This window comes from Barbus barbus (genome assembly GCF_936440315.1).
Source record: "Barbus barbus genome assembly, chromosome: 17".
NCBI classification, from domain to species: Eukaryota; Metazoa; Chordata; class Actinopteri; order Cypriniformes; family Cyprinidae; genus Barbus; species Barbus barbus.
The window spans coordinates 26907432-27051610 of NC_136745.1; the positions used below are offsets into that span (position 1 = coordinate 26907432).

Sequence of the window (144179 nt, forward strand, 5' to 3'; positions counted from 1 at the left end):
GAGATGGTTACATTACAAAAAAATAGCTGAAATTATTAAAATAACCACATTCAAAAGTTTGGGAACCCTTGGTTCTTACTACTGTGTGTGGTTACCTGGATGATCTATGGCTGTTTTTTTGTTTTGTGATGGTTGTTCATGAGTCCCTTGTTTGTTCTGAACAGTTAAACTGAGCTCTGTTCTTCAGAAAAATCCTCCAGCTCCTGCAGAATCTTCAGTTTTTGAGCATTTTAGCATTTTATTGTTTACATAGTCAGTTCACATTGAATTAGGAAAGCCAGGAAGTTTCAACATGAGTTTTCAATGTTAGTTTTTGAAAATGTCTGTGGGGTCATTTTAATTTTAAAAATGTTTTTATACTATTTAATTTCCAATTTGTATTTATAATATTCAGTATTATATTCAATGTGTGTGTATGTGTGTAGTGTGTAAAATTTTATTTATTTAAGGCTTAGCATCTTAAGTCATGTTGCTTCTCAAGCATTCTTGATTTAGGAATGCTTAGATGTTTGTAAAAAAAAAATGGGGTAACACTTTATTTAGATGCACTTTAGACATTCTACTAACAGTAAGTAACTTTGCAACTACATGTCAACTAGCAGTCACTAGAGTATTAGTAGACTGTCTGCTTAATGTCTTCTAACACTTTATTTTGATGGATACACAACATACAACATACTGAGTATCAGAAACTTTGCAAGTATGTCAGCTTATTCTACTAACCCTAAACCTACCCTAACAGTCTACTCTGAGAGTTAGTAGACATGTAGTTGCAATTAAATGAGAATTAGTTGACATGTAGTTGACACGTAGTTACAAAGTTACTTATAGTTAGTAGAATGTCTAAAGTGGACTATCGAAATAAAGTGTAACCAAAAATGAAAATAAGTTTATGCAGTGCAGTAATGATATAGTCATTTTAAAACTTACCTCTAACTGTCCCATCAGTTTCTTGTAATATACCTGTATTCCTCTTAACAAGGAGACATATTCATAGAAGCTCTAACTCTGATTTTTATATGTTGTGTTGTGTTTTTGAAAATGTCTGACAGGTCATTTTTAAAATGTGTTTATACTATTTAATTTAAATAGTAGTAGCTTATTTATATTATATAGTGCTATATTCAATGTCTATTTTTAAGCAGATCACTTAGCTGAATTTCTTGTTTTACGTTGTGGAGAAGCTTTAGATAGTGAAAACCCACTGAATGGACTGCCTCGGCAAAAGTCACTGAACTTTACCATTTCCAACTTTGAAAATCCACACAATGACTTGGTTCTCCAAATGATGTAAAGCTTGTTAAACACATTCAAAAAGGCGGGTTGGGAAAGACACTCCGAGGCTGAGTTTAAAGAGAATCTGCCTTCTCAAATTTTCAAGCTGAAGGCTACACTACAATATATTAACTTATGCAAAGCACCATAGCGCTCCTGTGAAATGCACGGTAAGATCAAATTAATCTTTTGAAGTTGTTAACAGCGATAGGCTGAAATCCAGACTCAGGTGCAGTATGTGCTACCGTGGGCAGGCCTGCTGGCGGTGTGTATGAGCTTTGGGCTTACACGGTGTGAAGCAGTTTCCAACAGTGATACCCAGTTACAAAGCGATCCAAAAGTGATTAAATTAACTCGGTGTGCTGCAGTACTTATGTCCCTTGGCTGGCAGCTATAGACTACGACCCAAAGGTTAAGCACTGCCACCTCTGCCCTGCTTTCTGTGATTATCCTCTGAATATTTTGGGCTATTGGCTAATGTGAATAACTGTAAGTGACCTGCTTTGCATCTGAATGTGCAAGTGTACTGTGCTTATGAGCTTGGGTGCAATTCTACCGGAGCAGATTGTACCGAAAAGCCAGTGGGACTAAAAGTGGTGTGGTCCTGTGGTTTGGTATGATTTATGATTGAATTATGTTAGATAAGAATGATAATGATCTTTATGTTTACTGAGCTGTTTTGGTGCCTTGTTTAACACAGTGCCCTGTTATTGAGGCATTTCCACACTTAGTGGAAAATAACTCCAGAATAACGGAATATCTCTTGGAATTGACAAGGAACTAGACTAACCCAGCCTGAGGTCTTTTAGAACAGTTAAGCATTGCGGGTAACCGTTTCTTCAGCAAAGTAATGGCCTGGAACTTTAATTGTCATGGGTAGTTCATCTTCACCAACAAAAGCAGCTAACAATGAGGTCTCGGTAGAATGCCTACTTTTCGCCTAAACTGGTGGTGATTAAGCTCTCTCTACTTTTTGCAGCTGTGCGGGGAACCGCTCAAGGGCTTTCACGTGTTGATCTATCAACAGATTCAATCATTTTTATCAGATTTAATTAGTATTTACTTCTGGCTTTGTTTAACCTTTAGTTTCTGGCTTTGTTTAACCTTCAGTGTCCGTAACAAAAAAGTTTTTAAAAGTTCAGTTCAATTCTTTCATTATTTACTCACCATTATGTTGTCCATATATGTCCGCATGACTACTGAATATGAACTGAGAATTTTTTTTGGAGAATGTATGGTTTTGTCTTATTTGTCATGCACTTACAATGAATGGAGACTTTCAAGCTTCAAAAAGGTTGTAAAGGCACTGTAAAATCATCATGGCTGCCCACTGCTCCGGGTTGTGTTCACGGTGTGTGTGTGTGTGTGTGTGTGTGTGTGTGGATTTGTTCACTACTCACTGCTGTGTGTGTGCACTTGGATGGGTTAAAGGCAGAGCACCAATTTCGAGTATGGGTCACCATACTTGACAATACGTCACGACTTTTTTTTTAAAAAAAATACATATGAGTCATAGACTATATTTAAAGTCACTATATTAAACACTGTGTGGTATGCAAAACTCAATCTAAATTATTCTCAGTTTAAAATCATTGACTCACTGGAGGAGAAGATTATCAATGAATAACAATTAGGTCTGCAACAAACGATTATTTTGATAATCGATTAGTCTAATGATCATTACAACTATTAATCGACTAATTGCTGATTATTTAACCAATTATTCAGCAGGATGCTTTCTTGACCGCTGGTTTCTCACCATTTGTCATTTTTGTTGTGTGCTTATTTCATTATTGAGAGGAAAGCATGCAGTACATACACAGCAGCGTCTGGTTCAGCTGTGTTTACAACTCCGACTCTAACTATCTTCTTCTCTCAACTTGCATCGGGGAGGGCTGAATTACAGTCTTGTGCTACAGCACCAGACTGGTCAAACCGCATTATTGCAGGCCCATACATTAGGGCATATGAGATCGAACGAATATTGGACGACAAAAAAAAATTCAACAATTTTGAATTGTCAACATTGTCGTTTCACAATCATTTCAGCCCTAATAACAAATGAACCTTGTATATATTATCAAATATGAGTTTTACAATATAGCCCATGAGTTGTATGGACCACATTTTAAATGTTTTTTTAATGCTTTCATGGTGATTTTGCATCCTTCTTGAAAACTTGAATCTCCAGTCCTTATTCGTTTCAATAGCATGAAAAAATGACTACTACATTCTTCATAATATCTCGTTTTGTATTGCACAGAAGAAAGAACATCATGCAGTAAAGAACATCAAATGCTGATAGAATTTTCATTTTTATGAGAACTGCTCCTTTAAAGGGGACATCGGATGCCCATTTTACACAAGCTGATATAATTCTTTAGGGTCTTAATGAAAAGTCTGTAACATACTTTGGTTAAAATTTCTCAATGGTAGTGTAAAAAGCACCTACTTTACACTGTCAAAATCAGCTGTTCTAGTTCATGTTGCTTGAAATCCTAGTGAGCTCTGCTGACTCTGCCCTTCTCTTCAGTGGAGTGACGAGCAAATCATAGATATGTGTAGATTCCCTATTCGACCGCTCCAGATATGTTGACGCGTCAGCCATCTCGCATTCACCATAATAATCAATGAATCAAAGATATACAAGCGTATTACTTGCTGTTGTAGACGCACACAGTCAGTACGCTCAAAGATTCACAGACCGTTCCAAAAATGGCAGATGGCTTACGTATTGCGACCCATAGAAACAGTCCATAATGAGGCATCTAGGTATATATATCTATAGAGCATACTAAACTTCAGCCACGAAACTGGCTAACTAGCACATTATTAGGAAAGGCGATTTGCAAAGGTTCATGAAAACCCTTATACTCACTTCTTCTGTAGATAAAGCTGTGAACGTGAACATAGACGCATTTAGGCAGTTCGGGATCGGCGCATTCCCTTCAAAACAAAAGTAACGTTAATTCTCTGCCTCTTCAGTGGCTCAGATCTCTGGAGTAAATGACGACTGCTATATTCTTTATTACATCCAACAACTAAACACTTCAATCGCTTAATTGAAGACAAGATCCCTGCACCGGAGGCGGACAGCTCTCAGCTCACTCAGGGCGGGTCAAAGGTAAGACGGTCTTGTCAATCAACGATCGTGGGGGGGGGGGGGGGGGGGGGGCTGTACAGAACTACGTCATTCTGACAGGAACCTCAGAACAGCCTAATTTGAGAAAGGGGATTTTAAAATTAGGAATTTTATTTAGGAAAATTAGGAAAAATGCTGGGTGGATTTTTATCATTATGTACACACACGTCCAACATACATTTTTGTTCAAACAACTTGAAAAGTAATTTTGCATCTGATGACCCCTTTAAGAGTAAGTTATTTTAAATCTCTTTTTCAAGCTATTTATATTTTGTTTGCTCTGAAAATGTGAGATATATTGTATTTGCACTTGTCACTGTTTCTAAAACTGGAGTCAGACGGCAGATGAATTTAGAAGGGTGTTTAATTAATAATCATGACACAGCCTGGGGAGCATTTCTGATGTAACTGCAGCCTATTATTTACTAGCGTTACGAAAGTTGTTAGAAGTGTTTTGGGTGTTAAACTTGGCCTTATGTTTGATGGACTTTTGTCTTGTGCATTTCACATCTTCACGTTTTTGCACTGTATTCTCTTGACTTTAACTCCTAAGAGGACATTAAAAGACGATCAGTTTTTCAGTTTGAGTGAAGACGATTTTGTCAAGACAAGGTTGATGCATTTCTTTTCTTTGTGCACTCCTCGCTGAAGTGTGATTAGTTCTGTGTTCCCTGGTTCAGATGTTACAGATGATTAGAAATGCCTCGCAAAACAAAGTCCACTGCGGTTTATACACGAGGTTTCCTGCGAGTAATTTTGATATGCTTGCCATTCACACCTCTGTTAAAAGTTCACTTACGAGCTTGTCTGGGAAATTGGCATTCATATTTGTGGAGGTTCAGCCCTCTTGTGTTTGTAATAGTGACTCAGTGTATGTAGTCGCTGAATTACAGAATGTCTCCCTTGGAATTTGAAGCCGATTAAAATGATAGATTGCACTATGTCGTAGTTTATGCTTAGGGACAGTTTACACCCACAAAGCAGTCTAATTCCGGTGAAAAATCCACAAACGTTGAATCTGGGCTCTCAGGCGAGTTGGCAGCAGTCTACCTGACATCAGAAGACTGCCTTTGAGGGAAAAGAACGAAAATGTAAATTCTGACAATGACAAGACAGGGTCTATATCATCCAAGTCAGTGGACAGGCCTACCATGCATAATTCCAAAGACGGCACAAAGCCGGTACAAAAAAGCGATGGATGGGTTCATTTCTTCTTCTCTAAAGCTTGTTGATCTGCACATTCCTCCCCGTCACATCTTGTTAAAATGAATGACAATCAGTGCATCATTTCAGCCTCTGAGACAAAGTCTCTACCTCCCATTTCAAGCTCCAAACATCTGACGAACATCAGGTTCCCTCTTATGCTGCGTGTCATTTTCTGGCACTGCAGAATATACCTTTGAGAACGTAAGAATAGCAATTAAGACATTTTCAAATGAAGTGACTTTGGCACAGCTGTTTTTCTTTCTCTGCCTCTTCCCTCTTTTGCCAGATCACTTCTGACATTTTTGACAGCAATTACTATCTTTTTTGTTTTCATAGGCCTACACGGTATATACAACATATTCACTGTATTGTTGCTTTATTTGTATTTTCTGTTCGCCTTAAGCTTCTAGCATATAAATAACCCTCAAGTTATTTTTGTTGTCGAAGAGTTGTATTATTTGTTGTAGGGACAAAATGTAATATTCAAATGTGAAAAAATCACTGCATACTGCATGTGTGTGTGTGTGTGTGTGTGTGTGTGTGCATATGTACATAATATATCTCATAATATGTCTCATATATATTGGTCTTTTCAACTGTCCTTGTATATCAAAAGCTGCATAATGCTATTCTGAATTTTTTGTGTTTGGCTACTTGAAGAAAAGAAGCAGCAGGTTTTGAACGACATGATGGTGAGTAAATTATTACAGAATTTTCTTTTTTGGGTGAACTGTTGCAATTCAAAGCATCTTAAGCGGCTGTCCTTCAATTCATTGTGATCCATTCACAGACTTTAAAATAGCAGGGGAATGTCTGAATGACAGTAAATGTCTAGTGTTGTTTTGGGATTGTGGAGGCCAAAAAATTATAACTCTAAGGTGTAGCGTGATTTGTCATTATGAGTAGCATTATGCTTTTTTAAATATATAATTTCTTTATATTTCATCAGCCTGGCCTAATAATTATGCAACATTGTTATCTCAATCACTTGCCCTTGACCTAGTTTATGCAAGTTGACATTTATTGTTCATAGCATGAATAGAGAACTGGCCTTTTTTTTTCTTTTTTTTTTTTTACATTAAGTAATAGGACTAAAAGTGCAACAGCACCATCTGCTGTAAACACACAAATTATGCATACACATCAAAATGTAAAGCCATGTTCTTCAGAGCCGGGTTCAGTCTGTCTCACTGTAAGTCATTGCAAGGTCTGCCACAACTTTTACTGGATGGAGTCCAGGCTGTCGTGTTTATGTTGAATTCTTATTTGAGCTCTGCAATCAATATGCAAAGTAATTTGATGGTCCGGGTGATATCGACAGGAGCGTAGATTACTTTTGTGTAATGTCCAACAAAATCACACTTGCAGTTTTATTGCAAGATGAAACGAATGTATGCTGAACATTTTGTGACAGATCATTATAAAGTCTTGTGAAGCCAAATCTAATTATTCTAATAATAAAAAAACAGATGAAACCTGAAATGCTGTGAGTGGATATATAGTTCCTTCATTCAGAGGTCTTGGCATTGATTTCTCAGTTCCAGCGTGGATGAAGCAGACACAGCTTTCCATGAGGCCATGAACCGAAGGTCAGGTCATTTCAGAAGGCTTTTCAGATATTGCCATTTCCAACATCTGGTGGGACTGAAACAACACCTGCAGTATTTTTTGCCCTATTGCACTCCCTCTCCACCTGTCTTCTGATGTGCTGCGGCAATTGCGTTGCATTAATAATCAATTTTTATTCCCTTTGAAATGTTCAGTCTATGTTTTGCTCTTGCTCTGTTGGAGAACAAAGACTATAATTGCAATCTATCCATTTTATCAGATACAATCTGGCTTTGGACATCGCTCTGTCCTTTCACATCACTTTCATCTTGTGACATTTCAGACTATCAACAAATAACACATTAATTTTTTAAAGGTTACACTGCAACAATTCAGGGTCTTTTTCTCTAGACTTGAACCTCATAGGTCCCTGGGTCCTGATTGAAGTGCTGTTGCCTCTTTTCATTTCATATTGATTCAGTTATGTCCTTCATGTAGAATAATGATTCTACCCATGTACTGGATTTATTGACCGCTGTAGTAATCTTGCTGTTATTGTTAGATTTTGACTTCTAATCCATAATGTTTAGCATAAATTAGCCACGTTGGTAACATGTTGATCTTATTGCCGATGATTAGTGATACTAAGCGACTCGAGTCAATGGTCGTATTTTTATTTTCAAATGGAATTAGTTATTAATTTGTAGAGGTTGCAAGACATCCACAGCTGAGGCAATATGCATCCAATGCTGTACAAGAGACAACCACTGGAGGCCACTGGAGTATTAAAAAATTAAATAAAAGGCTTAAAACAGCATATGCAGGACACACAGTGCCCCATCAGACGGTACACGCCACAGAAATACTCAGAAAAAGAATAGCTTTTTATTTCTAAGTTTCTTCAGCATGCCATAAAAAACAATGAAAAAATCAATGAAAGCATTTCTGTATTACAAATGTATCACACAAGTAAACGTATTCTTGATCAGCATGTCACATTCCAGTTAAGTCAAACAAGTAATGAAGCTCATCAATAAAACATGTTTATGGCAGTCAAAAAACAAATGAATATCAGTACACCACAAAGAAAGAATTCAATTAACAGTTTTAATAACAGACTTTGACATCATGATTAAAGACCCTGTGAAATTAACTCATCTATATGCTAGCGTACTTGTAAACACAAACAAACAAAAAGATCTTTTAGCAGATATAGCTAGTTGCACAATTAATAGTTAAAATACTGTGATCTCATTTCTAACACCCAGAGAAAGCAGTTATGTAAAAGTATAAACACTGATGCCTAGCTTCAAAATACAGTTAATCCTCTTTTGAAAAAGTAACTTGACACTTTAAGTAAAGATTGTATTATTACATCAATATACCAGTAGGTGGCGACAAGTGACTGTTAAAAATGTATTCAACCTTGAATCATTCATTAAAGAGATTCGTTCTAAAACATTGATTCATTTAATAATGGATCAAGTGAATATTTTGAGTGAGTCATTGAATCAGTCATTCAAACTGGAAAAAAATGTTTTTTAAAATAGACTGCAGTAATCAACATTATGACTAGCAAATTACATGTTATTTTGTTTTAACTGTCTATTCAGAATCACGGGAAAATCATGAACTCATGAAAAACAATCATGGAGCTCTATTATAGATTTAAGATTTAAATTTTCATGGCTGTGACAAAGCTATAGCCTATTGATATGAAAAAAACGCATGAGCCCTATGATATATCCCACCCCGACTTCTGGTTAATATAATTTGTCAACACAAAACTGTATTCATCAGGTGATTTCACAGGGTCTTTAAAATATTTAATAATGGCATTCAAACATAGAAGTAGCATTCCAGTACATTATGAGAATAAATAACACAGGACCAGGGACTATGTACAATACAAGTTACAAAACCTTTACATAAAGGTGAAATATCAATATGATATAATAGCACATTTTCTACTGTAAACCTTATTACCATTTTAATAATGACTTACCGATACGTGCTAATTACTTTTTTATTTGTTTTTATTTTTTCTACTTCAGAGACAGTTTCTTAAAGTAATTTAGTGCTGAACCTAGTCTCAGACCAAAAAAATGTATTCAGATGAGAACTGCATGAGTGTGTGTCCACAAACATTTTGGGTAAACCAGAGTGTTTTGCTGCAAGCGTACAGCTGGAAGTATTCACAGTGGTCTTTTAAAATTGTTTATCTTAGATCAAAATACATTTTCCACAAAATTTCACAAACAAGTATGCTGCTGTCTTTAAAATTACATTTGATTTTCATATAGTTAAAAGATATAATAATGTCAAAAATGTGATGAGGTTAACAATGTAAATATTCCAATGAAAAATTGTAACTCAAATTCTGGATACATTTTCAAAAGTATTCTTTTAATATAAAATGTCTCATATAATTAAGTAAAATATTATAAGCATTATTTTTTTTCCCTTTTATTCCAGCCTGTAATAGTGCTGAATATCTGAGCGAAAAACAGAATGAATGGCACACGGCTGTCTAAATCTGTTGAGATGAATCCAGTGTTGACGATAGCTTTGTGTGCTACGTGAAAAGAGCATTCCAAGAGTTGACATCACAAGCCTCTCCTTGAGGTCACAGTTCAGGGACTCTGAGCATTCAAGGCAGTTTCACGACCACCACACATGCCCCTGCCCTCCCGATGTTTAGAGGGACCTCCTAGAATAACAAGAGACAGAGGTTAATGACCAGTGTCCAACTGCAGCAAATTCCCTGCTCCGCAGCGCTCTCAGTCACACTCGGTCTACTAACAGCCCATTGCAGGTAATCTTATGAAAGAGAGAGCAAGACGGAGCCATGGGAAGCTGAGACAGAAGACAAACTAGACTTGAATAGAGTGTTTGTAACTCTCAGGCTGGCTAAGGAAAGAGCGGTTAACCTCATGGTGTTCAATGCCATTGTGACACAGTGGAAAACAAATGAATGGCAGGAAATGCTTGCACTTTCAGGTTCAGTACAAGTTAAGTTTAACCGAAAGATTTTATGGCATAATGTTGATTAGCTTGAATGGTAATTTTGAATTGTCTCTTCTTTCTTTAAAAAAGGGAAATATCTGGGTTGCAGTGAGGTTAATTGAACTTACGGTACAATGCAAGTGAATGGGCCCAAACAGTAAAAGCTAAAACACTCACTGTTTCTAAATTATAGCCACAAGATGTAAACACTATGTATGTTTACATAATTTCATTTTGAGGGAAAAACTCACAAACCTTTTCTGTGTAAAGTTATATGGAATTAACTTTTGTTCCTATGACAATGTAATATCAAAACCCCTAAATTGTTAAAAAAAATTATTAGAGTGACTTTAATTCTTCTAGTAACACTTGTGTATTATGTGAGCTACAGGTGCATCTCAAAAAATTTGAATATCGTGAAAAAGGTTTTGTAACTTATTTCAAAAAGTGAAACTTTCACATATTTTAGATTCATTACATGTAAAGTAAAACATTTCAGTTTCAAGTTTTTTTGTTTTAATTTTGATAATTAGAGCTTCATGAGTCAAAAATCCAGTATCTCAAAATATTAGAATATTTCCTAAGATCAATCAAAAAAAAGGATTTGCAAAACAGAAAAGTTCAAGCTCTTTAAAGTATGTTCATTTATGCACTCAATACTTGGTCGGGGCTCCTTTAGTTCAAACTCCAGCATCAGTGAGGAATGGCATGGAAGCGATCAGCCTGTGGCTCTGCTGAGGCTCTATTGAGCCTTCAGCTCGTCTGGATTTTTGGATCGGCTGTTTCTCATCTTTCTCTTGAAAATATCCCATAGATTCCATATGGGGTTCAGGTCAGGCATGTTGGCTGGCCAATCAAACACAGTAATATCATGGTCAGCAAACCACTTGGAAGTGTTTTTTGTACTGTGGGCAGGTGCTAAAGTCCTGCTGGAAAAGGAAATCAGCATGTCCATAAAGCCAAAATCTCCAAAACCGTCTGGTAGACGGCTCCATTGAATGTGGACTCCAGAAAACACAGTGGACCAACACCAGCAGATGTCATGGCACCCCAAATCATCTCTGACTTCGGAAACTTCACACTGGACTTCAAGCAGCTTGGATTATGTGCCTCTCCGGTCTTCTTCCAGACTCCAGACCTTGATTTCCAAATGAAATGCAAAATTTAATTTTATCTGAAAAGAGGACTTTGGACCACTGAGCAACAGTCCAGTTCTTTTTCTCTTTAGCCCAGGTAAGATGCTTCTGACGTTGTCTCTGGTTCAGAAGTGGCTTGGTAGCCCTTTTCCTGAAGATGTCTGAGCGTGGTGACTCTTGATGCACTGACTCCAGCTTCAGTCCACTCCTTGTGAATCTCTCCCATGTGTTTGAATCAGCTTTGCTTGACGGTATTCTCAAGCTTGCGGTCATCCCTGTTGCTTGTGTACCTTTTCCTACCCAATTTCTTCCTTCCAGTCAACTTTGCATTTAATATGCTTTGATACAGCACTCTGTAAACAGCCACTCCTTTCAGTAATGACCCTCTGTGACTTACCCTCTTTATGGACGGCATCAATGTTTGTCTTCTGGATCATTGCCAAGTCAGCAGTCTTCCCCATTATTGTGGTTTCAAAGAACAAGAGATACTCAGAATTTATACTGTAGGGATGGTCATTAATTGAAACTCAAATGTAAATATTCTAATATTTTGGGATATTGTATTTTTGACTTGCATGAGCTTTAAGCTCTAATCATCAATTAAAACAACAAAACTTGTTAAATGTTTTACTTTACATGTAATGAATCTAAAATATATGAAAGTTTCACTTTTTGAAATAAGTTACAAGAAAAAATGAACTTTTTCACAATATTCTAATTTTTTTAGATGCACCTGTATAAGCTTCACACTTTTAAATCTTCCAAAAAGCTGGTCCATTTAGCTGTATTGTAACAGTAACCTCATTTTCCAGAAATATATCTTTAAGGTTTTAAAGCAGGGCCCACTAGGGGCATCAATATTATTTAAAATCAGTGTGTGAATTGAGAGGAGGCTGGGGGACGTCCTGGACCCCCATTAACATTCCTGAATGAAATTTGATGTTTTGAACAAATCGGTTGAGTGCATGATTTAATTACCCATTCATAAAGTCATTAGTCACTTGCTTTATTTTCTGAATGAATCAGACCTTTTGAATGAATCAAATGATTAAATGACTCACTCATTAAGGTGACTCCTTAAGTGAGTCATTGAGTCTCCATCTACTAGTGGTTTAGTTTCACCTTTTAAGAGATAATTCCTAAGATATTTCATAAATGTTATATTTAACCATTAATCTCATTGTGTTATTTATGCAATTTTTAATTGCAGTGTAAATACCATCTTGTTATTTTTGAGCCACTTGAAATTATTTTAAAAATGATTTCTCAAAACTATTTAAAGTAAGACAAAACCCAATTTATTATTTTAATAAGCCCCATGAAGTTTTTTTTTTTCTTTGAAGATCCAGGGTTTTCAATGTCTTTAAAATGTCTGAGGAAGCCAAATTTTAAACGTGTGATTTCTAGAATGGAATAAGTAAAGCAAATTAATCAAAACTCCATGGGCATTTCTATAATGAATATACATTTTCAAATCATGACAAGCTCTAAAATATTTAGTCAGTTAGAAATTGTGTGTAGAAACATTTTCAAAAGTGTTTAATCCTTATCCAGTTAATCACAAACAACTGGAAAAACCGTGGGGCGTTTGAACATTGTTGTTGTCGGTGGGGCCCTTGAAGTCAAAATGTTGAAGCACTACTTTAAAGGCAGCCTGATTTGAAGATGGACTCACCTCAGTCCATTCGTTGTTCTGTGCATCATAGGACTCAACACTGTTTAAGTAGGTCTGACCGTCATATCCTCCGACCGCATATAACCTGTCTCCCAGCAGACACACCCCCACTGCATCCCGGGGGACGCTCAGAGAGGACACTGTGGTCCACGTGTCTGTTTTGGGGTCATACCTGTGAATGCAGTAAGGAACGTATGAGAGACAGAGCAACACAGTATAAACCTGTGCTAGCACTCTCAATACAAACCACTGGATAAAATGAGAGATAATTGCATAGAGAGGTTAAACAGCAGCCGGTCTGTAATCTAGACAATGGAAGCCTTTGAAAGGATAAGGACTATGATTATCATCCCTAACAATGAAATCTATTGTGCTTTGAGCATGCAGAGTAATAACAGAGTAATGAGTTGAAGTTTCTGCTGGCCGTTGTTCATTAATTTGGATGTATTTTTGTTCTTTAGGCATATTTCAGTTATTATTCATTTAGCCTTTTCCCTCAAGTACTTACAGCTAATTGGTCACCTTTTACTAGGAGATTAATTTTTTTATTTTTTTTTTATTGATAGTTAGATAGATGAATGGATGGATGGATGGATGGATAGGCTAATTATATAATGAAAATACAGTAATATACAGGTCTATTGCTTATAACACTTATTTTTTCATTCAATTTTGCAAGGTTTACGCCACATTTAAATGTTTCTTGAGCATATGATTAATCAGTATATTAGAATGATTTCTGAAGGATCGTGTGGCACTTAAGACTGGAGTAATGATGCTGAAAATTCAGCTTTACATCACAGGAATAAATTATTATTAGTTTTTTTATTTATATATTTAAATTGAAACTTTATTTCAAATTGTAATAATTAAGAACTATTACTGTATTTTTGATCACTTAAATGCAGCCTTTAGTTTTAAATTTTAATTATTACCAACCTTTAGGCTGTATTTCTGATCCTCACCAGCAGGGGGCATCTAACACCAGATTACTGAATTACTGTGGCTAACAATGATTTCACATTGGAGTAAATTGTGTCTAGATTTACAAATAAACATACAAATTACAGTACTTGGCACCCATAACTATGTGCCAAGACTCACAGCCTGCTTTTGTGGGGTGTTGTTGTCGTTATGATTAGGTGTTGGATTTCTTTCTTCCCAGATGCTGTGCCGTGGCAGCTTACCTCTCCACAGAGTCAGAGAGACGTGAACAATGGTTTGAAGCTGGTGCATCATGTCCTCCGACTGCATACAAGAAACTGTTATATGTGGCCACGCCCACTCCTCCTCTCCTCTTTGACATGGGTGCACACATACTCCATTTATTGGTGTGAGGATCAAAACATTCCATCGACCGCAGACACGAGCTTCCATCACGACCACCAACAGCAAACAACCTGTAAATACATAAAGGTTTCACCTTTTCACAACTTATTTTCCTTCCATACTGTTATGTATATCAGAGTAAAACAGGATGTTCAAAGACTTTATTTTATACACTGGTGTAATTTTGATCATGGAAGTTGGCATATACTTTGCTGGACCAATCTAAAAAAAAAAAAAAGCCTGATGTTAGCTAAAGAAGCAAAAAATTAGCTTTTTTTCTTTTAGTAATTTGAAATATGTTACGGAAATGTATAGTAAAAAAATAATTTTGGAGATAAACAAAGCATGCAGGACCTGTACTTGTGTATGCACGATTATTATTTAGGCAGGAATATTTTGGCAGGGGTCATTGCCAGGATGGCTTCTGGGAGAACTAGCTTTGGCCAGCTCTGAATGCGTTTGCATTCAATTATAGAGCATTTACTTCCCTCACGCATCACCACAGGCACAAGTGTCAGAAATTCTTTTTTTTTTTTTTTTTTTTTTTTTTTTTTAAGAGGCATTATTTATAAAGTGGCATGCAATCAAAATGTACCTTATTTAGTTTCTTAATTTGTGGTACTGATCTTATTGTAAACAATGTATCTGGGCATTTACTTTGGGGATCTTTAAGCAAAATGTTGTAACTTGCTCTTGTGATATGCTTACTTGGCATGTGATATACTTACTTGTTTATGACATATGCAAGGCCACACTGCAGTTAAGCAAATTTCATTGAGATCCTGTATCACTCACATTTCACAACCAGTCAATAATTTAAATAAAATACCTGTTCTAGTTTTCTTTCTTATTTGTTTTTCTGTTTCACTCAAATATATTTCACAATATGGTAGTAAAACTGGTAACGACTTCTATTTATAAAAATATATACTAAAAACAAAAGCACCAAAAAACAGTAACATGCGTTTAACAGAATAAATATTTTCAAATTTCGTTTAGACAGTTCATTTATCTTTTTACTAATTATTTTTGTATTATTTGAGTTTAAAACTACTAATTTTCTTACCTGAAAAGAGAATTATATAAATAAAATTAAAATTAAAATTAATTATTTGTGGGAAAAAAACTCTGGGTTTGCGGATTCCAAGAAATACTGCAGAAATATATATAAAATGTCTTAAAAATATTCAAAATGTGTTTCTAAAGATTATGGTCAAAAGAAATAGCTTCTATTATCTGATTGATTTTATAAGGCTTGAAAACACCATTAAACGATAGCATGGCTGGGTAATATGGCCAAAAAAATAAAATTTGCATGATAAACTTTGTCATACGAGACAATATTGATAATTATCACAATAAAGTGCAGGCTTTTTCGTGCAGTGCAGGCTGCAATATTAAGGTCACATTTTTTGTCTCTTAGAAATGCCAACCCGATCTCATGAATGTACGTATGAATAGTACGCCAAAATAAAAATGGAAACTCGTGGTATTGATATTGATTTTTTTAATTTTTTTTTACCATTGGTTTTCCATAGTAACATACATTTAGATCATGATAACCAGTTAAAACCACACATGTAGCACCACAATCAATACCATGGTAAAAATGTAACTACTGTATATGGTTTCTATAGTATTTGTATGTAAAACAGTAGTCTAAATGCATTTCATATTTAAATGCACAAACACTATAGCTTAATTGAAAATATACTGGAATTATATTCCATTACTCCTTGTCCATATTAAAGCTGCAGTCCGTAACTTTGTTTTCAAATTTTACTAAATTTATTTAATAAGTGAGTACACCATGAATCCGTTTTCAAAACTGTGTTTTTGACTTACATTTACGCATTTAGCAGACGCTTTTATCCAAAGCGACTTACATTGCATTCAAGTTACAGTTTTTACATTTTTATCAGCTCTTGCTTTCCCTGGGAATCGAATCCATGACCTTGGCGTTGCTAGCACCATGCTCTACTATTTGAGCTACAGGAAAGCCTTATAGACTTGCCATGAATCACTACGGTACACCTATAATAAGTGTTAATATTCGGATTATTTAGAAACTCTATATGAATATCCCACATTTCTGCCACAATACCATGGTGTAGCCTAGTTGTCGTCACTACAGTAAATTCTACAGTTTTCGGAAACATTTAATCAAGCTGTTGTTATCATTTTATCAATGACAATTATTTCACTATAATTATCAACTTGTCACCCATCAAAAAAAATAAATCTTTCTCTTTTGGACAATACATTGATGTGGACATGGCAAAGGGGAAAAAAAATGTAGTTGACTGAGAAACTAGGTTTAGCATAACACAATAATGTTAATCAATAGAAGAGATTTTACAATGGTACCAAGAATTTCAAGCATTTTTATATTATGGGGTCCTCAGATATCTGCTGAGAGTCTTGGCGAGTGGTCTCTGGGTCAGAAGAGGCTGACAAACCCTGTCCTACAGAACTTCAAAAAGACACCTATGATATGTCCTGGTGAAAAGACTGATCAATTAATCACTCAGAAGTAGGCCACTGGGCTCTAGAGGTAGCTTGAAGGGTTTGTTTTTGACCTGGTTACAGAAATGCCCCATGAGTCATCAGTCAATGTTCGGCTAGATTCAAAGCCAGCCTCTGTTTTCTTGAACAGAGCTAACAGCAGCTCGCCTGCCACTCAAGTGACTTTAATGTAAAAGACACCAGAGGGTCTTTGGTCTCAGAGCCTATTAACTCCCGTCTGGCTGAACAGGGCTACGCTGTATATTGGATCCAGTACCTAATTCAGACCTCATCATGAGGAGAGTCCATGGAGGAAATTGATCAGCCACAGCACACTGCACATACTGATAGTGATAAAAAAGTATTTTTACACTTTTCTTTTCTTTTTTAATAGAAAAAAAAGTTTTTTTCGTAAAAATTTATAGTTTAAAAAATGTGTAAAAATTAAAAATCCCCATACTACAATATAACAGCAGTAATATAGCATAGTATCCCCTTTCCAATCTTAGGCAATCACATATTGTATCCCTTAAAACTCATTTTTGATGATCGAAATGATATTTAAATGATTTTTCCTGTGAAAAAAAAAAATCCTTCATGCCTTACAATGGCTTTAATATAACTCTACCTCATTTAGCATACACAAAATATGCAAATTAGTGCCGAACTCCACTAAATCACTCCAGCTCAGACCTGCTCTACTTTCACTCAGTAGTTAACGCTACACAGCAGGCATTTGTGTATATTACAACACGCAATCAATTTTTTTAAATGGTTCAAGTCAATAAAGAACATTTTGAGTCCTCAGCGCCTTTGAATTCAGCAATATATGTTTGCACCAGAAACTGGCTCCGAAGAAGAAGACAGGGTCGTCTACAAGCTGATGTATCAGAATGGTGATGTAGATATCGCTCTCTATAACATCAGACACATAACCGTAAGTGCTATCTTTAGCGTTTGGCTTGACTATGTTATCAAACATGAAATGATAGAGATATGAAAAGCCCTATCCTGCAAGTTGACGGAATTGGGTACATGTGTGTGACGGTAGTAATCGGGCTGTTTCAAAATGCATTATTGAGAGGTTCACTGCAGTTTTAAATAGAAAATGCTCAGCAATGGTGTTAACTGATGAATTTGAACATAGTTTGTCTTTAAGCATATGAATAACATCAGACAGACATGTGAACAACACTGAAAATTTAATTTTCACCACAGGTCTTTAGTTATTCAGTTATACTGTAAGGAACAGCATTTTTTCTACACTCAATTATGATTGAGTGAAGGCAGGGACTAATTTGCATATTCATAGATCTACGTATACTAAATGAAGTAAGTCTGTAGAGCGATTTCTCAGCAATTGACTCTGACAAATTGCTTCGTTCCTCTTTTGTATGCTGAATAATAATGTGAATAAAAGCTAAATACATGTAAATGTTTTAAAATGATATCATAGCTCAACAATGCTAGAAAATATAAGACAAAATGAATTCCTTACTTTCCATTGAGAGCAGTGACTCCGACGGTGCTGCGCGGTGTGGACATACTGGCCACATAATTCCACTGCCTCGCCTGGGGGTCCCACCTTTCTACTGTGTTCAAATAGCTCCATCCGTCATGGCCTCCCACTGCATACATGGGCCCCTCTAGCACAGCAATTCCTTTACGAACAAATAAATAAATAAGACAAAAAGCAAGACTGGCCTCAGCCTTTAGCATTGCACGCCATACATCACACAAACACAAATCAATAGGAGTGTCTGTCTTTGTCTCCGTGATGTAGTGAAATTGGCAAATGTCAAAATTTTAAATGGTAATAAGATGGAATTAATTTCAAGAGCTTTTCCTTTTTAAGCAGATATCAGTAGCTAAAGACATTCTCCTGGTGCGACCCTAAGATGCTGTGGTAAGCATTAAGTATTCATGGTGCATCTCACTGCTCCCTTTACAGCAAGGGTCTCTTGTGTTTCTGTTATAAATCTCAGGCTGTCGCTTTTGGGGTCCTGACATATAAATCGTCTCTTGACCGACATTTTGGTTATGATATTGCAGTGCACTTTATAGGCCTCAATGAGCAACCTTTGAATGTCAGTTTTATGGTATTATTGTACAGTGCATTTTCTCTGCGAGTTTAAATTACCTGCCACATTTTTATGTGCAGCCCAGATTGCCTTTGTTAATTTATAAACAGTTGCTTCGATGTTTGACCATCCGGTTATTTTTATTGTTATTTCTTGAGCCACACAATTTCTATTATGCCCCAACTGGTTTGCCTTTGGCATGTTTACAGAAATAGATGTACATAAATAAGTTTTCCCTTTGTTTTGTAAGGAATAAAATTTGATTCTCTACTAAATTTAGGTTAGTGTATATGGTGCCTACATTATTAAATGGAACAAGTGAAACTCTTTGTCATGAAAGGAAACAAAGTTACTATTACAACACTATTGCTACTAATTTTCTTTTTACAGAATGCATCTGCACTAAATATTCTAATCAGCACCACATGTTGGCTCCGTCTGCTGGTAAAGATTTTGTAAATGCAATGAGAACACAGCACAAACATGTGGACTAAACATGTATAATAACATATTTTACATATCAATTTTCATTAACTTGTAGTCTATTAAATTTAATTTACAAATCATTAAATGAGAAGTATCGGTATCCTTTTGGTAATTTGTTTCAAAGATGGAAATCATTTCATCATTTACTCACCTTCAGATCCAAACCTGTATAAGTGTCCATTCATTGTTGAAAAAAAAGAAGATACTTTGCAGAATGCTGGTAACCAAACAGTTGACGGTAGACATTGGTTTCCACAGTATTTCTTTCCATACTCCATACAGGTCAATGGCTACCATCAACTGATTGGTTACCAGCATTTTGCAAAATATCTTTTGTGTTCAACAGCTGAAATAAATTCATAAAGGTTTGGAACAACTTCCTGATGATGCCAGAGTTGTCAACTATCTCTTTACGCTTGTTTTATCTGTTTTAGTTAGGGTTTGGATAACTAAGCCAATTAGAAACAATTAACCATTTTGAATTTTCATTTTTTTTAATGAAGGAAACCAAATTTTGTAGCATTTCAAAACAGTATGACATTTGCTGAAATCATGTGCCTTGGCCAGTTTTATATACCCTCTGAACCACTGATTCAAGACAACAACAACAAAAAAGATGCATAAAGGTTTTGAAATTTCTAAGTCTTATGCAGCAGTATTTTAAAAGCATCCAGTCACTAAACCAGACTTAGTGGTGGCGTTTTAACCATATTATAACGGCATTTGGGTTTCATATAAAATGTATGATTCTGAAAGAAAAACAACGTTATAATGTTTTAGAGTAAGCAAAACCACACTGGGACTCACTTCTTTGAATGATTTTCTGGCAAACGTGCTCTGCTGTCAGAGATCACATGTTTTTGGTAAAAACTACTCTCCCCGATGCACCAAACTTTATACGTTAATTAAATTTCAGACTGTGATTGACTGCTTTTGATAAACTGAGACAGTTGACATGACACATTCTTAAATTTCCTCGGGCTGTAATCTGCATCATTTCTGTTCAGTCGCGTTCAGCTGCTTTTCAGCGTCTTGCACCATGAACCGTTTCTAAGAGTGTCAAGAGTCAAAATATTTCAAAACACACGCGGAGACGTCTGTGAGCTGTTCCATTCTGCTCCGTCTAGCTACTGTTGAACTAAAACACATCGTGTGAATATCAATGAAACCGATATCGTTTGGGGCGTGAATATTAATTGAGTCATGCAGACATGGCTTGGTAACCTAGAAAGTAAAGCCAATTAGCCATAAATTAATAAATATTCATTCATGAACTATGCCCTCATAATTGTATGATTTCTTCTTCTTCAACAGCTGATTAGCAACGTATTCCTTTCAGCTAACAAGTTAGGTCTTCTGGGTGAACATAGCTTCTTCAATATTAATGAGCAAAGCCTTATAAATATCTATAATAACATTAACAAACCTAATGCTTCAATTATTAGTTAAAATACATTTAAAATATATGAAACATGGAGATCATGAATGTTCATGAAGATCTTTTTGAATATTTTCATATATGAATGTTTCTAAATTACTGATATGTTAACTATATAATTTTTGTCTATGACTAATTAGACTTTCAAAGTTAAGGGGTGACGTTGTATATTTATTATATTTATACAGTGACACAGAATGAAATTTAATTACTAAACATTACTGTGTAACAATTATTCATATAAGCTGTGTAATAAGATTACGCAAACATCTGAAGCATTCATAAAACACACCTAATCCGTGTCGGTGGGTTGACATTGGCGGCATGGTGGACCACACTTTAGTGATTGGGTTGTAGCACTCCACCATGTTAGAGGTCTTGAGTCCATCCCTTCCTCCAACCACGTAGAGCTTGTTATCGATCACTGCCACGCCGAACTGAAGTCTTCGCCCACTCATGCTACCAACTTGGATCCATCTGTTTGTGCGAAGGTCGTATTTCTCTATTGTTGTAGACCCTAAAAGTAGACAGAGACTCTAGAGTTTATTGTTAGTTAAAGAGTTGCATGCTGCTATGCTAATAGCTGTTTTACTGTACAACATTTCTGTGTTGATGGCAGTAAGAGGTACTGCTATAAGAAAAGTATTAGAAAAAAACTAAATAATGGTCCACCTTTGAGGTGTCCATATTTCCAACCACGGCTTGCACAAGGTACTTCAATCGGACTTTTTGTCATTTAAGTCCTGGAAAACAGCCTTTATGAAAAGGTACTTGAAAAGTTAAAAACAATATACAGTATATAAAAAGTGTTTAATCTTTTTTCAAGAACATAATTAAATTAAAGTTGGCGGAAACTCATCCTCCCTCTGCCGGGGCTGTCAATTTTTTGTTCTGTCGTATCTGTCATATTGTCCAAACATCTGTGTGTGTGTGCGCGTATGTATATATTCATTAATGTATTTTAAAATCATACAAATAGTAATTTTTTTAACATCTTATGTTATAAGAAATATAAAAATATTTTGTTGAATTATACACGCATCTAATTTGATATATTGTTTTTCATAAGTTAAAAAGCTTATTTCATTCACATTTATTTGTATAGCACTTTTCACTATACTTATTGTTTCAAAGCAGCTTTACAGTAAATGCATGCGTCTACACTACACTTTAGTTTAGAGTGATCTGTTATCAGAGGTGACTGAAAGTAACGTCCATTTCAGAAATGAACAGTTCAAGATAGAAATCATGCAGTCAGCTAATATGTATTAATTTTAGGCAAAACAATGAGCTTGTTACAGCAATTCTTATAAGTGTGATCATAATGATTACATAATGTGGAAATTTAGAGGCTTATAAGCTTTGTTTTTCTTTATAATGAAGTAGTGCATTCTGGATTGCTATGCCATTTATGGCCTTTTCTATGATTGGTCAGTTTGTTGTGATCGTTTCAGTTATTTACTGAATTGAATACATTAATATTTAAAGGTGTTAACTGTAATCTTACACTGCAAAATGATAACTTATAAAATGATGAAATTCATCACAATTATTTAATGCATGAAGCACTCAAAAAAAGTATGACAAAGCCCTAAAAAAGACAATTAATCATCAAAGCCCTAAAACTGAAATTAAGCATAATTAATTTTAGACAATTTTTCATCAGCCAAATTTTAAAATTGTAACAGCACTCATTTAGAATTTGAAAGGTAATAAAGATATTGCTTGATAAGTGATATCTCTGTAGCCCTTGAAAACTAAAAAAGCAGTGCTTGAAAAGTCCTTGAAAGTCCTGGAATTTCATTTTACAGTATCGGTACGAACCCTGTCCAACAGCATAGAGCGATCCAACAGTGGATTTCCGTGGTTTGGTTCTTGGGCTCTGTAGCATGGGACGGCGCTCTGGCAAAAGATGGTACTTCATGGCTTCCATCAGGAGCTTCTGGCATTCCAGGTCTTCTGAAAACATCTTATTGTTTTCCAAATCAGCAAGCAGCTACATCAAAAAAAAAAAAAAAAAAAAAATTACATCCAAAAGATGAACAACTAAAGTGTGCAATGTTAAAGAGTAACATTTGCAGTTTTTTTCAATTGCTAACAAGCATTTAACAATATTTAAAGTACTTTTTCTAAACTCTTAACACAGCAACACACCTACATCACACAATTAGCCAAATTTTCTGGCCAAATAAATACAAACTCTACATTTCAAAATACTGAATACCTTTTTCTACAAACACTAACCCTATCAAAACAGCAAACCTGATTCAAAATTGAGTCGAATTCCGAGTATGGGTCACCATACTTGGCAGTATGTCACTTCACTTAAATTGTGTCCAACGTGTATTTGAGAAAAACATTTATTTCATAATGAGACCCCCCCCCCCCCCCCCATTTTAAATTCTTATTATCCAATGAAAGGTTAGATGTTTGTGATTTTTTAAAATAAAAGATCAAAAGGATTAACAATGCAGATTCATTTTCACAGCCTTCTTTGATCATATTTACCAAGGGTGCCGATATTTTTGGCCATGACTGTAATAGACATTATAAAAATCAATAGTTTTTTGTAATTTAGCCTTCAGTTTACCTTCGACTGAAACCCATTTTACATTTTTAAGTGTTGAATGTGTTCATTCTTGGCAACATACTATCTAAAACTGAATGAGTCATTACTTTATAGAATGTGCAATAGAAAAAAAAAATAGGATCCCCTATGTGGAAATTATATTGGAACCTTGATTGCTTTCCAGTGGGGGAGGGGGGTTGTTTGATGTGGATGGTGCCCAGTGATCAACAAAAATTTTAAAACATACATGGCCTTTGGTTACTATGCAAGCTTGTTTACGTAACAGAATCAAAAAAGTAAAAACCGTAATTGTGACCTTTTTATCTCACCATTCGGACTTTTATTATTGGAATTGCAAGTTTACATCTTGCAATTCAGACTTTATCAGAATTGTGAGATACTGTAAATTCACAATTGCAAGAAAAAAAGTCAGAATTCTGAGATAAAGTCACAATTACCCTTTATATTCCATAGCAGACATAAGCGTTCACATAGGTTCCACATGTGTAAGGGGAGAAAAACAAACAAGCAAACAAACAAACGTGCACAAAAATGCACAGTCCAACACACATTCTCACTCCTTTCTCCTACCTCTTCTCCCTTTTTCTGACCCATCTACTCCTCCCCCTTCTACAACTATTCCTCTCACTCTCCCAGGCATTACTCCCTCTCTAATTCTGTGTTGTTCTGCATCTACAAAACCAATTCAAAGAGGTAATTTTTACTCTATTTTGTTATTGTAATGGAAAGAGCTTCAACACCTGACTATTCCTCCAACTGAGACTGGAATCAGCTATTTCTAAATATTTCATTGATCTGTTATTTAAAAATGCTTATCAGTTGTTACAATATTAATATAAGTATTGATTTTTTACAATACTTATTAGGTCTTCATTTCTGACATGCTGTGTTTAAACATTTGTAAATAAGACTAAAAAGATCCAGGATTTTGGTTTTGGGTAAGCTTGTATGAAAAAAAAATGTAAGCATTTTATAAACATGGTAATTGACTGCATATTGTGTGAAAACAACACAAATTGTGTTAATGGTATGGTCACAACAGACGGATGTTGTGCTAATTGTGTTAAATGTTTTGAAAATGTGACTAGTGATTACATTAAACTGTAATAAAATGACAAGAGTCTTTTATGAATGCTATTGGCAAACCTGTGGTGGTAAAAGGGGAAGTCGAATATACGCCAGCAACACTCCCAGATCCTGTTGTCGTTGCTGCACATCATAGCGAACCCACATCATCAGTGCTTGGAAAATCGTTTCTTCATCTGGAACGTTGATGTCATCACTAGCCAAAAGCTTGATAATTTCCATTGTGGGAAGCAAGAGGAACTCCTGATTCTGAATTACCTCTAAAAAGTGTTCCTGAAATATTAAGCAATTTTGTTTAGTTATAAATCTGTGTGCTGCAATATAATGAGACATTAACTGTAAGTGCTAAAATGCACGTTAAAAAAAAACAAATTTTTATATTTATGGAAATATCAGTAGGTCACTCCGAGTCACGTCGGTGACCGACGAATTGGGATCTCGCTTAGAGAGACCAATCCACTTCGAGTGTAACTAAACGAGCCAATGCACATTGGCATGCGATTATTGCATCCAGCTACCGCTAACCACAGCATGAGTATAAGCAGGTAGCAGGCAGCAGGAGCAGTGCATATTCAGCTTTTCGCTTCGGAGCCGAGCGGTTATATTGTTCTGCTCCTGACTTCTGCTGACGAGTGAATTCAACGAGTTAAGCATGCTCTTTGGGAGACTCTCGTGCTGGCGGTACGGCGCTTCAGCGGTGGTGGTTCTTCCTGTGTCGAGTGGATTGCACACATCAGGTTGCACTACCCTCTGATTGTGTTGCAAGAGGCCATCTCCCCTGTGCGCTTCAGCACACTAAAAGAGTGATTTCCCTAAAAGAGCATTCATGGGTGCGTCTTTTTAAAGACAACGTTGCATCTGGCAAACTCAACGTTACATCTTTGTAAAGACGAGTTGGGTCTTGCTACAGACAACGTGTCACCCGTGCGTTTCTGGATGTGGTCGTTACCTGGCGCAGTAAGCATGCTGAGGTGGTGTTCGTGGATGAGGCATCTTCTCATGGTGGGAAGATGATCATCTTGGAGTTGCGGGCCAGGCTCCGTTACCTCGACAAAGGGACGGAGCCCTGTTGTCTCTGCCTCGATCTGGTTCTCGTTCTGGCTGCAGACAGACGGGGACTACTTCAGGCAGTGGCATGGGTGGTCTGAAGATTACAGTGGTGGCAAACCCTCCAGGGAACCAACCCTCGAGGGACCATCGCTCCTCTTGCGCTCCAAAACCAGTTGAGCTGTCAGTGGAACGTGCTGGGCCCTCTACAAGGGGCGCACCAGCAGTTACCCTGGCGCTCCTCCTGACGACCAGATGTCGACCGCTGCATCGGAGGGGAGCTGGAGTTTTCTAGGGAAGAAGATTCGGCTGTGCTGCTGCTCCGGCAGTAGCAGTGCCTGAGTCGGATCCGGAAATCACGGCTATGCTTTCCCGGGCCACTGAGAGGGTAGGGCTCGAGTGGACATCCCACCGTGTCCGGAGCCCTCGAGGTTGGACGACTGGTTTCTCGGGGGAGCTTGCGCTGGTTCTCAGCGCCCTGCCCCAGTGCCTCTCTTCCCGGAGGTGCATGGAGAGCTTACCAAGTCGTGGATGGCACCTTTTACAGCCAGAAACCGCCCTGCTAGCTCCTCCCCCTCAGCACCCCCGATGGTGGAGCAGCTAGGGGGCATACGGGGGTCCCCCCGGTGGAGTGGTCGGTTGCGATGCAGTTGTGTCCTAATACCGTCTCCACCCGGCAGGGCAAACCGTGCCTCCTCTTCCGGGCCTGTAGGTACTCGTCTGGTCTGTCCGGCGGTGCTTATGTGGCCTGTGGAGAAGCTGCCTCCACCTTACGCTACGGCGTTACTGCAGGTTCTTCAGGCTAAGAGCACTGAGGGACATGCATGGGGGTGGTCACGATCCGGAAGCTCTGAGAGCTTTGTACCGCTTCTGACTTCGCGCTACGAACGGCTGCTTCATATGAGACCGCTTCAGCACTGGCTCCATGGCCGAGTCCCGAGGTGGGCGTGGCAGCACGGCACTCACCGGGTGTCACACGGCCCCCCTCTATACCCTCTTAGGACCTGTCTCTAGTGCTCAAAGCACTACAGCAGGGTCCATTTGAGCCTTTGCAGACAGTTGAGCTGCAGTTTCTTTCAACGAAGACTCTGCTCCTGCTTGCATTGGCCTCCATCAAGAGGGTAGGGGACCTGCACGCATTTTCGTTCGACGTGCCTAGAGTTTGGGCCGGCTGACTCCCAGGTAATCCTGAGGCCCCGGCCTGGCTATGTGCCCAAGGTTCCCACTACTCCCTTCAGGGACCAGGTGGTGAGCCTGCAAGTGCTGCCTTCGGAGGAGGCAGACCCAGCCCTTGCGTTGCTTTGTCCCGTCCGGGCACTGAGATGCTAAATTGACAGGACGCGAAGCTTCAGGACCTCAGACCAGCTCTTTGTCTGTCATGGAGGCCGGCAGAAGGGGAATGCCGTCTACAAGCAGAGGATGGCCCACTGGATAGTGGACGCCATCACCCTGGCTTATCAGCTTACCCATCCAGGTTGAGGCCCACTCTACTAGAAGTGTTGCATCTTCCTGGGCGTTGGCTCGAGGCTCCTTGCTGGCAGATATTTGTAGAGCTGCGGGCTGGGTGACCCCTAACACGTTCGCCAGGTTCTATAGCCTGCGCGTGGAGCCAGTTTCCTCCTGTGTTCTCACCTCAAACGTGTAGAAGCACTGAGAGGCTCCGGTCTCGGGTTGGCTTGCTAAAACTGCTCCAGAGAGTCCGTACGGTAGACCCTGTCGAGCTCCTCCATTCCCTCGGCAGTCAGACGTGGCGGAGCGTCTGACGCTAGGCCCTTGCTTGATGAATCCATGAGAACCGGTAGAGGGCTGGGTTCCATATGTAAGGCGTAATTGGATCCCATATGTGTAAAGTCCACGGTATAGCCTGAGAGCCCGTGTTTCCCCGGCAGATGTTCTGCCATTGTCCAAGAGGCTTCTATCTCCTCTAAAATTTCCATATGTGCCTAAACTGTTGATTCATATGCGTAAGTGCTCCTGAACCTCCTTCGGGAAGGGTGGGCTTCCGCAGCGTCCGGTTCCAAGTGGAACGGGTATGTTTTCCCAGTGTTATCCAGTCTTACTGAGTGGGTAGTGCCGTAGCAACAGTATCTGGTCTTCTGTGCTAAGCCCTGACCTGCGCCAAAAAATAGGGGTGCAGGAGGCTTCCACAGGACACTGGAAGGGGCAGTATCCGTGGCCCTTTGGTAGGGATCCCAATTCGTCGGTCACCGACATTACTCAGAGTGACCGACTGATAGGGAACGTCTCTGTTACGTATGTAACCCTCGTTCCCTGAAGGAGGGAACGGAGACGTCACGTCCCGTCGCCACGGCTGCTGTACCACCACTGAGCGGCCGGGTCACCGACTCGGCTCCTCAGCGAAAACCTGAATATGCGCTGCACCTGCTGCCTGCTTATACTCACACTGTGTTTAGCGGCAGCTGGATGCAATAATCGCATGCCAATGTGCATTGGCTCGTTTAGTTACACTCGAAGTGGATTGGTCTCTCTAAGCAAGATCCCAATTCGTCGGTCACCGACATGACGTCTCCGTTCCCTCCTTCAGGACGTAACCGAGACGTTATAATTTATTATTTCAAATAATAATGAATTATTATTATTAATTATTATTATAATTATATTAAATTATTATATAAATGTTTTCTCAATGTGCCCAATGCAGCAATCTGGTTGTTAAAGGGATAGTTCACCCAAAAATGAAAATTCTGTCATTAATTACTCACCCTCATGTCATTCCAAACCTTCAAACCTAGGCCTTCGTTCATCTTCGGAACATAAATTAAGATATTTTTGATGAAATCTGAGAGCTTTCTGACCTTGCATAGACAGCAATGCAACTGACCCATTCAAGGTCCAGAAAGGTAGTAAGGACATTGTTAAAATAGTCCATGTGACATCAGTGGTTCAACCGTAATGTTTTAAATCTACAAGAATACTTTTTGTGCGCAAAGAAAACAAAAATAACAACTTTATTCAACAATTTCTTATCTTCTGTGTTTGTCTTTGATGCATGTTCACGAGAGTACAGTATCATGTTGCAAAAAGTATTCTCATAGCTTCATAACATCACGGTTGAGCCACTGATGTCACATGGACTATTTTAACAATGTCATAACTACCTTTATGCCTTGAATGTGTCAGTTGCATTGCTGTCTATGCAGGGTCAGAAAGCTCTCAGATTTCATCTAAAATTTCTTCATTTGTGTTCTGAAGTTTAACAAAGTTCGTCTGGGTTTGGAATTACCTGAGGGTGAGTAATTAATGACTAAGTCCTGTCAGTTTCCAGGGCCAATTCCCCATCCAAACAACAAACGGTGATGAAAGACACTCACAGTGAGCGGGTATGTTTTCCCAGTGTTATCCAGTCTTACTGACTGGGTAGTGCCGTAGCAACAGTATCTGGTCTTCTGTGCTAAGCCCTGACCTGCGCCAAAAAATAGGGGTGCAGGAGGCTTCCACAGGACACTGGAAGGGGCAGTATCCGTGTGGAAGTATCCCAATTCGTCGGTCACCAACATGACTCGGAGTGACCGACTGATAGGGAACGTCTCTGTTATGTATGTAACCCTCATTCCCTGAAGGAGGGAATGGAGACGTCACGTCCCGTCGCCACGGCTGCTGTACCACCACTGAGTGGCCGGGTCACCGACTCGGCTCCTCAGCGAAAACCTGAATATGCGCTGCACCTGCTGCCTGCTTATACTCACGCTGTGATTAGCGGCAGCTGGATGCAATAATCGCATGCCAATGTGCATTGGCTCGTTTAGTTACACTCAAAGTGGATTGGTCTCTCTAAGAGATCCCAATTCGTCAGTCACCGACATGACGTCTCCGTTCCCTCCTTCAGGACGTAACCAAGACGTTATAATTTATTATTTCAAATAATAATGAATTATTATTATTAATTATTATTATAATTATATTAAATTATTATATAAATGTTTTCTCAATGTGCCCAATGCAGCAATCCGGTTGTTAAAGGGATAGTTCACCCAAAAATGAAAATTCTGTCATTAATTACTCACCCTCATGTCATTCCAAACCTTCAAACCTAGGCCTTCGTTCATCTTCGGAACATAAATTAAGATATTTTTGATGAAATCGGAGCGCTTTCTGACCTTGCATAGACAGCAATGCAACTGACCCATTCAAGGCCCAGAAAGGTAGTAAGGACATTGTTAAAATAGTCCATGTGACATCAGTGGTTCAACCGTAATGTTTTAAATCTACAAGAATACTTTTTGTGCGCAAAGAAAACAAAAATAACAACTTTATTCAACAATTTCTTATCTTCTGTGTTTGTCTTTGATGCATGTTCACGAGAGTACAGTATCATGTTGCAAAAAGTATTCTCATAGCTTCATAACATCACGGTTGAGCCACTGATGTCACATGGACTATTTTAACAATGTCATAACTACCTTTATGCCTTGAATGTGTCAGTTGCATTGCTGTCTATGCAGGGTCAGAAAGCTCTCAGATTTCATCTAAAATTTCTTCATTTGTGTTCTGAAGTTTAACAAAGTTCTTCTGGGTTTGGAATTACCTGAGGGTGAGTAATTAATGACTAAGTCCTGTCAGTTTTCAGGGCCAATTCCCCATCCAAACAACAAACGGTGATGAAAGACACTCACAGTGAGCTGTAGTGCTACTGAAAAAAATCATGCACCTAACCTAGGGTGACAAAACATGCTCTTTTTCCCAGTCATGTCCTGGTCAGGAACTCTAAATTGGCTAAATTATCTGGCGTGTGAAGGTAGGACCTACAGTCATAAAATATGTGAGGACTGTAGAGAGCTTGTCAATAGGAAAACAAAACCAAAACCCAAACATTTTAGGCAATTTAGAAATCCCAGCCAGGACATGCTGGGCAAAAGAGGACGTATTGTCACCATATGTAATCTTTATCTCCATATCAAAATCTCAGTTGGCCAGACAGTGATCCATCTTTTCTAAATCGTTAAAATATTGGTGAGCTGTGTGCCTAAAGACTGTAGACTGCATGCCAAAACTTAGTTTAAAGGTGTGATTTAAACCAATATTGCTCAATATAATGGCTGTTGAGATTTTTACTTGAAACGGACTAGAGGTTTGGACCGAAACAGTATTTGATACAGCACGATATAACAAGCACATGGCCCTGACACAGAATATATCATCTTGTTTTAAATAACCCATTATGGAGAATCTAATAACTGTAAAAAAAAAAAAACACACATAGGTCTTGTTCTCCATCCATCTCAGCAACATAATGATCTGCTCCAATGCAGACACAAGGACATCCGAGGTTGCTCTCTGATAAAAGCGTTTTGCAAGGTTCAACTTGTAGCATGTGAAGAGAATGCTAGAATTCTCTCTAACAAGCTTGTTCATTACTTATGGCACTTCTAGAGTTTCCCTTGTGCATCAGAAGTAATCCCCATTGATTCTGTTGCAAATAAGGGCAGTAAACATCCTATTGATCATTAATCAGATCTAAACAGCAGCGTCTCTGCTAAAGCCGTGCATGGGCTCTCGGAGCTTAGCTCAGACACACATAATTAAATGAGTACCATGCATTGATTTTCAGCCCCTCCTCAATATAGATTTAAACTCTACTTCTTCTGGTGACATTGATATAGATTCATTATTCTCAATTACCATCACAAGCACCCTGCCAATTAATTGAATTCATTAATTCTGTTCCACTGCAAACATTCATTTAGAAGCCTCTCGTGGGCATATATTTTAGGGGAGGGCATTAACCGAACAGCAAGTATTAACAGGTCCTGCAGCAATATTAGTGTGAGATGCACAAGGCTCCGTAAGATCTAAATGGATTAAATTGTAAGGGAGGATGTGAGAATTGAAAGGCTTGTGCCAAACCTAATGTATTCATGAGGAGAAATATGACCTAGAGCAGTGTTTGTGTTGTCAGTCATTTATCTAAGCATCGTCTCATCTGCCTTTTACACTCAAAAGAAAATACCTAGACTTCTAGCATGCTACAGGCCATAGACATCTTGAACCAAGACATTAACCCATGTAAGTCTGCAGCTTCTTGCAAAAATTAAAAACTAACATCAGGATGAGACAGAAACAAGGAAAAACATGCTTATCAAAATATAACTTTTTAATCTGAACACCATGGTGAGCCAACCAGGAAGCTCTGTTGATGCTGTGTTCATTACAGAAGCAACCGAACAGGAAATTTTCCTGCTTGTGTCCTCTGATTAGATTAACCTCTCTACTCTGGAAAGCCCTTTGTAAACAGCCTGTGCAGATGTCCTTCAGGAGATAAGGGCTATCTTCCTAAGTTGTTTCCGTACGTGGGCAGAGAAATGCCCATCAAGCAAATGTGTTCTGTGGATCCTTGGGCTCCTGAGAATACTTAATGTATTGCCATTATTTAACCAAGGCTGCTTTTGCTATATTTCTCACACATCAAAGAGCTCTGTGCAGCCCTTTAAACTGACCGCATGCTGAGAAACAAAATGTCACATCAAATAATTTCATGCTTGGAATTCTTTATGTCAGACAAGGCTTTTAAAACCTGTGGCTTTTTTAATATGCAGGGAAAAAGTTGATGATTATTAGTTTTAATGATAGTTCACTACAAAATGAAAGTTCTGTCATGATTTACTAATCTAATATTGTTTAAAACCCTTATGAATTTATTATAGTATGTAGAAAAGAAGATGCTATGAAGAACGTTCAGGCTGCTATCTGTGTATCAATGAAAGTTAAATGAATGAGTATTCAATCTTGAAAATAGACCAAAAAAAGGTTTCTAAAGGCAGTCCATTTGTCTTATGCACTGAATTCATATATATTTTAGTCTATGATTTACTCAAAATCCTGCATTGAAAATCTTGCTTGACAGATCGGATCACAATTTAATTTCTTTGTATGGAAAAAAACTGCTTGGACGTTCTGCTATAAATTTCTCCTTTTGTGATCCACAGAAGTCATATGGGCTTCAAGAAAACATGACGGTGAGTAAACTATAACTTTTTTACATTATTGTATTGAAATCAGAGCAGGATGAGACATTTTCTACTATAACAGAAAAATTTAATAAAAAAGATAAACGAATAAATAATGCCATATATTTTAAGATAAAAAATATCAGATTTTTCTAATCAGCTATTGTATTATATTTTCGTCCAGCCAATGTAACAGTGGTACAGAACACTGTGTCAAATTAATAGAATAAGCTAATTATGTAAATAATAACTGCCATCTACAATATACTATCTATACCTCCCTATACTGTATGTGGAAATATTATGTTAGAAATACGATAATTCTTTACAATATATCTTTCTACAATTAAGGTGGTTATTTATAATGCTTGTTTATTGTCAGCATTATTGGGTTATGTATGTCAAGTGTTTATATCTCATACTGTGAATATTCCCAGATGGGTTGTTTCACTGGTGAACCTTCAGTATTAGATATCAACACAGTAAAACCCAATGAGACTGACAATCAACAAGCATAATTTTAAATTCCTCGTAGTGTTACAAAATAAGTCAAAAGAGACTGCCAAAACAACAATAGCAACAGCAATATAAACCAGCAAATAGTAAAACAATGCCACCACATAATTTATTCATGCCAGATTGCATGCTGGGAACATCGCCAGCGTAGTACTGTAGACATTACACCAGTTAATCTGTAAATATACAAGAGATTACTGTAATGCAGACACAGAAAATCATTAGTATTCTGAAATATTAGTATTAGTAGTGTGAAATTGGAGTATATAGGTGTCATTTAATTGTAATTCTACCACTACTACTGTTTAGTTAATTTAGTCGTGGCCTAATGGATAGAGAGTTGGACTTGTAACCCGAAGGTCGTGGGTTCGAGTCTCCGGCAGGGATTGTAGGTGGGGGGAGTGAATAACCAACACTCTCTCCACCTTCAATACCACGACTGAGATGAGACCCTTGAGCAAGGCACCGACCCCCCAACTGCTCCCTGTGCGCCGCAGCATAAATGGCTGCCCACTGCTCCAGGTGCATGTTCACTACTGTGTGGTCACTTGGATGGGTTAAATGCAGAGCACAAATTCCTCACCATACTTGGCCACACACCACTTCCCTTTCCCCCTTTATAATAAGCTACTTTGTATGCCAGGTCCTACCATAGTGTATTTGTGAGCGACGTTCAAAAGATCCATGCATCCCTGAGCATCGGCAAACGAACGGATCCCCAGGCAGTTGGACGGGTGCAGTTGTTTCATCAGAAAGTTACAGCAGACCTGAATAACTTGTGAGAGCTGGAGGAGACAAGCAGCAGCTAAAAGACTTTCAATTGTCTCCTCTTTTAGCTCCAGGACTCCTGTACATTTGGAGAAAAAGCGAAATATGCAAGAAACTTTTCAGAATTATTCTAGGTAAAAAAATAGTAGCTATGTTTAACCTGTGTATACTGAAGAATTTTAAACAGTTAGTTTGGGGTTGTAAATTAGTGTTTTGCCCACCGGCATTGACAAAAAACTGAGGGGAATGTGACACTTGTGCTGCGAACAGCACATTTCAATAGTCCGCAAGTGGAATGCAGATACTCACCAGTATATGCAAAATGAACCAGCGCTCGCAACGCCTCTGGATCAACACCCTCCATTTTAATTTCCTCTTGTTTTGCCTCCCTCACATCATTGGTGAACATGGCAGCAAAGTAGTCTGAAACTGCACTCAGGACAAGTCTGCAAAAAAATTGTGCAAGCAGTTTATATATATGCGACTGCATACTTCGAGATCAACTCAAACAACTTCTCAAGAGGCGTCTTCGTAGAAAATTCCTCTCTACAAAAAGATTTATCTCAGCGCAGCTATTTTCACCAGGTTGTTTCATGCAGCTCTGGGATGATGTTGATTGAGCTCAGTGTCAAACTGGGACATGCAGCAGAGATTTGGCTACAGAGAATATTTCAACAGAATAGCATCAAAACACTCAGCGGCCGAGAGATTTCTTTAAATAAACACTGTTTTAGAGTCCTTGAAGAAGGTTCAACACGCTCCGTGGTTTGAAATGGAGCATGCACCACAGTTTTGACACTTCTTGATGCTACCATTTGCATATCTGTCCTTAAAGGAACGGTTCACACAAAAAGAAAATTCTGTGTTCACTTTTTTTACCGTAATGTTGCTCCAAACCCAAAGACATTTTTTTATTTTTGAACAATGTGCTCATTGCCCTTTTCCATGAAATTTAAATGAATTGCCCTTGATCTTTCAAGCTTCAAAAAGAATGCAGAAGCACCAAAAAAATTAAATGAACATGGTCCTATTTCTAGTTTTCTGAAGCCGTACTATTGTGTGAGATATAGACCGAAAATCATTATTCACTGAAAATCTTTCATATTTTTACCTACACAGTGAAAGTTCACTCAACCAAAACACATCAAAAGTCTTAAAGGTTTGAAACAACATGAGGGTGAGTAACAGTTTTCTTTTTTTTCTTTTCTTACAGAAAGCTAACTTCAGAAGGCTATAAAAATATAGCATATGAATCATAAGCAACACTTTTTTGGTGTTTGTGCAGAAACCCAAAAGCTCCAGTACACATTTATTTCATAAAAAACCCAAACAGTACTTTATTCAAAATTTCTTCTTTTATGTTCTTTAGAAAAAAGTGTCAGGTGAACTACTCCTCTACAGTTATCTTAGACTTCATTGAAAGCTTTAATACTAGCATTTAGTAGCTGTTGAATAGTTTGATTCTGTCTAAGAATGACTCATGTGAATTCAGGCTCTTTTCAATTGATTTCTGGAGAAGTACTGCACTGCATTTTAAGCAGCGTTCCCTTCTGCCCTGCTGATCCGTCTGTTTTTGCAGTGAAAGTAAGACATTTGAAAGTAAGACGACTCGATTCGGTGGAGACTCACCTGTGTGCGGGGATCTTGTGATCTCCAGCTATCAAAAGTACATCACACAGCTGCTTGTGCTGAAGATAGGTCTCCATCTTTCGAAAGGTCTGTTCCGCATGGTTTGTGGCCTGGAAAAACTCATCCGAGCAGTTGGAGCTCATCCTAGAGAAACTGCTCAAAGCCAACCTGTGGGAAAGAGGAAGACCGGAGTTGAGCTGGGACCGAGCAACGTGCGCGTCTGTAAGTTTGATATGACTGTTTGATCTATGCGGGTGACAGGAGGAACTTAACTAACACCTGCACAGGCTGCTGTGTCCACCTGTGCCTTTATCTTTTATTCTCTCCCCAACTGACCCATCAGGCCTGAGGCTCCACAGAGGGTATGGCAGCAAAGCACGAGTCACGGACATGTGCATTTCAAACTGTGGTGTTTACAGAACATTGTTCTAAATCAAATAACTGTTTACTGTCACCTAAAAATGCAATTCTGTCATTTACTTTCCTCATATCATTCCAAACCTGCATGAATTCCTTTCTTTGTGATGCTCCATAAACCCTCTTGAAACATTTATTTTCAGCACAAGAAAGAATAGCTTACAGGTTGGAAGTGATCTGAGGTTGAGTACATAATGACAGAATGTACATTTTGGTAAACTGTCCCTCCATTATTTGTGTACACATTCCTGAAATATGTGTATGGTAAAGGTTTGTATTATTTGAACATACAGAGTAAATCGATTATTTGACTTCATTATACAGCGGCGCTTCAGTTGGTTCACCCATGACAAATTAAACAGGCGAAGCTTTCTAATATAAATTTGTAATGTTGTTCAGAAAAAGTGATTAGCTCGAGTAAACTTAATAAATATGTCATGAATAATTTTGTGCCATTTTCCATCAATTTCCTCTGCCGATTATAAAATGACTTATGCATGCTGTTTGTGTCATAATAGAGAAACACATTTGTAGCCTTTTTAAACAATGATTGTGATGCATGATTTCACAACAAAATCTATCACTGTTACTTTCACAGTGTTAATGCTATTTGATGGCTTGATCCATTTTATGGAGTTTGCACCCACAAAACAAGCTCTGCCAATGGCTGTCACCATGTTGTTGGATGCAGTTTTCTGTATGCATGAATTATACATTGTGCATAAGTAATAAAAACACTTCTTTTCTCTCCCAATTGGACATTAGTCATTCTGTGCATATCTTCCTTCACACTTGTGAAAGCTAAAATTGAAACCATTAGAGCTAAACTCCATAAATAAGTGGATTGAAAGCCAGAGTTTTCCAAAGGGGGAGATTACCATTTGCACAAACTTTGCTGTTTTTATTTATTTATTTATTCCTTTGGAAGCACAGGACTTTGTGGGGATCTGGTCTCTTCATAGAGCCTTGATAATGTAAATTCTGAGCCGCTCTCCCTGCAGACCGGTAGATTACAAGCCATTGTGCTGCATCTGAATAATCCCTCTGACTCACAGCAAACAATCTAAACCCTTTATTTTGCTGTCCTTCACGGAACAAATCCATGGCTGACATTTAACCAGTCCACAACACTGTTTAAAAAGTCTAGATGCCGTAGGGATGTACAGTAGAGCTGTGCATTTTGATTACTTGTCTGAAATATTATGCCATAGAGAAGGCCGTTTTTAAAAACTCAGTGATTATGAACTGCTTTGAATGATTGGTTATATTACCTGCTGTCAATCAAGATTTGCATAAAAACAAAGCATGACCATTATGATCATTTTAATATCTGCATGTCCTATTGTCCACTTTGTCTTTTAACAAGAGTTGCAAAACCATAAAATTGGGAATGAATATTAAGCACCTGATAAAACGTTATGATCTCGTAAAAGTTTTAATTACAGAGTAAATCCCACTGAAAGCTGGTTTTGTGAACTGTGACTATGTCCTTAGAAGTACACATAAAGCAGAATTTCGCCCTTGTGTCCTCGACTTTAAGGCCTACATGCTCTATCACATGAGCTAGTTTTTTAAGCATACTGCCGTTTAAATAACATTAATTCCAGAGTACATGCTTCTACTCTCTCTTTATAGCAGAATGTATGTGATAAGTAGTCAGTGGGCCCATTTAATATGATGGAGCTGGCTTGACGTGAGTTGGCTTGATGAGCAAGGTGACTCTCATACAGAATACATTATCTTTATCTCTCTGGTCAGCTGTCAGGAGTTGGTGATCGCACTGATATTTACAAGCCAAGGGGGGTTGACTTCTAAACATTTAAAATTGTCCTGGGGTTGCTCTGATCTAATGCCACATGCAAAGCCAAACTCAGGTTGTCTGGCTGACGGATCATATCAAATAGCCTGCTTTACATATAGAGCATCCAGTTTGCTTAAAGGAACAGTTCACCCAAAAAATAAAATTTTCTGAAAATTGTCACCCTCAGGGCATTCAGGATGTAGATGTTTGTTTCTTAATCAAAACAAATTTGGAGAAATGCATCACTTGCTCACCAATGGATCCTCTGCAGTGAATGGGTGCCGTCAGAATGAGAGTCCAAACAGCCGATAAAAAACAATCCACAAGAAATCCACACCCACTCCAGTCCATCAATTTAAGTCTTGTGAAGCGAAAAGTTGCAAGTTTGTGATAAATCCATCATTAACACATTTTTTACTTAAAGTCATCACTTCAAGCCACACTATAATAACACTTCCTCCAGTGAAAAAGTCCATCCCCTGTTATCCTCTCACATCAGAATCCACTGACTTAAGAACTGTTTTCGACTATTGTACACGTTGCTGAATCTGTGCGTAATTCTCCTCTGATTCAGACAAGCCTGATTCAGAAGCAATATTATGGATAGAGGACTTAATATTGTAGCTTAATGATTTGTTTGTTACAAACATGTCTAACTGATGGACTGGAGTCATGTAGATTACTTGTGGATTATTGTGATGTTTCAGCTGTTTGGACTCTCATTCTGACGGCACCCATTCACTCCAGAGGATCAATTGGTGAGCAAGTGATGCAATGATAAATTCCTCCAAATCCGTTCTGATAAAGAAACAAATGCATCTACATTTTGGATGGCCTGAGGGTGAGGACATTTTCAGCAAATTTTTGAGTGAGCTTTTCCTTTAAAATGTTTGCATGCTTCCTTTTTATTGTTTTGTGATAATGGTACTTTATATGGCCCAAGTGAACGAAAGAAAGAGTGGTGGTTTATTGGTTTTAAAGCCAGTGGCTGCTGATGATACACAAGACAATCAAGTGCTAAAGAAGACATTAAATTTACATTACATTCTTTACATTATGCCGACTTGTTTTTGTGAATTTAAAGGGACACATTTGCAGCTGAAAGACATTTAGACTTTAATAACAGTGTTTAGACTGTGTGGACAGCAAAGGCTACCAGTCCCAGACTCCTTCTAGTCATTATAAGGTTGTTTTTTATGCTAAATAGATGGGTAATTTATCTCACTGACATAACTATATTTTGGCACATTGTGGAGCTGGGTGTACTGAATAAGAAATAAGCCAACATAAGAAGGGTTGTAAAACCTAGATGCATTACTAGGAATGCTGAGAGGACTTTTATGTCTACCAATATCGAAGAACCAAACTGCTTCTGTATCACTTTCTGAAAAGTTGTAAATTTACTGAAAATGTTTTCTTTCTGCCTGTGAAATTGGCTTTTTATATAAAAGGTCTTTACGAGCCACAAGGCACGTAAAAAACATGATGCACATTTTTGTAACCCCTGAATAATATATGACAAGAGTTTCAAATATGTATGTGTGTCAATCTTACATTTGCATGGCTGTAAATGCTTATTTTCTTAATTTTAATTAATTAATTCATTTTAATTGTATTTCTTAAGTTCTATTATTACTTGTTTTGATATGTTCATCCATTTTATTTTCAATTATATCTCTTTTAGTTGTTGTTGCTATTGTTGTTAATACACTGGTTCGAGTACTACTTCTGGCTAAATAAATCTTCATATCGTTATGCACTGTGAACAGACAGAATAAACAGCTCAACAGTTGAAACTGCTGTGTGACACATTTTGTACTCGGAGGACTTTTATAGAAATATATTTGTTGTGTTATCTGGTGCATTACATAACTCATCATATCTCAGTACATCATCTGAGCTGTTATTGAACTTGAGCTGTATCACTCTATTCACCCAGATCAATAACAAGTGGGCAGTTGTTGCAGTTACCTGAGCGTTTCTTGACAAGAGCCTGCCAACAGACTCTTCAAATGCTATTTCAAGAGCCTGACACAGAGAGCATGTTATATGTGGAGCACCCCAAAGTGCTTAACCAGATTTTACACACATCATTCCCTTTCTCTCTGAAACAGATGCTTATTATCAGTGCATCTCCTTCAAAAAAAAGTATTATTACTTAAAAATGCTGTTTGTTAAAGTGCACTAGCTCTGCATATGTTAAGTGTTTTGATCAATACAACCAATAAAAATGGCATAAAAATATTTAGGCAATATTCATGTCTTCTCCATTTTAGTGGTGCTGTTGCCAATCAAATATAAATACAAATTGCTAGAAAGCAGGTATAAAGGATTTTTCAAGGATGTTATTATAAAATATGTATCAGCATCTCTGCTCACATGCGTTCTGCGCATTGGTTGACCTTTCAAGAAATAGATGCTAGCTGGTTGCAAACATACTGAAGCAGCCCTAAGCGATTTTATTTGGCAGGATCTTATTCCTCATAGAACAGCACATCAATGCCTCTTTCTCAATTTCTGTAGCATGCTTTGTTATTCAATGATGCACAGTGCACACATTATGTCGAAACTGCACAACAGTGATTTCGTGCTTAAAACTGAATAACTGAACCAGTTCTGCGTGTCTGTGGGGTTTTCGTCCATTTTGAAATTTGCTTGCCTTTTCCAAAATGTCATTGAACAGGAAAGATTTTGTTTTTTTACATTGTCAATGTAAACAAATCTGCTTTTGAGTCTAATCTAATTCTGGTCAATATTCCAAATAGCCTACTACAAACATAAACAGCACCATCCGGATACTGAGACAAAATAGTGAGTATGTTCAAAACAATGTAATAAAACACCAGGTTTTATTTTCTGACCTTAAATGCCTTGCATATCTATTAAAGCACCTGGCATATCAATAAATGTAGAATCCTAATAATATGTCTTGTGCAACAGACAATTCCATAACAATAAACTAAGTGAAGATGAATGAACCTCACTTCTAAAAGAGGATTACAGCTATCTGTGCTCGCTCAAAGCCATGAGTAGAAATCATCTTTATCGCCCAGACAGCTTAACTGGGGCTTCCTTCCTCCAGCATTTTCACCCACTGTTCTTTAAGTCTGATGTACTGAGTACAGTGGGGGCTCAACCTCATTTTGAGATAGATCTGTATTCATGTAAGCCCCAGGATTTGTGCTGAAGGAACTATTTTCTTTCTGTTACATTGCTCAATTCCAGAAATCAAAAAGCATGTCTGTTTAAGAGATAAATACCAAGCCATCAGCATTCAGAAAGTGTTCCTCAAGTCATTTGTCAAAATGGGCATAAATAATAGGAGTATGAGTAAAAAATTTCCATTTTGCATGCAATTTTTGTACATTTTACCAGCATTATTGTTTTGCATTATTTTAATTATTATAATATTAGAATTCAGGGTAAGACACAATTCAGAATTTAATCATTTGCTTCTTTGTTAGTTGTAATTTGAATTTAACTGTCCACATGAAGTTGATGGAATTCGAACTGGAATGAAAGAAAGAGGAATTTACTGAATAATAAACACATAAGTAAAGAAATAATCTTATTCTAAGTAGGTGTTTACTTATTTTTCGGTTCGTCACATGTGTATCAAATACAGTTTTGTTAAATCACTGCACGTGCGAAATTTCAGACTCGTTTCTGATTTTAAATTTAGGAGACAATAGCCCGTTTATATCGATATATTTTAAGATTGCGAACACAGAGGACTCAAAGTGAGCTGCTGCAGCCTGGAACAGTGCACGGTCCACGTTAAAATGTGATACAAACCTGCACGATAGACCCTCCTGTCAGATGCGTGTGTTGTTAATGCGTTTGTGACAGTTTGCATTACTTGTGTACTTACCTGTAAATGCTTGAGCTTTTCCATTTTGCAAAGGCTCTTACGGTGTATCAGCATTTCGCAAACTTCAATGAAGGTGCGTCGGTGTGAGCATGCGACTCAAGGAGCTCATTAAAATACGAGCAAAATAAATGTAAAATATACATTTTGCTTGTTTTGCATTTAAAGGTGTAAGCGTATTAAATCTATTTCCCCTTTTTTTTAAAGACAGTGACACACTCTTTAATATTTTTTTAACTGTGCTGTGCTCTTTAACAAGAAAAGCCATGCAGACTAGGCCTATTGAATGGTTATAGCCCTTTGTGACTGTGAACACATAAAATCACTGCTGCTATAGCAATCAAAATAACTTATTGCCTCCACATGCCTACAGCATTTATGAATTCCACTTGTCAAAAAGTCTAGTCCTGTCAGCATACTTTCAACCCAGACTGAATAGATCAAAGGTGTGGCTGGTTCCTTTCCCAAAGTTAATGCCTGAAGTGAGAAAGGATGTATCAATAGACTTACTGACTGGAATTTCCATTCAGCTTTAGCTTTATAAATTTGAATATGTGAGTAATACCAAAATAAGTTTTTTTTTTAACCCGTTGATTCTTAGATTGAGTTTTAATAGTCATTAATATGCCCGCACCCATTCAGTGTCAAAACATTATCAACTGATGATGCATTGCATTTTAAGATAAAGGTCAATTGCCTGAAATTGGCTTTTAATAATCCACATTCTGCAAACAACTTCTGTGAATGCATTATTAATGAGACAACGGCAAAAACATTATGAGCAGCAATACAGGTCACAGATCCTCAGAGCCTTTAATTAGATTGCACTGCATATAAACATACCTCTTGCGTAAACGGTATAAGCACAATTACCTAGTGTATCAATATGTCTTAATATTCAGTGTTATTACCCTCTCAGTGTGGTAGTTAAAACAGTGAAGTGCATTAAAGACATTTACTTTGATCATTGTTTTATTTATTGTCCTTTGTAGAGAACTGGGGGCTGTTTCATACAACAAGTTTACCAAATAAGCCAGTCTTATTTCAGTTAGTCTGTCTTATTTTGAACCAAATCAAGTAAAAATAAGTCAGACTAACTTAAATAAACCTGGCTTATTTGGTAAACTTGTTTTATGAAATACCCCCTGGCGCTTTTCACAATACAATATATTTTGGTAATTTTTGTTTTTACTTTTAGGGTTGTTTCTCTTTTCTGTCTTTCATGCGAGACCATTTTAGCTACACTTCAGTACAAAGATAAAGTTAGAGAGTATATTTGTAAACGTAAGCACACACAGCTCTTCAGAAGCCGAACAGGTGCAAAGATGAAAGCATGTTTTTTTTCAAAGTGCTATAGATCCTCCAGGTCAGACCCTGCTTGTTTTCATAAGTATTGCACTTTTTTCTTTATCTTCAGACTATGTTTCCCCTTCAGTGTGCAGTGTCTCATCACCTATTTACCTTGCTAACCATCTGCAAAGTAAATAGTGCTTACCTCAAGGGTTATAAAAGCTGTGCAGAAAATCCCAGTACGCTACACCAGTATTCTTAACCTCAAGCTTCGGCTCAGCACCCGGGAAAGTCACATTAAGAGTTATTTGACAGAGGGGTTCTGTACATTATTTGAAGAATTCAATTTAAATGGGCTCGTTAAAATATAGACTATGCATGAATCCGTTATGTTGTAAAATGAGTCTGTTTTCCCCCATCATATTCAGTAAGAAAACTGAAGCCAGATGTTTGCTAAGTGTGCATTTTTTTCTAATATCCTATTCTCAGCAGATGCAAATTATGAACATCTACCAATTATGCTGAGGCTAATAGACATGTTGAAAAGCTGAATTATAATTTGATTGAATGCGGAACACTCAGCAGTGTTAGGATAATTTATTGCCTGGCTTTAATGTATTGATCTAAAATGACAACAAATCCTGAATTATCAATAATTATGCTAATAGCTGCATTTCAAAGACAAACAACATTCTACTGCAGAAATACAGAAGTGAGTGTCACTTTTAACTATGAAAAATATATTGTGTGTTTTTAAATACATACTGTACACATGCATTGTATATGCGTGGTGTAGACATTATAAACATTATAGATGAACTGTAAAACAGATGATGTTTTGTTTAGATATTCATGTAAGTGTGATATGAAACTAATTATAAAGGCTATTGAGCTTTCCAACCAAATGGAATAACAGACTGTTGCTGTCTTGAACTATACACAGATTAATGCATTAACATGCTGGCACCCTTTGAAAAGAATTTCTTGTGCTGCTGCCCTTTATTTAAGTTTTATAAAAGCCCTTGTGAAGTTTCGATATTTCCAGGGCTTTTGTGCGATGCTTTCTTTTGAAAACATAAAAAATAAATTCACTGATTAATCAGAAAGCAACAAGCTTTAAACCAAAATCTTGATTTAAAAAGACTATAAAGCAATCTTGTGAAAAGCCCATTTTAATACAGTGTTTGTTAGAAATAGTGTTCAATAGTTATTTGCTCCATCTCTTGAAGTTTAAAGAGATATTTTAATACTTTAAACCAACTGCAATCATTTCTTCCACAACACATTCAACACTGAACTTGCCTCTTGCGTATTTTCCCCCTCTCACACTATATTTCCATTCCTCTACCTGGACAATGTCTCTTGACCTGTCAATGATGTATGAAGAGACCATAAATCTCTCCCTGAAATGAAGCTCTACTCATCCTAGGACAAGATGGTGTCATTATTTTCCACGGCAATTGAGAGGAAATTGAGATATCATTCAACGTAACGGCTGCTGACTCAAGTCTCTGCTGTTTCCTTATTAAAGGGTCAGGGCCAAAATTCCTCTTATAGACAGCGTTTCATCAAAAGAAAAGGATGGTATTTTTTCACAAGGACTGCTCAGCTAGCATTGCACTGAATCTATTTTTCAGAAAGCATTTTTCTAATACGACAACTTTTGAGAGCTTAAAAATGTTAGACTGGGACGCAATCCAGGTAAATATAGAACTGCATGTGATTATTTGAAAGACAACTATACTACAGTAAATCATTATTATTATGTGCACTAATTAAGTAACAGATTAACAAATGATTAAGGGCTATACACATTTTAATCTAAATATGTTTAAATATATCTTATGATCTAAAATACAACATACTTCTAACATTTATAACATCCAGTTGCATAGTCTATGGCTTCTCTGTGTATGGAAACTGCAAAGGATTTCCAAAAATCCTTCAGCAAAATTACTTCCAGCAAGTAATTACAGTGAGCTTAGGCAATACTCCTTTTGAACTCTCTCAACCTTTCACCAGATTTCATGTAATAAGTACAGTGCATTCAAGACAATGCTTTTAAAAACTTTAGTGAATGTTCATTAGCATTTCATCAATCATGTCTCCCGTTCTACATGTGGCCAATTAATAAAATGCCTAAATTAGATTTTCTATGAATTTCATTGCTGTTATTTTATCATTTTGTGTCGTGTTAAGTCGACCTGGTGACAACACCCCATGACCCTTTGCCAAGCCAGCATGCTGTCAGCTTGTCAGACTAGTTGAAGAAATGGTAACACAGATCACAGACATGGCCCTTAGCTCTTTACGCCTGCAGGGATATGTAGGACACCAAACACTGCTCTCTCTCTCTCTCTGCTCTGCCTTTTGAAAAGATCAAAAACAGACGTTTCACATAAATATGAATTTATTTGAAATGAGTATCTATTATAGTGAATAGGGCTAGTTTAATAGCGCAACTAAAGATTCTGCATGTTAGATTTAGCAAGATACTAGTATGAGTGCATGTCGAACTAATGCAGAAGATTGGAGATTTTGTTAATATTTCCAGTTTTTGATGTTAAATTTATTGAAAAACAATACATTTAACCGATTTCTGCTTGGAATGTCAGCATGCCCTCCACTAACATGATCTTACTGGTTCAGTTCATCATTACAAAATTACCATGACCTCTCTAATTTCAGCATATATTATATTCCTCTTCATCTCGCTTTCTGTTTGAAAAAATAACCCTAAAAAAGATGGATATTTCATCAATCCCTTTGAATTATTTACGATGAGCAGGTCTGCAGCCTCAATATTACAGAAGATCGACAGAAATATTCTAAAAAAGTATTCAGCAGTTTTCATCAATTCCCATAGTGATACAGCTTCCAGGCTGAATCCAGATTAATTTCTTCCCTTAAATATTTTATTCATTACTGCCTTGGCTGCCTCACAAGATTTTGAAGTTCCACCGGTTTGACGTTTCACTGGTAATGAAATCCATGAATACTATATCAGATGAACATAGTTTATACAGCATTCACTATTAAACATGACATGTTTGGCACTTTTCCTAGTAATGTGTTTTATTTGAACAAATTTAAAAGTTAACATAATTGTGCATTGTGTTGTGAGACATTGCATGTCAATACAAAGTCTTTCTTTGCTTTTTCATCATTTTGTTAGCAGTGCTGGTGTAGAGAGGACAGGAAACTGAGGGGGAAATGGGATCAGCAAACAATGCAAGCAGTTATGATAAAGATAAGTATGGAACATTTTTGTATTTGAATGATTGTGTTGACAAATGGATAAGTTAAGTCCTGTATAGGACCATAATGAAACGCAAGAGGACAAGCATTCTGTTACATTTTCAATACAACTCCTAAGACCAAATGTGTGCTTAAATTTATATACAACTCATTTTAGAAACATATTCGCTGTTTCTGCTTTATAATTGCACTCTAATGCATTACCACCTCCTCTTCGGTTAGCTCTCCTTTACTGATGAATGTCACACAGGGCAATAAAATGCATAACAAATGAATAGTTATTTTTTGCCCTTTGGGTAAAAAAGTGCATTGAGGAACTTGGTCTGATCTCACTATTAACTCACACACAGAGATGCACAACAAATAGTCTAGAGGCACATTAAAGACCTCATTTCCATTACATTGTGCCTGTAAGGGAAATGTATGCTTTATTTACGCATTCTAAATGAAAAGTGATAAAAGGACGGGGAAGAAAAACACAGAATAACAAACAAATGTAACAGCAGATGTATTATTGTATACCTCCAGGCTCTGAGGTATGATCATTTAAAGCACATGATGGGAGAGTCTTTAGGGTTCAAATCTCTTTTGTTTCTATCTAATTCTCTGATTAAGTATTCATAGCACAATGCATGATAGCCTCACTGTGGCACTCATGAAAACACAGCAGTTAATTTCCAGGGATTAAGAATGATTTTCTAGTGTATAAGACTAAATTTGCAATTTGTTTTAATGTTGCAGCTAATATCATTTCTGTATGAAAACAGCGCTTTTTCCATGGTAGATGAAGAATGAAGTCGTGGTACTTAAATTCACATGACCATATCAATCAGTGGACAAGGCTATTAACACTAAGAAAGCTTTCAGACCAGCAAAGCAATTAACATAAGCTTGTAAAGGGTCAACACTTGATGTTTGAGAGTTCATGTCTTACGTATATAATAAGCAATGCAGATAAGACTGACGTGAATATGGCTCAATGAGGAATATTCTTGCCAGGTTTACCTGATTTATTTATTGTCTTTGACCTGAATTGATTCTATTACCATACTGTTAAATGATAAAAGGCCAAAAAAGCAACACTGCACACGCTCTAAAATATTAATAGACTCTTAAATATCCATGGGAGATGTGCCTATAGCAGGAGATATAGCAGAGGTTATTGGGTGCCACAAACCCATGGATAACTATGTTAATACAGTACAATGTAATGTTTTAATGCCCTCTGACCCATGCATCGCACATATTTGCGAGTCTGCAGTCAGTCCAGCCCCAGCTGCTACTACAGGCAATGCTCCTTGCTGGAAGAAGCAAGACTGAATAAATAAAGAACCATTCACACAGGATATGTTTGCATGTTAAAAAATCCCTATACTGCAAATGAAGGGGGGGAAACCAGGACATAACAGTGTTAGTCTATGTATGCATAAATTTTTAACTAAAAATACTGGAAATGCAAAGTTTTTTTTTTTTTAAGATATTGGAAAACGATAATGTAAAGCATTTAAATTATCATTAGGATGTTTTTCTCAGCTATATTAATATATGTGATTAATTAATCAGCATATCATGCAATTAATTTGATTACATATTTGAATCACTTGATACACTACAAATATGTTATTCTTAATAAAGGGTTATTTAAATTCAATATTAACTCTGTCTAAACACAAAAGCATTTGATAGACAGTTATAGTTTTATGTGCATATGCATAGGGTCTTATATATGCATAAAAGACTATAAATGTTCATCAGGTGTAGAATGTGATAGACTATATGTATGGGTGCATTTTTCTTATTTTTTTTTATAAAAGTGTGGTTTTGCTTTTATCTCTCATGACATCATCTTATAGCGTGCCACTTCCTTTTCTGAGAAGATGTTTACTTCCTGCCTTATGGTGACATTATGCTAGACAGAGTCACTCAGTGGAAAAACAAGAAGACCTTTCTCTTCTAAACATCCAGCACTTAAGATGTGAATTGAAAGCGTCTGTGGAAGTAGGGCTTTATAATCTCATAAATTTCAATCGATCGGAGCAAGCAAATTAAACGTTCTCTTTCTCTCAAACTGCACTGATGTGTAAATATCATCCCTGCTAAAGATAATTCATCCTGTTGCCCTTCCCAAATTTATAGCTCTTGCATCAATGGTCTCTGATGTAATGGTATCCTCTCTATAGCATTTATAAGTCAGAGGATGCATGCATTAACACGCCGTGAAATATTCCTGCTCCAGGTTATGAAAATGCAGGCTGCTAAAACCACCTCACGGCTTACAGAATTTGTTTTACTGCCGGCTCTATCCAGATGCCTCAATGTTTTCCTCTGTGTTTTGTGAGATGTGTCTGCTTGATGAATAATTTATCTGTGGGTATTTCAGAGCTTTGCTTCTACAACCCGTGTGCCACGTGAATGAACTATTCCCAGGTGAGCAGCGGTGGCAGCTGCAATGGTGGAGTTGATTGAAAAATGATATTCTCCGATGACAGAAGCGACATGTGAGCGGCGGCCCTGAGTACTGACAACACAGCCAATGAAAATAAGACAAACTGTCATTTCTGAGTGAGTTTCACTGGCATAATGAGCCTGAATACAGTGACAGTTAAATACTGTACTTGTACTCAATCCTGACACTCCCTGGGGCTTAACGTAAATCCACTCCGTGCCAAAATAACACCTCGCTCATCTCTCGGCACAGTACTGTCTGTTTTCATTACCGCACGAAGGGCAAAAATAGGATTTTCATCTAAAAACTGCAAGTCTTTCATGCCTACAGGCAGAACTTAGTCGCTTCCACCCTGCATATGTTAGCTGACAGCAGCAGGCACCTCTTCACACATCTGGTTATACGGTTCTATTTCTGCACTCAGCTTTTTTTTTTTTTACCTGTCTGTGGCTTCCTCCTCACAGGGATCCTCCGGATTGCTCTTCACATCCTCACGGCTGCTCTTCGCCTCCTCTTTCCTGGCACTGCAAGGTGAGATGCTCTTGGGAAGCTCCTCGCTGGCTTGGAGGTGTTGGATGATGTTTTGCTGCTGCCATGATTGATCGTCTGGCCTGACATAAACAGGCGTGGGTCCAGGATTCGGTGCCAGAATGCTGTGCACGGGGCTGTTGTTCTTGCGGAGTCCTCCTCTGTCCCGGGAGTGACTCTTAAGCCGGACCGGTGTTCCCCGGTGGTCCAAACCTTCCTGTTGGATGTAGCTCCCATTCCCAGCTGAGGTCTGAGTGCTGTGGCTGAACCAGCGCCAGCGGAGCCTGAGGATCTGCTTCACGTCAAACTCCTTTTTTCCAGACACAGACATCCTATTCGCCCTCGATGCGATGTCAGTGGCACATGGAATCCGAGGCTAACGAGGCTGAGTCTTGGCTTCAGAGGCTTCACCTCTTTTGTCTTTGTTGCCGGTTATGGCCAATAAAGGGACGGTGTCTGCAGCTTCTGCCTTGTGTCTTATTTCCCCTCTTCTCCAACTCTGTCTGCTCCTTGTCCTTAGTTATAGCGCACACATGATATCCTCTGCCTGTACCACCCTCCTCCCTTCCCTTTGTCGTTCTGTGTCTCTCTGCACATACGACACACACACAATACAGATAATTAGGAACGCTTACAGCAATCTGCTCTGATTCCAGTCGCAAATAACAAACAGCTCTTACCCGGGAAGCCGAGGTGCCAAACTGACAGGACGCAGAGGTCAAACCTTAGTGGGGAAAATCTTGTAGCACAGGAAGGAAAGCCAAAACCAGCACCATCTCCTTCCACGAGCAGCATCATCTGCGCTCCCACTCACACTCTGCCCCTTTCCTTTCTGTGTGCACACACATGCTCTTTCCCTCGCTCTAGCTCTCTCTTGCTCTTCACGCATGCACATAGACATGTCTCCTCGCACAGTCCCCCCATCTGATGGGATCCCGAGGGAGACGTTCTCAGCCTCTCAGCGAAGGAAACCATGCAGAAAACATATTCTCTCCCTGCCTGTCTCAAGCCGTAGTGACAGATAAACACCAGTGTTTCACTGTTTTGACCACCAGTTCGTCTCAAGTAATGTTTGTCAGTATGTGACTGTGTGAACTGTGCTGTAAAATCACGGTAAGAATGCATGCATACGTCTTTCACTGGTATATCCAAAACATTCTTTGATCTCTGAATACATCAACTTACGAGAAACATATGAGCTGTATTACAGTTTAATTTGATTCGTCAATGGTAACCATTGTGTCATATTGTTCATTGTCTGTTTGTATCCCAAGATTTTCTGGTCTTATGCTGCCGATACTGATAATGATTTATTCATATGCAGTGCATTCAGTTGGCTGTTCTATTGCTATGCTGAAAATATGGATACCATCCCATCATCCTTTATATTGTATACGTTTAAAACATTAAAATAAAAAGGAAAAGAGAGAGCCATAGGTCTTGTTTTATGGTGATATGCACCAAATCAAAGCAGTAAATGTAATAAATGTTTTTTTTTACCCAACATCAGCTTTCATTACAATAGATTTATATATATAGTGGCGTGAAAAAGTGTTGGCCCCCTTCCTGATTTTTCTTTTGCATGGTTGTCACACTTTAATGTTTCAGATAAAACAAATTTAAATATTAATCAAAGATAACACAAGTAAACACAACATGCAGTTTTTGAATGAAGATTTTTATTATGAACGGAAAACAAAATCCAAACCCACATGGCCCTGTGTGAAAAAGTGCTTGTCCCCTAAACCTAATAACTGGTTGGGCCACCCTTAGCAGCAACAACTGCAATCAAGCGTTTGTGATAACTTGCAATGAGTCTGTTACAGCGCTGTGGAGGAATGCCCTGTGTGAAACACTTTTTTTTTTGGCCATGTGGGCCAAAAAACGTTCATTTAAAAACGGCATGTTGTGTTGTGTATCTTTGATTAATATTTAAATTAGTTTGATGATCTGAAACATTAAAGTGTGACAAACATGCAAAAAAATAAAAAATCAGGAAGGGGGCCGACACTTTCACACCACTGTGTACATATATATATATATATATATATATATAGTATATAGCAAATTTGCTTATGGTTTCAGAACTTTGTTATAATTATATATTTCAACCTAAGGTGAAATATTTTGCACCCAGTATCCTATATCCTGTATTTTAATGAGGAATTATTAATACGAATAAGTTCACCTGTTCAAAAGACTTGAAAAATGTCTAGTATGTTATTATATATGTGCATTTATTTGTATAATGGTACTGAATTTACAAGTTAATCTGTGCAATGCACAAAATCCAACAAATTTGTCAAATTAAGCCATTGCTAGTTCTGAATAGAAAAAAAAAAAAATGGTAAAACATCTGTCATCCAGTTTCTTGTCATCGTGGCAGATAAGATGAATTACAGGTTTGAATGTATCTTTTTTTTGCTTGAAAACTTACTATCAGTATTCATATAAGCTCAAACAATTCATCAGTGTATACGCTTGACATATCAATAAACTGAAGGTGAAGATTTCTCAAAGATTTACGATCAGCACCAAATATGAGGGCATACAGAGCAATCCATGTTATTTTTCAAGTTAAGATGCATTGCTTTGTATAGCATGCTTTCTCTGGTACATCTAACATTTTATACTTCATATGTAAAACAATTTCAAAATTATAGAACGATCATATCAGCTTTTTATGTCTGTAACGTGCATTTATTTATTTCAACACATTTGCTTTTACATTGGATATTTATGGCTCTTTAAGGGCAGTGAGGACAAAGTTCACATTACATATATCTTCTGTAAAGGACTTTGCGGCGTAAAACATATATAGGTGATTGTTTTGGCTCAAAACCAATACACACCAGTATGAACTGAAATAAATGCAGTCTTGCCTCTTATTCTAGGAGTCAAGAACACCATCTGTTTAAATCTCTTTGATACAAGAGATGTCAGCATAGACTGTTGCTCACTGTATTATTCACAAACATCTGCCCTACCAGATAAAGAGAGATTCTTCCTACCTGCATAACACATAAATAATCATAATTCTACAACAAGAAGCATTGATGAAGGAACAACACTCCAAACCCACTGGCTCTTAATGCACTGTTTATTTTCCAGTGTTAATGCAGATTTGACTCCTTTATTATAACTGTAGTACGTCATTTATCCTCGTCAAAACAGCCTCTTTTCATGGTTTTGATTTAGAACAGGTATATCTGAACAAAAAATCTGAGATGCCAAGTATACAAATTGGAAACCAGTTTACTTCTAATAAATTCTATAATATTTCCCCTCTTAAAATGACAAACCTGGAGCGACCAGGAATCATAAGGAAATAAGTACACTAAATATTTTGGAATTTGTACGTATAAAACTGCATAAGACTGTCTCAAACATGTTCAAAGACAAAAGAAATTCACCCTAATCCACTCAAATCCTTGTAACGTCAGTAGCATAGTAAAAGACAATCATTTATGTCTTACCTTTCAACCAAAACAGGAAAAATATGGGTGTTTGCCTGTATTCCTCTCAGCTAATAAGTTGCTTGTCATAGATTTCAAGCTAACCATGAAATGGATGGCCTCTTTTCTTCTCAACCCAGTTCTGCTAACGAATATTTGCATACAAAACAAACCACACTTTCCTCTATCAAAGGAATTTCCTGATCATTTCCTTCCTACTGGTTTAAAGAACCAGGAGAGGAAAGGCCATTTCCTGTTTTTTGGTGTTGGCTCCTATCAAAGTATTCATAGAAAGCTGAAAGCATAATGGTTAGATTCAACACATTTGAAAAAGACGCAACCTTGTTTTAAGGAGTATGGTGACATTAATATTCAAGTTAATGTTCCAACAAAATTGCTCTGTGTGGTTTTGCATTACAATACAGAGGATTTGTGCATTCATGCACACTGTTTGTACTTCAATGCAAATGAGTCACATTCAACATGTATTAATAATTGTTCACTTTATTTAAATTTCTTTTGCAATTGATACAAGGGGGGTTAGAAACTTGCAGCCTAAATGTCCCATTATTTACAAAGGCAAATGCACATTTTATGCCTTCTCAAAATATTAATGTTTTACCATTGGCATTAGCATTCCTGTAATTATATCACCACGACAGCACAGCATTTCATAAATTTAGTGAAAGAAAGAGAGAGAGTCAACCGGATGTAAAGAAATGTGGAAGATATAACCAAGAAAAAAAATGCCTTCGAAACTATTAAAATCAAAGCAAGTCATAGCTTTTGCCAGCTGCTTCTTGGTGTGCATTTTAAAGATATTCAAGCAATCATTGAAAAAGACAGTCTTAGATATAAATACTTTAGAAGATTATAATCGCTGTGGAAATTCCATAATATCTGAACTGTCATAATATTTTGGACAAAAAAAAGTTACGTTATCCCATGTATCTGTTTTGAATCAAATTATTTACAGTTTGTACAGCCCTTAAACTTCATTGTGCTCACTAATGAGATCTGGTTTATCACTGCTCAAATTAGTTACTCATATGCAATGTGTACATATGATACAGCACTACTAATGTAAGTGAAGCTGAAGTTTTAAAAACCTTTCAAATCTAACTAAAATCACTCCTCTTGCATTTAAATGTATCCAGACAATTTTAGAAAGGACAACAGAGTTCCAAAACTTTCTAAGGTACAAAAATAGAACAAGTTATCAGATGACAGATTTTTATATTAACTACACACATTGTTGAATTGGATTTGAATTTCCTATCTACAAAACACAATTAAAATTACATAACAGATTTCTCTTATTTACAGTTAAATTGTGATTCAAAGAAAAAAAAAAAAACATATAGATATATCAATGCCTGTAAAGAACATATGTGGGAATTGAAGAAACGGTCAATATGGCAGTGCACTATTGTTTAAATGAAAGACAGATTTACATAGTCATCTAGATTGACAAAAGTGTGTGTAAATGTACTGTGTATAGATACTAGGGTGAAAACTATTTCTTTGGTGACACCGCTATTTCGAGCTGTGGAAACCAAAAACTGCCTTTTGAAGCACTATCACTGCTAGATGATGATGACATTCTGGACTTCTTTGAAGACTGAGCAACTACACCAGCACCCTCAATCTTAACCTCACTTTCATCTGTCACTTCATATGAACCTTTACTTTTTGAGCTAAAACCTCCAATTGTAGCAAACTTCAACTTTCCTTTTTTGCCTTTGGCCGTTTCTCCAACATCAACTGAAATGTTGCCACCCTCTGCCTGTAAGTGGCCTTCAGCAGAAACAGGGGACGCTAAACCTCCCTCGTCACTTACAGAAGATGAGTGATGTGTTTTTTTGAAGAGGTCAAGGGAGGCAGATTTACTCTTTGGTGAAACTTTAAACCCAGAGCTTCCCTCTACTGCTAACTTGCCACTTGTCAATTGCCCAGAACTAAGGCTCAACTCCTTAGACACCTTTGCACCACCTTTACTGGTAACATCAACACCTTCTCCCTCAACAGTAAGATCAGCTGCACTGCCTCCTTTAGATTTAGATTTGGCAAATAATTTTGGCATTTTGACTTTCACTTTTCCACCACTGCTTTTCATATCAGTGTTCTCAATTTCCAGACTTTGGGAAGTAACTTTAGAACCAGCAGCCAATTCACCTGAACCTACATCAGCTCTCATCTCGCCTCCATCTACTCTAGGCAATGCAACACCAAACTTTGGTACTTTGATTTTAGGAAAGGTTACATTACCTTCTTGGTACTCCATCACACCAGATAATGATGCATCTGGCTTCATGTCTAACCCACTTGCAGTCTCTCCTTTTTGTCCTCTTACATTAAAGCCTGGTATTTCAATGCTCCCTTTTACTCCTTTTTGTTCAGTGAGATTTAAATCAGCATCTAAAGCACCACCATGGACATTTACAGTAGGCACTGTCAACTCAACATCCTGTATTTTCCCTCCTATGTCAATTTTAGCCTTGCCTTTTCCATTAATGCCTGATCCTGCTACACTGACATCTGGGGACTGAAAGGTCTTTTCTGGAACCTCTAAATTTGCATCTCTAACAACCAGTTCAGGAGTTTTTATTTCAGAGCCAGAGATGCCGACTTTTGGCATTTTGATTTTTCCTCCTTTTGTTTTGAAATCAGGACTGTCCAAACGAGCATCTGGTGTCTGAATACCAGTTTTAAGGCTTGCAGAAGGCAAATCAGCAGATGATTTTATAGTTCCAGAGGCAGATGAACTACCTTTAGCTTTTGAAGATTTGATGTCAAATTCCACATCAGGAAAATGTAACTTTCCAAAAAGAGGTTTCTTTACTTTGGTTGACTTCATTTGTAGGTCAGGTTCATTTGTCTCCAACTTGACAGTTTCAGTCTTCATATCACCATCAAATGTTTTAGACTTTCCCTTCGCTTTGGCCAATTTGAATTTACCTTTCTTTCCTTTCACATCTATGTTCATATCAGGTCCTTCTACACTACCACCAGCATCAGGAATATCTGCATCCAATTTTGGGCTCTTAACTCCAAGTGAAAATTTAGATTTTTTCATTTTTGGCACCTTGATATTTGCATCTGTTCCACTGATGTTGACATCAGGGCTTTTGACATCAATACTCGCCCCTATTTCTTTATCAGGTATTGAAAGACTGCCACCTGAAGGCTTCATTCCAAAGTTGGGACCTTTGAATTTTGGGAACTTAACATGTTTTAAACCACCCTCAGGTCCTTCAATGTCAAGATCAGGAGCTGTAACATCAATTCCAGGTCCTTTAATGTCAACATCTGATTTGGGGAAATTGATGTCAAAATCTGGACCCTCCACTTTAGGACCGCTGAGTCCAAATGATGGCATTTTGATTTTAGGCATCTTGAAGCCACCTTCTGGGCCCTCTATATCAACATCTGGACCTTCAATGTCCACTTTTGGTGCCTTTAGGTCACCTGAAATTTTTGGTACAGAAACATCCATATCACCCTTGACTTTGGGGCCTTTTAAGTTGACATCTGGCATAGAGAATTTTGGACCTGATATAGAAGGCATTTTGAACTTGGGACCTTTGATTTTCCCCTCAGGTCCTTCAATGTCAAGATCAGGAGTTTTGATGTCAATTTCAGGTCCTTTAATGTCAATATCTGCTTTGGGGAGATTGATGTCAAAATCTGAGCCCTCAACTTTAGGACCGCTGAGTCCAAATGATGGCATCTTGATTTTGGGCATCTTGAAGCCACCTTCCGGGCCCTCTATATCAACATCTGGACCTTCAATGTCCACTTTTGGTGCCTTTAGGTCACCTGAAATTCCTGGTACAGAAACATCCATATCACCCTTGACTTTTGGACCTTTCAAGTTGAAGTCTACATCTGGCATAGAGATTTTTGGACCGGATATGGAAGGCATTTTGAACTTGGGACCTTTGATTTTTCCCTCAGGTCCTTCAATGTCAAGATCAGGAGTTTTGACGTCAATTTCAGGTCCTTTAATGTCAACATGTGCTTTGGGGAGATTGATGTCAACATCTGGGCCCTCCACTTTAGGACCGCTGAGTCCAAATGATGGCATCTTGATTTTGGGCATCTTGAAGCCACCTTCCGGGCCCTCTATATCAACATCTGGACCTTCAATGTCCACTTTTGGTGCCTTTAGGTCACCTGAAATTCCTGGTACAGAAACATCCATATCACCCTTGACTTTTGGACCTTTCAAGTTGAAGTCTACATCTGGCATAGAGATTTTTGGACCGGATATGGAAGGCATTTTGAACTTGGGACCTTTGATTTTTCCCTCAGGTCCTTCAATGCCAAGATCAGGAGTTTTGATGTCAATTTCAGGTCCTTTAATGTCAACATCTGCTTTGGGGAGATTGATGTCAACATCTGGGCCCTCCACTTTAGGACCTTTGAGTCCAAATGATGGCATCTTGATTTTGGGCATCTTGAAGCCACTTTCCGGGCCCTCTATATCAACATCTGGACCTTCAATGTCCACTTTTGGTGCCTTTAGGTCACCTGAAATTTTTGGTACAGAAACATCCATATCACCCTTGACTTTTGGACCTTTCAAGTTGAAGTCTATATCTGGCATAGAAATGTTTGGACCGGATATGGAAGGCATTTTGAACTTGGGACCTTTGATTTTCCCCTCAGGTCCTTCAATGTCAAAATCAGGAGTTTTGATGTCAATTTCAGGTCCTTTAATGTCAACATCTGCTTTGGGGAGACTGATGTCAACATCTGGGCCCTCCACTTTAGGACCTTTGAGTCCAAATGATGGCATCTTGATTTTGGGCATCTTGAAGCCACCTTCCGGGCCCTCGATATCAACATCAGGACCTTCAATGTTCACTTTTGGAGCTTTTATGCCCCCTGAAATCTTTGGTACAGAAACATCCATATCACCCTTGACTTTTGGACCTTTCAAGTTGAAGTCTACATCTGGCATAGAGACCTTTGGACCTGATATGGAAGGCATTTTGAACTTGGGACCTTTGATTTTCCCCTCAGGTCCTTCAATGTCAAGATCAGGAGTTTTGATGTCAATTTCAGGTCCTGTAATGTCAACATCTGCTTTGGGGAGACTGATGTCAACATCTGGGCCCTCCACTTTAGGACCTTTGAGTCCAAATGATGGCATCTTGATTTTGGGCATCTTGAAGCCACCTTCCGGGCCCTCGATATCAACATCAGGACCTTCAATGTCCACTTTTGGAGCTTTTATGTCCCCTGAAATCTTTGGTACAGAAAAATCCATATCTCCCTTGACTTTAGGGCCTTTAAGATTTAAGTTGACATCTGGCATAGAGATCTTTGGACCTGACATGGAAGGCATTTTGAACTTGGGACCTTTGATTTTCCCCTCAGGTCCCTCAATGTCAAGATCAGGAGTTTTGATGTCAATTTCAGGTCTTTTAATGTCAAAATCTGCTTTGGGGAGATTAACATCAACATCTGGGCCCTCCACTTTAGGACCTTTGAGCCCAAATGATGGCATTTTGATTTTAGGCATTTTGATGCCACCTTCTGGGCCCTCAAAATCAACATCAGGACCTTCAATGTCCACTTTTGGAGCCTTTATGTCACCTGCAATCTTGGGCCCAGAAACATTAATATCACCCTTGACTTTTGGACTTTTCAAGTTGAAGTCTACATCTGGCATAGAAATATTTGGACCAGATACTGAAGGCATTTTGAATTTGGTGCCCTTGATTTGTCCCTCAGGTCCCTCAACATCAAGATCAGGAGTTTTGATGTGAATATCAGGTGATTTTAAACCAATGTCACCACTAGGTACGCTGACATCAATCTCTCCTTTGGGTGACTTAAAACCAAACTTTGGCATTTTAAATTTTGGCATCTTGAATCCTCCCTCTGGACTTTTAACTTCTACACTTGGAGAATCAGCTTCCACTTTTGGCATATGTAGATCACCTTCCAAACTGACACCAGCTTGACCTTTCACTTTAGATCCTTTTGGAAGTTTGACATCGACATCAGGTGCTTCAATCTTTGGCCCTTTAAAGCCAAACTTGGGCATTTTAAATTTAGACTTCTTGACATTTGCTTCTGGGAAATTGACCTCAACGTTTGGACCTTCAGGACCAGATACTGATGGCATCTTGACTTTTGGGCCTTTGATTTTTCCTTCTGGTAATTCTATGTCAAGTTTCGGCCCCTTGATAGCCAAATCTGGTGTTTTAATGTCTCCTTCAACTTTTGGAGTTGTAACATCAACATCACCTTTCAGTTTTGGACCTTTTAAGCTGAAGTCCACATCAGGCATAGAAATCTTTGGACCAGAGATGGTGGGCATCTTGAATTTGGGGCCCTTGATTTTTCCCTCAGGTCCTTCAATGTCAACCTCTGGTGCATTAATGTCTATATCGCCTTTAGGGATTTTCACATCAACATCTGGACCCTCCAATTTTGGACCCTTCATTCCGAATGATGGCATTTTCATCTTTGGCATCTTAAAACCACCCTCAGGTCCTTCAAATTCTGGGCCTTCAATTTCCACTTTTGGTGCTTTAATATCTCCTTCCACTTTTGGAACAGACACGCCAACATCACCTTTCAGTTTTGGACCTTTCAAATTGAAGTCAACGTCTGGCATAGAAATCTTTGGACCAGAGATTGATGGCATCTTGAATTTGGGGCCCTTGATTTTTCCCTCAGGTCCTTCAATGTCAACCTCTGGTGCATTAATGTCTATATCGCCTTTAGGGATTTTCACATCAACATCTGGACCCTCCAGTTTTGGACCCTTCATTCCGAATGATGGCATTTTCATCTTTGGCATCTTAAAACCACCCTCAGGTCCTTCAATGTCAACCTCTGGTGAATTAATGTCTATATCAGCTTTAGGGATTTTCACGTCAACATCTGGACCCTCCAGTTTTGGACCCTTCATTCCGAATGATGGCATTTTCATCTTTGGCATCTTAAAACCACCCTCAGGTCCTTCAAAATCTGGGCCTTCAATTTCCACTTTTGGTGCTTTAATATCTCCTTCCACTTTTGGAACAGACACGCCAACATCACCTTTCAGTTTTGGACCTCTCAGATTGAAGTCAACGTCTGGCATAGAAATCTTTGGACCAGACATTGATGGCATCTTGAATTTGGGGCCCTTGATTTTTCCCTCAGGTCCTTCAATGTCAAGCTCTGGTGCATTGATGTCTATATCGCCTTTAGGGATTTTCACATCAACATCTGGACCCTCCAGTTTTGGACCCTTCATTCCGAATGATGGCATTTTCATCTTTGGCATCTTAAAACCACCCTCAGGTCCTTCAAAATCTGGGCCTTCAATTTCCACTTTTGGTGCTTTAATATCTCCTTCCACTTTTGGAACAGACACGCCAACATCACCTTTCAGTTTTGGACCTTTCAAATTGAAGTCAACGTCTGGCATAGAAATCTTTGGACCAGAGATTGATGGCATCTTGAATTTGGGGCCCTTGATTTTTCCCTCAGGTCCTTCAATGTCAACCTCTGGTGCATTAATGTCTATATCGCCTTTAGGGATTTTCACATCAACATCTGGACCCTCCAGTTTTGGACCCTTCATTCCGAATGATGGCATTTTCATCTTTGGCATCTTAAAACCACCCTCAGGTCCTTCAATGTCAACCTCTGGTGAATTAATGTCTATATCAGCTTTAGGGATTTTCACGTCAACATCTGGACCCTCCAGTTTTGGACCCTTCATTCCGAATGATGGCATTTTCATCTTTGGCATCTTAAAACCACCCTCAGGTCCTTCAAAATCTGGGCCTTCAATTTCCACTTTTGGTGCTTTAATATCTCCTTCCACTTTTGGAACAGACACGCCAACATCACCTTTCAGTTTTGGACCTCTCAGATTGAAGTCAACGTCTGGCATAGAAATCTTTGGACCAGACATTGATGGCATCTTGAATTTAGGGCCCTTGATTTTTCCCTCAGGTCCTTCAATGTCAAGCTCTGGTGCATTGATGTCTATATCACCTTTAGGGATTTTCACATCAACATCTGGACCCTCCAGTTTTGGACCCTTCATTCCGAATGATGGCATTTTCATCTTTGGCATCTTAAAACCACCCTCAGGTCCTTCAAAATCTGGGCCTTCAATTTCCACTTTTGGTGCTTTAATATCTCCTTCCACTTTTGGAACAGACACGCCAACATCACCTTTCAGTTTTGGACCTCTCAGATTGAAGTCAACGTCTGGCATAGAAATCTTTGGACCAGAGATTGATGGCATCTTGAATTTGGGACCCTTGATTTTTCCCTCAGGTCCTTCAATGTCAAGCTCTGGTGCATTAATGTCTATATCGCCTTTAGGGATTTTCACATCAACATCTGGACCCTCCAGTTTTGGACCCTTCATTCCGAATGATGGCATTTTCATCTTTGGCATCTTAAAACCACCCTCAGGTCCTTCAATGTCAAGCTCTGGTGCATTAATGTCTATATCGCCTTTAGGGATTTTCACATCAACATTTGGACCCTCCAGTTTTGGACCCTTCATTCCGAATGATGGCATTTTCATCTTTGGCATCTTAAAACCACCCTCAGGTCCTTCAATGTCAACCTCTGGTGCATTAATGTCTATATCGGCTTTAGGGATTTTCACGTCAACATCTGGACCCTCCAGTTTTGGACCCTTCATTCCGAATGATGGCATTTTCATCTTTGGCATCTTAAAACCACTCTCAGGTCCTTCAAAATCTGGGCCTTCAATTTCCACTTTTGGTGCTTTAATATCTCCTTCCACTTTTGGAACAGACACGCCAACATCACCTTTAAGTTTTGGACCTCTCAGATTGAAGTCAACGTCTGGCATAGAAATCTTTGGACCAGAGATTGATGGCATCTTGAATTTGGGACCCTTGATTTTTCCCTCAGGTCCTTCGATGTCAAGCTCTGGTGCATTAATGTCTATATCGCCTTTAGGGATTTTCACATCAACATCTGGACCCTCCAGTTTTGGACCCTTCATTCCAAATGATGGCATTTTCATCTTTGGCATCTTAAAACCACCCTCAGGTCCTTCAATTTCCACTTTTGGTGCTTTAATATCCCCTTCCACTTTTGGAACAGACACGTCAACATCACCTTTCAGTTTTGGGCCTTTTAGATTGAAGTCAACGTCTGGCATAGAAATCTTTGGACCAGAGATTGATGGCATCTTGAATTTGGGGCCCTTGATTTTTCCCTCAGGTCCTTCAATGTCAAGCTCTGGTGCATTAATGTCTATATCGCCTTTAGGGATTTTCACATCAACATCTGGACCCTCCAGTTTTGGACCCTTCATTCCGAATGATGGCATTTTCATCTTTGGCATCTTAAAACCACCCTCAGGTCCTTCAATTTCCACTTTTGGTGCTTTAATATCCCCTTCCACTTTTGGAACAGACACGTCAACATCACCTTTCAGTTTTGGACCTTTTAGATTGAAGTCAACGTCTGGCATAGAAATCTTTGGACCAGAGATTGATGGCATCTTGAATTTGGGGCCCTTGATTTTTCCCTCAGGTCCTTCAATGTCAACCTCTGGTGCATTAATGTCTATATCGGCTTTAGGGATTTTCACGTCAACATCAGGACCCTCCAGTTTTGGACCCTTCATTCCGAATGATGGCATTTTCATTTTTGGCATCTTAAAACCACCCTCAGTTCCTTCAATGTCAACCTCTGGTGCATTAATGTCTATATCGCCTTTAGGGATTTTCACATCAACATCTGGACCCTCCAGTTTTGGACCCTTCATTCCGAATGATGGCATTTTCATCTTTGGCATCTTAAAACCACCCTCAGGTCCTTCAATTTCCACTTTTGGTGCTTTAATATCCCCTTCCACTTTTGGAACAGACACGTCAACATCACCTTTCAGTTTTGGACCTTTCAGATTGAAGTCAACGTCTGGCATAGAAATCTTTGGACCAGAGATTGATGGCATCTTGAATTTGGGGCCCTTGATTTTTCCCTCAGGTCCTTCAATGTCAAGCTCTGGAGCATTAATGTTTATATCGCCTTTAGGGATTTTCACATCAACATCTGGACCCTCCAGTTTTGGACCCTTCATTCCGAATGATGGCATTTTCATCTTTGGCATCTTAAAACCACCCTCAGGTCCTTCAATTTCCACTTTTGGTGCTTTAATATCCCCTTCCACGTTTGGAACAGACACATCAACATCACCTTTCAGTTTTGGACCTTTCAGATTGAAGTCAACGTCTGGCATAGAAATCTTTGGACCAGAGATTGATGGCATCTTGAATTTGGGGCCCTTGATTTTTCCCTCAGGTCCTTCAATGTCAACCTCTGGTGCATTAACGTCTATATCGGCTTTAGGGATTTTCACGTCAACATCAGGACCCTCCAGTTTTGGACCCTTCATTCCGAATGATGGCATTTTCATTTTTGGCATCTTAAAACCACCCTCAGTTCCTTCAATGTCAACCTCTGGTGCATTAATGTCTATATCGCCTTTAGGGATTTTCACATCAACATCTGGACCCTCCAGTTTTGGACCCTTCATTCCGAATGATGGCATTTTCATCTTTGGCATCTTAAAACCACCCTCAGGTCCTTCAATTTCCACTTTTGGTGCTTTAATATCCCCTTCCACTTTTGGAACAGACACGTCAACATCACCTTTCAGTTTTGGACCTTTCAGATTGAAGTCAACGTCTGGCATAGAAATCTTTGGACCAGAGATTGATGGCATCTTGAATTTGGGGCCCTTGATTTTTCCCTCAGGTCCTTCAATGTCAAGCTCTGGTGCATTAATGTCTATATCGCCTTTAGGGATTTTCACATCAACATCTGGACCCTCCAGTTTTGGACCCTTCATTCCGAATGATGGCATTTTCATCTTTGGCATCTTAAAACCACCCTCAGGTCCTTCAATGTCAACCTCTGGTGCATTAATGTCTATATCGCCTGTAGGGATTTTCACATCAACATCTGGACCCTCCAGTTTTGGACCCTTCATTCCGAATGATGGCATTTTCATCTTTGGCATCTTAAAACCACCCTCAGGTCCTTCAATTTCCACTTTTGGTGCTTTAATATCCCCTTCCACTTTTGGAAAAGACACGTCGACATCACCTTTCAGTTTTGGACCTTTCAGATTGAAGTCAACGTCTGGCATAGAAATCTTTGGACCAGAGATTGATGGCATCTTGAATTTGGGGCCCTTGATTTTTCCCTCAGGTCCTTCAATGTCAAGCTCTGGAGCATTAATGTTTATATCGCCTTTAGGGATTTTCACATCAACATCTGGACCCTCCAGTTTTGGACCCTTCATTCCGAATGATGGCATTTTCATCTTTGGCATCTTAAAACCACCCTCAGGTCCTTCAATGTCAACCTCTGGTGCATTAATGTCTATATCGCCTTTAGGGATTTTCACATCAACATCTGGACCCTCCAGTTTTGGACCCTTCATTCCGAATGATGGCATTTTCATCTTTGGCATCTTAAAACCACCCTCAGGTCCTTCAATTTCCACTTTTGGTGCTTTAATATCCGCTTCCACTTTTGGAACAGACACGTCAACATCACCTTTCAGTTTTGGACCTTTCAGATTGAAGTCAACGTCTGGCATAGAAATCTTTGGACCAGAGATTGATGGCATCTTGAATTTGGGGCCCTTGATTTTTCCCTCAGGTCCTTCAATGTCAACCTCTGGTGCATTAATATCTATATCGGCTTTAGGGATTTTCACATCAACATCTGGACCCTCCAGTTTTGGACCCTTCATTCCGAATGATGGCATTTTCATCTTTGGCATCTTAAAACCACCCTCAGGTCCTTCAATTTCTGGGCCTTCAATTTCCACTTTTGGTGCTTTAATATCACCTTCCACTTTTGGAACAGACACGTCAACATCACCTTTCAGTTTTGGACCTTTTAGATTGAAGTCTACGTCTGGCATAGAAATCTTTGGACCAGAGATTGATGGCATCTTGAATTTGGGGCTCTTTAATTTTCCCTCAGGTCCTTCAATGTCAACCTCTGGTGCATTAATGTCTATATCGCCTTTAGGGATTTTCACATCAACATCTGGACCCTCCAGTTTTGGACCCTTCATTCCAAATGATGGCATTTTCATCTTTGGCATCTTAAAACCACCCTCAGGTCCTTCAATTTCCACTTTTGGTGCTTTAATATCCCCTTCCAGTTTTGGAACAGACACGTCAATATCACCTTTCAGTTTTGGACCTTTCAGATTAAAGTCAACGTCTGGCATAGAAACCTTTGGAGCAGAGATTGATGGCATCTTGAATTTGGGGCCCTTGACTTTTCCCTCAGGTCCTTCAATGTCAACCTCTGGTGCATTAATGTCTATATCGGCTTTAGGGATTTTCACGTCAACATCTGGACCCTCCAGTTTTGGACCCTTCATTCCGAATGATGGCATTTTCATCTTTGGCATCTTAAAACCACCCTCAGGTCCTTCAATTTCCACTTTTGGTGCTTTAATATCCCCTTCCACTTTTGGAACAGACACATCAACATCACCTTTCAGTTTTGGACCTTTCAGATTGAAGTCAACGTCTGGCATAGAAATCTTTGGACCAGAGATTGATGGCATCTTGAATTTGGGGCCCTTGATTTTTCCCTGAGGTCCTTCAATGTCGACCTCTGGTGCATTAATGTCTATATCGGCTTTAGGGATTTTCAAGTCAACATCTGGACCCTCCAGTTTTGGACCCTTCATTCCGAATGATGGCATTTTCATCTTTGGCATCTTAAAACCACCCTCAGGTCCTTCAATGTCAACCTCTGGTGCATTAATGTCGATATCGGCTTTAGGGATTTTCACATCAACATCTGGACCCTCCATTTTTGGACCCTTCATTCCAAATGATGGCATTTTCATCTTTGGCATCTTAAAACCACCCTCAGGTCCTTCAATGTCAACCTCTGGTGCATTAATGTCTAAATCGGCTTTAGGGATGTTCACGTCAACATCTGGACCCTCCAGTTTTGGACCCTTCATTCCAAATGATGGCATTTTGATCTTTGGCATCTTAAAACCACCCTCGGGTCCTTCAATTTCTGGGCCTTCAATTTCCACTTTTGGTGCTTTAATATCTCCTTCCACTTTTGGAACAGACACGTCAACATCACCTTTCAGTTTTGGACCTTTCAGATTGAGGTCAACGTCTGGCATAGAAATCTTTGGACCAGAGACTGATGGCATCTTGAATTTAGGGCCCTTGATTTTTCCCTCAGGTCCTTCAATGTCAACCTCTGGTGCATTAATGTCTATATCGGCTTTAGGGATTTTCACATCAACCTCTGGACCCTCCAGTTTTGGACCCTTCATTCCAAATGATGGCATTTTCATCTTTGGCATCTTAAAACCACCCTCAGGTCCTTTGATTTCTGGGCCTTCAATTTCCACTTTTGGTGCTTTAATATCTCCTTCCACTTTTGCAACAGACACGTCAACATCACCTTTCAGTTTTGGACCTTTCAGATTGAAGTCAACGTCTGGCATAGAAATCTTTGGACCAGAGATTGATGGCATCTTGAATTTGGGGCCCTTGATTTTTCCCTCAGGTCCTTCAATGTCAAACTCTGGTGCATTAATGTCTATATCGGCTTTAGGGATTTTCACATCAACATCTGGACCCTCCAGTTTTGGACCCTTCATTCCGAATGATGGCATTTTCATCTTTGGCATCTTAAAACCACCCTCAGGTCCTTCAATGTCAACCTCTGGTGCATTAATGTCTATATCGGCTTTAGGGATTTTCACGTCAACATCTGGACCCTCCAGTTTTGGACCCTTCATTCCGAATGATGGCATTTTGATCTTTGGCATCTTAAATCCACCCTCGGGTCCTTCGATTTCTGGGCCTTCAATTTCCACTTTTGGTGCTTTAATATCTCCTTCCACTTTTGGAACAGACATGTCAACATCACCTTTCAGTTTTTGACCTTTCAGATTGAAGTCAACGTCTGGCATAGAAATCTTTGGACCAGAGATTGATGGCACCTTGAATTTGGGGCCCTTGATTTTTCCCTCAGGTCCTTCAATGTCAAACTCTGGTGCATTAATGTCTATATCGGCTTTAGGGATTTTCACATCAACATCTGGACCCTCCAGTTTTGGACCCTTCATTCCGAATGATGGCATTTTCATCTTTGGCATCTTAAAACCACCCTCAGGTCCTTCAATGTCAACATCTGGTGCATTAATGTCTATATTGGCTTTAGGGATTTTCACATCAACATCTGGACCCTCCAGTTTTGGACCCTTCATTCCGAATGATGGCATTTTGATCTTTGGCATCTTAAAACCACCCTCGGGTCCTTCGATTTCTGGGCCTTCAATTTCCACTTTTGGTGCTTTAATATCTCCTTCCACTTTTGGAACAGACATGTCAACATCACCTTTCAGTTTTGGACCTTTCAGATTGAAGTCAACGTCTGGCATAGAAATCTTTGGACCAGAGACTGATGGCATCTTGAATTTAGGGCCCTTGATTTTTCCCTCAGGTCCTTCAATGTCAACCTCTGGTGCATTAATGTCTATATCGGCTTTAGGGATTTTCACATCAACCTCTGGACCCTCCAGTTTTGGACCCTTCATTCCGAATGATGGCATTTTCATCTTTGGCATCTTAAAACCACCATCAGGTCCTTTGATTTCTGGGCCTTCAATTTCCACTTTTGGTGCTTTAATATCTCCTTCCACTTTTGCAACAGACACGTCAACATCACCTTTCAGTTTTTGACCTTTCAGATTGAAGTCAACGTCTGGCATAGAAATCTTTGGACCAGAGATTGATGGCATGTTGAATTTGGGGCCCTTGATTTTTCCCTCAGATCCTTCAATGTCAAACTCTGGTGCATTAATGTCTATATCGGCTTTAGGGATTTTCACATCAACATCTGGACCCTCCAGTTTTGGACCCTTCATTCCGAATGATGGCATTTTCATCTTTGGCATCTTAAAACCACCCTCAGGTCCTTCAATGTCAACATCTGGTGCATTAATGTCTATATTGGCTTTAGGGATTTTCACATCAACATCTGGACCCTCCAGTTTTGGACCCTTCATTCCGAATGATGGTATTTTGATCTTTGGCATCTTAAAACCACCCTCAGGTCCTTCGATTTCTGGGCCTTCAATTTCCACTTTTGGTGCTTTAATATCTCCTTCCACTTTTGGAACAGACATGTCAACAGCACCTTTCAGTTTTGGACTTTTCAGATTGAAGTCATTGTCTGGCATAGAAACCTTTGGACCAGATACTGATGGCATCTTGAATTTATGGCCCTTGATTTTTCCCTCAGGTCCTTCAATGTCAACCTCTGGAGCTTTGATGTCCACATCTGGTGCCTTAATTTCAATATCGGCTTTAGGGATTTTCACTTCAACATCTGGACCCTCCACTTTTGGAACCTTAATTCCGAATGATGGCATTTTGATCTTTGGTATCTTAAAACCACCCTCAGGTCCTTCAATTTCTGTGCCTTCAATTTCCACTTTTGGTGCTTTAATATCTCCTTCCACTTTTGGAACGGACACGTCTACATCACCTTTCAGTTTTGGACCTTTCAGATTGAAGTCAACGTCTGGCATAGAAACCTTTGGACCAGATACTGATGGCATCTTGAATTTAGGGCCCTTGATTTTTCCCTCAGGTCCTTCAATGTCAACCTCTGGAGTCTTGATATCCACATCTGGTGCGTTAATCTCAATTTTGGCTTTTGCAAGATTTACATCAACATCAGGACCCCTTACTTCTGAAGTTTTTATTCCAAATGAGGGGATTTTGACCTTTGGAAAAGTAAAGTCACCTTTGACACCCTCGAGATCTGGCCTTTTAATTTCAATTTTTGAAGTTGTAACATTCCCTTCAACATTCGGAACAGACACGTTAAAATCTCCTTTCACTTTTTGTCCTTTGAGGTTTAAATCCACATCTGGCATAGAAATTTGACCAGAGATTGATGGCGCATCAAATTTGACATCTTTGACTGTACGCTCATGTCCTTTAAAGTGAAGCTCTGGACCCCTGATGTCCATATCTGGTGGTGTGATTTTTACATCAGCTTTGGGGAGACTTACTACTGTATCAGGTTCCTGAACCCGAGCTGACATTTTCTGATTCCCAGTTATGCTGAAACCTCTCTGACTAACATCTTTAAGATTTTGATTGTTAAAATTCACTTCTACATTTTGACCTTCCTTGGGCCTTTGCACATCTATGGTAACTTTAGACAATTTGGTTTTATCATCAGACCCATCCTTATTAACTTCAGACAAAGATTCCCTGCCAATACTGCCCCGTGTATCTCCACTAATGGAAAAACCTGAAACACGAGTGTTCAGAACAGGGTCCTTTACTGTAGCAACCTCAGTTCCTCCCATCATACTTGAAGCTTTAAAACCAGCTTCCAATGGAGAAGAAATATTTCTCACGTCTTTGTCTGACCCCATTGTTACTTTGCCAGAAAGATCTCTACTGCCTGCAGAAGCTTCAGTCCTTCCAAAATGTTCTATCACCATCTGTCCTTTACCACCTGACAGTCCAGTGTCTGACACATTAATTGTAATCTCTTTCCCACTACCATCTAATTCACTTGTTGCTTTTAAAGATCCTGTGCTAGAGTGCTTCACAGAGGAGCCAGTGACATGGGGCCCACTTAGAGTTATGTCCCCCATTTTTATACCTCCGTGAGCACCACTAACAAGGCTACTATGTGGTAATCTGATTTGAGTAGAATCCCCCTCCGACTGCTCATGCTGCAAGACCTGCATTTTGAACTCAGGACTTGAGTGATCAACCTGCTGACTAGTATCCCCGGGCACATCCACAGTGTAGGTAGTTATTCGACGAGTGATTGTAGTAATGGTGCAACCATCACTGCTTGTGCTGCTGTGACGTTCTGTGCGCACATCAACACCCTCAGCAAGATCCTCTGACTTTAGTCTCGGTTTAATCTTCTTGGTGTATATTCTCTTGTAGTCTTCGTCATCCCCACTCTACAGGAAACGGAAAATTACAAATTACATGCCATTTCTGTGTGAAATTTATGTAAGAGAAATGTGTAAAACATTTCAGTTAAATTTAGTTTGTTAAATACTGAAATACTGATCATACTAAAATCTACACTGTACGAGGCCACCTTACCAGAAGAATGTCTGAACTAGAGCCTCCTAACCCTCCACGTCCTTCCCATGACAATGTCCCCATTGGAGAACGGCAAGGTGACTTGTCTCCAGACTTATTTTGTAATTTTAGTCCAACCTTATGCCGGTTTAGAGTCTTTAGCAGGTCAGACGTTTCTTCTGAGCTCATGTTGTCAAAGTAAATGGTGGCCCCCACAATTTGGTCACCTGTGACAAAAAAAAACAAAAAAAAAACAAAAAAAAAAAAACAGTACATGGTAAGTTCAAACTAACTGATTTACAAAAGATAAATTATATTTGGAAGACCTACAAGAGCATTAGTTCATTTAAGAAAAAAAAAAGGGGGAGTGCCCAATGTTGTTCGGAGAATCAAAACATTCAAGAAATGTTAGAAAAATCAATTTCCCAAAAGTTTGCACATTAAAACCTGCAGGGTTATTTTGACTTCTTACCTTCATATACTTTCCCAGTATGCGCAGCAAGGGACTCATCTTTCACCTCTTTGACAAAAATCTCTCCTTGACCTTTTTGTTCTATAGTGAGCCCAAGTTTATCAGTGCCTATCCACTGTGGGAAAAGCACTTCCCTTGTGTCCTGCTCGTCAGCCATCTTATAAATAAATAAAATGAGAAATGACACCGTACACAATGAAATACAGTAAAATATAGTAACTATTACACAATACCAAATATATATGTTGAGTACTATACAGTTTAAAGTTGAATGAGTTAAAATGAGCATAAGCATTTTTCTAGAGAGAAATTACCTTATAAACAGTTAAAAAAAAAAAAAAAACCTTCGTATTTTTCAGTAACAAATAAAATTAACTGAAAATTGCAGTGCTTTGCTGTAAGTTACATGTAGCTATTAACATCACATAGCTAAAACACATTATTCAAAACACATTATTCGTTTCTGTATACCTCTAAATGTGTTAGTTCTTCACCTGTCCCCTAGTGTGGACCGTGTCAGCCCTTGTTCTTTCCTTAACACAAAAAAAGAAAAGAAAGTTAATATCTTGATGATAAAAAAATAATTAAAAAAAAAATAAAAGTTGAGGGGTTTTTTTTTTTACACAGTAAATGAGTATCAAACTGAGACCACCAGATGGCAATATAGTCTCCAACAAAGTGAAAGTAAACTAGCATGATTTATTTTTGGGAACTTTGCAGTGGTTTAACTACATCTTTCTAGCAAGAACTGAGTTATCTGTATACCATGATTTTCTTCAGCATCAAAAAGCACTAAACCACATGAGGAGAAAAAGCTTTAAAACAAGAGCAAAAATTTGTCAAATGCATTAAACTCAGTTTAATATACAGATTAAACATGTCTAAACATCTATAAATCTGACGTACATTAAATGAAAATCAGACTGTAGCCTGTAGATCTGGGAGGTTTTTGCTTGATGAACATTGCTTCAGAGTTTTTTAGCTGACACGTGGGCCTACCATTCCAGCTGTCAACACAGAAAGGTCTTTGTTTCAAAGATATCACCCCCTCACAATCATCCACCCTGCAATTACACAGGACCTCTTGGATATGAAAACACCTACATTCATATTTCACTACACATTGGCAAAAGAGGCACTAGTTTATTTTAATTATGAAAACATTTGCCAGTGGTCTTGTTATACCAAAAGCTAAGCAGAACTCAAGTCAAGTGCTGTGTAGTCAATTTGTCCCATGTCCCACTTTGTTGCCAAGTAAGATACGAGTAGTAGTATCATTATGTTTACATGGACAACAGTCAAAAATATAGCTCAACGGTCATTACACAAAAATATATTTTTGCTCAATAACATGATTGATCAGTTAGAATAAAGTACTCCAAAATGTAAGAATCGTAAATGGAAAACGCTTTGTCTCGTGTGATAATGAATTGGTGGGATGTAAGAGTTATTCAAATAATCCAAATGCCCCCTTGATTCAAAATAGTAAGTATACTCCCTTCTGAAATAAGCCTGACCCTGACCTTAGTGGATTACTGAAGGAATGTACCCACTCAAAATAAAATGTGAAAATAATTCTGCAAATATTAAAGGCTTAGGTGCAACTCAAACATTCATGAAGCTAATGATAAATAAAGTTAATTCAAAAATGTTTCCATAAAAAAATTATGTAAATTGAAAATTTCAGCAGCAATCAAGGAATTGCAAAAATGTAAATAAATTGCTAAAGTTGCTCTTAGTCTGTCTATTAGTTTTGAGTTCATCTATATGCAAGTATCTAAACACTAAGAAAGTTGAACAGATATGTGCATTTAAAATCAAGATATATGCATTTAAAATATACAGTCTCTGTCTTCTAGAAACTGGTTAATCGGAAAACTGATTATTCATAAACAACTAGAGAAATTCTGTGTATTTCCCCCTCAAAATTATAAATACCACTTGCCTCCCACTAAATATGTTTGCCATGGGATTGAAGAATTCTAGATTTGTGTCCATGTCGACCATTATACTCCAGAGACAGGATAGTACAGAGCAGATCATTTGAGAGAATCCATCGTGCCTCCCTCGACAGTGCAGCAGACTACAAAACGTCTGCACTCCATTTGAATTGTATAAAAAATATTCTATTTATACTAATTCACCATTAGTGGCTGTTAAATATTAAAATAATAGACTGCTTTAACATTATAAACAACCCTAAGGAGACACTACAACTACACATCAACATTAATATAATTTAACACATTTTACTGTGGCTGTACCTGGAATTCTAACAGAAATGTTAGATTCATATTAAATGTACTTTGATTATGTGACTGTTAACAAATTCTAAATGCTTTAAAAAGGATTAGCCAACATCACATGCAACCGAATAATGCACAATATTTTACATTTAATAGACATTAAGTTTCAATGTTATTTCAGTAAAACCTCTCAAAGTCCACAGGGGTAGAAATGCTACATATGGGACATGAAAGCTGTGAAACCCAAGCCAGAAAAAGTGCCTCATTATTGTTGGCTAAAGCTGATATTTACAAAAGGAGAAGGGAAAACCTACATTGCTGTGTACTTAAGAACTCCCTAGCAAGCAGTGCAAAAGCTTATTATTTCACTCCCTGCCTGGTCTATGGTCTGCCTCTTAACATGATGCCACACCCTCCATTAACATTCCTGTACCACTATATATACACACAAGTTCTACTTCCTTTACCCTTTTTTTAAACCTATATAGTCCACGGTACCATTTGCACAGCGGCTGTTGTCACAAACCTGACAGATTCCTCACAGTGCGCTTTTGGAGGAGTAAACTGTGCACTAGGGCTGCACGATTCTTGCTAAAATGTGAATCACGATTTTTCTCCATGGGAATTGAGATCACGATTCTCTTACACGATTCTCGTTTTTTTAAACCAAAATGTATTGCACTCAAGTACAAAAAAAAATAATAATAAAAAAAAAAAAACAGGACATTCAGTATAATAAAGTGCTGGAGTAACAAAATATTTAGGGCCGGGACTTTAACGCGTTAATTTAGATTAATTAATTACACAAAAATAACGCGTAAAAATTTTTTAACGCATTTTAAATCGCACTTATTTTTGCACCGCGGAACGTTTCTCACTGGATGAGTTTCGGCGGACCGATTATACTGGAGCACCAACTAGCGTTCAGACAAAAACAAACCACGGGCTCTATCCGAAATCGCCCCCTATACCCTCATTCACTATTCCCTACATTAGTCCACTCATATAGTTCACTTGAAGGAGTGAATGAAAACGAGTGAGTGAATTCGGACACTGAATGCACCGGAAGAACTGCCGCTTTTGCATAGTTTGCTTCCTGTTAAATAATCATTTGAAACGGGCAGCTCCAATAGTAAGATTGAAGGATTTATCTTGAACTCTGTCACGGAAATTATGTATAAACCCTAATAGTCAATTTACAATTAGTTTTGTACCTTTGTTGTATTCCACTGTATTACGCCGTGGACCAGCGCCTCTAAAATCAATGAATGGATATGATTCAGCTGCGGGCGCCATCTTCTGGCGAGACGCGGGAATTGACTCTGTGCGCGACTCTCGCAGTGCATTCTGGGGATTTTCTAGCCGTTGAGTGTACATCGGTTGTACACTCGTTTTTGCGGTGCATTGTGGGATTGAATGAGTGCACTCGAGAACATCCACTAAGGTTTCGAACACCACTTAAAATGGCCGTCCCCTCAAATAGTGCACTATTTGAGTGTATAGGGGGCGATTTCGGATACAGCCACGGTGAACATGGACAAAGAAGCTGATGAGACCGCTTTGGTTGGCCCTGTGGATGGGAAATTTAAAAATCCATATGAAAAAAACTTACTTCTCACTGTTCTCAGGTCAAATATTTATATGAGATTCAAATGCGATTAATTTCGATTAATTACAAAGCCTTTAATTAATTAGATAATTTTTTTTTAATCGAGTCCCAGCCCTAAAAAAATTGTCTCTTTTCTTTATTTTAGACCCCTTAAAGTGAATAATTTTAAAGCTTTAAGTTGTTGAACATAAGAGAACATTAACAATACTAAATAAAAATATTCACACGGGGCGTCAGCGTCAACGCCTTTTGTTTACTTTGAATGGAGTGACGTCAAGCGTTGCCGAACCGAATTGTGGGTCCCTCGCGTCGCTTCACTGGCGTTGCACGTGGCAGAAGTTGAAAACTTTTCAACTTTAAGCGCCAACGCAGGCGTCAGCCAATCAGATTGCCTTATGCAAATACCCTAGCGCAGACGCTAGCCAATCCCGTTCATGCAGCACCAGAAAAGTATGTGATTGGCTGTTGTCACTATGATGGCGCATCAGCACCAAGCTTCAGAAACGCCCTCCATCAAGCGTTGATGCTGACGCCCTGTTGAAGCAGCGCTGCGCAGAATGATCACCGTATGACATCAAAGTACCGCAAGAGCGATTTGAATGCATAGGATCCGACTGCTTTCTTATCGCTCTCGTGGTACTCTGATGTCATACGGTGATCATTCTGCGAACGCGCCTATTCACTCCGTTTAGGTCTGCCGCCTTGTTCCACGTCACGTGAGTGACAGCGGAACGTGGCCAATGAGGAAGAGGAGAAAAGTGATCGAGATTTATGATTGATTGGTGAATGTTTTGTTATTGTGTGAGTGACCAATAACACGTGAATGCAGCATGATCTGAATGCAGGGAAATACACGGAAGTGAATCGCCGTCATTTAGAAATGAGATCACATTTATGTATGAATCGAGATCGTGATTTTTTTTTTTTCGATTAATCGTGCAGCCCTACTGTGTACATCCATGACTGAAACATGGAACAATTATGGAGCAAAGAGGCAGCAGAGGCACATTACAAGCCACTAGACCATTGCCAAACACATTAACTGTGCCCAAGCAGGCACATCTTACTTTCTCTTAACCACAGAGATTGAGCTCAAAACAACTCTGACACCAAGTATAGCGCAGATTATCTTTCTTTGTATAAGTGAGATGTCCTTTAGCTTTCACTAGAGTATAAACCTTGTCACTACCAGAGCATTATTGGAGGGTATTTGCTTAAAGCAGATGGCTCTAACCCAAAATCATATGATCTGCTAGGATCCATGTAAGCAGACACTTCATAATACCTCCAGTGTTTGTACAATCATAAGACTTCAGCAATGAAATGAATAGAATTGTAATCAGGACCAAGCTTTAAGGTCTAGCAACAAAGAGCATCGTACTGGAGAGTGTAAGATTTCACACAACACTAGAAAAAAGGAAACCCCCAAATTTTAATTACGGTTGTAAAAAAAAGGATCAAGAGGACCTGAAAAGTGGAGGGAACCCATTATAAACCTTGTTCGGCGCATGAATCATAACTGTGTGACATAAAATACATCCAGCAATTCTTGCTGAAAACAATTAACTGCTTATGCTTTCATTCAATCCATTGTCAAAGCAACTAATTGGCAGAAGGTTCTGCTTAGTATTATAGCTGATGTATAATGCATGTCATAAACTAATAGATAAGAGAGCCTACTGAATTGCCAAGGCTAATGCTCAAACTCTCTCCCGTCTTCCTTTATATTCTGAAAGAAAGCAAGAAAGGAGAGGGAAATCAGATGTAATATAAAAGTGAATATATAAGTATATATTTAAATGCATCAAATAGTCAAATGCCAAAACCAATTACAAAATGTGCATTCAACTCAAGTATCACACTTTTATCGTTTAAAGCAAAAGGCTTAATAATAGTTTTACTTGCATGGTTTCGAGACCTTAAGCTAGTGGATCAAACTGACTTTATTTCCATTTTCCTTTAAAAATGCAGCCCCACCCTAGTTGGCTTTATACTTTGGTTTGCCCTAAGAGGGCGACAGTGACTGAAACGGTTACAATACGAACGCACAAAACGGGGAGTTTTCCTTTGCACAAACCAAAGACAGAAGCTTGCACGTGTCTGAACAAGCTTAAACGTTTCCTCTGGATGTTGCTGTTGAATAATTGTCCGACTAGTCTGACTACTGAAAGTCCCAATTACGTTTGTTTAAATATTACGTTTGATAACTACTTATTGTTAAATACAATTATCAGCATCACTCCCTCAAAATAAACTCAGCCTCACATGGCTGCAAATCCACACTGTGCTCTAAACACTGGGAATCTTTTTGAGCATCTACAGAAAGAGTGAAATTGCTCGTCACTGTCAGATATTATGGTGTTTCAACATTTTTTAGTTGCCTTACACTAAAAACGCATATGAGAGAGAGTTAAACTCTTACACTCATCTAGGACTTAGTTTGTTACATTTAATGTCAAGAAGTAATTCAAGATGACTGTAAACTAAAAACATGAGATGATTCAAGCCATTCATAGTAACCATGCCAATGGCATGAAACTGTCACTTGCCACAAGCAAAATAAAGTTCAAGTAAGTTTCTCACAGGAAAGCAAACATCATGTGCAAATCCTCATTTGATCGCTTAAAAGCTCCTCAAGTCACATGGTATGGCCAAAGACACTGGAGCCTAAACTAAGCTGTTATTTCACTCATTTAATTTCACACAAACCAAATTATCAAACTACATTATCTACCCTTATCTTACACAAAACGAGCAAAAAATCTGTCCATTTTTGTTTCATTTAATAAAAAGGTTTAGACGGCCAACTCACGTGGGAAACAACTCCTCTCTCTCAAGCAGTATTTGCTCCACTCAGTATTTGCTTTAATAATGTACTTCTCCAGTTACTCAAAAATGATAAGTGTCAATTGTTCAAAGTCATAAGGTGCGAGGCTTTTGTCAAGACTAAGTCAAGTGACTTTGTACCAAACACCTAATATAATTCTCCCACAACTCCGGCATCACGAAGAGAAACTTTTAAAGAGCAAATGCCATAAGCTCTCATACACATTCTTTAAATCTGTAAAGTGTTGAATTGTCCTTCACACTCCTTGGCCTTTGAAGCTGTCCCTGTGGCTTCTCGTCCAATTAAGCGTTTGATCATTTCTGCATGGAAGAGGCTGAGGACAAAGAGATATCTGTTTTTAAGCCTTTCAGTCCAGGCTAGAGAAATGTTGGGAATTTGTTTTGTTTCATAAACGTGTCTTTCAGGCCTTTAAGGCAGCGATGCATGACAAGACAAGATACATGTGCGTTTCTGTGAACACTGTGACAAAGAGCAATGAAAAGTGGTTTCAGTGATATTAATATAATTCAAAATGATAATGATAATAAAACATTACGACTTGGGTCAGATCACAGATGTGATTACTTGAAATTGAGAGGTTTTCCTTACAGCAGAAAAGCATGAAAAGACAATGTAACACTAGCACTGCAAACAAACGCTGGAATCAGCACACACAGGTATATGCTTGCAGGGACCTGCCCTGATATCACTTCTCTCCAGTACTATATTCCACCGTTTCTGACTCTGCTAGAAAACAACTGTTAACAGCAAAAAGTAATCATTTAAAGCCGCCCCAAGAAAACTGTATATTTACCCAAACTTATAATCTTATAAACTTATAATAAAGTACCTCTCTGTTCCATTCAAAAAGGACGGGCAAACCTTTGCCCTAAATATTTACAAAAGCATTCACTTGGGGAGTTACAATACATCTTGAAAATGACCAGCTGTTTTAAAGTAAACAGCTCTTCACAGGTTTGTGGGGTCACAAAAGTAGGGACAAAAACACTCTACACTTTTTTTTTTTTTCTGCTACTTCCAACGTCTTATTTGGAAACCATTGCTAGAACCTCTCACTACCCTGTTGTTTCATTAACGGATAGTTATTTCTGAGCTGTGACTGAAATAGTCATGGGCTCGCTGTGATAAAGGCCAGTCTGGACGAGGCTGTCAAACTGTTTGCAAAGAACAACATTTGGCAGAGCAGCTGTGTACACTCAAACGGGTGCAATATATGAGCCCTGTACTTAGCTGTATCAAGTTTGCTGTCACCTCACTAAAGGTAGAGCTAGCGGATCAAAACTGCATGTTACAAACACGATCAACAATAATTACTTAAATTATTGCGCATGTCAAATTTCAGAAAGTTAAAGAATGCCAACTAGCTTAAAAAAAATAAAAAAATAAATACACTTATATATAGTTCGTATTGTCGTGCATGAGAAAGACTGGAACTATAACAAAATGAGACCATAATCACGGGTCTAAATGTGTCAGACGACACCGCAACGCTTCCATCTGGCAGAGATCGTTTTGGCAACAACTGTGCAACTCTAAAAGGAGCAGAGTTTATGGCACAACACAGACGGTGAACGTCGCAAATCCAAAGTAGGGGGCATGCCCTTCGTACAATGAGAAACTACAGACACACCATCTCTCAGCCCGCACATAGCGCACAGTGAGCTGCGAGCCCCACCCAGGCCTCCAGTCACACGCATTCCTCGATAGAACCGTCAGGCCAACTGGAAGAGAGCCCAGCCTCTCCTGCAGTGAGTAACTCCAAAGCAATGTCCTACTCTCTACCCAACCACTCAAATCACCCAGTGGGTCTGAGCTGGGTACAAAAACAGGGGATTCTTTCATGGTTTCCACTTACTAACAGCCAATGGAGCAGGGTCATGATTGTTTTAAATTTTTTGAAAAAGCAAGCTGATTTCCACAATTTGTAAAGACTAACGGAAAACCCCATGACACCGATTAATGCCCAACAAAAGAGGTCATAAAGATTCTTTGCGTAGTCTAAAAGCTCTTAGTGCTCCAATGTAAATGGGAGATATTGCACAACTATAAATCTACATTTATAAAGATTCAGCAAAGCTGCGGGTTAGATAAGTGAAAGAATTGTTGGGCAAATAACCAAACCACTAATTATAGAAAAGCTACTGTAAGCGTTTCATGCCAGACTTTTTCCATTGAAGTGTTGTAATGTTTAATAAGAGACACACACACATACAGTCAGCCATTACACAAAGCAATAACATAAATTGTGGCCTTTGGCTTTGCCTACAGGAGTTGCTTGGTTGCTCGCCCTTTAGCAGACACTGTTTTTCCAAAGCAAATTACAGGATACTTTTTAATGTGACAAGTGCAAGTCATATTTCACCATTAAATGCGCATTATTTATTTCTGACAGCAAGAGCTGATACATGAAAACGGATAACTACTATTTGGTTAAAAGTTCCACTTTTACTTCCACATGGACTCAAAAATTCAAAACCACAAGTGACCAAACTCTCGTGCAAAGACGTACACTTTCAACCTTGTGGAAATATCACCTAATTAGAGGAACAAACAGAAGACAGATAAAACCAAAAAAAACTTGCTGTGGTGAATTACATTAAATAACATCATGAAACCTTAAACGTATACAAATTTTAGATGCATGTATATTAGCTATAGGCTTTCACTTGAATTGAGGCACGTTTTTTGTCTATACTGACTTTATCCTGTTAACAAGGCTTTTCAAACAGAGTCAAACGATATGAGTCAGCAATCAAATACGCAGCGATGACTGACCGCAAGGTGGTTCTCTTACCAGCTCGGGGTGCATTATATTTCATTTGCCATCAGCTGGTTTTATAGTTAGGTCTGTGTCACCACAGCCAAGCGTTTTGTAGAAGTGAAAAGGCATGTGGTTTGAAACATCCATCCAAATAAGTCAGATCCAAACGCTCTGCCTAACTATAATTCAACTAGAAACAGACTTGTGTAAACTACACATGGAACCATTTAACCTCTGCAGCCAGTATCCTTGGTCTGTTGTAAACAAGTAGATGTGCATACCTACATTACTGACATGGTGTGATGTAGTATGAGCTGTAGTCAACACTTATTCTACGTCAAGACATGCCTATCAATAAATCGCCTTACAGCACACTTTGGAATGCATTAGAACTATTAAACTATGGCCTCGCTGTGTACTTTGTCTTAAAAATAAATTTTTTAAATCAGTGTGCAACTTTCATCATCCACAAGCAGCTCTTACATCACTCACTAGAAGCTAGAAAACATATCAAGTGTCACTGCAGTCATATCTTTACTGTTATTCATTGATATGGAATATTAGTTAGCAGTAAACACACTTGCATAAAGTACTTGGACAATTAAAAGTGCACAATAAACCTAAACCAAAATTTAATCCATTATATGATGCAGCAATGACGGGTGTGGTTAACAGGAAATAACATGTCACGCAAGTTGGTGCATGTATTTCACCTTGGCTACAACATAACCTACTTACTTGCTGCATCATTAAATTATGGTTTGTGCATATGAAGCATGCTATTTCTAAAAGTAACTGTCTGAAAACAAGAGGACTCATACATAATTGAAGCATTAAAGTCAGGGCAAAAATAACAGCCTTGGACTGACATTGAAGCCTAACCATCTTACAGTCATGTGATACTAAACTTTAATGAAATGCAGACCCTATCTTCTATTTCAAGGCTGACAACAAATGTAATCTAGTAATCCAAACTGAATTGCAGAAATACAATGGAAGTACAGTTTATCATGCGTCACAGGCACACATAGAAAAATAAATCTGACTATCTGAGGTCCAAAATGTATCATTAATAAAACTAATAATTTCAACATTGCGATAGTACAAAAATGTAAAACTATTAAAATAAGTACGCCTATTTAAAAAAAAAATGTGTAAGTCAGTGAATTGAATCAATGCCAATAATTATTATAATAATAAAAATGATTAAGGCACGTGTGCCAAACTGTTACAACACAACAATGGAAAAAGATGAAATGTGAATGCCTGACTCTGACTCAGAGCCATATTGGCAAACAGATAATGTATTGTCCAACTCCGTTTTAGCTTCAAGTCAGTATTTCTCAACCATGGAATGATGATAACTCCAGGGTCTGTCTGAACGGGAAGACACGTACTAAGATAATTCAAGTCTCATACTTCAAACTCTTCAAATGATCCCTACATCCTGTGCAGCACCGTGCTGACAACTTATCTGTGATGGATCATCATCACAATCTCACAGAAAATTGATTTCTTTCATTCAGTACCCTTATAGAAAAAAAAAAAATCAAATGAAGATTCGAGATGTGAGAAAACAAACAAACAGCGATTGAAACGCTCAGCTACAATAGCCTGCCACTCCTCCCTTGGCGTTGTCACCGCAAGTCCTCGACAAGCCTTTAAGGAAACGACAAAGGAAGTGTGCACCAGTCCAGGCTCTTTCCGTTTCACGCTAGAATAGATGGTCCTATGAAGTACACAATAATCTGACCTATCAACACAGAGGAGGAGAAAGTTTTGCCTCCACTGTAAACGTCCAGGACAATCCTGCATCATATGACGACACACAGACCCAAAACTTTGTTTCCATTCAACATTCAAATCCTCAAGATAAGCAAGAAGCACCCTGTTCTGTTTTAAACAAAACACATTGTAACCTTCAAATACAACCAAGGTCGAAAGACATTACTGAATATGAATGCGGCAACCACACATACAGAAAATTTTGAAGTTAAACTAAAATTAACTTTATTTTTGAAGTTGCAGAACTTTAAAACCGTACATTATTACTGTTTGACTGCTTTAGTCTGCTATAGAGTCATCTGTCCTGACATAACAGAAGAAAGCTTTGGGTGTGGCAAGAGAAGGGGGATGGGCTCTAAATGTTCCTCTGATGAAAAATCTGCTCACAAACATTTTTAAAAGATAGCTTAAATCAGATAAACAGCTTTTTGGATGTCAACACTCCATACACATCTCCAAACTATCAGCACTTATCTCCAACTCCCCCCTTTTTGTCATTCTTACTCTTATCTATTCCTTTCATTCTCTTATTCTGTTATATAACTAAATTTCAGTCATCCTACTGCAAAACAGCTCCATAACTAAAGTCATGCAGCAGTCTCTTTCTTCTCCATAGCAAGCCTTACTTTCTCCCTGTGTGCTTCAAACCTGGTTTCAATTAGTAAGTCTTTCCAAACCACTGCATTCCATTACCCCCTCCTCCCTTCACCCCTCTTACTCACTACCCACACCCTGGACAGGGTTCCAGGTTAAGAAAATCAAGGCAAAATGTTAAAGAATTTGCAAATTAAATTAAAACTATCACATTTCATAAGGTAACAAGAATGATTCAAACTAATTAACATTTCATATATATAAAAAAAGACCGAAATATGAGAAAACAATTGACCCACAGTGTAGAATACGTGCTGACGCTGTCCAAAAATCTTGAGCTATGACCAGATTTAGTACGGCAGGATAATGCTCCTTTTCAAGAGGAAAGTTATAAGTCTATGCAAGTGTGACATGAGTTTAAATCACTGTATATACTTTTTTTTTTTGTAAAAAAAACACAAAAAAAAGAATATGAGTTGATAGCTTTCTTTTAAACCAAATATATTACAGTGTGGGCAAAGTCAGGCTTCCTTCTTATCCACGTTGCACTGTTTTAACTTGGGTGTATCTTTTGCATGACATGCAAAACCCCAGAAAATTTGCCTTAATTGTGACTCGTGCTTCTTCAGAGTGATTCAGTAGGTTAAGTTTAAGAAACTAAACGCTTAATTCTGAACAATGGCAAACTTTAGTATTGTTGGGGGGGGGACGTACGCACCAGATGACAATTACTGAGCAGATACACACCCACCCTCTTCATGTTCAACAATACAGTTTGTGAGATTTGAGACAAACCAAAACAACAAATAAGGTTATTACGCATAACGGAACATAATAATAATAAGTCAAGAAGCAGTCTCTGGAAAAGGACTTTACGCAGCGTGCGCGTTTCATGACACAACTGCATAACTAAGTAACTTCAAGAGATATACAAACTCACCTGAAAAGTTCAACACCTTTGCTCTGGCATCTTCAGCGGTCCACAGCTTTCTGCCACAGCCCAGAAAAGTTTCCCACCACGCTTTCTAAACTAAACTTGAAGGTATTCGTGTATTCTTCTCTCGTTCTTTCTCGAGGCGCGCAGCCTCCCTTTATATTTGTCTGGTTTTATTCGTTACTTTGTCACTTGCTCTCTCTCTTTCTTTCTCTCACATTCGTGCTGGTTCTTCCTCAGTGTGCTTGTAACTCCGGGCTATGGAGAATGGCAGAGTTTGGGCTAGGGCTGTGGAGCTCTTCTCTGGAGAAGAAGGCGGGGGTAACGGTGTAGCAGGGAGTGGTCCTTTATAATTTTAGTCCAGCCCACCAACTGTTTGAGTGGCATGTATGTCTAACACAGTGATAAAGCACGTGAATTTTTAATTCACAGATTTTAACTAAAAGTTTGAACTGTGTTTTTTGGACAGGAGTCATTTTAATTATCAGGTTGGTGCAAATTGGCACATCTTTATTGAGGTAATTTGTTAAGTGTTATATAAGAACCTATAAAAGGAGTGTTCAGTGATTTTTTTATTATTTTTATTTATTTTTTTGCTTAATGGTGGAAATAGTTTTTGTCATGAAATAGTCATGATTTTAAGGTATGTACCTGTACAGAAATTGATTTAAACTTACAGTAAGTGTAACATCTATCTAGATGTGCACTACAAACATAAGAATAAAGTGTCACATGGTTAGGTGCCACATGATCGTAATCTCATAGTAAGGGGGAAATAGTTTTCATTATATCTTTTGACTGCTAGTCTGATTTTATGGTGCTCACTTTTATTTATTGTTTTACTCCACATTATTTTTAATGTAAAAGTGGGCGTGGCCATTTTTATTTATATTCTTCTAGTTGTTTACCTATATCAGCTAATGAATCAAAAGTCTCGCACATTCACAGAAAACAGCTTACTACCATGTTGCAAAATAAGGTTTATTATAGATAAAGCAAAAAAAAAAAAATGACGACAGTGGAATTTTACTTTGCCGAATAGAATTCAGGTTTTGAACTATAGTCCAGTCCTGCAGAATTTAGCTCCAACCCCAATTAAACACACCTGAATTTAGCTCCAACCCCAATTAAACACACCTGAACCAGCTAATCAAGCTCTGTATTGAGGCATACTAGAAACTTCTAGGCAGGTGTGCCGAGGCAAGTTGGAGCTAAACTCTGCAAACCCTCCCAAAGTTTGGACACCCCTGAACTAGATGTTCAAACAAAATCTTATGGAGATGTGATTATCCCAGGTGACAACTAGCTTCGTATCACATTCTGATTTGTTCATATTGTCATATTCCCACAATGTCCTGTGTATGCATGCTGAGCTGTCATATGTTTTATAGTGTCTTGTGCTTACTGTCATGTGTATACTTTTATGCTTTGTCACAAAATGCCATTTTGCACAACTTACATGTGCATATTACTTCTGTAAATACAGCACAAGAACCTGCTGGAGAGCACTTCTGCCATGTACAGTACATGCAGTACCTTATGTTCTTCTGATAAAAACAGGCCTATTTGAATTAGTGTTTAGGATTTGTTTATAAGAGTTTTTTTGCATGTAATTATTTGATAAGATTATTTTTTTTAATGACAAATGTCAAATATTTGTAGACATTTGAAGACGAGCTTCTTGTCTTTGATAATGTGTTCATTGTGTCTGAAAACATGGATATAGTGCTCTCTTTGAGCTAGTCCAGCATAATTTCCATACCATTTTCATAATAGAAAATCCAGTGTAAATCTCTGAGGAGAGTTTCAGTCTCATTTTGTGACCGCATTTTTGATGAAACATCACTGCAGTTGAGTGATTGGATGGTGTGTTGTTTTTTGTCTTTCTTTGAATTAATAAGAATAACAAAAAATGGCAAAAACATGATCAAGAATATTACCAAGCTTGTTAGGTGTTGAGTATTTTAAACTTAAACCATTTACGTTTCATTTTCTAAATGTAAAATGTTAGATGTTACTCACAATTTAAATAATATACAATCAAATGTTAAGTTTAACTGTCTTTATTTACCCATAATTGTTTTCAGTAATTTTAGAAATACTTTTTTAGACAAATTTGCTTTTTCCGTTTTTTTTTTTATGCATATTCTAGACTTATAATGGAAATACTATAATTATAAAGAAAGAAAATTAGCTTTTTGAAATTTATGTATGTATTCATTTATTTTGCCAAATGATTTTTGTGCATGTCTCTTGCTCAAAAGTTAACACATTACAACAAATAAAAAAATACATTTGTTAATTTATTCAATTTTAATCAAGGTACAAAGACAACTCATTCAAACCGATCACACAGTTCCCCCTTGTCTAATTTACTAAATTAGGCTACTAATTGGTTATTCAGTTTGCTATTTGGATGAGGAATTGAAACCAACAAACAAGGCCTAAATTACAATTGGTACGCCATTTTTCTGCAACGTTATATAATCATGAGTCACAACCCTGCTGTCAAGAAAGCTAGAATAATGTCACAGGAATTTGTTACAATAATGTGGAGCTTCATCTGTTTAAAATCCTACAGTTGAAATGATTTAAATATGTATTCTTAAGCTCTGTTTGTTATCAACTCTTCCTATTTTTATTTAGCACATTTCATTGAATAAGTAAGAAAAACTATTAGTAAAACAGGCACAAATTATGGACGATCATAATGACAAACAATAAATGTAATAAATAGAATAATGAACCTAATTAACTCAAATAATAGAGACTGTGAACATGATAAATCTAGTATTCAATTAAATTTAATTAGGCTAACTTGTTCACTGAGACAAATAATGTGCAATTCAGAGCAAAAACCTTTGAACTTGGATTCCTTACATCTAGCTAAGCCTGTTTGCAATGTGCAATACTGCAAAAAGATGGTCACAAAAATGTCTTAATCTATTATGTATATATATACAAACAAACATATATACAGAGCACTCCATAAGTATTGGAACAGTAAATTTAATTTAATTAAATATATTTTTTTAATGCATAAGAAATATATATTTCGCCCTCTGAATATTTCAATACAAGAAAATACAATAAAAATCAATAAGCATACCTTTAAAATGTTCACAAAAAAAGACAAAATTACAAAATATTTTTAAAAATCATAAAAAATGTAATCATTATGAATCTGTTTTTAATCTCTAGTAGGCTGTCATTTGCTTTTCACCTAGGTTATACTGTGAGACTGGAAATGTATTTTGAAATACTTTTTTGATATATGAATGTTGAAACTAAATACATATTCTATTTTAAAACTAAATACATATTATATTTTAAAAATATATTTCATTGACCTTTGGTGTAAACAACAAATAGCAAATATTTAAAATATATTTTGGGCATTTAAAATGTATGAAATTTTTTAATAAAAAGCAAGCCTAAGAGAAAAGTAAAGTGAAATGTATACCTAACCTGAAGCAACTGAACAGAGTATTTGCATGGCTGATGAGACACCTGGAAGACCAGGAACACTTTCCGTCTATATACCCTGCCTTTGACAGTTCTCTCTGTGTTATGTGTACTGCGAGGCCTTCTATTGCTGCAGGTTTTACCCTGCAGCGACCAAATCAATCATTCATCCCCGTCAAAAAGCTGCTTTTCTCTGAAGCATCTCGCATGTTACTTCACAACCCTCTCTCTGCTCTCTGTACAATAGTTCTGCTCCATTTTAACCTGCCCTAATCTCACAAAATAGGTTTCACAAGGTCTTTGATTGAGTAAGACATCTGTGGTTACTTCATTAAAGTTTCAGCTGCCTCAGATATTTCTCACGGCAGAAATGCAGGTAAACAGCGTAGGTGTGCACATGTGGCTCTGGGGTGGGAGGGTGGTTGGTCGGTTTTGAGGCAAACAGACAGACAGTCAAAGAGAGAGAACCCTGAGGCGCTTGGTGAACAAATCCACGTGTCACACCCATATTCAGAGCTGTGTAATGGTAAACAGAAGATGAAATCTCCAGATGAGAAAGTAGTTATACTGTCTGCCTATTAAAGAAACGAAGGGAGTGGCGCATGGTGCTTTGAGTAAATAAGTAGAAATACAAGAGAATTGCAGAAGTCAGTACTTAAAAACCTTCTTGGACGTGCTGTAACCAGAAGAATAGACAAAATGTTTGAGTCGAGAAACAACTGGAACAGTGTTATGTTCCAGTTTTCTCTCGTTGGTGTAGGAGTTTTGTCTCCCCAATGCAATAAAAACTTTTGGATCACAAACAGGCGAAGAATGTCAAGGAACAAAACAGTCATGCTTTTCTGCAGAGCTCCAGAACCATGTGAGGAAGAAAAAAAAAAAGACATGAAATGGCTACAGCAAATGCAACAAAGCTCTGTAGTTTGAGGCAAATGCATATCTGAGAGGTTAGTCACTGTAAGCTAAACAAGAGGATCTCATGCTTTTCATTTGGATAAAGCGAGTTACTCAACGATGCTGGAGTAGTCCTGAAAAATATCTCAATATTCAACACTAGGATATGTGGGAACGGGTGTTTCCTGGTGAGTGGCTCATAGGTGTGTCTGCCTGTATGAACTAGTGTGACTAACAGCAGTCAGGGTTGGTGTGTCAGGGTGAGTCATCCAGTATGACTACAATGCACACAGCACTATACCGAGAAGCGAAGGAAGGGAAAAGAACAAAGAGGGGCAGAGAGGATGAATTTATTGGGTGTGTCCTGGGATCAACTCTGGAGGATAAGAGGAGCCACTTTACTTGACGTTTAAAGAAAACAGTGCAGAACAAAGTGATGTCAAATGTGCACTCTTGCTTGTGTTTTTACTTGTAAATCAGAGAACAGCTAGTTTTACTGCAGGGAGTACACATACTCTCTAATATAAAGCCTGAAAGCTTTCATTGATGCTCACCACAGCTGCACAACGGCCACAAATCATAGTCCTGCCAGGCCAAGCAATAAAAGTTGCATTGTTATAAAATATTCCATTTTTCACAACTGATCAGTTGACAGGTAGTTTCGGTTCCCCAAACGCAAATGGTAGAATTAGTTTGGAAAACATGGTTTGAAGATACAGTGAATTTAATAGGTAAAGAAAAAGGGATTTTATGGTTGTATTTATGTCATACATTTTATTTAAAAAATAATAATTTTATATATTTGTAAATAATTTAATAAATTAATTTAGCAATAATAATGATTTAATTTCTTCAGTATCTCCAATTGTTAATTAATTGCAAATATTTTAAATGTGTTTTTAAATGTCTGCAATTAATTGAATTTAAAAAAATCATATTTTGTTATTTAAATTTAAATAATCTTCTTAATTATCTGTTTTAGTTTTTGATAAAAAAAAATTAAAGCTCTACATTTTTATTAATTGCATATATTTTCCATGTTTTTAATATCTGCAACTGTTTTAAATTAATTTTAGAAAATGTATTTTAAATATCTGCCATTTCTAATTAATTACAGATATTTACAAGATATTTTTTTTAAATATCTGTAATTGATTTGATCCTAAAATAATATTATCTACAATAATTTGAATTCATTGCATTTTCTGTAATCATCTGTGATTTTAAATATTTAGATAACTACAGATATTTAAAATATATTTTAAAAAATCTGAAATTAATTTAAATTAATTTTTAAAATATCTGACATTTTTAATATTACTTGCAGATGTCCTGATATATATTTTATTTAAAAGTATATTTTTTATCTTCTTTTTTAAGTACTTTTTTATCTTCTGTTAATGTCCTTTTCATACATGCAATATATGAAAAAGACAGCGACCCCTCCTAAAATAATCTGCATGCACTACTTCAAAAGACACATCCCTTTTAACAGACAGGTGTGCATATTAATTCAGATACTGTTGACTCCACACACATTGGTGTCAGGTGTTTTTCAGCACTGCTGAGGCATAACAGACCTATTGGTTATTGTATCTAGAGTACACCACAAAACAAAGACAAAGTTTTGAGATTTCAATAGGTCCATCCTGTTCTTTGTGGGCGGGCTTGTTGCACAGCAAGGGCGTGGGCTACCTGTGTATGTAGGTTACTTCTGAAGACAGCAATTATTATCATTACAGTTGGCACATCTGTTAGTATGGAGGATGGAAGCGTTTTTGCATGAGTAGCCTATTGTATGAGGACAGACATTCTGCCACAATATTTATGTGATAAGGCCAAATGGCCAATAATTTTCTGTTTTAGTTACGGATTAGTATATGCTTTCATGCAATACTAAAAACTCTCTTAAGTAAAAAAAATGTTTTGCCCCATCCGCCGTTCGAATGGTTTTGATCAATGCGGTCTCCATAGTCACATTCTTTGTGTTTTCGTGGAGTTCCCCTCTTTGTGGTCCAGTACTAATGTTCTAGTGCAAATGTAGGGGAGGAACATCATGAGATACAGACTGAATTGTGGTTTCCCCTGCAGGTTGTGAGTCATAAACACGAGGGAGGGACGAACTGAAAAGGACTATTCTGGGATGGCTGCCATGACAACATAATAAGCAAGGGGGGAAGGTTATTGCAGTGATGTTTCCATGGCAATCCCCTGTGTGTATATAAATATGGCATGTCAAAATGTTTGAAAAGTAGTAACATGTTGCGTTGTTGTGCAGTCAGCAGTGTCATAATGTGACGTAAGCACAGACGAAAAAGTTTGAAGCTCTTTTTATTTCTGCTAAATGTGCCTCTGTAATGCTTTAACACTGGTTTGTGTTTATATATGAGGCTTGTTTCACTTCATACATTCACACCTCTAACCACACGGCTAAAAATACACAGTTGCAAAAGTGCTTCAAAGCTGCTCCAGCTAGAATTTTTTCACATATCTATTGATCGACAGTTTCATTTCCTTCTAATATCTGATCTAAACAACAAATAGTTGCTCTTAGAAACAGGATGCATTATTATGAGATCCACAGGAAGGCTTTATAAGACTATAAACAACATGCATTTCTCTGTCATACAGTGAGATATTCAGTCCCACAGTGACATGCTTTTGTACGTTTTATATAATAAGCACTATAATTATTGACAGGCAGAAATGATCCACATTATTTCGGCCCCATGGCAGCACTGTTTATGTTAACTTCACTGTACCATTTTATAGGCAACCTATGATCATTACATTCCTCTCATAGTTGTGAAGTGTTGAGTTTCAAAACTCATGCACAAGTTAGGAATGACCAGCAGAACAATGTGTACATTAACAGTATGTCTCATAACAAAACAGCAATTGGGGTGGTGATGGCACAGTGGATAAGACACATGCCTTTGGTGTGAGAGACCCGGGTTCGAATCCACTGTGAGACACCAATGTGTCCCTGAGCAAGACACTTAACCCCTAGTTGCTCCAGAGGCGTGCGACCTCTGACATATATAGCAATTGTAAGTCGCTTTGGATAAAAGCGTCGGCTAAAATGAATAAATGTAAAACAAAAGCCTGATAATTGAGATGATTGAGTAATAAACCAGAGAATGATTTACTCATATACACGCTCAGCAAAAAGGTACAAAATAGTTACACGAGTGGGACCCTTTTGAAAGGTACGAATACTTTGTGTACTGCTATGTACTTTAAAAGAACTAATATGCACCATTTTGAGGAAAATAAGGTAGAAAGATGTACTTTTACCCCTTTACCTTAGTACCACCCCTATGCTTGTACCTTTGTTTGGAGTGTATAATAAGATTTATTAACTTTTTTTTACAATTATTTTCAGTAAACACCGTTTTCACAGTTAATTGTAGATTTAAACTACATTAGGAAAAATTCACAGAAATATGCAAATACAATCAACCGTTACTTAATTATTTTATCTTTATATGACTGCATAGTACAAAGTTACAAAATAACTATTGTGCTAAAGAATTTATATTTTTCAACATAAAAAATACAAACATGCCGCATTATTAATTCATACATTTTCAACATAAGGGTTTAACCTTACACACAGAAAATATATTTTCCTATATATTAATGATCAATATATTAAATTATATTACAAATATACCAAATACTATATTGTGTTAATACATTACAATATATTGAATAATACATATTCAAATTTACATAGAAACATATGTGTAATATATAGTGATATACATTAATGTATTTGTATTTATATATATATATATATTACATAAAGCACTCACCTGATTAAGTTAAAAAGTCAAAATGCCACTTTCTCACCATGTTGCCATGACTTAAGACAAAAAAAAATCCAAAACTTTTAATATTTGTTTTCAGAAAACACTTTTTTCTAGGTATATTGAAAAATACAAACACTAGTTTCCCATATATGAAAATGCATTAATATTGCATTATATTTTCCAGTATATTCCCATATATTTTTGTTTTGCAAGGGAGGTTATCTTACCTAACAATACATGTTTACCATAACATAATATAAATTCCTGATGGCACAGAAGAACCTGTGGTTTTGTGGTTATTGCAAAATGTACGCACACATCAAAAGTGAGTGTGAGAACCACAGATTCCTCAGAGGTCCATATTATTTCATGCGTGATATGCTGCATGCCTGTAAATGAGAGTGTGCTGCGGACAACAGCACCGGCAGCAATTGCTACTGCAGCAATATATCAATTTAACACATATAAAGGCCTCTAGATAATAACTGAATATCTATATAGGCAGCAATATAATAAATTAACACCTATAGGCAGCTATATGATTTCATCATTTATGATTTTATGAACTTGTACTAGGTGATCATAATTTTACACACCCTTGCATAATTTGTATGATCCTTAGCATATTTTTAATTCTACTTTCATTTAGCAATGCAGAAAAGAAGCTGCATAACAGTTGTTAAGCATATTCTATAAGACAAAATAATAGCAACACACATTACCATTTGTTTTTTCAATCCTGTTGCATCTTTGAGCATCAGTGATGGTTTGCAGTTTTTCAAGTCTCTGCGAGTGACAATGCATCTCAACATCATAAAGCCACGGAAAGGAAGAAAAAAAACTCCACATGCAGAACATACCAGGAAACCAAATAAATTACAGTCTCAGGACTATCACAAAGCATACAAACAGTCACTGCATGGCAAATAACTTTATATGAAATAAAATAAAAAAATGTATGATTCATTTATTTATTTTATGATTCACCCTTTGGAGATCACAATGGAATTTCGGTATTCAAAATCCAATTTAAACTTGAAAATAAAAAGAACATTTTAGGGTTTTGAATAAATAATTTAATAAATGACTAAGTAAATAAATGTCGTGATGTAAAATGAATAAAACCATACCAACATTTTTGCATTTATGATAGACCTTTGACCACAGTTTCATGTCATCTAAAGCAGGGCTGTCCAAACTCGGTCCTGGAGGGCCGGTGTCCTGCAGAGTTTAGCTCCAACCTTAATCAAACACACCTAAAGCAGCTAATTAAGGTCTTACTAGGCATACTAGAAGCTTCCATGCAGGTGTGTTGAGGCAAGTTGGAGCTAAACTCTGCAGGACACCGGCCCTCCAGGACTGAGTTTGGACAGCCCTGATCTAAAGTATTTATAGCTAATATGGTAACTAACATACTAAAAATTCATAAGGAGAGCTTTTTTATGTTAGCATATTCTTCAAAGAATAATATAGCCAAAAAAACACGGTTGCTGCACTTTTACTATAATAAAACCATGGTTAATTTTCTTGGGATTTGAATCTGTGTATATTTTATTTATTTATTATTTTTCCTTTAACTGCACTGCCTTAATGGACTTGCGATATGTGCTCCGAAGTGCCAATCTGAATCAAAAGATTCACAAACCTGGTCCGAAATTCCAATCTGAATCAAAAGATTTGCAGACTCGCACCCAAATTTCTGATTTAAATCAAATAATTTGCGATCAATCCGCGTTCCAAAGTCCCAATCTGAATCAAATGATTTGTGATACGCGCTCCGAAGTTCTGACCTGAATGAAAAGATTTGCTAACCCGCTCCCGAGTTCCAATCTAAATCGAATGACGATCCACGCTCCAAAGTTCCAATCTGAATCAAATGATTCGCGATCCGCGCTCCAAAGTTCCAATCTAAATCAAATGATTCACGATCCGCGCTCCAAAGTTCAGATCTGAATCAAATGATTCGCGATCCGCACTCCAAAGTTCCAATCTAAATAAAAAGATTGTGAATTAAATTATTCTTGATACGTGCTCCAAAGTTCCAATTTAAATAAAATGATTGTGAATTAAATTATTCTTGATACGTGCTCCAAAGTTCCGATCTGAATCAAATGATTTGCGAACCATCATTTCAGATTGGGACTCGTGTGTATCATCTTTTCAGGAAATGTTACGATATGAAAAGTTACGATATGAATCGAAAGATTTGCACGCTCGTTTTGAAGTTCCAATCTGAATCAAATGATTCACGATATGCACTCCGAGTCAGATGCAATCCTGATGTAAATCAAATTATTTGTGATACGTGCTCCAAAGTCCTGATCTGAATCAAATGATTCTCAATACGCAATCCGATTGGAGTGCTTCAAAACTGTGATTCATTTTGGAACGCAATGGTTTAACTGGAAATTTTGAAAAGTTTTTTGCTATTGAATCGAGTTTCAGTTTGAATCAATAAGAGCTGTTCCAGTGTAAATGATCTGTTCCTTCACTTTTTGCGCCTTCAGCAATGATTTTACGACACTGTCAGTTTTGGCTATTGGTTTTATGACATAACTGAAATAAGCGAGAAAAAAAAATTATGTTTACAATTACAAAATATCCATATTTCCAGCTTTCCACAATGAAACATCCAATAAAAATCTACCAACATATTCAGGTGAGGTGACCTGTTTGCTGCTAATCAGTGAAACACTGCATTAATAGGACGAGCTGCACCTTAAAATGCATGCTAATGGAAGCATTGTGCAAAGATCGAGTGTAGCATAATTCACTATATTTTGAATAGTTTGACCACTGCAATTCAGTTGGTGACAGTTCAATAGGAAACCAGTTGAAAGCATCTAGTCATCTCAAGCCATTTAAGTGAGTGTTAAATTTATCAGTATATATTTTAATAAATATTTGAGAAATTATTTTTGTATCTGATTATATTGTATAGTCAGAGTAAAAAGAGCAAATGGGAAAAGCAGCTGACAGTTTGGATTCATAAGTTCTTGAATACGAAGATACTCTCCTAAAATAACCTGTGATGTTTAATGTTTATTTAGTTTAAGCATTTAAAAAAATTACTATGAAATATTTAGCTGGGACTTCACTCCATGACATGTCTGAATTATGACACGGCCTACAAAGTGGATTTATTGTGTAATCCTTATATAATACTTTAGAAAACAACTGTAGGCTACTAAGTTGTCAGTACAGTAACTGGGCACTTAATTATAGCATGCATATGAAAAAAAATAAAAATACTTTGCTGTGATTTACACATTTGTCCCAAAATAAACTACCAAATCCACCAGGAAAATAATACAGTTTCAGCTTTAGCCTTTCGTGACATTTCTGAGCATTGTAGTGGAGCTCTGGATGAAACCAATGTCTATGCTCCACCTCCCCCAATGGTAATCGGAGCCTGCAGAGTTATGTATGGGGTCTCATGTCCAAAAATGCAGGGGCTGTCTGTTTTCGCTCTCCCTTCAATGCCTGGAAAATCATCCAGTTACTTTCTTAACCAAAGCATTGCGAGGCGTTGGTTGACTTTGAAACTTCTGAAAGGGATGTTAGAAGTACAAATCATCCGATGCTGTACTGATGAACCTTTGTTGTGGTTCTCAGTGATTGACAGCAGCATTCACATTCCTCCCTTTGACACTCTGACCTTTAACCCCTGCACTGGAATGCCAAAAATACCTTCTGCACATCTGCAGAGGGGGAAAAAATATGCAGGCCACAATTAAAACTCCGATACATACCTGTCAACACTAAGCAGCGTCATAATATATCCAAATTAAAAGCAGAATTTCACCTTCTCATGTGTATTTTGTTAGATTATGATGCTGTTTTGCATGAAATCAAAGTGCAAGGGTATAGTTAATGAAAACGTCTATGCCGAGTTCTGGTGAGCCTGGTTATTTTTTCCTGGCAGAGGAGAGCATGGTGACTGACTCCAGGGGAAAATTCCCATATCAGCACAATGTAGCACAAACCACTTTCAATGATACGCTTTCACAGCCTGGTTTCTGTTCTTATGTTCCTCATCTTAAATTGAGGTTTCATTACTGACTCATTGTTGCCATGGCACTACTTTTGTATATAAGGCAACACGTTTGTGACAATGCTCTCGAGTTACCCATGCGATGCATGTTCGAAAACTTCGTGTGTTTCTCGGTCTGCTTTCCTAACCACTGCTAGACCTCACTCTTTCCAGATGTCTGAAACAGAGGCATACCAGGCTTTTTTCTTGATGCACAATACAGACCTTGGGTGCCTCTTGGTTTTTATAACATTCTGTCACATGTATTTGGTGCAGCCTAATAAAATCAATCCGGAAGGAGTTGTGAGATGGGAGCTACGGGAAGAGCCGGGGAGGGAGTAACAATGCTGGGGAACTTCAGGGGGAGCTGGCAGAACTAGTGTAGTGTTGCTGTTGGAATTACAGCATGTATTGTTCTTCAATCTGGTTTAGCTTGACCCTTCAAACTCCAGTCTCTCAACCAATACAAAGGAAGAGGAGGTTTTCTGGCAAACATTCTCACGTTCCTGTGCGTTTCCGAACACGGATCATATTTTCACTCGCTTGACTCGTAATGTATTGAAAAGACAGAATTAAAAAGTTTACAAATAAAGAACTAGGTGATCATAATGAAAAAAGAATATCCTTTTTAGATTAATACTTCTATTCAGCAAAAACACATTAAATTGATCAGTGACATTGTAATTTTACAAAAGATTTATATTTCAGATCAGTGCTGTTCTTTTGAACTTTGTTCAACAAAAAAATCCTGAAGAAAAAAAGTTGAAAAATTTCCATACAAATATTAAGCAGCACAGTTGTTTTAAATGTTAATATGCTTCTTGAGCAGCAAATCAGCATATTAGAATGATTTCTGAAGGATCATGTGACACTGAAGTCTTTGCATCAGGAATAAATCACATTTTTAAATATTTTTTGAGATATATATTTTGAGATATACTTTGTTAACATTAGTTAATAAAAATACAAATGTTCATGTTAGCTCAGATTCGTTATTTTAATTTAGTGTGATATAAAATCTCTTCCAGGGAGTCCTGGCCAAAATGACAGCACAAATAGTTTCAGATGAAAAAAAAAAAAAAAGAATAAATATAAAAAGGATTTTACAAAAAAACAAAAAAATAGCGCATGGTTAAAAAATAATATCCAACACTCAATGATTACTTAAAACAAGCATGTTTCCTTCAGGTTAGTCTGTAAAAGATTTCAAAGAACAAAATAAATACAACTTTTAATGTTTATGTATTTTGAAATTAACAATATTAATAAATGCTTTAGTATTTTCCACTGTTAGTTCATGCTAACTAATTTAGTTAACTCATGTTAACAAGTTGAACCTTGTTAGCCACATTTATTTATTTTTTTACAGGTGTTTTACCTGTATTTTAAATTCATTGCATGAATTTAAAACAAAACTAAATGCATGCAGTCCAGGGAGTTGTCAAATCAAGAATCCATTATGTGATGCAAAATGTCCAGAGAGCGCCCACAGAACTGCTTTTATCTGCGAACATGCGGGTGAAAATGTCTGTACTCTTCATAGGCATGCAAGTGAATCAGCGATCAGTGTGTGACATCCTGCTCGTAGTGGTGTAAGGTTAAGTGAGGGCAGGACGTTCAGCTGTGCTTGAGCCGAGGCCACACCCTGTGACTGCTCACCATTGAGCAACTCAAGCACTCGTGAGGCATTTTATCAGTGCAACTCTTTAGCACTAAAGCGATCACATCTTTTGTAAGAAGACCTACTTGCCGAAATACTTACTTGGCAGCAATCAATCACCCTTAGTCATGATTAAGTTGCTCCCCCATGTGAGTTTAATGTACTTACAACAAATTTCAGACCATGTAATTTACCTCTCCCACACGGATCAAGGTTGTCTTCTTTTCCTTTTTCAAATATGAAATACAGAGGATTAGTAACCAGATTCAAGCACATGAAATCATTGAAGCGTTGGAAACAAAATAAAAGGATAAATTTCCAGTTACGCCCGAGGGCAAGGTGTGGCTCTTTTGTTTCCCCTGAAGTGTATACAGTCTTAACTCAGGTGTGTCAACCAACATGACAACCCAGCATACTCCTTTGCCAACAGAAATGTGTGCATGGATATTAGCAAATGAGTAAATTCTCATCCTGTCACAAGAAAAAGAAAAACTGCAATACCAGTGGTCCATTAGAACCACGTTTGAACAACTTATGCTCACAATCATTTTCCTAAGTTACAGCAATTTCGCAACTTAAAGTCTAGCCTATGGCAACAGATGTTTACAAAATAGATCTGTGGTAGAGTCACTTTACATGTCCTGAAGACTTTAGTGTACTGTACTTATACTAATGAACCTAGTACAAAAAAAAACTAAACAATTAAAATACATTGAGCTATGACTAACTATTTTTAAAAATAAATTCACTACTTTTAAATGAAATAAAATGTGCCAAGTATTCTGCATGAAGACTTCGGGGTGCAGAATGTTAAAACTTTACCATATGATCTCCAAAAAAAAAAAAAAAATTAATATTAAAGTTTCACGAAAAAAAGAACTGCCCATCTAAAGTTGAATTAAATTATCCTTAATATTCCACAGGCTTTGTTAGGTCCATATTAGGGCGTTAAATCGTTCATGTGATGCGTGACTTCAGCCGCCCTCTGGTGGATTTTAGTTTGATCTTTTTTTCCCAAATACCAAAGTTAAAATATGCAAACAATCCCTTAATTAAATGGCTGAGACGCCATTTTGTTTCCTGAGTATCAATGATTTCCAGATCCCAGGAGAGCATCATGCACTGTGGAAAAAAACTTTCTGGGAACATTAAAACCAGCACTACCAAACTAAAAGCTAATTTTATTATTTCAACCTTGTTCAAAGCTTGCAAAATTGTACCATTAACCAATTATAACTCGTATTGAAGTGCAACAAGCTTAAGCATTTGCGAGTAAAACTCACAACAGAATCGTCTCTTCTATAAACACTCTTCACAAATAAATGAACAAGTGGGGTTGTGGAAAAAAACCTTTTATTTTTCTCAACTCAAGTCTTCCGTTCAACCACAGCGCAAAGCCTTTACATGAGATTCGCAAACAATTTTCATGTCCACCGATTCTGATAAATACTAGGTGCAAGATGTTCTCACTTGAAAATCTTGCCCTGGTTGAGAGATTTGCCTACATGTTTGAATTCACCCTCCCATGCAAAGTACTCTTTCACCATGGTCTTGCACTCCTCACTGTCCACATCCAGCTTGCGCCAAGTGTACGACTCGTAGTCGATCTGCCAATCATCACTCAGCTGTAAAGAGAAGGAAAAAAAATTAAAAATCATTTGCTGAGAAAACATTGCTCAATCTGATTTGAAACAATTGAGCAATTTTGAAATGTTGCATGCTGAACAAAACTGATTTGCACTGGCAACTTTAAATCAAAACAAGCCAACTAACCAATATACACAGTTCACCAGTTTCCAAAAATGATAACATTTGTATTTAATGTAACTGTACAAGACTGAATGAAGCACATTTGCAAATGAATAGACAAATCAAAAGCAGTCAATAAGTCTGGTTATCCCATGGCGCAGGTAAAACCTTGTTATATTTTCACATTTTTGTTTAGAACAGTGAAGCAACTAGATTTGCTTCAGCATCCTTATTTCAGATTGGACATCAAGAGTGCTGTCCAGCAATCAAACAATCCCAATGTTAATCACACAACAGTAATACATGTCCTTTATTAAAAAAATATAGTCTATATAGCAAAATGTAGCATTAATGTCAGAGGACGACAACACGTTCAGATTGGCACCTACCAACTTTGGCAAGCTTCTACTGTAGAATTTGATTGGAATCAGCATCAAAAAAAGATACAGGAAATGTTAGCCACATCAGAGAACGTATGCTTCTGTGATGTGCTGGTTTTCATCTACCAACACTAGATTATATGAAAGACTTCTCTGATTATATGAAAGACTACTCCTGAAAGCCTGCTGCATTTGTTGCTGCTTTCCGTTCAATCACTACAGCTGTGTTGAGATGGAAAGATTGTTTGGTTATTGGTCACAATTGGCCAAAACTCAAAGCAGCTAATGTTCCTCTTACTCTGTGATTTGCCAAAATATGACGCAAAGCACTGGAGTTAAGCTTCTCCATGCACCTTGGAACACAAGCTTCTAATCTGGCTGGCAGTTTTAAAACCTGATCTAGTCAATGTGATGCATTAGATTTAAATAAAAATAACTGCAAACCACATTAACTGATTTCACATGGCTAAAACTATAAAATAATGACAGGTTTCAATTATGAATATTGAATTTCTTTGATGTTAACATTCAGTAAAACTGAAGTGCATAAATGTGGATAGGAAACCGCACATCGTTTACCCTTCTTTTCACAACACCAGATACAAAAATCACCTTCAGAACTGTCAAAAGTTGTGAAACAAAAGCTCACGTGTCTCCAAGGGAGAGGAAGGTTCGGTTTTCACCCACAGTATCGAATGTTAGTTTACAATCAAATTACAGTGACGTTCACTTCATAACATTTTTGGTTCATTGTTGACGAAGGTGTACACAAGTACCACTGATTGGGAAACATTACACAATCTGGCAACTGTAATTGTTGCAATCCAATATCTTACATATCCATTTTATATAAAGGTGATTGTCCCCAATTCCATCTATAACAATACAGACAAAAAACAGGGTTATGGATGCATGTAAATCACTCACAGTAAACGCAAGCTCCTGGCCTCTGAAGACCCAGATACCGGAGATGCAGCTGTCATTGTTCGCACCAAAGAGGATGACACTGGCGAAGGCGTTTTTACGCAGTTTGTCGAGTCGCTGGAACATTCCTGAGGAAAAGAGCAAGAGTGTACTTGTACATACTGTGGATAAACTATGCAATGCTACACTCTTGCGCAAGTAGCAAGTACGGGTGGTGATGGCGCAGTGGATAAGACACATGCCTTTGGTGTGAGAGACCCGGGTTCGAATCCACTGTGAGACACCAATGTGTCCCTGAGCATGACACTTAACCCCCTAGTTGCTCCAGAGGCGTGTGACCTCTGACATATATAGCAATTGTAAGTCGCTTTGGATAAAAGCGTCAGCTAAATGAATAAATGTAAATGTAAGTAGCACACACGCTGAATTGGAAAGAATAAACTTAGAACAAGAAAGAACATTCCTGGCACTTTGTTTAGGGATACATCAAACAAAATGAAATCAAAAAGTCAATGTGACCCGACCGTACCTGTGATAAGATTACAGCTCATGAAGGACATGGTCAGCTCTTCAGGGAAGCGGTACTCAGCGTACCAGATTGAGAAGCCCTCGCGATCAAAGTGATCCCAGAAGTAAGGCAACGCCACAGTCAGGGTGTCCTCGTTGGAGTATTTCCTCTTGAACTCATCCATGACAAAAGAGCTAGTGACAAGAGGACAAAGGCATACTGATTAGTGCGAACTAACTCTCAAAAAGTAGCTATTTCTAAAGTGAAGGTGTATCAAGTACCTTTTTGGAAGGTGAGCAAATGGGTCCTTGGCTTTCGGCTCAGAAGCCAAGGCAGCCTCGCATTCGTCCATCTCCTCTTCAGCCGGGGCGGCTTTCTTTTCCTCCTTTTTCTTCTCTTTTTTCTCCTGCTGCTGCGGTTGTTGCTGCTGCTGCTTGCCTCCTTCCTTACCACCCTTCTCCTTCTTGGCAGGAGCCTCCTTCTTCGGCTGCATCTCAGCAAACTTCTTAGCTAGAGAAATGACGATTTTAAATAAAAGCACACTTATACTTACACTTAGTACTGAAAAGATATTAAAACGGCAAGAACTGCAGCACTATTATTTATGCTTCTATAAGACATAGGGCATATTATTTGAGCATCATTATACAAGTTTGTCTTCTCTGAAATCAAAAAACCCATTCAACCACATTTCTATGCACACATCAACTTAACACCAAGATTTCTTATCAGTTTTGTGCATTCAGTTATTTGGGAGGAAGCTGAGGTATGTAGAGCTTCAGGTTCATTTTGCTTGAGGTTCTACTGGCTTCAATATAACAAAATGTGAGAAGAAGCCCTCAAGGAAACACCGCTGAGGTTACAGGGATATAACAAACTGTTACTTAACATATCCTAATAAAATAACCCATGTAAAGCCTTTACAAAAAATATATATTTTACAATAGTTTTTTGGTTTTCTGGTAAATGGGAAAAAGCTTTATATCTAGCAAACGTATTTCTAAGTTGCTTTTAGAATGTACATAATTATATCAGTTTATAGGGTGTGTCAATATTTCACAAAGCCTAAAGAATGTTCTACAGTATCTGCCACCATAATGGTAGGAAACATCTTTGGTTGTGCTTGATGACACCTGATAACCCTGAAATCAGACTGATTTTCTGCACTTTGATTCAAGTTCAAGCTGAAATTAATACACTATACAGCAAGGAGGTTTGAGAAGCGTACCATCAAACTGAGCCATTTTCTCACAGAGCTTGACCTCGCCCAAAACAGCCTTAAACTGTGGTTGGTTGACACAGGTCAAAAACCAGCGAGTGACATTGGGGTAGGGCTGACGGAAAGCAGGCTCAAGAACCTAGAAGATGAAAGACACAATATGATAAATATGAAAAGGACAGTTCAGTCAAAATGAAAATTCATTTTTAATTAAAAAAAATAAATCTTTTGTGGGCAAAAAAAAAAATTAAATAAATAAAAGGGTATACAGCATTAGAACAAGGGTGAATAGATAATTTTCATTTTTGGGCGAACTATCCCTTTAATTATGCAACTGATTATTTAATCACTAATACAAGTCATCTAATGCATGTTTGATCTGTTTAACACCTTGGAGCTTTATCAAGAACATTTATTGCACATTAGTCATTAAAATAATAAGCCAATGGGTGAGGAACAGATGACATTCAACAAAATATACCATTAAGACAAATATATAAAGAATATATACACTATGGTCTTAAAAAAAAAAAAAAAAAAAAAAAAAAAAAAATTTACAACAACAGGACAGCACCATTTAAAATGTAATCTGTCATACCTCTTTAGTAATGTACAATATGAAGAAATCAGTGTTAACTATTCAATTGATATTCTGAAAATTTAAAATCACTAATATTGCATAAACTTAGCCTGTGTTAAGACTGTGCTTAATTACTTGTTTAACCAAATAGCAGTTAGCAAAGGAGTAATCAGTCTCATTTCTTGGAATTAACTACAACTAATCAATTATTTAAAGCAACTAAATTAAAAAAAACATTTTGAAAATGTATGACTAACTTTTAAAACTAGTCTCAAGCTTTTATGCAACCATCCCCAGGTGATTTAAGATGAGATGATATATATGAGCCTATTTTGTGAATCCACATCCCTAATACATACAACCTGGTCACACCTCGGGTTTTCATGGCACCCTGCAGACTCACCTGTTTGTAGAGCCAGAGCAGAGCGCAGACAACAGTGATATCAGCCAGACTGACTCTCTCCCCAACCAGGAAAGTGCGAGTGTTTAAGTGCTGATTGAGGATGGCGAGGACACGTTTCACCTCTTCCTTAGCCTGTTCTGTGGCCTACAAACAAGACAGAGTGCAGACTTACAAAGAAAACATTCAATTCCTGACAGATTAAACTATTACACAAATATATTCCAAGCGAACCTGTTTGTTGAACTGCATGATACCCAAGGTGGGGAACACCCAGGCACTAGCTGGAGGGATGATCTCAGAGTCAGCGAAACTGACCCACTGCAGCACCTGGGCACTGGCCTGGGGAGTGCTGCCACGAAGGGCATCATTGCTCACTGTCAGGAGGAAAAAACAGCATTAATTATGTGCAATAATATAACACAATGTTTTTTAAAGCATCACAATAGTTTATATGAGCCTATTTACACATGGCCACTTCAGGCGTTTCCTGTTACATGTTAACATTACATGTTAAGTAAAACATTTTAAAAGTTTTTGTTTTAAAGCTTTAAAGCTGTTTTTGTGATTAAAGCTTACAGCTCATGAAAGTCAAAAATCAGTATCTCAAAATATTAGAATATTTACATTTGAGTTTCCATTAATGACCATCTCTACAGTATAAATTCCGGGTATCTCTGGTTCTTTGAAACCACAATAATGGGCAAGACTGCTGACTTGGCAATGATCCAGATGAACATTGATGCCCAACAACAGACACTGAATTTGGGGTTTTCATTATCTGTAAGCCATAATCATCAAAATGTCAAGAAATAAAGGCTTGAAATATTTCACTATGTGTAATGAATCTATATAATATATGGGTTTCACTTTCTGAAATGAGTGACAAAAAATATTGACCTCTTTCATGATATTCTAATTTTTTGAGATGTACCTGTAGATGGAGTGTCGCATCGTTACTAAAGTTTATAAACTGCTTTTCATGCTCATTTTTCTCCTAGAGACCATGCGCTCATGCACTCGCAGCGCACATACATAATGCCAGGTTCACATTAAGGTCATTGCACACGGAGTCTGACATTTTTGCATGCGTTTTTCCGTATTCCCCATCCTTTCCTATCAAAATGTATGCTACAGATGCGAAAATGCAGAAAAGCAAACCTGATCCGAATTTTTTGGAGGCAGTATGAAAACGTGATTGAGGTCGTATTTATTTTTTAACGTGCGAAATTTCAGACGAAAATTTCGGACTCAGTGTGCAGTGACCTTTACTCCGTTTGTAGTGCGTATTTTTCCACGCTCATGTTAACGGATCAGAGCTGCGTCTGCGTCTGCAGCAGTGCAGAGATAGTTTCCGTACCGAGTCTATCTTTGCTGTACTGCACGCGCTGAATTAAAGTGACAACGCATCGTTTGCAGTAAACATGAACATGGATTGACACGAAAATGCAGTAATTACACCATAAATACATATAAAGTCTACTGTGCTTCAGGGTCATCACATGTGGCTTTTTGGCTAGGTTTAAGGAAAGGAGCACTTTTAGATAAACAAGGCAATAATAGTTGGCACTCGTGCAGGTATGGAAAGCAAAGTTCTTTATAAACCGCAGGATTTCTTGTAATAAAGATTTAAATGCAAAAGAAAATTCAATAGAGCTGACTGTTTCTGCCAGTCATAAGTTAATTTATAATGTTTGGAATAACAAAAGTAGTTTAAATGTTTTGCCACTTGCTTGAGCAACTTAAAATATAAAATATTAAAATTAAACTAAATGTAAATGTAATATATAAATCTAGAAGTAGCCTAAATGCAAAAGTAAAAAGCATTGAATAATGTGTTTCTTATATTTATTGCATTTAAACACGTCTACAAAGATCGTATTATTGTAAAAGAAAAAAGAAAGAAAAAAATCACAATGAAAATGCATTATCAGTAACAATGTTTGGATTTTAAATCAAAATAATGGATAAATGTTGTGTTTGTGGTAAACAGATGGATCAGTAGTGGACTCCTATGTGAAATTAGGCTTATGCTGTGTGTAAGCTTTTCTGCAACAATTGCACAGTTGTAAAAACAAAAATGCACTGGATGATCAAACATTTAGGTGAGATACAGTCAGGTCCATAAATATTGGGACATCGACACAATTCTAACATTTTTGTCTCTATACACCACCACAATAGATTTCAATGAAACGAACAAGATGTGCTTTAACTGCAGACTGTCAGCTTTAATTTGAGGGTATTTACATCCAAATCAGGTGAAGGTGTAGGAATTACAACAGTTTGCATATGTGCCTCCCACTTGTTAAGGGACCAAAAGTAATGGGACAATTGGCTTCTCAGCTGTTCCATGGCCAGGTGTGTGTTATTCCCTCATTATCCCAATTACAATGAGCAGATAAAAGGTCCAGAGTTCATTTCAAGTGTGCTATTTGCATTTGGAATCTGTTGCTGTCAACTGTCAAGATGAGATACAAAGAGCTGTCACTATCAGTGAAGCAAGCCATCATTAGGCTGAAAAAACAAAACAAACCCATCAGAGAGATAGCAAAAACATTAGGCGTGGCCAAAACAAAAAAGGAACGTACCGGTGAGCTCAGCAACACCAAAAGACCCGGAAGACCACGGAAAACAACTGTGGTGGATGACCGAAGAATTCTTTCCCTGGTGAAGAAAACACCCTTCACAACAGTTGGCAAGATCAAGAACACTCTCCAGGAGGTAGGTGTATGTGTGTCAAAGTCAACAATCAAGAGAAGACTTCACCAGAGTGAATACAGAGGGTTCACCACAAGATGTAAACCATTGGTGAGCCTCAAAAACAGGAAGGCCAGATTAGAGTTTGCCAAACGACATCTAAAAAAGCCTTCACATTTCTGGAACAACATCCTATGGACAGATGAGACCAAGATCAACTTGTACCAGAGTGATGGGAAGAGAAGAGTATGGAGAAGGAAAGGAACTGTTCATGATCCTAAGCATACCACCTCATCAGTGAAGCATGGTGGTGGTAGTGTCATGGCGTGGGCATGTATGGCTGCCAGTGGAACTGGTTCTCTTGTATTTATTGATGATGTGACTGCTGACAAAAGCAGCAGGATGAATTCTGAAGTGTTTCGGGCAATATTATCTGCTCATATTCAACCAAATGCTTCAGAACTCACTGGACGGCGCTTCACAGTGCAGATGGACAATGACCCAAAGCATACTGCAAAAGCAACCAAAGAGTTTTTGAAGGGAAAGAAGTGGACTGTTAAGCAATGGCCAAGTCAATCACCTGACCTGAATCCGATTGAGCATGCATTTCACTTGCTGAAGACAAAACTGAACAAGCAGGAACTGAAGACGGTTGCAGTAGAGGCCTGGCAGAGCATCACCAGGGATGAAACCCAGCGTCTGGTGATGTCTATGCATTCCAGACTTCAGGCTGTAATTGACTGCAAAGGATTTGCAACCAAGTATTAAAAAGTGAAAGTTTGATTTATGATTATTATTCTGTCCCATTACTTTTGGTCCCTTAACAAGTGGGAGGCACATATGCAAACTGTTGTAATTCCTACACCGTTCACCTGATTTGGATGTAAATACCCTCAAATTAAAGCTGACAGTCTGCAGTTAAAGCACATCTTGTTCGTTTCATTTGAAATCCATTGTGGTGGTGTATAAAGCCAAAAATGTTGTAAATGCTGTAAGTGTATATTTCTGAAAAATGTCAAAACAAATGCCCCCCTCAAATAAAAAAATCCTCTCACAAGTGTCACCTAAGAGGGGAATTCCCCCCATTTTCAAAAATGTCTAAAAATCTGATTGGAGTATCAATATAAATAATTCTACATGATAAAAAGATGGCTTTAAAAAGATCGGTATCGGTGATCGGAAGATACTGCTTTCTGTGATCGGCAATCCTGATCGGAGCACCCCTAATTTAAATTAATGCGATTAATAAACGGCAGTTAGAATGTTGCTCATTTTTCCAACAATGAAAGCATATTGTTGTGATTGCCTTTCAATCTTTACATTTTAATGAAAGACATTGAGCTATTTGAATAGCTGGTATATGAGGTCCATCAGTTTCTATCTTTACACACCCTAATATACTCACTATTGTTGTAGGAAAAAAAATGGGATTTAGGATGAGTTTAGGAAAACTCAATGTTCTGCATTGCATCCCAAAGCTCAACACAGTCATCTTCATTAAAACAGCTGAATGCACGCTATCTCTCCAATTACAGCCTTTGATTTTTAAATCAGATGATGAATGAAAAACTAAAAGATTTGTTTTGCAGACAAAATTTGTGAAAGTGTAAACGGAGCCCTTTGAACAAATCGCTATCCAATCAAAAGTAATGCATGGCCCAAGCATAAATAGGGTTACTTACAGAAGTGAGCAATGGCATTGCTCTCAAACAGACAGAAGCCATCATCACCCTGGTAAGCAGGAACCTAAATACAGGACAGGAACGACATTATCAGATTATTCACTTTACATCAAGAACACATGCATTGAAAGAGACAGGAGAGTACTGACCTTGCCCAAGGGAAAGTTGCTGAGGAAAGCAGGGGATCGGTTCGTCTGCCCAAAGGTGAAGGCAGGGGAGGCGCTGGCAATCTTCAGACGAGCCCCACTGTACTGAGCAGCGATCTGAGCCTTAAAGGCCCTCCAGTTCTCTGGGTATGTGTAGAGAGTCTGCAGAAACACAAGGTTTGGGATCACATTGCTGAAACTGATGCTGCTCGTTCAGACTCAAACTCAGTGGCAACAGAAGCGGACCCTTCATCATGACCACTCACAGCACTTCCCTGAGGTGGACACAGCCGAAATAAACGACCTCACACACTATAAACAGTGCTGGAATACACCAATAGAGAGCCAACTGATAAAATTAACAGTTTATTTATTTGTAAACCACCTCTGATTAAGGTTTTTAAACCCCTGAGATTATGACACCAACACTAGAGTTCAGAATTGGATGTAAACGGTTTTTAAAAAGTCTTATTTTGATTTGACGGCCACACAATGAACGCTTCGCTTTAATACCTGCTCAGGCTGCTAATGTATGCGCTTCGCTTTCATCTACTTAACGTGAAACTACAAATAACACGACTCTGCCGTCTCCAACCCGTTTAAAGCGAGGAATGAGAGGCGTGCGTGGCACAAAGGAGCGCAGCGCTTCTAAGCACCTTATAAAGGGGTGTGGGGAACATTTACAGCGAAAATAACCATCACGCCAGCTTTAAAAGAGGCTATGAAATAATACGGCATGACTACAACGCATAAAGATATAAGGATCGGCGTGATTATGGGGTGATTGTGGATGGAGATGTGCTGTAATAAGGCGTCTGAGGGTTTTCTCCCATCTTACTCACCCCTGCCGCCATCTTTAGGACGAGAGAAAGGAGGAACGGGTCGCGCGGTGCTGACGTATAGGCCAGGCCTGTCGCAGAAATAATACGTAATAAGGGCGTGAAAGTGACAGCTGGACGTGCTTTTTCTTCTTTATACATTTGTTTATTTTACAAAGAGCTTGAAAAACAGCAAGTCCCCAGGGTGAGCTGAGCTGTACACATTATTTGCTGAAGTTACTCCCTTTTTAGAGAAAGTATTAAAAAGAGGCTTTACCTCCTACATTGATGCAAGGTATCATAACTTTAATTCCTAAACCTAAGAAAGATCTCACCAACTCAGACCCATCACACTCCTTAACAATGACTATAAAAGTGCCACCATAATATTTGCTAAAAGACTTGGCTACTGTTACAGATGAGTCTCAGTCTGGCTTTATGAGGGACTGATATATAATGAATAATATTAGATTAGTTTTAGATTTAATGGATTATAGTGATTTGCTGGAACATAGTAGTTTTATTCTTTTCCTGGATTTTTATAAAGCTTTTGATTCAGTCGAACATAAATTTATATTTAAATCAGTGGAAAAATGTGGTTTTGGTGAATATTTTTGAAAAGCGGTAAGAACTCTATATTACTGTAGAAGCACAATTAAATTAAAATATGGTACTTCTCCTAGATTTTGCTTGTCACGTGGTATTAGGCAAGGGTGTGCATTATCCCCTTATTTATTTTAGATATTCGCTTCTTATATTTCTATTATATAGTGGTCTTCATGGTATCTCTATTGCTGACAAACAGATACTCGTCAGTCAGCTGCTGATGATACCACTCTTTCTTTGCAAGATGCTAATCAAGTTCCTTTAGCATTAAAGTATATCCAGCAGTTCTCCAAAGCATCAGGCCTGCTCTTGAACCTCTCAAAGTGTGAACTCATGTCCATCAAAGAATGTCATTTGTCAGAAATTTGCAATATTCAAAGATCAAGTATTTTATTTAGGTGTTATTATAACAAAAAATGAAATAGAAGCTTGTTAAATTTGAATCCATTAATTGAGAGTACTCCAGCGTGATGATCTCTCATTGAAGGGACGAATCTTACGAACCTACGCTGAAGGTTTGTCCAGGTTAACATATGCTGCTCTCTCTTTCAATGTTGACACTGCCATTCTTAAAAAAAATATACATTGCTTCTCAACTTTGTTTGGAAGAATAAAACGAATTTGATTCGAAAATCTGTATTTATGAACACCGTTGAGAAACGGGGGTTAAACTTTCTTGATTTCACCACTTTAAACAACACCTTTAAAATAAATTGGATAAAGAACTGCCCTCATCTACATGGAATCTGCTCCCTAATGTTGTTTTTTTCAAACTAGGTTGTTTAAGTTTATTATTAATCTGTAACTATAACATCATGAAAATCCCTGTCCAATGATCTCTTTTTCACAGGCAAAAAAACACAATTTTACACCTCACTCGTATCTAATCTGGAATAACAAGAATCTACTGTATAAACACAAATCAATTTTTTTTTTAAATCTCATGTCAGTCAGCGGATCTTTGTAAAACATTTGTTGGAAAGCAGTGCCTTTCGTCATCCAAGTCAAAAAACAATAAGAAAATGAGAGTTTTGTTTCAGATGGAGTCTATTTCTGTATGTAATCTCTTATTGGAATGGTTTAGTGATATTCCCTGGAAGAAAGTTTGGTCATTACCTCACAAATATTTCATTACTAACAAAATGAGAGAAGTTGCATTTAAGTTGATTCATAGAAATTACCCGGATAAGTGCTCTCTTAAAAGACTTAAGAATGATATTAACACCAACTGGTCTTTCTGTTTAGAAAACAATGAAACGTCTTTACATTCATTCTGGAATTGCTCTTACACAACATTATTTTGGTGTGATATCCTTGACTTTATCAAATGTTATGTGCATCCTAATTTTGAGTTTACTTATAGAAATGTCATTTTTGGCTTTCATGATTGTGAAAAAAGAAATGATTCTTATTTTATAAACCTTATTGTACTGATAGCTAAATATCATATTCATAAATGTAAATTTTCTAAAAACATTTAAGATTTTAAATTGAACTGAAAATGTATTTTGATTCTGTTGAGTTCTCTACAAACTTAAAAGCAATGAGAACGGTGGCTTTGCTGAGGGACTTGGCGCTTTCTTCGGACTGAGATACCCTGGATTGTTATGTTATTGTGAGTTAACAATATTGACCATTGTTATTGTTCGTTTTCAAGTATTCAATAAAAAAAACAAAAAAAAAACATTTATTTTACTTGGAAAGTATCAGATTCATGTGAGAAAATAAGCCACCTTTAAACATTTTATAAACTATATCAAATGTGATGGATCTCTTTTGAATGACAAGCTAAAAAAAAAAACTTAATTTATTGTAAATTATTTTCTTGTCGTCGTTTTTGATATTCAGACAGAACTCTCATTTTGAAACAATAGAATGAATAGATGGAGGAATTAATGAATAGAATATTGTCAAAGTTTTGCTTACAAAGCTTATTTATATATATTTATATAAAAAAAAAATCAATCTTTTATTGTATTCCAATCTGAGAAAGAACTAAAATTAAATGTAAAGTTGTTTTTATAAAATCACCTAATAACAGACAGACCCTACCGTTTTGTCCAGCATCTGATTTTGTGTTTTACTGAATAAGGTCATACAGGTTTTGAACTACATTAAAGTGGGAAAACTTATTTTTTAAATATATTTGGCTGATTTACTTACTGTTTCTTGTCAATAGGAGCATAGAAATATCACTTTTTGAATTAAAACGTGATTTTTTTTTTTTATCTGGTCATGGATACTATACAACTCAACACACCTTGTAAAATTCCTATTTAAGGGAAGTGATATTTATAAAGGCCTGTCCAGAAGACCACAATTTATATTCAGTCTCAAAGCAGCCTAAGACTTACTTGTTAGGTTATCTTGATGGTTAACATGTTTGGATCCATTGGTGAGCATGTGTAATGCTAGATTTCTCCAAAAACTCATCTTGAAAGGCTTAATGGCGAGTAAATATTCTCCAAATGTTTATTTTTGGGGTGAACCATTCCTTTAAATGTTTCAGTAGGCAGCGAGCCACTGTGTGACTGGCATGAGAGGAAGTTTCAATTACACTTTAAAGGTTTTCCTGCCAAAGCTGTTGCAATAATATTGTTTTCAGAGTGGGGTATTAATATCAAAATATTCACAATCAGCAATGCTCACTGTGTACTACGCATTAAGCCATTCCTGCAAAAGAATCACAGAACAAGCAATAACTAAAACAAGAAAACCAGACAGAGACTAGTTCAACATTTTGTGAGTGCTGTATTACAAAAGAGAAATATATTCAAGTACAGGCTGGCTGGCATTTACAAAAATATGTTTAAAAATGACCTTATATAATAAAGAGATGAATAACTCTAAAAGCAATGTGATTAATAATACCTTTGTCTTTCCATAACATGCTGGTGAATTGATTTTCAATTTCTGAAGAGCCCAGCTGATGATATTTAACAATTCAAAGCATTTCCATCACGTAGCCACTGCTCTTCTCATTTAACTTGATGCAGTTGAACAGTTGCTATGGGAAAACTATGGATATACTAACATGTGGATAAAAATAACAATAAAAAGAGTGAAAAAAGACAACTTCAAATAAATGGGAAAATAATTACAGTATATACATAAATTATTTAGCATAAAGTTTCATATTTCCCGTATTCCTGGCAGAAGAATCAGCTCACAAGACCTAGAAGAAGAAGAATAAAACTCTTAGACAATAGTTGGATAGTACATAAATTAGACAAGGAATAAAAAATAGGTTATTGGGAGGAAAAGAACAGCATTGAATTGGATAGATTTATATATTTTTATAATTACAGGAACAGTAGTTATTGTAAATTATAAATGAATAAAAATGGCACAGCTAACTGCAAGTGACTGTAAACACAGCTGTGACAAATGTTTTCATTACAAGAAATACATACCCAGGTAGTCATCCATGAGAGATCCGATGGCAAACTAATAAAAAAAGAAACAAAACCTTTAGAATTATATCCAAATTGAAATATAATCCATATATTATTTAGCATATTCAACAAAGTGCCAGGGATTTACAATATCATTCTTATCCACTCGAGTTCCCACAATCTTCAGTCGAATTTCATCATCTTGTTGGATCACAATGTCCTGTTGAAGACAACAGAAACCAGCTATATTTGTGCAAATGAGGATTTGAAGAATTCTCAATAAAACATTTCCTGAAGGTGATTTATTGAATCTTACCTCATCGACTGTCTTATAGCATGGAGGATTTGAGTTTGGGTCAAACTCCATCTCAGAGGGAATAGACTAGATATAACAGAAACACGGATATAAAACACAAGTGGCAATGACTAATGCTTACACAATTTGATATATAACTACCTACATGACGAGAAATGAAACAAGACATGGGGCCAATTTCTGTAAAGAGTCCAACCTGGGAAAAGAAAGAGAAAATACTGAAAAATCATCAGCAAAGTGAACTAAGAAAGAATATAAGAGCACTAACAGAAGATAAAATGGACCCGTACTTTGTTAACCTGGGTGACGACAGCATCCACAACTTCTCCCTTAAAGGGACGGAACACAATGGCTTTGTATTTGACGGGATACAGAACAAAACCTCTGCCAGGCTGGATAACACCTGCTCCAATATTATCGATTGTGGTTACTGCAATAACAAAGCCATACCTGTGAAACAAAAGAGAGACATTTGAGAATCATATTTCATAATATTCACTGAAAAAGACAGATGTCTAACTTTCTGCTGGACTTACTTTCCCGTACATGTTCCCTCCACCTCAGTGAACAGCTTCTGTTTGACAGTGTTCAGCAGATTGGGTCCAAAGTATCGTGGATGCAGGAGAATCTCATGCTCCAAAGAGATCTATTGTGAGGGATATTAAGAAAACAAGTCACATGAAGGTAAATGCATTAATGTACGTATCTAGAATCTGTTTACATTCACAAATACCCTGCATTAACAAAATACAATGATTCGTATTTTTACCAAATAATACAAATATCAACATAATATCAATCAATCTCCAAAATCACTAGATTTAACAAGCTAGCTTTATTACATCCAACATTGTGCGGGGAACTTAGCGTTAGCCGAGACAAAACAGCATCAATGCTACATGACACGAATATACGGAATACTTAATGCTAATGTACGTTTTACACGTAAAATCGAAACAATTACGAACTTACGTGATAAAACATCTCTCAAGAGTTTTTTATCTTCCAGATATCTCGATTTTAATGTGAAAAAGCGGCGAGTGTTGACTTCTGCGTGCTCCGGCGCCGACACTCAAAAGAAGAGTGTTTCCGGGTGAGTTTACAAATTAAAAGTCATACAATTTCCTAGAAGATATATTCGCATAAAAAAGTTCAACCTCGAGTCAAACAAACATTTCTTTAAATAATATATTATTTTAGTTAATTTTTTTGTGAAATATTTATTTTAGGTATTCGAAAATACATTTTAAAAACCCTGCATTATGTGATTTTGTAATTTTCAAGCAATAAACATGATTCAGAATAAGTTTATTTAAATGCCCCTCTGTCCTGCTGTGTTAAGAGCCCAAATGATGCTACTTCTTGCTTGTCACCGCTTTAATTAATATTTCAGTCTATCATTCCATACATTTTATTTAATGCTACAATTCATCATTTTATACATTTTTATTAAAAGGTTGTCTACAAACCATGGGGCTGAATATTATGGTTTTGTTCATTAATGTCAGTATTTTTTAACAAAATATTTAAAAAATCAGTTCAACAAATTATGTAAAAAATTATGAGACAAATTAGTAAAGAACCCTACATTAATTGTAAGACACGGTGAATAAGGTTGAGGTGTTTTCTTTTCTTTTCGTTTCTTTTGCATTTAAAATATTGTTAGCTAGGTTAATTTGATGTATCGTTATTTTTATTTTTTTATTTTTTTTACATATTTGTTAGGTCTCACTGCAAAACTTTTTTTCCCCACTACAGTACCCCTAAAGATAACTGGAATATACATATTACAAAACATGGTAGTGACATTTGCTGTATAGCAATATAGAATATTTGATTTATTATTTAAAAATAAAACATTCAACACAGTGATAATAATTCTAATATCATATATATCTCTGTGTGTGTGTGTGTGTGTGTGTGTGTGTTTGTGTGTGTGTGCGCGTGTGTGCGCGTGTGTGTGTGCGTGTGTGTGTGTGTGTGTGTTTGTGACCCTGGACCTCAAAACCAGTCTTAAGTCGCTGGGGTATATTTGTAGCAATAGCCAAAAATACATTGTGGGTCAAAACTATAGATTTTTCTTTTATGCCAAAAATCATTAGGATATTAAGTAAAGATCATGTTCCATGAAGATATTTTGTAAATTTCTTACCGCATATATACCAAAACTTAATTTTTGATTGGTAATTGGTGATTTTGATTTTGGTAATTTTGATTTTCTCAATAATTAGATTTTTTTGCACCCTCAGATTCCAGATTTTCAAATAGTTGTATCTCAGCCAAATATTATCCTATCATAACAAACCATACATCAATGGAAAGATTATTTATTCAGCTCAGAAAAAATGACACTTAAGACTGGTTTTGTGGTCCAGGATCACACACACACATGTTGGTTTTTGTGGTTTATGGGGACTCTCCATAGGCGTAATGGTTTTTATACTGAACAAACTGTGTGTGCTATTGCCCTACACCAACCCTACACCTAAACTTAGCCCTCACAGGAGACTTTGTGCATTTTTAGATTTTCAAAAAAACACCATTTAGTATGTTTTTTAAGCCTTTTGAATTACGGGGACATAGGCAGTGTCCTCATAAACCACCTTCATATTGTAATACCTCTGTCATACCCATGTCATTATACAAATTTGTGTCCTCATAAACCACATAAACATGCACACACTCACACACACACACACATATATATATTTAATTTCATAAGTAAACAGTAATTTTGTTGTGCCCAAGATTTTTACTCAATCAAATATTTTGCTCAAAATAGAAGCGTCTCAAGACTCGTCAGGAACGCTGTACGCATACAATGCAAGGCAGAACAGGGCCACAAGAGGTCCCTGCGATTCCAAAGTTACGCAAAGTGCGACCATTGTAGTAACTTTGAAGCTCTTCTAACGGGACAAGCAGTTTAGTGTCTGGTTTATATATGAATACTTACTTTGAAGACACAGAGCGCAATTTCAGTGCTGTTGAACCCCAAGATGTAGAAAGGAATATATATTCACACATAAGCTTGAGTTAATTGTTTTCCAAAGTGAAACAAGTGCGAAAACTGTGCCAAGCAACACATTTTTGGCTTTTCGTGTTCTTCATTTTGCCAAGTCCTTATTAAATTAACAAATACTAATGTTTAGTTTCTTTGTACAAAACTAAGAAAAAAGACTGACATTAATAAACTTGTTTAAATAAATAAAGTATTATAATAGATAGGCTAACTGTAATTATAATTTATTACTTTAATATAAGCATTAAGATCATTGTAATAACACCTTCCATAATAAGCCAACAATGAAACATGACATGTGTGAAAGAGTTCCCTTGCACTACATGTTATGTGACAAATAAAGCGTAGAAGTGCAAATCCAGGAAAAGATTTCTGAAAGGTATCCTTGCAGTTTAGCTTTAATAGCAAGTTTTAAAAGCTTCTTTTCACAAGGAAATAAAAGCAAATGCAGTGAAGTGCTATAGATCAGACTGTCTCACCATTGTTGCTGAGGCAGGTCAGATAGCCGAGGACTAAAGCCATGCATGTTGATGAGCATGGGCAGATGTCCACAAATATCTGAGCATGGTGGATGGGGTTTGCATCATGCACAGTCCAAATCCAAGACGGTCCTTGGGGACTTCTTCATTTTGTCCCCGCCGCATTCTTGCAGAGAGCTGGCACTCATTGCGTTAACCTTGATATTATAAAAGGGTTGCAGATGTCCTCACAGTCACAAGTTCATGGTCTTCATGTTGTGGAGACGGTCCCTTCATTTAATCAAAGCCTTCATATCCCTCTTTCTATTTAGGGAAATTTTGCCATTCTTATAAATCAACTCATCTAGCAGTTCATCAGTTTCAAACTGGTGCTTTGAAGTGCAAATCTAATTCACTGTCATAATGCACAGAAAATATTTGACAGATATTAAGTCTTTAAGTCACAAGCTCTGTGAAAGCATACTTAAATATAAGCATACTGAAAATGATAAAGAGGTCTGCATGAGAAGGAATATTGCACCTGTTTTCCAGTGAAGCTGTACTGACTATCTATTATTATTCCAGTGCAATATATATATATATATATATATATATATATATATGTATAACAACTGCTTCTGCTTTCAAAATAAACAAATACACAATGCATAAATAAATATATAATATACATTACTTTAAAAAAACAAATATATATACTGTATTATTACAGTATAATTCAATATTTTAATCACTTTATGCAACACAGAAGTAAGTTCTGCTTTCAAAGAAAACAAATACATAATGCAAAACTTTATACCTTTTTTCTAATTTTCTGTGACTGATTTAAAGGAAATTTTATACACTGTGAAAAAAGTGGCAACTACCTTAAAAAACTATTTCAACTTGATTTAACCCATAAAATGTAGTTTTGTTCGTATAAGGTTGATTCAGTGATATTAAATCATATTTTTGACTTGAATAAAACCTGCTAACGTAGATGTTACCTTAGGTGTTGTTATTTTTTTTAACATTTCTAAACAAATCTACCACAGTTGTCATTTGTTTCAACCAACACGCTGTTTTGAAATGCATTTCTTTTGTGGCGCTTTTGTTTTTTGAGAGCAAAGCCGTAGTTTCTCCAGTATTGATCTGAGTGCTCTCGGAGCTGAAGGAAAGAAAGCCCTGTTCCTGAGCTTCAGCACACTACTTTCCTTCCCCCTCTCCCCTGCTCTCGCCAAAGGTATAGCTTTCAGATGCAAAATAAGCAGACATATGGAGAGGAGGTCTTTCTCCGGCCCTCCTAAAGATTCAGATTGTATGACAAATCACGTCCACCACCACCCTCCCAACCCCACACAGAATCTCCAGACAACAGCTTCATTAGAGTGAAAGAAGGAGTTTTTGCAGCTTTGTCGAGTCAAGCTCAGACTTCTTTCCCTTCTCAATTACTCCATTGTTGGCGAGAGATTCAAGTTATTGCACTCAAAACCATATGGCTGATTCGAACACCTACAAGTGATGCCATCAACTCGAGGGGCATTACATCTAGAAACAGAAATGCACATGGCACATTTTTTCATCCAAAAATGGGTATGTGTCGATGAATAATATTTGCTGCAAAAAAACAAAGATGGTCACTCTACTAAGCAAAAGGTCAGGTGTATGAACTAATCATTAGTCAGGGAATGGCTGTATACTTCCTCCCTTTTACGCTGATGTAGCTTGTGCAAAGCTTCTTCTCATTTTACCAAAGAGTTGCCCTGGTTACTTTCAAATATAAAGTCTTTAGAGACACAGCTCTCATTGTTAGCGCTGATGCAGTGTAAACTAGAGGTAAATTATGCACTTGCACAAACACACCAAGACAAGTGAATGCCCCACCGTAGGGTTTGTATTTAGACTTGGACATCTGATTGATAGCACTAGGTTCACGAACTGGTACATTATGTGTCTGACTCACAAAGAGAGACAAAAATTTACATTCACATCACTTGTAATGAGATTCCACTGCATTTTGAAATCTTGTAAATAAACACAAAAAAAAAAAAAAAAAATATATATATATATATATATATATATATATATGTTTCAGGTGTATTTGGCAAACAATGTATATTTTAAATATAGGAATGTAATGTTTCTGAAATGCAGCTTTTAGTTATCATAAATGTATTTCAGAGACAGGACACATGCCACTATAAATATCTAAATCACAACAATAAGAACATTAATTTGTATAAAAATGTTGTTTTAACAATAATAATAATAATTATTATTATTATTAGTAGTAGTAGTAGTAGTAGAAGTAGTAGTATTTTAAGTTAAATAAAAACACAAAAAATAATTTTGTAAATTAATAATATAATATAATATATTAATGTTGTTTAATAAATGTATTATGTATTTTAAATTTAATAAAAAATACAAATATTAATTTAGTAAAGTAATAATACAATATAATATAATGTAATACAATATAATGTTGATTTTTATGTTTAAAAAATGTTGTATTTATTTTAAATGAATAAAATACCAAAAAAATAATTTTGTAAATTAATTAATCATATAAATCACAGCATATTTACTTCTTGGCAAATATGGCAAATTTTGAATTTTGCTTGTAAATACAGCACAAAATGCAGTAGCGAAGAATTTGGATGAATGGATGTCTACATAGTTTAATAAATGTAAAGAAAGAAAGAAAGAAAGAAAGAAAGAAAGAAAGAAAGAAAGAAAGAAAGAAAGAAAGAAAGAAAGAAAGAAAGAAAGAAAGAAAGAATTATAATGTTATAATATATAATTTTTCCCAACATTGAAAAAATTTATATTTTATTTTGTACAAAATGCACTGCATTTAACGGAGAACTAAATAAATCAATAAATCAGTGGAGATTTGATTAAAGTGCCAAGACTATTAGAACAGGGAGTGTCTTTAAACATTGTAACCCTAGAATTTATTTTCAGTCTCTTAAGGCCTTCTCGAGGCCGTGGGGGTGATTTTCTTATTTGGGGTGTGGTATCCCGTACAATTGAAGCACTGGAGTAAGGAATTAATTATCATTCAAAAGTAATGGCCCTATTCTGCCCTGCTTGAATTCTGAAGAAGGAGAAAAGGTCCTCTGGCCCCGATCCTGCCGCAGCGCCAGGGGAAAGGATTATTCCGGGGATTACCATGTGAAAACTTCTATCAGACTTTCTGACTCAAAGATCTTTTGCGAACAGTAATCGCGTTAATACCCGGGGATTAATGCTGGGCCGACTGCAAAATTGAATTTTAATTCGAATCGCATAAACAGATATAAAATAAATTAAAAGACCATTCTCCCAGAGAATAAAGAGAGTTCTGCGCCTCACACGTCACATGCCAATCCAAGAGCAATGCACCTTTCCACACCTGCCATGCAAATCTTGCGCGTTTTAATGCTGCTCGCTTTTTAATTTTGCAATAGCCATTGTGCATTGAAATATCACGTCTTTTCAGCTCGCATATTTCACTTTACTCGCAGCAGACCCTCAACCACGTGCGTCGAGTTGCTTTCTTTCTTTCTTTCTTTCAATATGTAGCGTGCACGATTGTTTCGGGGTCCAGATCAGACCCTCTTTAAGTAATTCAGTTGTTTCATTTTCTCACGTGTTTCTGCTATTGAAATGCAATCAGGTCTCGTGCACTTGTGCCTAATCCTGTCAAAATCTCCTTGGCAACATCTCTCAGCTGTGGGCAAAGCCCTTCTTCCTCCCCACCGCCCCTTAGGGAGGAAAAAAAAACTTCACACATCCATCCCGTTTGTGGAAATAAGTAATGTTAAGTAACATTGTAAAACAATAACTTTTTTATGACTTTATAAGAGCAATAAGTGCCAGCTCCAGACCAGATCACTAATGCTCTGACTGGAAGCAAAATAGTCATTCAAGCTGTTTTCCCTCTTTGAAGTTATTACTGACAGGTTGGTGTTGTAATAGTAAAATCGATCTCCCCCATCACCCCGGTCTGGACCTCCATCAGAGGGGCTTTAAAACCAATGCATTCGCTATAAAAGCGTAAACAGGACAAGGAAGAGCACGCCGCCATAATGCATTAAATACAACAAATGTGAATAAAAATGAATATTTAAATATCGTCTACTGTTTATAATCAAAGCACGTTCCGATGAGTCTCTCAGAAGTTTTAGGAGTCCATGCGAGTTTATGCATCCAAAATTATGCACTTGTGCTTCACTTCATGCCAACGAAAGCACAAACGTGCCTCAGAAGCGGGGTGTTTTTGTTCACGCTGGGACTATTTGAATAAGAATAATGCTATTGGAGTGTCGCAGGCCGAGAAAAATGAGTGACAAAAGCTCAGAGGCGCAGAATTTGGACGGGGGACAAGCCGTATAGAGCTGAAAAGAAGAGAGAGGAGGGACGCACAATGGAACAATTCACCTTATAATCGCTTTGATATATCATACATGCCTGAAGACTCTAAACATTGTGTAATTATTTATAAATGACTGTGCCCCTTTCGCCATAATACCGCACGGAGAAAGGCGCCGCAGGTCTCTCCCCAAACTATTTCTAAATAGTGCCCCTTCATTTTTTTTTCCAGAGAGGGGCGAGTTGCTTGCAATTGAATAAATTGAATAATTAATGAACAATTGTATGGCTGTCTCATAAAGATGTCTTTAAATAAAACTTAAGGCACTGGGCACAGTGGAGCAGTTTGATTGAACTGCATCTTTCACATTGTGAGTTAACTCAAGATGCGCGCTGCAAGCAGGGTGGAAGAAAGTGAAATACATAGCAGAAAAACGCTGTTTAACGGGAAAATATTGCAATTTAGCTCAGCATATACGTTAAAGAATAATATTGCATTAGAAAAAAATACACATAATTAAATGTGAAATATGGAGAAAAAAACATGGAAGTAAAAATCGTGCATTAAAGGAATGCATACTTTTATTATAAAATATGGTTTATGAACGAATAGATATAATTTTCCAGAACACTATGCCTTAAACTCATGTGGATTTTACATTTCTGTTCGTATAGCTACATTGTGTATTAGCCTATATATTTTATGTTGCATGCATGTTATATTGTTTAATTAGTTAGTAGCCTATAAAATAGTTAAAACTGTTAAAATTCTGATAAACTTTATCATGTATTGACCTTACTTATATTTTGTACAAGATATTAAAAACTCGAATAGGTTGGTATATTAACATATCATAATTACATAAACGGTTAGGTAACATAGGCTACATTCAGTAAAGTAGCCTACACTTAAAAAACAATAACGTTTTGCAAACTACAAAAAATATATATATTATATCGAAGTATCAAAATAGAAGATACAAATAATAGTAATAATAATAATAATAAATAATAAATAAAAAACAATAATAAATAGCACGTTTGACTTTGTATTAATTGTGTATCTTTATAAAAGACTGTAATGCGCAATGATTTGCTGAGCGCACTAAATACAATAGATAAATGTGAAAAAAAGCCCCCCCAAAAAACTTGTCTTCTAGCCTTGGGCCACTTCGTGTTGTCTCTTCTTTTCAATTTCCTCTAGAGATTTAAGTTAAAATGGGCTTGGTGCATGCTGGACAGATAGCGACAGCTCTGCTCGCGTGGCTGGCCAGCTCTCCGGTTCTCTGATTGGCCAGCGGTGATTACAGGCACGCTTCAGAGGGCGAACAAACAACAAGAATAAATTATGCTAATGAGATGGCCGTGCGGCACGGGGCAGACCTGATGCAAACCATTCATTCATCCTTCACAAAAATGCCAAAGCGAGGGGGGTACGTCCATTGTCTCACCAGGGTATATAAGGTAGGTGAGGCCAGTCGTGTGCCAAGCCCACAAGCTCACACGAGCTGATTGAGGGGTAAGAGCAAGACAGACGCGTGCCTTAAACTTCAACACAAACTATCTGCAGAACTCTGCAAGACCTCAAACTCCCAGTTTCATCTCCCAGCCCACATAAGGTGCGTATTGGCAGGACCAAGCATCCTCAGTGCATGCTGCGCTCAGAGAACTTGGAATGTCTTTCTGAGCTTGTTTTTGGCGTATTCCTGACTTGAATTTTGCTATTTCTCCAGGTTACCAACAATGGAGACTGTCTACTCCGACATGGACACCTCAAGCTGTGACTACTCCTTTACGCACACGGATGACGAGGACTCGCGCAGCAGCCTCCACCCAGTGTCCCCCTCGTCCTCCTGCAGCAAACCGCCTTCGTCTCCAGCCGAGCTCCAGCAGAAGAAGAGGCGCAGGGGGCGCGCCAGGAACGATGCCACCGTGCACGTGGTGAAGAAGAACCGCCGGATGAAGGCCAACGACCGCGAGAGGAACCGAATGCACAACCTCAACGACGCCCTGGATGCCTTGAGAAGCGTGCTGCCTGCCTTTCCCGACGACACGAAGCTGACCAAAATCGAGACTCTGCGCTTCGCTCACAACTACATCTGGGCGCTTTCCGAGACCATCCGGATCGCAGACCAGCGGCAGAGCAAGCCCAGAGACCCTGCGCTGCTGCTCCCAGGACTAAGCTGCATGGGAGATGCGCCCAGCCCCGGCGGCGACTCCTGCTCCTGGCCATCCGGCGCATCCTCCTCGTCTTCATCCCCGTCTTACTGCAATTCAGACCCGGGCAGCCCCGAAGCCATGGACGATTTTGGATACTTGCAGACCGATGTAGTTTACAGCTACCACAACTTCGTACCTGCCATCTATTAATGTGACTCAAGCGTTCTCGTGTCTGTATAGAGTCTGCAGAAGCGTGTAGTGTAAAATCAGAGGACTTTGCTGTTACTTTTCTAATAGAACCAAGAGCACAACATTAGGTATTCACTGTTTGCCTTAACGACAGTTCACAGATGAGAATGTTCTTATTTTTGTATGTTTTGTTACCGATATTGATGCCTTTTCCGATATCTTTGCACTTTTGCGCATTCTTTGGAGCATGACCTTAAACGCCTGTTAGAGAAAATTATAATTTAAACCAAGACTGATTGGCCTTTGCAGTCCAAGGTGAAAAGTCAATATTACAATTTGTAGAGCAATAAAGCAGAAAAACGAGCGTGGAAATTCAGTTTCAACGCTGTGACAATAGACTGAATGGACAAGACAAAGATCTGGCCTTATGCATTATGTATTTTGACCCGAAGAAACCTCTCCTGTCTGTCTGATCCGTACCAGATACAGTTAACTAGCTCTCACGACTGCTTTCCCACCACTTTCTTTTTATTTTTATTTATTCAACCTGTTGCTTTCTTATGCTATTGTATTTTTATTGTATATAAAGAGATTTATTCTATTATGTATTTACCTCAAAATATAAATCTGGTGCAAAAGTGTTTGTACGAATAAATATAACGTTTTCTACATATATATATATATATTCTGTGCTTGCTTGTTTGCTTCGTAATGTGACTCTGACATGCATAAACAACTCATAGCAATGTCTGACAACATAATGGGCATCATTGTAACTGGAGCGTCACTCTGGGTCACAGAGCATAAAATAACGGTTATGCAGCAGGTGCATGGATATAGATCGGAGAGTCGACGCGTCAACTAATCTGTCAACCAAACTGCTTATGCATATTTTACACACGATTGCGCTCGATTACATCAAACCCTCGGGATGAGTTTTAGTCATCTCAAAAATAAAAACGTCAACTCTAATGTGCACATATTGTAAATCTTTATGGTTAAAATGCGCGTGGCGTTATTTTGGTCAGTGTGTGTGTTAAAGTTCCTATAACTGCAGCCTAAATGAAACCATAGGAGACCAACCTTTTTGAGGTCTGCTTGTTTCTTAAAAACACAGGTGTATATTTCAAGGCCACGTGCTGACTTAAACGTCACCAAAACTGGTCTCACGAGAAACTGTGGCAAATAATAATAATAATAATAACAACAATGCAATAAATAGGCAATGGCACAAAAACAACTCTATAAGCATCAATAAATAAATAAATTTACAATGATTAAAATGTAATTTTAGCCAATTAATAGGCAGTGCTTAATACTTTAAGTAGATGATGATTAAAAATATAAAAATAATCAATTAAAAGGACATACATAGACAATTATTAAATTATAAAATCCAGTTTTTATGATACTGTAGCCTATTTTAAATGACATTTGCTATCTTATAAAATACAGTTTCTCACAATAGTATGATAACAGTAAATCAAAAAGCATTTACTTTTGGCAGTTTCAAACGCCATGCAATTATTGCATTTATGCTAATCTACGCGTTCAGATAGATAGGCTAATTAAAAGATGCACGAACATTCCTTAATCCATTACACTATTAGTTTTTGTATAAATAACAATGCAAATTATTATAGAATTATACAAATCATAGAAATATATTCTGCTTATCGTTGTAACTCATGCAGACAAGCCTACATTATTTTTTTTCACGAATTTAAATAGCTTCCTGAGAGTTTTTATTCCGTGCACGTTGTGTATGTGTGGATCAGTTGATTTCTGAAGGGGTTCAGGTTAAATCCTCTATTTGGGAGTTCCGCATGAGGTCCAGCCAAGGCTCTTGTATCTGCACGTGTCGGGGATAGAAAAGTATAATAGCGCGAGCTGAAAGCCTCAGGGAAGGGCGCATGCCATCTGGAACGAGAAAAAGGGGCACAGGCATGATGTTTATCACCCTCTCAAGAAGTTCATTTCACAGACCTTCACCGCACATCAAACATCCGTGCGGAGTCGTGTGGCTCATTCACAAAAGTAATAATCTGCAATGGACTTCAAAGTACAGCGCCTTTTCCTCCAAAATTTATGTCTGCATTGACATTATGACTACATTTCTTTGTTCTCAATCACAGCGGCATGAGTTTTAAACCGCTTCCCTCAGAAATGCACCTGCAGTCTCTTCTTTATTACATTATTTAACACACCATCCATAACTACACATATATGAAGTGCATATTATCATATTAGCAAGTGCCAGTATTTTGGAATTCATAATTTAAACATGCAATTCAGGAAGCATAAACAAAAGACAGTCTAAACCCATTGTGATTTCAAATTTTCTTGATGGCTAAATTGGTTGATGGTTCATATATTTGTATTTTAGAACATCTTTCCATTTTTAACACAAAGAATATATCAAAGATAAAAGAAAAGCTTATACAGATGAGTGCTATTCCCCTCTCTCCCCCTTCCCTTAGGGCTGAAAGCCTGTATCAGTGCAGAAGGGCTCACTCGGGTCACAGGTCACTAGAGGGCAGGAGACCCCTCACCTCCCAAGAAGATGGCCTCCCATGTCAGCGACCACAAAAGCATCAAAACAGCCTTCATGTTTGTACAGCCATTTGCACACAGCTACATATCGCAGTCATTCAGAGACAGGCATTATGCCTTGGGAGGTACATATACTTGACCTCACTTCTGTCAGAAATTTCATGTGTATCACTTCAGTGAAAAGTGATTGAAAAGATGGAGAGCTAGTTTAGCTGAACATAAAGAAAGGGAAAAAACTGGTTCCGTCTCAAGATTCCTTCACATATGCAGTGAAGTAAAAGTCTGAAATGGATGTAATTCTTTAGCTTTTAAGCATGCTTTGAGTAGTTAATAACATGAGATTAGAAATTGTATGATATTTTGATAATGTATTACAATGAAATCAGATTTTTTTAATATATATATAATCTGCTTGCTCTTTTCCTATTTTGAGAAGTTTTCATGTTTCTAATATTTTCAGGGTACAATAGAAAATATGAAATAAATGCATTGGTTATAATTTATTAGTTACAGTTTTTTACAATCATTTTTGCACTAAAAACAGAAACTTCATGTCATTTTTCAAAACTCTAGACACACAGTTCACAACTGAAGATCAAAATGCACATTTTTCAAAACACTTTTTACAAATGCTTGGATAAAATACACATAAGCCAAAGATCTTTTGTTCATTGAACTAAAATCACAGGTTCAAATTGACAACATAAAAGTATTACTATTTCAAAATACAACTCGCACATTACATCTGAATTGAGTGTTTATTCATTTCATTGCAATAATCTAACCATCAATTGATACAACTGCTCAAAGTGCTATGTAACTTTTGCATTACTCTTATGGAAAATTATGAACAACATTACGAAAGTGAAGCAACTGAGGACTGAGTATGATCAGGTATGATCAGTTTCAAGATGCCTTTTGTTGGGAGAAAAGAAATCCCCAAAATTCTATATCATAGCAGTATTTGTTTTTCCTACAGTCTTTTTAGAGGCTGATAGGGCTGGAAGCTGATGAAAACCATTCATATTTTTGTATAAGGCAAGCCATGACATGGATGAAAGGTTGAGAGCCCAGCGGTTGAGAGGGGCCAAGAATGATGTTCGCTGGGGGCCTAACCACCCCACACTGAATGTGATTTTGAGGGGACCCATAGGAAAATCAGTGTAATGGGCCCAGAATTCCTAGCGACGGCACTGAGAGCAATCATGGTTTCAGGCCCATCCACAGTTTATCACCTTGTATTTACCCCATATTCCCCTTTCTTTACTGTAACCCGACTGAGGAGTTTTTCTCCACATGTAGGTGGAAGGTTCACAATAGACCTCACAAACAAGTCCCTCTTCTCCAAGCCAAAGATGATATGTGCAATGATATCAAAGGAGACTGATGTCAGGCCTGTATTTGCCATACTAGAAGACTTTTTCCAAGATGTTTAACTAATGAAAGCATCCATTATGATGTGGATGAGAACCTGTGGTCAAACCCACAAGACAGGGTTGATAAAAACATAGAAGTGCAGTGAGGGACACTCCAGTTGACATTTTTTTTCTTATCTTTTTTTTTCTTATTTAAAGTTTTTTTTGAAAAACCTGTTGTGTTGATTATTTCATCAATAATTTTCAAATTTTGTTTAATGATTCCAGTGTCTGTACTTTTCTCAATGATGTATGAATGTGTTGAACCATAATGAAAGCTGCATCATGTGTTTTGAACAACTATATTTAATGATTGAAACAACTAAACAGTGAAACTATGGGTATCTTGTGTTTGGGTGATCTAAAGTAATGTTCCTATGATATTTAATAATAAATTTGTATTTTGAACCAATGCTTCTGCAAATGCAAGGCTTCTTTAAAGATATGAACGCAATATGCAAAGTTTTGAACATTGGATAGCCTGTGTTACAAATAATGACTGTTTTGAGTTTTGTGTCTAGAGTTTTGAAAAATGGCATGAAGGTTCTATTATTAGTGCAAAAATGATTGTAAAAAACTGTAATAGGTTTTTGCATTCATTGTATGTTTTTCATTAATATGTCTGTTGACTTTGAACACTCCCTTGATGCTTTCATTTTACTTGTGACACCTTTAATCTGAGGTGCTTATAAGGAGTTCTTCAACATTTAGCGTGCAGCATCTGTCTTGTCGGTAAAACTCAAGACTGAGGAAGCATCACTAAGAGGAGAAAATCGGCCCGACAGCAGGAGGAGAAAGAATCGGCAGAAGATGGACGAGGCTCTTCAGTGGAAACTTAACCAGAGACCCCAGAGAGTCATATGAAGGCACAAAAAGCTCAAAGCAAGGGCCAATTAAACTATAACTGCCAGTTAATGACAAACAGAAGGTGGAAAAGAGAGGAAGGAGATTAGAGACAGCCTAGGGAGCCAAGACTAAAAAGATCATGATCATATCATAAAGTGTGATAGAAATATTAGATTACATGAAATGCAATATTTTTAATAAAAATAATAGCAAATGAATTGCATTCTATATGATGGGAGGAGGTATTTAAATAAAGAAATTTGAGCTCAGAAGAGTATATACAGAAATATCTAATAATACTGAAATATATATATACATACAGTGTGTGTGTGTATGTGTGTGCATGTTTATGTGGTTTATGAGGACACAAATTTGTATAATGACATGGGTATGACAGAGGTATTACAATATGAAGGTGGTTTATGAGGACACTGCCTATGTCCCCGTAATTCAAAAGGCTTAAAAAACATACTAAATGGTGTTTTTTTGAAAATCATATATATTTGAAGACTACTTGATGTTCATTCAGATTATTTTTGTTTTCTTCAAATTTGTACATTCAGCAAATCATTGCTTTTATCATTTTATAATAATAGCCTATGAAACGTCATTCATAATTTCTGAGTCTGCTGACGGATAAGACTGATCTTTAGGAGCAGCAGAAACCTCAGGCAGCCCTGATTGCTTGTTTTGGGTTGTAGGCTGCTCTCCTGAACCCTGGAGATCTGTGACTAATTCTGTTTGGGGCCTTATCCTAAACAGAGATTAACAGATGAGTGCTGAAAATGGCATGGTCCTGCCCTCTGCAAAACTCACCTTTAGATCAGTGCAATCCTTCCCTTTAGCACCTAAACAGAAACCTTCACACCCTGTGCTCTGATGGAGCTGAAGTCACTGAGAACAGCAGCACGGGATCATTAGGGAAGCTAATGGTTTGTTTGGAAAATAGAGGATTATTTCAAGTCTGATTGGGGAGACAGGTGTCAAAAACTGCTTTGACTGGCCATCTACTCTGAAAAGCAAAGAAAATCCTGGAATTTAATCTGGGTTATTGATCTGATGTTTTAGAGTTAACTGTAGATTTTGAGTACATTTCATATCAACAGGTAGATTTTATGCATCCACATTCCAGTTAAAACACTTTGGCACAACAGCACAGCATCAGAGTGAGCTTTCAGTCTCTTCTTTCAGTGGACACAATGGGAGAGTATTGATCTCACTGTAAATTCCTGAACATTGTTCTCAATTTGTAAACCCACTTTATATGCTTTGTCTGTTAGAACTAAAGCCCCACTTCTCCAGACCCTCCCTCTGAATCCTCCTACAGTCAGTTTTACGACAGTTCAACCTTTGTTTTGTCCTCTCTTGTCCGTGGAGTGGAACCACCGAGTGCCCGGAATGTCAAAAAGCAAAGGACCTCTTGGCCTTCCTCAGTGTGCCGACAGAGGATTCAATCCCGGCTAACTGTATTCTGCCACAGGCTGCTCGACTCATCCTGCCATACACTTTGAGCATCCTCTCTTTGTGCTTTCCCCTGGACTTTATGAAGGTGGAAATGAGTCCATTAGTGTTTTATTTCTTGCTAGGAGCAAGAGCTGCTTTCTCATGGATGTATAATAATGGTGAATTTAGCCTAAAGCATACAAACCTTTCCTCATATCAACACTCGCTTTTTGGGATGCTAATGCCAGCAGGTCATCGCTTTGATTTGAAAATGCAGAAGAAAGCAAATTGAGCTGGTGCTTTGACAAACACTGAGAAATGCAATTCATACTGTAAGAAATGTGAGGTATTATTATGCCCCCTATAAATCAGAGTCATTTTCTTTCTTTCTTTATTTATTTATTAAAGCAAACCTCTGTCTATCAAGATGGACATATTTTGTATATATTATTAGATTTAAATATTAGATTACATTTGATTACATCAAAATCGATATTTTAAAAGATGGCCAAATGAATCACTTCTAAATGATGGGAGGAATTTTAAATAAATGTAATATCAGTAGGGTAAATGTTAAAATATTCAGACATAAAATAAACTAATAAAAAGTTCTGAATATCTTTATTAGGGCTGCCCCCTAATAGTCGACTAATTGTTAGTCGACGAGAAGAGGCTTGGTCGACCCAAATTTTATTAGTTGCAGAAAAAAAATCCACAGGCAGTCCGTGACGGACAGATCTTTAACGGCTTGTCTTTGGGGTAATACAGTACCTTGGGCAGGACATCCAAATGCTTGCCTATCATTTGTGGACTTCAAATATGGTTTATCATCTGAAATATGTAAGTATTGGCAACTTTACATGGCCTTTCAATCTAATATTCAATTCAATTAAAGTTTATTTGTATAGCGCTTTTTAGGATACAAATCGTTGCAAAGCAGCTATACAGGAATTTAAGTTTCCACAATATATTTATATATTGCAGAACCTTAATATGTTTGACTTATGGCACAATTTGGTAATTCTGTATGTTGTCTGAGCGTTGGCATCCTCTGAGGTCCTCTGAAGGGTTGGCATTATCTTTTCTCAGGTGTTCGGTCATCTCAGATCATTTAAGGGTTGGATCCAGACTGAAGCTTCTGTCATTCCTAGTTACCACAGGATGTCAATCAGAAACAGAGAAACAAATAGAGACATAATTAGCATAGCTGCTGTTCCATCTAAGCAAAAATGATTTGTTCAACCCAAGCTAAAGAATAATAATAATGTACATTTGATCAGATATAACTGCAGTACACGATTATAAGATGCATTATGTGAATGCTTGGCTAAAGAGATGTGTCTTTAATCTAGATTTAAACAGAGAGAGTGTGTCTGAACCCCGAACGTTATCAGGAAGGCTATTCCAGAGTTTGGGAGCAAATGTGAAAAAGCTCTATCTCCAGAGTTTTGCGACCTTATGGAGCGGGTTGGATTATAGCGTGGTAGAAGACAAGTTAGGTACGCAGGAGCTAAACCATTTAGGGCGTTATAGGCAAGTAATAATATTTTTTAAATGATATGGAACTTAGTAGGTAGCCAGTGCAGAGACTGTAAAATTGGAGTAATATGATCATATTTTCTTGACCTGGTAAGAACTCTAGCTGCTGCATTTTGGACTATCTGTAGCTTGTTTATTGGAGATGCAGGACAACCACCTAGCAGTGCATTACAATAGTCCAGTCTAGAGGTCATGAATGTATGAACTAGCTTTTCTGCATCAGAAACAGGTAGCATGTTTCGAAGCTTGGCAATGTTTCTAAGATGGAAGAATGCTGTTTTTGTAACATGGGAAATATGATTTTCAAAGGACAAGTTGCTGTCTAATATAACACCCAGATTTTTGACTTTAGAGGACGTGACAGTGCATCCGTCTAGTTGTAAATTGTAATCCAAGAGATGCTGTGTACTGTTTTTTGGTCCAATAAGTAATATCTCTGTCTTATCTGAATTTAATAGGAGGAAATTATTGGTCATCCAATCTTTTAAATTTTTTACACAATCTATTAGCTTAGATAGTTGAGAAGTTTCATCTGGTCTTGTTGAGATATATAGTTGAGTATCATCAGCATAACAATGAAAACTAATCCTGTATTTTCTAATAATATTACCAAGAGGCAACATGTATATTGAAAATAGCAGAGGACCTAGGACAGATCCTTGTGGTACTCCATACTTTATTTGTGATAATTGTGATGACTCTCCATTTAAATGAACAAAGTGGTAGCGATCGGACAGGTAGGATCTAAACCATCTTAAAGCCCTTGAATACCAGTATAGTTTTGTAATCGATCTATGAGTATATCATGGTCTATAGTGTCCAACGCAGCACTAAGATCAAGTAATACCAATGAGATGCAGCCTTGGTCTGAAGCAAGAAGCAAGTCATTTGTAATTTTAAAAAGTGCAGTTTCTGTACTATGGTGAGGCCTGAAACCTGACTGAAATTCTTCATAGAGATCTTTTTTTGCAAGAAGGAGCACAATTGCCAGTTCATTAGAATCTAGTTGTGGTGTCTTAATAAGAGGCTTAATAAGGGGTCTTAGAATGACTTAGAGCCCTGCACGGGCCTCAAATTTAGGCCCTAGCCCGACCCACGTCCGACAGCTTATCAGAATTACCGACCCGAGCCCGTCTTTTTTCCCCTTCTCCTAAAACAGTTATACTACTGTTTTGGCTATTAAAATAGTTCCGTTTTGTGTGTAATGGCAAAATGATTATATTTCGTTTTGTTTTTTTATGAAGTTCATTTAGAAAAACGTTTGGAGCATTTTTGTTCGTTAAATAGCCTATAAGTTTTTTTTTTTTTTTTTTTAAGTAACGACCAAGCGGCCAGCGGCATGAGCTGATCACAGCCCGTTTGATCAATTTAGCCTTCTCATATCATCACGACTTGCCTAAAATAAAATCTATAGATATACTAAAACAGTTCATGTATATAACATTTTTTAAACGTTAAACCTGCATGCGCTATAATGTGCGCTAGCCTATATCTAAGGGGGTGCAGAGAGTGGAAGCTAAAGCGCGCTCTGCAGGACATGGAGACATCTGTGCAAACACTTGGATTTTTTTAGTGGAAACAACTTAAAATAGCCTACACTACGCCCTCATTTTTTATTTTTATTTTTTGATAAAGGTAAGATTAATAACATCATTCAGACCTGTAAAGGGTCTTCTCGTATTTGTGTGCACTCACAATACCAACAACAGGTAGTTATTTTATAAAACAAAGAAAACAAACATGATGTGCTTTCTGGCTTTCTGCGTCTTGAACCGGAGCGCTTCACAAAAATGAACCGAAGCTGACCGAATAAATGCCTCACAGACATGATAAATATATCTATAGAAAGCTTTAAATAATCACTTAACGAAATAAAAAAAATTTAAAACAAAAACTCTTTTATTATAATTTAATCATAATCAATAAAGATGCATTTCTCTCTAAAGGCGCGTCTAATGAGGAGAAGACGAGTCAGGATCAGCAACTTCATCCTTGCGACACAGACTCAGAAAACAATAATTCAATAATTCAAATATCTCCTTACTATTTCCCGCAGACACATTCGTGGTTATGTTTGCTGGGGTTTTGCAGCAAGCTTTAGCCTATTGCCTGCATTTGAATGCAGAACTATTCAGCTGCTCTGAAGTCATTTGCGCACGTTGCTGCTGCTGCGGGACACTAAACACCATCGAGCTGCTCTCAGTCGAGGCACGGTCTCGTGTTGTTTCCACCAGCGCGGCAATTTTTTTCATCACTAATCGATGGATGTCTACAATATAAAAATAATGAGAAACCCAAAAACAGGCCCGGCCCGTGTCTGAACTATGACGTGGAAATTAGCCCGAAGTCCGGCCCTAGAGGCGTAAAAAAGTCGGGGCCCGTCGGGCCCGGGCAGAAATGCAGGGCTCTACAATGACTTACTTCTTGCGTTGTCATCCCGGAGGGAGGTGTGCTAACAGGGCTTGCAGCAGGTGATTCGGTCGTGCCATTAAACTGCCTTGTGTTCTTTTTGCCATGGTGGCTGTATGATGCTAACTGCAGAATGGATTTGAAGGACTGCGCGCACAGATCTACGGCCGATGTTGAATCCAATGTTTATTTTTTTCCTACGAATCTTTGAGTTAACGTATTAAACATGAGTGTAATGAATTTGCACCGCAGCGCCCCCACACCTTGAGGCTCATGACAAGAATAGCATTATCTTTATTGAAGTGAATTAGGTTTAAATCGCCGTCATGCATGAATGAATATCTTTGCAATTTTACACATAATAATCCAAGATGATCACATTACACAAAACTGAAACAAAATAACACAGTCAATATTTTTTGAGACCCCCCAAAATTTCACAAATCACGTTTTCAGGGGAGCCCATGTCTTATTAAGGGCGGAGCCGAGCTCCCCCTAGCTCCCCCGTAGTTCGCACCCTGACTATTAAACTGTGAGGGAATATTTAGATCGGGCGGTGTCTGTTTATTTGTTAATCTAGCCACTGTGCTAAATAAGAACCTTGGATTGTTTTGGTTATTATCTATGAGTTTGCGGATATGCTCTACCCTGGCAGCTTTTAGAGCCTGTCTATAGCTGGACATACTGTTTTTCCACACAATTCTAAAAACTTCCAAGTTAGTTTTTCTCCATTTGCGCTCAAGATTACGAGTTTCTTTCTTGAGAGAATGGGTTTAACTGTTGTTCCATGGCGCAGTACGTTTTTCTCTAACCTTTTTCAATTTGAGGGGGGCAACAGCTTCTAATGTATTAGAGAAGATAGTGCCCATGTTGCTAGTTATTTCGTCTAGTTCATGCGTATTTATGGGTACACAGAGCAGTTGAGATAAATCAGGCAGGTTATTTGTGAATCTGTCTTTGGTGGCTGGAACAATAGTTCTGCCCGGACGATAACGCGGAGCCATATAATTAATATCAGTAATAAGCAGCATGCACGATACAAGGAAATGATCAGTAACATCATCACTTTGAGGTACGATATCTATATCGGTAAGATCAATTCCATGCGATATAATTAAATCTAGCGTATGACTAAAACGATGAGTGGGCCCGGTGACGTTTTGCTTGACTCCAAGAGAGTTTATTAGGTCTGTAAACACAAGTCCTAACGCATCATTTGTATTATCAGCCTGAATGTTAAAATCTCTGACAATTAGCACTTTATCAACATTAACTAATAGATCTGAGAGGAAATCTGCAAATTCTTTTAGGAAATCTGTATATGGGCCTGGTGGTCTATACACAGTAGCCAGAGCAAGAGATAAGAGAGATTTATTTTGCATATCTAACAGTGTAACATTAAGCAGAAGTATTTCGAGTGAGTTAAACCTCCTGTATCCTGTTTTCTGAGTAACATTGAGAATATCACTATATATTGTTGCAACACCGCCGCCACGACCAGTCTGACGGGGCTCATGTTTATAACAGTAGCTTGGTGGAGTAGACTCATTTAGACCAAAATATTAATTTGGTTTCAGCCAGGTTTCAGTCAGGCAGAGTACATCAAAATTATTATCTGTGATCATTTCATTTACAATAACTGCTTTGGGTGCGAGTGATCTAATATTGAGGAGCCCAAGCTTTAAAAAATGTTTTTGTTCATTTATTTTGCGTTTTTCTGGTTTAATCACGATCAGATTTTTTCTAGATCCTGCATTAAATTTATATTTTGACTTAGCTATTCGGGGAACAGACACAGTCTGTATAGATTGGACAACGCAAGTACTTCTATCTTTTAAGTGGGTAGAACAAAAGTCATCATAGCAGTTATTTGAGAATTGGCTTACTAGTCATATGGAGCGTAGCGTCCTGGAGATGTTGTCCGACAGGAGTTCCGCTCCGACTCTGCTGGGGTGCAGGCCATCAGCACGGAAAAGCCTAGGACGCTCCCAGAAAAGATTCCAGTTATTAACAAAGAGCAGTTTCTGTTCTTTACACCATGACAATACCTATTCATTGAAAGCAAACAGTCTACTGAACCTTTAGTTTCCTCGTCGATACGTGGGAAGCGGTCCTGACACGATGATCGTCGCCGCGGGCGATGGGCTGTGTACCGTCTCGATCAGGCTCCTGAAGTCCCTCTTCAGTGTCTCCGTCTGCCGCAGCTTGGTGTCATTAACCCCTGCTTGCAGCACGACAGCACCGATGCTCTCGTCGCCCTTCAGGATCGCGGGTATCTGTGCAGAAACATCTAGAACACGGGCACCGGGGAAACAGTGAGTGTGCGCTTTACCTTCAGCTAACGTAGCACGGACGTGCCGGACGATGGAGTCTCCGACGATCACATCGGTTCCGAGTGGAGATATCGAAGACCGGAGGCGGCGAGGTCGTCGCCCGGGGCTTGGCTCGCGTCTTCCGCTGATGGCACACCCAGGGTCTGTGGCGTCCCGGCGCCGGAGTGAAGGACATCTGGGAAGATCGCGTCCTGGGTGCACAGGGTCTGTGCAGAGAAACACACGGAGTAGAGGTGGTGGGAGTGTTAGCAGCGTGCTGTAGACTTACCACGGACTTGTGAGTATCAGCCCGGGATGTTTCCAGCAATCACTCTCTCCGCTTTCTCAGCTGGGCCTGCTTCTCCACGGCTTCCAGCTCCAGCTGCACCGAATGCAGCTCGAACGTGTCCTCGCCTGCACTCAAAGGTAGACACAAATCCGCCATTTAAGCAAGTAAGAGTGAAACAATGGTAATGTGTGTGAATAGAGTATTAGCAATCTAAGATAGATTAGCGGCAGCCACGCTGCCGATGCTAACGGCTATAAACTAATACCAGAAATCAAAATAAAACTAGTGATAACAAGGCGCTCTGATTGGTTTTGTTTTAGAATGCTATAGTGGATATATTCACACGTTATAGAAACGAAAATGATAGTGTATAAAATAGTTTTTAAGATAGAAAATAGACGATAAAGAATCGACTTGATGAAGCTCAAACTCAAAACACTAACCTAGTGAAATGTGCGCTGTTCATGTGTCTGTGCAGAGTGTGGAAGCTGAACAGTAGTGCTCACTGCAGGACAGATAGAGGTGCTCACTTGCTCTTAAAATACTCCCTCATTTCCGGTCATACAGATAAGAGTAATACATCTATTGAATCTGTAAAGACCCTACGTTTATTTGTGTGTACTCAGAATAACAACAAAATGTTGCACTTGTGTAAAATAATGAAAGCAAAATGCACTTTCTGCCATCTTGGCCTCTGTGAACTTGAGCGTGAAACTCTGTGCATACTTGCCTTACAGATAGGAAAACATATCTATAGAGAGCAAAATGTCTACTTTCAGATGGAATACAAATATTCTTAGATTATGTAATCCGGGTGAAACATCAGGCGCGTCCACTTCAGAGATGACAAGTCAGTGTTGCCGACTTCATCTCTTAAACGGAAAATAAAGAAAGCACTAGTTTATCAACAAATTATTAAAATGTTAATGCAGCTTCCTTACTGTTTTTCCCTGACACATTTATAATCATTACTTCTGCCAGTGTGCTGTGGCAAACTTTATGTGTGTGCTTGAAAGCTTATTAGGCTATGCCATTAAAAGCTCATTATAATGATTTAAATAGTTTATTAATAAATATGCAACTAATAGTCAACTAATGCTTAAAATGAACAACTAATAGTTGACCAGAAAAATCTTTAGTCGAGAGCAGCCCTAATCTTAATGATATTACACGACTGTATTTTTGTTTTGTGTTTTTGTTTTGTTCTGGAAAGAAAATAATACTTTTATTTAAAGATGCATTAAACTGATCAAAAGTGATAGTAAAGACATTTGTAATGTTACGAAATATGTATAACGGTTTCCACAAAAATATTAAGCAGCATAATGGTTTTCAACATTGATATTAATAAATGTTTTCTTGAGCATCAAATCATCTTATTGGAATCATTTCTGAAGGATCATGTGACACTGAAGACTGCGGTAATGATGCGGAAAATTCATCTTTGCATTTCAGGAATAAATTACATTTTAAAATATATTCAAATAGAAAACAGTTTTTTTTTTTTTTAAATCACCATATTTTTTCAGCCTTGGTAAGCATAAGAGATTTCTTTCAAAACCATTTTAAAAATCTTACCAAGCCCAAATTTCTATTCAGAAAATACACAAATTTAAACTACTAATTAGGTTTCAAAGAGTTCAATTGAAAAAAACGTCTGAACTTTCAAAGCACCTGGGCTCTTGTGTCTTAAGTGACCACTCACTAATGCAAAGTGATTGTTTTTTGTATATCTAGTGCTTTGGCGACACTATAATGCATTGCCACAGTGGTCGCCTCATTGGTTCAGTCATTTGAGAAGCACCTACACCTGTACTGAGGCAGCGAGTGCAGATGTTCCTCTATGGTAGATTAGGCATATGTCACCCATAACCTGAGGAAGAGGCCATCCCTCTGGTTTAGGCCACTTTAGAACGAGAGGCAGACAAAGACACACAGAGCCCTTGCCCGAGGGCTGCCGGTTCCAAGTGGCTGCCTGCAGTATGTAAAGATATCTTGTCTTCATTTGTAATGGAAAGCCGCCAACACACACCTACACTCTGCCTCCGCCTCTAAACACGCATGCAAACATCCTCGTTTGTACCTTTGTGAAGATGTTTTCACATGTGTGACCATACGACAAACATTCATTTCATGTGATAATGTGAACGCTGAGGTGATACAATGGAAGCAATCTGATCTTCTGTTCAAAAGAGTTTACTTTGTCACAAATTGACTTTTTCTTTAACAAGAAGTTCTTTCATTCATAAAGCATTTTTTATTATTTCCAGGTTTAAAGGAAATAGATTCTGCATTTTTAATGTGTAAATGTAATATATAACACGCATTGTCCTATCAAGAGTGAAATTGTCATATGTTACTTATAAGGCCATACAGTATATGTAATTTTCACATACGTGCATTCTCTGGGAAGATGAACATACAAGTTTAGAACATACAAAATTCACCATAGTAAAATATTTATATGTACTATATGATGATTTTATATGGTTTTATATGTAGCAGCTATGTCAGCAATATATTTTATTTATATATGGAACTTTATTAAAATAACATACAAAAAATAGTATGTTTATAAATTTTTTCAATATTTTTTATATTCCCTCATCTAATATCTACTTATATATAAAAATATATGGATGTATTACATTAGCGTATGTGCTTGTGGATCCAATTTAATCCTGTTTTTAATGTGGTCCTCTATAAAAAAAAAAAAAAATATTATGTTCACCAAAGCTGCATTTATTTGATTAAAATACCATAAAAACAGCACTTTTGTGAAATATTATTATAATTTAAATTACTATTACAACTTAATATTTTTGTTGAAATCATGATACATATTTGTTCAGGATTCGTTGATAAACAGAAAGTTCAAAAGAACAGCATTTATTTGAATTTGAAATCTTCTGTAACATTTTTTCAGTTGAAAAAAAAGATAAAAAGAAATAATTATGTCTCCTTGCTGAATAAATTTCTTCCAAAAAAAAAATATTTTTGACCCCAAACTTTTGTACAGTAACATATAAATGAATTAGCTAAATTATGCATTTCCATTCATTTGAAATGATTAATTTCACAACAAAAGCAGACTCGTTTAGCTATCAGTCACATGATCTTATCATAATATGTCCTCTTGCCAATACACTAGCACTGCGCTTGAAACGGATGCATCTCAAAGTGGCTTTAAAGTGGAGGGCAGCAGGTTACAAGTGCTGTAGACTGTGTTAAGTGCTGTCTGATTAGACTGGAGTGGCTGTGAGAGCAGATCCGCCGCTAGAGGAGGAGCAGCTCTGGCCAGTATCGCCATGCACTGTCACCTGCACCTCACCTGCCCCCTCCATCTCCCTCTAGGGCAAGGAGGAACAACCGATGCCCCGGAGCCCACGGTGACAGGAAAGTGTCAATCAAAAGGGAAGCCATGCAGCTGCTCGAACGTAAACTTTGATTCCCTGCAATAGATGGCTTTTTCACCCCACTCCCACTGGAGAGGCAGCTCCTCCGAGACTCCTGATAAAAATCAGGGAAATTCAATCCAAGCCACAGCTTTGGATAAACAGATGTGGTTTTTCCCCTTTCAGTGCTACGCAAGATAACCTCTCCCCCGTCTTCCATCTCTCCATGACCCTGCACCTGCACCAACGCTATGCCACTGCAAGACTGATGTCTCACTCTGCTCTCTGCTGACCTGGAATCACAGATAACTATCCAATTAATCAATTTGGTGGCAACAGGCTATTCTGATCATATCACTTGTCAGTTGTGACTAATGCCATTCAGCAAGCGTGTATCAAACCGGTGGCTATAATACCAGTTGGAAACAATTCAAATTCAAGGTTATAGCCTTCTATAAGAACTTGACTTTTGCTATTTGTTATCAGTAACATTTTATTTTAAGGACCAATTCTCACTATTAAGTTGCTTATTAACATGCATATTATAGCATATTGGCTGCTTATTAGGAAGCATTAATTATTGCCCTATTCTGCAGGACCATATTTTAGATCCCTTAATCCTAAACTGAACAACTACCTTACTAACTATAATAAGCAGCAAATCAGGAGTTTCTTCAGGGAAAACTCTTATAGTGAAAATGTGTTCCCTATTCTAAAGTGTTACCTATTTGTGACCCTGGAGCACAAAACCAGTCTTAAGCCGCTGGGGTATATTTGTAGCAATAGCCAAAAATACACTGTATGGGTCAGTATTATAGATTTTTCTTTTATGCCAAAAATCATTAGGACATTAAGAAAAAAAGATCATATTCCATGAAGATATTTAGTAAATTTCCTACTGTAAATATATCAAAACTTGTTCATTTGGACAACTTTAAAGGCGATTTTATTTGCACCCTCAGATTCCAGATTTTCAAATAGTTGAATCTCAGCCAAATATTGTCCTATCATAACAAATATTTCGAAAAATTGACCCTTGTGACTGGTTTTGTGGTCCAGGGTCACATTTATCCATTATCCTTACAGCATTAAATCATGTAAAATATGCATATATGTGTGCAAATTGTAGCCTCCGTTTCCTGTTCTTAGCTGACAGGAGCAGCACCCGGTGTGGTCTTCTGATGCTGTAGCCCATCTGCTTCAGGGTTCGACGTGTTGTGTGTTCAGAGATGGTATTCTGCATATCTTGGTTGTAACGAGGTTGTTGCCTTTCTATCATCTCTAAACAGTCTGCCCAGTCTCCTCTGACCTCACTGTATTATATATTTTCTCTTTTTCAGACCATTCTCTGTAAACCCTAGAGATGGTTGTGCATGAAAATCCCAGTAGATCAGCAGTAGATCAGTAGAAAATCCCAGTAGATCAGCAGTTTCTGAAATACTCAGACCAGCCCGTCTGGCACCAACAACCATTCCACGTTCAAAGTCACTTAAATCTTCTTTCTTCCCCATTCTGATGCTTGTCTTCACCACATCTAGATGCCTAAATGCATTGAGTTGCTGCCATGTGATTGGCTGATTAGCAATTTGTGTTACCAAGCAATTGAACAGGTGTACCTAATAAAGTGGCCGGTGAGTGTGTGCATATATATGTACACACACACACACACACACACACACAAACACACTAATATATATTCATAAATATAATAAATATATAAACTTAGTAAATAGCATATATTGCTAACTGGTGGTTTTAATCCCACACCATAATAATTATATTATATAGTATTTTTATTATATATTTATATATAATTAAATATTTCTATTTAGTATTTGAAATAACTTGAACATTTGAAAACAACAAGACATTTGAAACATCATGGATTGTGAAAAGCAATATACAAATAAAACAACTTAAGTGAAAAAATGACTTTTATCAAATTATTCTTTTTTGTCTAGCTAAACGCAACACATACTTATGGTTTCAAGCATTTTTCATATTTGATTTGATTTTGAAATCAAATGACAATATACATGTAAACCATGTGTCTGAAAGCGCAGAAAGATCTTAGACACAATACAAGGGGTCCCTGAGGAATGCTGAATATTGATGACTAAATGATACGATCCACAAAGTGTCTCTTCAAATTAGCCAATAAAATCAATCCAAAATCGTATACATATGTTAATAGCATACAAAATCCCCATAGTCAAATCTTTATATGTACATATGTTAATAACATCTATATAATGATTTTTTATATGGTTTTATATGTAACAACTGTCAACATTATATATTTTATTTTTATATGGAACTTTATTAAAATAACATATATATACAAAAAATAGTATATTTATAAATTATTTTCTACTTGACTATCTTTTATATTCCCTATATATAAAAATGTATGGATATATTTCATTAGGTATGTGCTTGTGGATCCAATTTCATCCTTTTTTTTTAAACGTTGTCTTCTTTAAAATAAATAAATAAATCTTATGTTCACCAAAGGCAGCATTTATTTGATTAAAAAATACAATAAAAACAGCAATACTGTGAAATATTATTACAATTTAAATTATTATTACATTTTATTCATTATTTATTTTTTATTGATAATAAGTTTAATTTATTCCTATTAATACATTTTTAAAAGTCATTTATTCATGTGATGCAAAGCTGAATTTTGAAATCAAATGTCAATATACAAGCATGTGTCTGAAAATGCAGAAATATTTTTGCAGACACATTACAAAGGGTCCCTGAGGAATGCTGAATATTGATGACTGAATGATATGATCCACAAAGCAGCAAATTAAATCATTTTAACATCTTGATAGCTAATCAAATCATAATGTTGCCTAATGATATGAAAAGATCTCCACATTATTTTATATGTAAAACACTTTATTGCCTACAGCACCTATTAAATAGGTGCTTGACAAAAGACATATACAGATGTACATAACAATTCACAAATATGAAAAGAGCTCCAAAACTAAAGAAATAAGTAAAGGCATATGAGTTAGTATAAAATTGAATTTAAAAGAGTTTTTGGCATGCTCTAATCCGCTCTAGATCCACATCACGACTAATCTTTTTTTTTTTTACTGTCTGAGGGCATCAATGGGCCCAGGCTATGGGCTTTATATGAGAACTCAATCAGGCCAGTGGAGGTCAAGCCCTCCTCCTTGTCTTCAACAATTACCATGAAATTCTTAATGTCCACACAGCCGAGGGATCTCCAAATTTCAGAGTGTCATCCAGAGGGCGAGGACTCTGGCTGTGCGTCTCTCCTCCCATCATGCCCTGCCTCGGTGCGCAGAAGTTGAAGGTGCAGCAGTCTCCTGCTGAACCCATGACCCCTGCAGACTGTGGAGAGGAGCAATTTCCAGGGCAATAAAAACTACCATGGCAACAGAGATGCTGTCTGTGACTCATGGCCTTTGGGCCGCTTGATATCCGTAGAGAGGCTTTTTTTGTTACCCAATGCACATTTTTATTGATTCGCTAGCCATTCGAGACTTGTTTTTATCGGAACGGCCTTTAGATATCACAGCAAATATGCACTTTGCGAAACGAAATGTCATCAAAACCATTCCCGACGTCTAGAAAACTGAAGCCTCTTGTACTTTTTTCCCAGCAGTCAGTTAAATAATGAAGCCCATTTTCTACCTTATAAAATCAAGCTGAATCAGCCCCATTCATTTGGATTGCGCGTCTGGTTTCAGAATTTTTTTTCTTTGTTTAAATACACCGTGAAGAAAAGTATAAATCAGACATTTAAGTTGGCATGCTACATGGCAAAACAATGCCTCGTGGAGAGGAGATGAAGAGGGTAACGCCATAATGTAAAATAGTTAAAAGCTTATTAGAGCCATTGAAAGGCAGCGTGATTTCCACTTTGTTTCGGAACACCCTGAGCTCTGCCTTTCAAGTGATTGTGAAGGGGGCAATTCAAATCTCTTTGGGTCCATATGAATGAAGGCCTCTTAAAGCTCTTTTATAAGCCAGCAAATTCCCCACAGGCTATGCCCTTTAGCTCTATTACTGATTTACCAAAAGCATTCATCTCGAGCCTTCTGCTTCTCTTCTCCCATTGTTCTCTCCGGTCACCCCAGCACCTGACAACTCTAGCACCAGGCTTTCTTAGCTGCTTAAAACGTGCAGGCCAAAACCACTGCGAATATTGCTATATATCTTTGGACGCCTTTGCACCGCTGCACACTTTACAACAGTTTAAAAGGAACGAGGACAGAGTCGGAGTGATTGATTCTGCTCACCCACAGGGTATAACATTCAGTAATGTTAACATAAATGGCTGAATGAGGCGGACTCCTCTCCGGACAGAAAGGGGAGGCCTGATCCTTTTCTTTCTTTCTGCGCAGAGAAAGAAGGGAAAAAATTCCAAGAGGGCCCATTGCCTCTATACTTAGATTAATTAGGCCCCCTTTAAGAGCCATTCAACCCAGTTCTAAAATAGGGGTCCGAGTTACATTATGTAAAGTTTTGCGACTGATTTGCATTTGTTTGTGTGGCTGAGAGTTGTGTGGAGGAGCACTTAGAGAGCGACAGAGGGAAATAAAAACAAAGAGAGGCGAAAATATTCTTTTAATGGCTTTACAATCTTCTATGCTGTTTTTCTTGCTCATTGAGGTTAATGGTGCTCAGGAATAAAAGTGCTTTGAAACTAAATCAGACCTGAAAATTATACTTGTTGTGTTGCAAAGGCTTTCTCGATAAAGCGAGAAAAGGATATTATGTTTTACAGATGTCTGATTTGCCAGACCAGTTTATCACTGTGTGTTTTTAATCACAGCATTCGTAAGCAAGTCTGATCCAACGGTGTGTTAAGGTCATTTTAATAAATAAAAACGATATTTACAATATCGTTCATAAGTTAGTAAGGTTTAAGAAAAAAAAAGAAAAAGAAAAAAGAAATATAATAATTGTATTCCACAAAGATGCATTAAACAGATTTTTTTTTTCAAAAAGGTGACAGTAAAAAAAAAAAAAACGACTTTTTAACATTCTACTCTGGAAAATGAGTCCTATATAAGAATAAAGAGCACAAAGAACAGAAACTATAGTTTCCACAAAATGTAGTTATTAGATATTAGATTATATTCTGAATGGTCATGTGACAGTGAAAACTAATGGTGCTGAAAATCATAGGAATAAATGACATTTTAAAATATATTAAAATAAAACAAATTCTCAATATTAATTATTTTATTTATAATCAAATAAATCAGGTGAGCATTAGAGACTTCCTTCAAAAACATAAAAAAATTTAATGACTGTTTATTGCTTAGTAAGTATTAACTTCTTCATCCTTAATGTTTAAAAAATACAAATTTTGGTGCACAAAATGAAGGTCATTGCACACTGAGTCCGAAATTTTCGCCTGCGTTTTTCCATTTTTCCGTATTCCTCATCCTTTCCTTTCAAAATACATGCTACGGATGCGAAAACGTAGAAAATCGAACCAAATCCAAATTTTTTAATGACGGGCGAAAGTTTCGGAGGCAGTGTGTAAACGTGACTGACACAACGTGAGGTCGTATTTATTTTTTAACGTGCGAAAATTTCGGACTCAGTGTGCAATGACCTTATGTT

At 37.5% G+C, this 144179-nt stretch overlaps 5 protein-coding genes across 7 annotated transcripts; 1 reads left to right on the forward strand and 4 right to left on the reverse strand.

The window, feature by feature from the left end:
* Positions 1-8042: 8042 nt before the first annotated feature.
* Positions 8043-50182, reverse strand: LOC306883385 (kelch-like protein 4). 2 transcript variants are annotated; one of them, XM_079438591.1, is made up of 13 exons: positions 49717-50182; positions 48949-49625; positions 35429-35596; positions 34109-34245; positions 33682-33878; positions 24564-24776; positions 22652-22823; positions 21120-21344; positions 18321-18483; positions 14309-14388; positions 14176-14236; positions 12989-13160; positions 8043-9881 (listed from the first exon to the last, which is right to left on the reverse strand). In XM_079438591.1, exons 2-13 carry the CDS (start codon positions 49365-49367, stop codon positions 9822-9824), a joined length of 2067 nt encoding a protein of 688 aa, XP_079294717.1. In that variant the 5' UTR covers positions 49368-49625; positions 49717-50182; the 3' UTR covers positions 8043-9821. The 2 variants fall into 2 exon arrangements, with proteins under 2 accessions (XP_079294717.1, XP_079294716.1); XM_079438590.1 differs by having other exon boundaries at positions 14176-14388.
* Positions 50183-52979: 2797 nt separating this feature from the next.
* LOC306883386 (neuroblast differentiation-associated protein AHNAK-like) lies at positions 52980-83210 on the reverse strand. Its single transcript, XM_079438592.1, has 6 exons — positions 82894-83210; positions 70582-70643; positions 70111-70267; positions 69660-69865; positions 59083-69511; positions 52980-58752 (listed from the first exon to the last, which is right to left on the reverse strand). The coding sequence occupies exons 3-6, from the start codon at positions 70265-70267 to the stop codon at positions 54008-54010; spliced, it is 15537 nt and encodes a 5178-aa protein (XP_079294718.1). The 5' UTR covers positions 70582-70643; positions 82894-83210; the 3' UTR covers positions 52980-54007.
* A 14880-nt stretch (positions 83211-98090) lies between these two features.
* LOC306883590 (elongation factor 1-gamma) lies at positions 98091-107933 on the reverse strand. Its single transcript, XM_079438962.1, has 10 exons — positions 107885-107933; positions 107046-107204; positions 106897-106960; positions 102749-102891; positions 102518-102661; positions 101544-101673; positions 100597-100825; positions 100337-100509; positions 99811-99935; positions 98091-98379 (listed from the first exon to the last, which is right to left on the reverse strand). Exons 1-10 carry the CDS (start codon positions 107894-107896, stop codon positions 98221-98223), a joined length of 1338 nt encoding a protein of 445 aa, XP_079295088.1. The 5' UTR covers positions 107897-107933; the 3' UTR covers positions 98091-98220.
* A 2592-nt stretch (positions 107934-110525) lies between these two features.
* On the reverse strand, positions 110526-113272 carry LOC306883591 (DNA-directed RNA polymerase II subunit RPB7). Of its 2 annotated transcripts, XR_013785369.1 has the most exons (9): positions 113150-113272; positions 112714-112823; positions 112468-112627; positions 112323-112373; positions 112178-112243; positions 112010-112081; positions 111880-111913; positions 111338-111641; positions 110526-111139 (listed from the first exon to the last, which is right to left on the reverse strand). XR_013785369.1 is itself a non-coding variant. In XM_079438963.1 (8 exons), exons 1-8 carry the CDS (start codon positions 113159-113161, stop codon positions 111628-111630), a joined length of 519 nt encoding a protein of 172 aa, XP_079295089.1. In that variant the 5' UTR covers positions 113162-113272; the 3' UTR covers positions 111200-111627. The 2 variants fall into 2 exon arrangements, 1 of the variants encoding a protein (XP_079295089.1); XM_079438963.1 differs by lacking the exon at positions 110526-111139 and having other exon boundaries at positions 111200-111641.
* Positions 113273-121750: 8478 nt separating this feature from the next.
* Positions 121751-122377, forward strand: LOC306883105 (neurogenin-1; the record flags this gene model as incomplete). Its single annotated transcript, XM_079438201.1, has 1 exon — positions 121751-122377. The coding sequence occupies one exon, from the start codon at positions 121751-121753 to the stop codon at positions 122375-122377; it is 627 nt and encodes a 208-aa protein (XP_079294327.1).
* Between the last annotated feature and the right edge of the window lie 21802 nt (positions 122378-144179).

What these genes read in the sequence shown, in the direction of transcription:
- LOC306883385 (XM_079438590.1), bottom strand. Translation starts at nt 49,367, where the DNA reads ATGTCTGTGTCTGGAAAAAAGGAGTTTGACGTGAAGCAGATCCTCAGG. An exon ending in GCTCTATGCTGTTGGACAGG is followed by an intron (nt 21,345 to 22,651) that starts GTTCGTACCGAT and finishes GTCTACTTTTAG; the next exon opens with GGTCTACAACAATAGAGAAA. An exon ending in CTCTCTGACTCTGTGGAGAG is followed by an intron (nt 13,161 to 14,175) that starts GTAAGCTGCCAC and finishes CTGCATTCACAG; the next exon opens with GTATGACCCCAAAACAGACA.
- LOC306883386 (XM_079438592.1), bottom strand. Translation starts at nt 70,267, where the DNA reads ATGGCTGACGAGCAGGACACAAGGGAAGTGCTTTTCCCACAGTGGATA. An exon ending in TACTGGGAAAGTATATGAAG is followed by an intron (nt 69,866 to 70,110) that starts GTAAGAAGTCAA and finishes TTTTTGTCACAG; the next exon opens with GTGACCAAATTGTGGGGGCC. An exon ending in CTAGTTCAGACATTCTTCTG is followed by an intron (nt 69,512 to 69,659) that starts GTAAGGTGGCCT and finishes CGTTTCCTGTAG; the next exon opens with AGTGGGGATGACGAAGACTA.
- LOC306883590 (XM_079438962.1), bottom strand. An exon ending in TGCTCTGGCTCTACAAACAG is followed by an intron (nt 101,674 to 102,517) that starts GTGAGTCTGCAG and finishes TTCATCTTCTAG; the next exon opens with GTTCTTGAGCCTGCTTTCCG. An exon ending in GCCAGGAGCTTGCGTTTACT is followed by an intron (nt 98,380 to 99,810) that starts GTGAGTGATTTA and finishes TTCTCTTTACAG; the next exon opens with CTGAGTGATGATTGGCAGAT.
- LOC306883591 (XM_079438963.1), bottom strand. An exon ending in GAGGGAACATGTACGGGAAA is followed by an intron (nt 112,628 to 112,713) that starts GTAAGTCCAGCA and finishes TTTGTTTCACAG; the next exon opens with GTATGGCTTTGTTATTGCAG. An exon ending in TCGTCACCCAGGTTAACAAA is followed by an intron (nt 112,374 to 112,467) that starts GTACGGGTCCAT and finishes TTCTTTTCCCAG; the next exon opens with GTTGGACTCTTTACAGAAAT.